Raw genomic sequence first — 144,179 nt, 5'->3', positions numbered from 1 at the left:
GGGAATATTTTTCACTATATCATGAACATGTGAATAAGTATAGATGTGTAAGTCATGTGTAACTGTGTATATAGGTATTCCTCTGTGCCTCGATACTGACGTAGATGGTGTGGATATTCTCATTTTTCTGTCTGCAGCTGACGCTTCGTCTGCAGAATTGGTCTGATGGAGCAAAGGCGCTCAGCGCAGCTTGGTACAAAAAGGCAAAAATGCGACCATTGTGCATACAGCACGGATCAAACTGGACATTTGACACAGCACCAAAGAACTCACACAGGAGAGAAACCCTTCAAGTGCACTTTGTGTGACAAGGCATTTGCATGGTCATCAGGTCTTCATCACCACCAGAGAACACACACAGGAGAGAAACTCTTTAGGTGTACTCTGTGCGGGAAGGCGTTTGCACAATCACCACATCTTCAAATACACCAGAGAACACACACGGGAGAGAAACCCTTCAAGTGCAGTGTGTGTGGGAAGGCGTTTTCACAGTCATCTAATCTTGTATCACACCAGAGAACACACACGGGAGAGAAACCCTTCAGGTGCACTTTGTGCGGGAAAGCGTTTGCAGGCTTATCAAATCTTAAAACACACCAGAGAACACACACGGGAGAGAAACCCTTCAAGTGCAGTCTGTGCGGGAAGGCGTTTACAGTGTTATCACATCTTAAACAACACCAGAGAACACACACAAAAGAGAAACCTTTCAAGTGCACTGTCTGTGAGAAGGCATTTGCATGGCCATCAGGTCTTAATTGCCACCAGAGAACACACACGGAAGAGAAGCTCTTCACGTGCACTCTCTGCGGGAAGGCGTTTGCTCAGTCATCAATTCTTAAAACACACCAGAGGACACACAATCATCAGAAGATCCCCAAGGAGTGGAGTCTGAAATCGGCTTGTGAAAGTCAAAGTGCTGCAATCAGCCCATCCCTCATGAAACCAGAACTAAAGCCCAGCTTGGACACTTTTAAAGGTATCAAGGTGAATTGTGAAGAGGCGAAGGTGAAATGTGAAGTAGTGATCAAGAGCGAAGAAATGACGATGAAATGTGAAGTGATGGTGAAGAGCGAAGTGATGGTAAACTGTGAAGATGAAGATTCAACTCCAAAATCGGACCTTCACATCGATGGAGGCAAAGTGAAGCAGGAGGAGATTTCTGACTGTGAGGCAGAGCGAGGCAACTCCCAGCAGTTTGTGGAAGTGGAGGTGTGGGTGGACTTCTTAGAAAATACAAAGACAAATGGAGACCCGGTGGATGTTTAAGTTTGAGACAATGAAGCTCCAATAGATTCACCTTTGTCACAGGCCTTTAATGAAAAGAACGTGAAGTCGAACACTCAATTCCTGGGTTCAACCTGCATAGTAAGAGCGACCAGTATTTGTGGACCTGTGGGTTGGGTAGATGATTAACCACGAGCAAGAGCCAATAAGCTCCCAAGTGTTGTATATATTAGGTCTTGAAAAATAATGAAAATTAAATGATAACTGAAAATGCGCAATGTGTTGAAATGATGCTAATTATGTATTTATGCTATATCTCGGGGTATTACCAATCGTGATAATATGAAGGTGTAATTGTATGAAGTTATGCAAGTGTATGTAATTATGCGGATTAGGCTCTGCTTTGTTGTCTCGGGGTGTATTTCCAATCGTGCTAATACATTGATTGACTTAAAGCTGGATTCATATTCTTTGGACCTTTCGGTAAAGTCACGTAGGTAGGTTTTTGTTATTTTCTTTGAACCTATCAACGTGACTTTTCCGAAAGATCTAAAGAATATAATACAGTCTTTCTCGCTTGAACGTTTACCGATTATGTTTTAGTGTGTTTATGTCAGGTCTCAAAATTCAGATCTCACTGCAGGATACAGTTCTTATTATTATGATTATTACGCATGAACTTAGCAAGGGACACTCAGACTTTTTTGCGTTAAGCAACTTTAATATCTAAAACAAAACACTCTAATATGCGAACTCTTATGATAGGAATTGTCATTCCAGTACTCTTGGAAATGTTCTACTCATTGATCCGTACAATTAACCCTCAATGGTTACGTTTATTAACTGGATAACAGAACAATCGGCTAATTCCTCAGAGTAAAGCGACCATACACGCCGATAGGAAAAAGTCCTTAAGAATCTGTTACAATATTCATACGAACAGTAGTAAAGAAATAGTTTTCAATGAATTAATTGGTAAGATTATGCAATTGATCGAAATGCCCTGGAACAATAATGTGTGTCAGTGTGCCTGTTTGCCTAATAAATGCTTATCAATTGGCTAATGGGCTTGAATCCGCGGGCAAGATTCCGTGATCAAAAGAAATAAATCTCAACACAATAGTATTCCTGTGAGTGCGTAGATTCATAACATCGATGCTTATAAATGTTTAACGTCAATTAATGTATTGCTAAAGCTATGCAATTAATGAACCGAATGACTAAAATACTTGTATACGACCTTATTCAAGCAGCTCAATGGACCAGACAATGTTTTCCACAATCAGCTATTAGTTAACGCACCACCTTAGGATGGCCTTTTTCGAAACAAAGATCACTTTTGGAGCAATCTTATTAGTCCCGATATGTGTGTTGTGTGTGTGGGTGTATTGTCTTCGTGCTCAACTCTTTGAGTGAAGCCCGCGCCGAGGTGGGGCTTTCCTTGTACCGAGAATACCTCGGTTCGCTTGCCTCCTGGGCGATGAGTCGTGTGTGTGTGGGCGTGTCATACACAAGGCGCTCTCTCTTGATAGCAGCTCCAAGCTTCTCCACTGCTGGATGATTGTTGAGTCTGCACGATGATTGCCTTTGGCGGTGCCCGATATCGCTTGCAGCTCGTCCGCTGGTCGCCAGCGCTGACACTTAGGGGTTAATTTACGAAGGTCGTAAACGAAAAGTTAATGCATTTGGGTGTGCATAAAACATTGGCGACGTTGAAAAAGGACTTTTACAGGCCCGGGATGTAGAGTGATGTCCTCGTGATTAGAGGTTGTGTCAATTGTGCGCGTCGGAAATCTCCTGCCACGCGACCGCAGATTCCGTCACAGTCCATTGTGTCACGGCTGAATGAATTGTGCCATCTCTGGGAGACCGGGAAGGGACCCAAATTGTCCAGGGCCACAAAGTACCTCCTCGTGGGGGTCGAATATTTGACTCGTTGGCCTATGGCCTGGCCCTTGGTTGACCAGTCAACTGCGTCTATAGCCGACGCCTATAGACGCGGATAAGGGGGCCCCGGAGCAACTGCTCACAGATCTGGGTATGAATTTCTCCTCCAAATTCCTCCAGGATGTGTGTGAGTCTTTGGGCAGGCGGAAAATACGCACCTCACTGTATCATCCGCAGAGTGACGGGATGGTTGAGTGGTTGCATAGAACCCTCACCGCTATGCCAGCAAGTGACTGGCAGACAGTCGGATTGGGATCTGCACTTCCCGGGGGTCCTTGCTGCATACAGACTTGCTCCGCATGCCTCGACAGGTTTCTCACCGTTTTATTCGATGTATGGGAGGGAACCCGAACCCCTTGTGCAAGTTGAGTTGGGACTGAACCCCCTGCGGAAAGGTTCATCAGTGCTTGACCCCATATTGAAAACACTGGAGCAGCTGCAGTTGAGCCGTGAAGCCGCTCGGGTCAACTCGGCCCGCAGACAGGCCTGTAACGAGCGGCTGAAGGGTCATGAAGGGCCCGGAATACCGTGGAAAGTGGGGGACAAGGCTTGGCGACATTGCCTCCAGGTGCCTGTGGGCACGTCCCCGAAACTGTACCGTCCCTGTCATGGGCCGGTCAAGGTCATTGAGGTTTGGCGGTCACAGTGTGTGTGTATCCGTTTGGGCCGGCGGCGCTGGTTTGTGCATCCTTTACGGTTAAAAACTTACGTTCTATCCGGTCCGGTCGATTCATCCCCACATCCCTGCCGGCCGGTGTTTGATGTGTCTGGTACGCCAACCGGCAAGCCTAAAGTAACAGGCCGTGAGGAGGAATGTTCTGTACCGCCTGCAGGGCTGGAGGATCTAAAGACCACGGACGGAGCCTTGCGGACTCCCTCATCGGACACTCATCACACTCAAGCAGACCCGTCTCTACCTGCGGGGATGGGCCTGCTGCACATACCCATTCGCGACGCGTTGTTTTTCGTTAATTCCCCATTCCCTTGTTCTTGTTTATTTTCATGGTCACTGCTTATGATTATCTTGTAGTTAGGGGTCGGTCACTGGTCACTACAGAGTTGTGTTTATGGGTTGTCACGTTGCGTGCGCACAAGGGATGTATATTACAGCCAGGATGGCTGCGGTTTTGTTCGTGGGGGGGGGGGGGGGGGTGTAGTGTGGTAAAATACGTGGTGCGCACTGCTGCCCGAGGGCAACCGAGGACAAGCAGGTGCCCGTGTGCAAAGTAAGGTTGCATTTGCAAACCGCCACCTCTTTATCGGAGAGCAGACGGGTCGGTCCGGGGTTATACGCTGACACCAGCGGTGTCGCCTTGGGGACGTGCTATAAGGAGTGATTGATGGCCTGACAGGTGCCAGCCTGTCGGGCCCTAAAGAGACACAAGGGAGCAGCTGGATAATTGGGAGGAGGGATATAAGGGGGTGTGTGAGGGCGGAGCGGGATTCGGGTTATGGGACCAAGGTGAAGACATCTCGCCGCTGCCGCTCAAGCTAGGGACAGCCTCAACCCTCACGAATCGACGGGCGGGTGATGGTTGATCCCCCCCGCCCGGATCAGACGAGTGAGTGGGTCTGAGGAAACGTAGGCGAGGCCAGCGGCGCGTGCAAGCTCTGAGCGAAGCTTCTGTTTGAGCGATGCCTCTGTGTGAGCTCTGCTGTGTTCAAGCTCTGTGAGCACGACTGTGTGCAAGCTGTGTGACCTGCTGTCTGTGTGTGGAGCTGTGTGTATAGAGCTGCTGAGAGGAAGAGCTGCTGCAGGCAGGTCAGCGAGGTGTAAAGTAGATAGGGGAAGTTGGTAAACAAAGTGACCGTATAGACAGTGATAGGAGTGCCTATAACTGGTACGAGAGAGAGTAATATAGTGTAAGCAGGTGACTTGGAACAACGTGTCCGACTGAGTGATTCTACACGACACTACATTAATTTGGGAAGTGGCATATATACGCATTCATTCTACTGTTATATTAATATTTGCATTTATGTGGTTCTTGCTTAATTGCCTCAGCAACTCAGTTTTGTTTCATATATCATCACAAACACTCGAAGAGCACCCCCAAGCAGCTGCGTATGTGTGGCATAAGGTGACCCTGCTCTAGCCTGCATGTGGGCATGAGTCTGTCATTAGCGGGCGATAATTGATGTGTTATCTCCATTGTGTAATTTCCGGATAATGTTTGGAATTATCCAAATATTGACCATGACCCCAACATGCAATGACCTATGCGTTTTGAATGACAATAGTATGTTTTACATCCACTGTTAAGCAGACGGTGCATATTTGGTTTAATGTTGCTGGAGTAGCCAGGGGTGCCTGTCGGATTTGAACCTTGAACCTTTGTAATAAATAGAGAATGTGCTACCACTTGGCTTCCCTTAATCTGAGTGTAGGAATGACAGCCTGAATGTTTCGAACTGGAGCAGATGTTCAATTTTGAGGGGTCCACGTTTCACATGCCTACAGAAGGGAGGCCATTACTGTGGCCAAGAAGAACCGAAGCTTCATGCGGAGTGACAGACCAGGTAGCTTCCACACAGCATCGTGCAGCCGATGAAATGATAATGCCGCCCGACTGATTCGGACCACCCACACAGTGTTCACACGCAGTCTAACCCACAAGGTGTACACACATACTCTTAGGTTTTTTCGGAAAAGTCACGTAGGTAAAAAATGTAAATTAATAAAAGTAAAATAAAACAAATTAAAAAATTTACGACGTTTCGGAAGCAACACAAGCCTCCGTCTTCAGGTGGAACCGTCACAGCCACGACAGCTGTATTAAGTAAATGAGAGATCACAAGAAATACTACCCCGTATATATAATGGTTGAGGGGGGAAGGGCCAGGAACGGCACACTTTTTTATTAATATGGTAAGGTGAGGCTTAAGACCAAGAGTAGACTGCATAACAAAGGACTGAGCCTTTGCTATGGAGAGGTGCGGTTTGTAACTAACACATGGCATACATAACAAAAGTGTGAAAAAAGAAAAGCAAGTAAAAACTAAAACTGGTAAAACAACAAACTGGCTGTCTATCAATAACCTGTAATAGTTGTCTGTCAAATAAGATGGTCCAAATAAGTGTAATTACATCTTTTTTGCATGGTTAATCACATCTTTCCAATGATTACTCAGTTTGTAACCCTCCTCACGGTTGAAATTATGTCTGTGTTTGTATATTTGTATGGCTTCGTGTACAAACCTTTGATGGTAGCCAGGAGGTTTGCAGAGCACCTTGGTCTCGGAAAAGACAATTTCATGAGAGCCCACAGAGTTGTAGCAATGATCGGCAACAGCCGAATAATCAGTTCTGCCGTGTTTCAGATCTGACTTGTGCTCGCGGACACGATCAGAAACATGACGTTTCGTTTCTCCAATGTAGCAATCACCACAACTGCAACTCAATTTGTAGACTCCAGGATACTGTAAGTCAGGAACGACATCCTTCACAGATGGAATCAGATTGCGGATTTTATGCACTGTACTGAATCGGACTTGGATCTTATGTTTGTTTAGAATTTTGGAGATCTTTTTGGTCAAGCCTGCTATGTATGGTAACGTGATAGTTTTGGTCGGAGTTTCATGTGGCTGTTTCTGTATGGTGGGAGAAACAGCTTGGCGTATGGTGCGGTCAGAGTATCCGTTCATCCTGAGGGCCCGATGTACATGTCTTAATTCACCGGCCAGGTGGTGTTGGTCAGAAATGCCATGGGCTCTGTGGTATAGCGTTTTGATGAGAGAATTCTTTTGAGATGGGTGGTGGTGGGAATCCGGTTTCAAGTAGGAATCTGTGTGGGTGGCTTTCCTGTACTATTAATCCTTGCAGTCACGAAAGCTTCAAATCTAGAATGTACACACACAGTGTACCCGCACAGTATACAAACAGCCTGTACACACAGTAACAAAAACAACAACCGCCATTCGTCACTAAGTGTTAATGAGCCCGGCACATTATCATAATTTATTCATATTCTTGGTTCTTTCGGTAAAGTCACTTAGAAGGGAAATAATAAAATAATACAAGTAACATTCTCGACGTTTCGGCCACAACACAAGCAGCCGTCCTCAGGTGAAGAAGAGAGCTGTCGGAAATAACAGCGTCTCAATGAACGCTGCTTAGCTTGGCAGCCTCTTTCCAGCTGGGTGAGAGGAGCAGAGCGCCTTGACAAAGCAGTTTTGGTAGTCATATAGTGTAGTGGATACCCAGTTACTTAATGTTAATAGCTCAGCTTATTGGATAGTATATTGAGTACATTGATTATATTGATGTAGTTTATATTTAGTTTTTTTCACGTCGGCTTATTGTATGGTAGTCGGGTAGTTGCAGTTGTTTAGCGTTACTATGCTAAATTCCTCTTGATATGTAAACTCCTTTGTCAAGGCACTCTGCTCCTCCCACCCAGGTGAAAAGACGGTGCCAAGCTTAGCAGCGTTCATTGAGACACTGTTTTTCCGACAGCTCTCTTCTTCAACTGAGGACGGCTGCTTGTGTTGTGGCCGAAACGTCGAGAATTTAGTATTTATTATTTTATTTTTCCCCTTTTACGTGATTTTACCGAAAGAACCAAGAATATGAATCCCTGCAGTCACGAAAGCTTTAAATCGAAATATAATTTATTCAGTTACACTGCTGCTCGCTCGGGGAGGGGATTGTGTGAACCCCGCAAGTGACGTTATGTCACCTCCTGCTGCCGCATGACGTCACGACATACCAGGAAGCTTCTGCTCTGCGCAAGCTCGCGCACGGAGATCCGTGGTGAGAAGTTTACATCGTGGTGGTTGTGGTGGTTATTGTGAACCCAGGTAGAGCCTCGCTCCTTCTCCCTCTCGTAGGGATATCAATTGAGTAGCAGCGAGTATGGAATCGATGTCCAGGTTGAAACATTACAACGCGGGGCCTAGCCCTGCGGGACTTGCCTCCTGCCCTCGCGTGATTGCATTTGCTTTAATTCTCTGCTTAATTTGAATTTGTCTTCACCTGGCTCACTACTTTGAAACATTTTTTTACTTTAAATATTTCTACGTTTTTTTTATTTTACCAGGCATAGCCCACTTGAGCTACACCGCTCTTTTTCAGAAGCGACCTGCCCACAACGCAGTGGGCTTATCAACGTGTGGAAATGTTTATCGGTCAAATACTCTAAACGCGTGGTGATGTTGACTCTAAATGTGCAGGGAAAACCGCAGGATCCGGAGAAAAATCCACGCGACCACGGAGAGAGGGACACGCAAACTCCAAATATACAGCCATAATACAGGTTTGTTTGGGTTACATCGCATAAATGAATAAATATGCCGTTAACCCCGCCACCACCCGACACAGCCAATTAGTCAGGGTTTGTCACGTAAACAGAACGTGGCCAATGCGTCACTAGTACAGCACTAGTGTATAGTGTAGTGTATAATAGTGTAGTGTATAGTGTAGTGTATAGTAGTGTGGTGTACTAGTACAGCATATCGGTGTGTTGGAGAGCCAAGCCACAACATTTACAATCTGAGTACAACGTTTTGACAGTAATTACAACCAGCTTCATCAGACAGCCAAATGTTGTGGCTTGGCTCTGTGGGAATATAAATCGGCTCACTGGGTTCATAGTGCAGCACGCCAACTGTTGCACTACCGCTCCCCACTCACGCACACACTTTATCGGAAGTATAGTATCTAGTAATAACTAAGTTTCCCGGCTTAGCTCAGGTCTCAGTAATCAAACATTAAGAGTAATGTCTTGCCATGCTGGCTTTATTACAATTATTGAATTCTGCCAATGAAGTCTGTAAATGTGCGTATATTGTCACGGTTTTGTGGTTGTGTTATACAATAGCAGGGCTTGTTTGTTTCATAATGAGGACAGCTTTTAAATACGTTGCCCTTGGAGAGCTTCAGGATAGACAATGTTGGATGTTTTGCCATTTGGTAGTGTTGGCACAATTTGGTTCCCAAAAAAGTTAACATGCGCAAAGTTTGCTTCATATAGATTTTCCCATGTTTTGTCTTGCAAGTGTTTTTGTGTATGGTTTCTCAATGTTTATTTCAATTGTTTAGTATTTTTTATTTTCCTTTTACCTCATGCCATTATTTAGGTAAAGCTTAAGTATTGAATATCGCACTTTTGGCTTTGCGAGACACTTTCCCACATCGTAACCTCTGATATTCAAGGGGCTGAGGAGTGCCGATTTTCAGCAAAAACTAGATCTCTGCTTTATTGATGTAATTAAGGCATATAGTACCATATAGAGGCTTGGGGCTTTGGGTTCTTTGTTTTTTACGTCTCTGCCTCTGTTAACATTCTTTGATGATTTTTATGATTTTGGGAAAGCCCGTCTCGTGCTGCGTGACCAGAAGTCGGAGTCATTTCCTGTTCAACTTGGCTTGTGACAGAAATTCACTCTGGCCCCATGCATTACATTACAGAGCATCTTCATATAATTGTCGTTTGAGAAGCTCCCAATGGCTCTAGAAATAAATTGCATTTGTTACGGTTAAAATTATAAGCGCATCGATGCTTGGTTATAGTTAAGGGATCGTTCCCTGGTCAACCATGTTATATCTGCTGATGATCTGGTAATGGCTGCTCAATGAGATGGGGTTGGAGAATCTTGTTCTGTGGCTGGATAATTCCATCATGAAATGGGGCCTTTCGTATGTTCCACAAAATAAATCACCTGCCTGGGAATTTGATTTCATACAACACTTTTTCCTGCTCAACTCTCCATGAGTAATCAGACAGTTCTACAAGTGGTGGAGGAGCTCCCATACCTGGTTAATGTGTTTTCACGACCAGCTTTGGTTTAGCAGCCAAAGTCTCACTTAAAATTAGTCGAGCAGCATTCTTTCATTAGACTGTACTGTGTAACACTGTGTGGAAGCTGCCTGGACTTTTGCACCATACAAAGCTGTGAGTGTCCCCATCACCAAGGTCTAGTCTGTCTGAGACCATCCCTCTCCCTGCCATACTGGCATCGCACCTGCCTCTCACTCTTCGTACTGTGGATGGTGGGCGCACAGGACGGTGCCATGTAGCCATGCGAGGCTGGGTCCAAATGGGTCACCAAGCCACCAGGCCTCATTCCACGAGTGATATCAATATACAATATATGTAACGAGGCCCCCCAATAGACTGCCCCTGGAACTCTATCGGGCACCTCTCACTGAGGAAAGTTCCCGGGGCCGGGCCAGGACATTCTGGTGGGATTGTCTCTTGGCTGGCTTTGGAACGCCTGGGAATTCCCCAGGAAGATCCAGAGTCTGTCACCAGGGAAACGAAGGTCTGAAGTGCCCTACTGAATGTGCTGCCGCCACAACCCTCACCAAGACAAGAGGATTTAGAAATAAACGAACGAACAAAGCTGTGAGTCTTCTTGGCCACAGATATTACTCCTTTCTCTGTGGATGCAAAATATTAACTTATTTAAAGGACTGTCTGTTCTGGCTTATAATTAAGACTGGCCAGCCTATGATCCCCTCTTTTAAACCAAAGAAGATTGTATTAGAACCTTACAGATCCCTAAAATATCAGTACAGAACATAATCAGCGAGTTTCTTTGGCAGGCCAAGCTGCATTGGTTGGGTCATGAATCCCGCATAAACAGACAGCATGCTCAAGCATATTCTGTTAGTCCAGGTGTTACGAGCTAAACAGACATGGCATTAGCTTGAAAAGAGATTGGAGGATGTGGAGGTGATCAGACCTGCTGATGACTGGTACCAGGAGTGTCATGATCGGCCTCTGTGGAGGAGGCCCGTGATATATTCTGCGGGGCAGTTGGAGATATTTGCTCTGCAACAACAGTGAGGTTGGAGGAGCAACGCTCACTTGAATGGGTGGAACGCTGGGTGCCTAAAATGCAGCAAGACAGGGGGAAGCACAGCTGGTGCATCTGTCAATCATCTCAGTCATTCATCTCTTGACACCTGGATCATTCCCATGACCTGCTGACAAGTGATCCACACTTACATGGCATTCATGTGAAATGTATGTGTCGTGAGTTCAACTGAGTCGCAGACGTACACTTGGAGGCAACACATTTATTTAACACCAACACACGGTGTTACTGCCCCTTAGCAGCATAACAACCTGTGGTGGTAACCACAAGGCTAACTGCACTAATTACAACGTAACGAGCTACTACGGACCGGGACCACGGCTCGTGTCCAGTTCCACGTGTTGTAGACTTGGTGGAACTTAGACAAACGTTTCTTCAGGTTGAACAACAACGCCGGTTCCTCTGGGGGACCCGGCTTATATTTTTTGCGGTGTGGCTGGCTCTGCCCTTGGCCACGACCACCTTCCAGAATCCTCGAGCAGGATCTGGACCCCGACCACGTGACCACCCCGAGCCCCCATTTTGGGCCCCTTTGTGCCCTCTCGGGTCAACCAGAGTGCCATCGCCTGTCGTAACCTCATTCCTACGACCGGCACTCCCACACCCTATCCTGTAGGGCCGGCACTGCATGCCAAGCGTGGTGCCATCCTGTGCTATCAGTCAGCGATCACCGATCCCCTCTAGGGCCGGTACTACACCCACCATCGTGGTATCCGCGATGTCGTTACACCGCACGCCATATTTCTCTAGGGCCGGCACTACACAGTGACATCCCGCGATGTCACTACATCTGTAAGAGTTTATTTACGTGGGGAGCGGTGGCGCAGTTATTACACTGTGTAACAAAAAACATTTTTGTTCCTGTATTATGAAATCAATAATTAGAGTTTGATTATCTCCGACAACAAACGTAATTGATGAGTTAAAACGTAACTTCTTGTGAGTCTCGGCTATGTTGATTTATCCTCCATTGGTGAAGTGAGTGAAGCATTAATACTGAGCAGATGAAGGTGGCCAGGCATGGTTCTGGACACACCACCATCTTTTTACCATGCCAGTGTGTGACAGTGTAAAGTATATTAACTCTTTTGAACACGGAGGTTAAATCAAAATAATAGTTTATTTTTGTTTTCCCCTGGAACTTTTTATAAGAATGGAAACAGGAAATTAACACGGCACATATGCAGCTGAAATCTGAGCCTGGCTTCACACCTCTAAGTTGCGATTGAACATTAATTTATGCATTTCTGCATAATACAAACAGTATTATTTTCAACACCCTTTGCTTTGTTAGCCGAATTTAGCTTTTATAAATATTCATTTTCTAGCCAGACAACCGAAATTGTGTGCTTGGAGTTTTGGGTTAACATTCATTTTGAAGATACTCGGGCTTCCAGGCATATTTATGATCATTTGTCCTCTCAGTGTTTGTCATAACAGACCGTGTGATGAATTTGGGAATATTTTTCACTATATCATGAACATATGAATAAGTATAGACGTGTCAGTCATGTATAACTGTGTATATATGTATTCCTCTGTGCCTCGATACTTACGTAGATGGTGTGGATATTCTCTTTTTTCTGTCTGCAGCTGACGCTTCCTCTGCAGAATTGGTCTGATGGAGCAAAGGCGCTCAGCGCAGCGTGGTACAAAAAGGCAACAATGCAACCAGTGTGCATACAGCACGGATCGTCCTGGCTATTTGACACAGCACCAGAGAACTCACACAGGAGAGAAAATCGTTAGGTGCACTCTGTGTGACAAGGCATTTGCATGGTCAGCAAGTCTTAAAAAACATCAGAGAATACACACAGGAGAGAAACCCTTCAAGTGCAGTGTGTGTGGGAAGGCGTTTTCACAGTCATATAATCTTGTATCACACCAGAGAACACACACGGAAGAGAAACCCTTCAGGTGCACTTTGTGCGGGAAGGCATTTGCAGACTTATCAAATGTTAAACAACACCAGAGAACACACACGGAAGAGAAACCTTTCAAGTGCACTGTCTGTGAGAAGGCATTTTCATGTCCATCAGGTCTTAATTGCCACCAGAGAACACACACGGGAGAGAAACCCTTCAGGTGCACTCTGTGCGGGAAGGCGTTTGCACAGTCATCAAATCTTAAAAGACACCTGAGGACATACAATCATCAGAAGATCCCCAAGGAGTGGAGTCTGAAATCGGCTTGTGAAAGTCAAAGTGCTGCAATCAGCCCATCCCTCATGAAACCAGAACTAAATCCCAGCTTGGACACTTTTAAAGGTATCAAGGTGAAATGTGAAGAGGTGAAGGTGAAATGTGAAGAAGTGATGAAGAGCGAAGAAATTATGAAATGTGAAGTGATGGTGAAGAGCGAAAAAGTGATGGTAAACTGTGAAGATGAAGATTCAACTCCGAAATTGGACCTTCACATCGAGGGTGGCAACGTGAAGCAGGAGGAGATTTCTGACTGTGAGGCAGAGGGAGGCAACTCCCAGCAGTTTGTGGAAGTGGAGGTGTGGGTGGACTTCTTAGACAATACAATGTCAAATGGAGACCCGGTAGATGTGTAAGCTTGGGACAATGAAGCTCCAATAGATTCACCTTTGTCACAGGCCTTTAATGAAAAGAACGTGAAGTCGAACACTCAATTCCTGGGTTTAACCTGCAGAGTAAGAGCGACCAGTATTTGTGGACCTGTGGGTTGGGTAGATGATTAACCATGAGCAAGAGCCAATAAGCTCCCAAGTGTTGTATATATTAGGTCTTCAAAAAGAATGAAAATTAAACGAAAACTGAAAATGCATAATGTTTCGAAATTATGCTAATTATGTATTTATGCTCTATCTCGGGGTATTACCAATCGTGATAATAATATGAAGGTGTAATTGTGTAATAAACGTCGTGGAAGCGACTTCTGGAATCCGGTCTTTATTTGTCTTTCATTCACAACACTCCTATTTTACTCCTTCACGCTGCTGACAGTCAGCGTGAGAGAGAGACACGCGCGGCCACGTGGCAGCCTGGACCCCGCTCCAGCGTGGCCTCACCCTCCGTTCCAGATCTGACCACGTGTTGTCCGTCTCCACCCCTTTTAATACCCGGGTCACGTGGTACCTTTTCACCAATCCTGGTTAACCTCTATGGAATCTTCTAGACTCCATCGTACGTTCCCAGCACCGCGCCCCTGACTCGTCCCCCCATTGGCTGTGGCTAAAGCCAGCAGATCCAATCCTCTTCTTACAGATGTCACCTTCCCATTACGTCAGGGCCACGCCCCTAGACTTCCCCCCATCGGCTATGGGCCAGGACCGGTAGAGCCAATCATCGTAACGAGGTGTGATCCATCAGCAACCCGGATATATCCTCACATTACAATTGTATGAAGTTATGCAAGTGTATATAATTATGCGAAATAGGCTCTGCTGCGTTGTCTCAGGGTGTATTACCAATCGTGATAATACATTGATTGACTTAAAGCTTTTGTGACTGCAGGAATTCATATTCTTTGGATCTTTCGGTGAAGTCACGTAGATAGGTTTTTGTTATTTTCTTTGAACCTATCAACGTGACTTTACCGAAAGACCTAAAGAATATAATACAGTGATTCTCGCTTGAACTTTTACTGATTATGTTTTAGTGTGTTTATATCAGGTCTCAAAATTCAGATCTCACCGCAGGATACAGTTCTTATAATTATGATTATTACGCAGGAACTTAGGAAGGGACACTCAGACTCTTCTGCGTTAAGTAACTTTAATATCTTAAAACAAAACACTCTACACTGCAAAAAATGTGACACATTGTTACTTAAAAAAATTATGGCAACAAAGTGACACGTGATATAATTGAGTAGATTTTAAGAAACTACAACTTTGAATAAAAAGTGATGAATAAATTAACTAAAAATAATAATAAAAAATAAGTACATGGTAATAAAAGCAACAGTTAAAATGTGTTGGATTTAGTAATAGGATTCCAAATGATGAGTTATATAGCCTAAAAAAAATTGTGTAAATCCAAATAGATTTTACAAGGAAAAGTGATTTATATTTACTTAATATCTGAGCAATGGTAATTTAGATTTACTAAATATCTGGTGGAATCTGATTAATATTTATTAATGATCTGGGTGAAATTGATTTACATTTACTAATTTTTTGGGTGAAATTGATATAAGCTTACTAAATATCTGGATCAAAATGATTTGGATTTACTAAATTAAATACTTATATTAAATGTCTGTTGCCATAACTTTTCTATTTCTAATCCACCTAATATCATGCCTTCGTGGTGTCACAATTCACTTACGTTAAGTCAACCGATCACCATGAAAAAGATAAGAACCATGAAAAGGAACAGCAGGTTAACATTTATTCGTGCAATTTTGTCTCAACATGTTTATCCAACATATTACAAGTACAAAACAAAGACAGAAATCATGTATGTGTACAATAGGGATACAATACTGGAGGTATTTATAATTTGTGGGCATTACAGGCACAGATTACTTTTTTGGATGTGATTCAAGGTTTAGTCTTGTTAGCACATTTAAATTACGACAATATTTTAAAAAAAATCTGTAAACATACAATCATATTATTTCTTTTTTATATGTGCAAATTGAAATCCTAAGGGCCAATATGTTTTCAAACAGCTAAAAGAGATTAAAACATCACGTGAATTGACTTGCATTCCCTGTACTTATACTAGTAGCCATAATCCACAATCCGGGTGGACCTATCTTTTTTAACATGCATAATTACAAGCATGGCTTCCTAACAAGTAAACTAGCACAGCCTACAGATGTTCTATGCATCTTACATCTATTCCTTTCGAACAAACACTTGCAATGACCTAGGTCAGCGTCACATCAGAAGAAAGCACAATGTTAGAACACCCAAGAAACATTAAACAAAAATAAAGATAGCTTTCAATAACAAATCAGTGCATTCTCTGATAGCCTATCAGATGTATAGGCCTATAACGCAGAACTTTGACAGTCAGACTCAGTTATTAACTCGTTAAGCTCAGTCAAACTGAAGTACTTCTTCTTGGTGAAAATCTGAAAACACAATGCTAGTTCCCTTGGGACTATGCCTTCCAAAAGGTCATGTAGTACATCTGGTGGGTACCCAGACTCAAAATGAAAGTGATTTAATTTATCAGTCAATGGACACGACCGCTTTACGCCAAAGCAATGAGTAACATTTGGATTTTCTCTCAGTTTGCACATGCAAACTATGTTCCTTCTTCGTCCGAGGTGGAAACACTCCGGTCCGCACTTCGTGTGTCTGGTACTCTGAAGAATGTCCAAGACAAAATCTACAGATGTACGGCCCCGTGAAACTTTCAACTAGTCCACTGATAGAATGTGCACCGAGATTGTCAGCTACAACACAATGTACTGTCCCTTTAATGTGTTTTCCAACACTGGAAATGAAAATCCCTTCCTGTTCTAGAATGACAAGATCCTTCAAGAGTGGTTCCAAAACTGCTCTGTATTCAAACTGTTTGACATCAACAGCTTTGCAAAGTAAAGCTAGGTGTATTGACGTTACGGCAGATTGCAACTTTGTTGGAACATTTGCCAAAACCCAATAAACAGCTGTTATTTTGTGTTTTTTTCTCTCGAAGTTCCTAGTGGGTTACACACCTCAAAGTCGTCAACGTAAAGGATTATAGACAGTCTTGTTTCTTCCCCAGCATAAAATACATTTTTCTTGAAGGATTTTCCATCAAAAATGTACTTCATATATCCAGTACTATTTGATTTTCTGGATAAAATTATTTCTGCAATGTCTTTATTCTTCAGGACTTCCTGCAAAGTCTGGAGAATAGGCACTATTGAAAGGTCTTGTTCTTTTCAGTATCAATAATATATTCAATGCTATCAACACACTGGAAATGCACCTTAAAATACTTTCTTCTCTTAAAAGCCGAACCAAGTGGACCACCTGCTCCAAGTGCTGTACTAATGGGATGGAAGTTGCACAACTGCTCTGACAATTCAGTTACGTTGGTTTGGTCAACAATGCATTTATTCACCTTCAATGTTGAATCTAGTATGTTACTAACAACTGCAACTGATACTGAAGATGAAATGAACTGAAGGTCTTCAACCAAGGCATCAATGCACTTCACTGAGGCATTATAGATGGTTTCTAGCTTCAGCAGAAGTAAGCCAATTCTTTGAAGAACTAAGTATGATGCACTTTCCTGATCACAATCTAAACTAGTGCCCTCACCATCACTGGCCTCTGGTAAATCAGAATGGTCAACAGTCTGATTATGGCGACTCTCATACACGTCTTTCTTAAAATCACTCAAAGAATAGGATGTGTCTTCTGCTTTTGTGTTTTAGAAATGTATTGTATATATGTCTGAAAGCTGCATCCTTCAAATACGATTTCCAATATGCTGAAAGTAGTCCTTCTCTATAGAACAACAAGCATTGCAAACTAAACACTTAAAAGCAGAGATGTTTCCTGACCGTAGACTTTCTTCATCTGAATGGTATCTGGATAAATGTGTGCGAAGGGCACTCTGCGTTTTAAATGTGCAAGGGCAACTGTCATATAGGCATGGCTGGGATTGCCCACGACCAAATGTTGCGTGTTGTCTGTAATGCTTTAGTAGATTTCCCTTTGTGGCAGACAAAGACTTGCAAATCTTACACTTCCATTCCATAAGCAAAAACCTGAGGCAGAAAAAGGTCCATGTATCAGATGCAAGGCCACCAGGTCTCTAATCACATGAGGACAATAGAATCACATTTACAAGATAATTCTTTATTATTTTTAACATTAAAATTTTCATGCTCAAATTTAGCACATCAACTTCTTGTCACTCACATCATCTAGCTAGCTAGCAACTACACAACAAGCTAGCCACAACGTAAATGTGACGCTAACTGACTGGTGGCAAGCTAGCTAACGTTAGCATACTGTACGTACATCAACACCAAGATATAATGTACTGGAAGTGTAACGGCAGGTACAGGACTTTTGGTTCGGTACGCGCTGTGATCCGAATGAATATAGTTGAGTTTTAATCACGCACGTTACTTTTTCGTGTGCGGAACAAAAATTATAGTCTCGTGCTTTTAGTCGAATCAGACTGACTTCCAAAGGCCTAACGTTGTGCTAGTTAATTCTGATATACGTTACAGCCAGTTAAATTGGCATGCTGGTAACATGCAGTAACATAAAACAATGTTCAACTGCTACCACACCTTTGTTAAAAAAATGTTCGCTAAAATAATAAAACATGTCTTACCTTTGGGAGAACGGCGGTCCCTGAAACGTGTCTGTGGAAGAAGATGGTTGACATGCACGTGGCGCGACAAAATGCCTCGAGTTGTGGCGGGAGTGTAACGTTATTAAATTCAAAAACCTCCCGATTAGTAAAATTAATCAATTTTTTGCATTTTTGACTTTCCTGATAAAATACAATTAAATTCTACTTAGTTATTGATGGCTGATTTTATTCGAACAAAACTGAGTAAAATACAATTAATAACTAATAGAAATGTGTTGAATTCAGCTCAATGTGATTCCAAACTACACATAGTCATTATTTTTATGTATAGGCTACTCTTATATATTTACTAAACATTAATTAACCCCAGTCTCGGTTTTTACAGTGTAATATGCGAACTCTTATGCTAAGAATTGTCATTCCAGTACTCCTGGAAATGTCCTACTCATTGATCCGTACAATCAGAGGCGTAGCTAGGGGGGGTACATGTGTCCCCGGGCGCCAAGGTAAAGGGGCGCCAAAATGAGGCTTACAACATTACATTATACCTTATTGCGGCGGGCGCGGCAGCCTGAAACTACAGCACAAATCAACATCTCAACCTAAAAGTTTATATATCCCGCCACACACAGCCTACATGTCATGTAATTACATTTTGGTACGCGCGCCTATTAAGAACTTACATAGAAGAACGTCCCAAACAACAGACAGGCGCAGTCTTTCAGCCTTAGTCACTGGCCTGTTTTTTGGTGGCGGAAACTACGACGGCCTGAAACACGCTGGAGTGCACGATCACAAGCTGTTAAAGCTATCTATGAAGGACTGGATGAACTAGTAGGGCTGCTAGACAAATTATCGGAGGACGTAACTATGACGCCTGAAACCAGAAGTGATGCAGAACAGTTGCAGGCATGCGTATTAAATTTTTACTTCATAGTTTTATTACATTTCTGGAATGTCATTCTTGGAAAAAAAATTCGTGTTCAGAAGCGCTTACAGGATCCTACTATGAATTTCAAGGAAGCAGCAACTGATCTTGAATCTTTGGAGCATGAATTTGTCAAGCTTCGTGATGATTTGAGCCAAGTTGCTGTAGAAAACGCCAAAACAAGATGCACAGCCTGGGGGATCGATGTGGACAGACGAATTAGGCGACGTCGGAAGATGCCAGGAGAACTGGCAAGAGATGCAGGACTTTCAGCAGAAGAAGAAATTGTGCGCGTTATGAAGAGCGTATTTTATCGACTTCAACAGGAGATGTCAACACGGTTTTTACGACTAAAAGACCTGCACACAAAATTTGGATTTCTGCTGGACGTCAAAACTCTTCTATCCGACACAGATGTCGATGCAATTCGTCGAAATTGCACAGATTTTGGAAATTTCTATGACACCGACATCAATAGCTACGAACTTTTCACAAAATTGGAGATTGCAAAATGCTGCTCAGTAACCGGAATGAAGTTCTACCAGTAACTCCTTTGGATCTTCTTGGTTTTATTGTGTTTTATGGAGACGACATATTTCCGAATTTCACTGCAAATATTAAACAACTACGCTGGTTTGGTCTTCTGCGTGCGTGTCTGGACGTTTATTTATTTATTTACGGGCCCACCCAGACAGCTCACTCTGATTCGATAAAAATAAAACAGCCGGAAGAGAGCGAAAGCTCACTTTGATTCGATAAAAATAAATAAATAAAACAGCCGCCTGAGAGCGAAAGCATAGGTCTGGCAAGGTCTGCGCTGCAGTGGTGCAGTGCACTGTGGGTGCACACCCTGCGCTGTGTGAGTGTGGTGTGTATGCAAGTGTGCGAATGGTAGTTACGCTAATATTACGTTTATTTATGTAAAAAATGGGTGCTGCGTGCTGCGATTAGTGGAGTCCCCAAACAACTTTACCTTACGAGTAGGCAGGGGTCGCTATACAGTGAGTCTTAGCGGACTGAGCTGGCAGCTTCACCTGCCGGGACCACGGCCAGTTGCGTAGCGCCCCCAAAAGTTTCGCCCATGGGTCAATACCCCCATGGGGCAACCCAGCTGACTGTTTGATGGGTACAATGGGTACTTTTTGGTTTATCCGGCTTATTACCATTATTATGTATTGACGTTGATCACGTCTCCATGGACGGCATGCTGCTGCTGGTAAGGGCATGTGTTGCATAATATGCGGCATGTGTCCGCGTATCATGTTTGCCACGGATGCAGTTGGCGTTACTGTACATTTATGTTTTGGAGTGCCAATCCCATGCACTTTGAAATGTAATAAACTGTCTACAAAGGTTGCAGCCCGGCCCCCGCCGCTGTCACTCTCTGGCCGTTGCACAAGCCATATCGGAATTTGCGACATGCTAAAACAATGAGTACAGTGTGACACCACCCGGGTAACTCCCGGGATCAAAATGGGCATTGGAAAGTGATCGCTTTATTGACATGATTATGGTACTACCACAGGGTATTGTGAACGGTTCAGGAGGAGGAGAGGTCTGGATTTGTAAGTCTCACAGTACCGGTAAGAAGCGCCGGGTGGGGGATGCCCTCCACTGGGGTACAAATTCTGTCATTATTAGTGTAGAGGTGTAATTGTGTAGATGTGTAGAGGTGTAATTGTGTAGATGTATGGGCACGGATGGGAAACAAACACAAGGGGCGGGGTTAGGGCTGTACACGGAGGAGGTGCTCGCACCGACGTCCGCACCTACATCCCCCACGGGCCCCTCCCGGGGGCCGAGTGCTATAAAAGGTGGTGAGCCGGAGAGCTCGAGGTCGAGTGTTAGCTTTAACCAGCGAAGAGTGAAGACCAGCTAGAATAGGCCCCGGAGCTCCCCTGGCTCGCTGTCCTTGTCAGGACCGACCAGGGCAAGCCGGTGGCGTGGCCCCGAGAGCCCAGACTGACGTTCTTATAAGAGCCGGTCTGGAGACTCAGGATGCCGGGATCCCAGCTTGACCAGGGCTGGGATAGGTAGCCTCCCCTAGCTCCGTAGTGGAGGACTCGGGCGTAGGTTAGCGGGGTTAGACGTTGTGTCTCCCTGATAGACGAGTGAAGGGGACGATACCCCTTCAAGAGTTGTGTGTACCCGTTACTGTACACGAGTTGGTATTAATAAATAAGTGTGCCTCCGACCCCGTCGTCAAAGCCTCCTGAATACTTACTACATTAGTATACGATCATGCAATGTTTCTATCTGCAAGCTGTCATAACTGAAACGATCCCCGTTATTGTTCGATTGAGAAATGGAGTGACCCACACCTCTGATACCATATGTGAGGAACCCAAAAATCTGATGCATGCGTAAAACACCCACAATGGGAATACGTAAACGTAAAAACACCAGCAAAATATATTTTAATATAAGAAAAAAATAGGTGGCCCCATAGCGGATCTGTCTGTATGTGTACATACAGATGGAGGATGCAGGGGCCAACCTGTGTGCGATCGGAACGGTGCAATTGCTGACCAATGTCACAGTGGATGGCGCACACGCTGACGCACACCTGAGCTGTGTCTTTGCGTTGCAAGGGCATGGTACATGGTGGTGCGTTACGAATACAATAAAACAAACCGCTGGAAGCAGCCATGCGAGCAGGCTACCTTGAGAGCGATTGCGAATGGGTAGCGTGTCTGGAAGAAGCCTCGCTCTTTCAGATGCCGTACCAGCTTCGTCAACTCTTCGCTACGATTCTGCTGTATTCCATGCCAGCAGATACAAAACCTCTCTGGGATAAATTCTACGACGAATTGGCTCGCCATTACGAGTACCAGTACCGCCAGCTGACCAACAAAGAAGAAATGGTCAATCTTCTTGGTTCTTTCGGTAAAGTCACGTAGAAGGGAAGTAAGAAAATAATAAAAATAAAACATAATAAAATAATTCTCACGACGTTTTGGCCACAACGCAAGCAGCCGTCCTCAGGTGAAAACCAGGTCTGTCGAGGTGACAGCGTCTGAATGAAACAGCACACGTGCTTGGAGCATATATATAAGCTGGGTTGGAAGGGGGGGAAAGGGCGCCTTGACAAAAGAATTTGCATATCAAGATGAATTTAGCATCTTTATGGGAAATGCAGGTATGTGATTAGTACTACTTATGCCCGTGCATTATGCAGGATTAGCAGCATCAAAGGGAGGGGATATGGGAAATGCAGGTATGTGATTAGTACTACTTATACCCGTGCATTATGCAGGATTAGCAGCATCAAAGAAAATAAAAGAAATGGTAAAGTTCAAGACCCTTCACAGCCTCCACGAGTTCCTCACGGCAGGTGGGATGGCTATGTCGGACTTTGACGACCTCCCGCAGCTTTGCGAGTACCCACACTTGGTCTTGGACTCGCTGCTTGAGAACAACCATATCCGCCGCGAATTGGACACGAAGGACTTCCCATTTCGACTTCGGCGCAAACAGTTCCCCATTGTCCCAGCCTTCACGATGACCATCAACAAGGCGCAAGGGCAAACTGTTCACAACCTGGGATTATATCTACCAACGCCATGCTTCTCGCACGATCAACTGTACGTGGCACTATCGCGAGTCACGGCAAGATTCAACATCAAGGCGCTTATTGAGGGACCTGACGACGAGGAGGAAGACGGAGTGTACACGAAGAATATCGTGTATCGCCAGATATTTGAATAAGTTGCATTCTATATTTGAATAAGTTGCATTATTGAATATTGTCGATTGAGCGTCTCATTAAAATACATATAACCTCACAAAATAAACATAAAACCATCACCAAAACATGTATATTGTGCCCAGCCACTTTCAACTCCCCACCAACCAGGCATATACACACCGCCCGCGAAGCGGGCGGCGACTGCTAGTTTTATTAACAATAGCAGTTTCAATTGCAAGCTGTGAGCGGTCGTTCAGCAAATTGAAACTTATTTGGTCGTATTTGCGTGCTTCAATGGGACAAGATCGTCTCAGCGATCTTGCTCTTCTTAGCGTTGAAAGAGAAACATTGGAAAAAACAGATGTTGATTACGTGATTAACCAGTTTGCGACAGTGAAATCAAGAAAAAATAATCTTTTGTAGACTGTCAACCAGTCTACGACAGTGACTGAGTGAGCCATGTAATATAATTTCTATAAATTTGCTTCTTTAAATACAATGTTTCATTAAAATTTAAATTGTTATTCCTTATTCGATGTAATAGGAAAATGTGATTAAATGGGGGGGCGCCAATTTTATAGTTCGTCCCCGGGCGCAAAATATCCTAGCTACGCCTCTGCGTACAATTAGCCCTCAATGGTTACGTTTATTAACTGGATAACAGAACAATTGGCTAATTCCTCAGAGTAAAGCGACCATACACCCTGATAGGAAAAAGTCCTTAAGAATCTGTTACAGTATTCATACGAACAGTAGTAAAGAAACATGTGCCCAAGGCCAAAGTAGTTTTCAATGAATTCATTGGTAAGATTATGCATTTGGTCGAAATGCCCTGGAACAATAGCGTGTGCCTGTTTGCCTAATAGATGCTTATCAATTGGCTAATGGGCTTGAATTGATCCGTGGGCAAGATTCCGTGATCAAAAGAAATAAATCTCAACACAATAGTATTCCTGTGAGTGTGTAGATTCATAACATCGATGCTAATAAATGTTTAGCGTCAATTAATGTATTGCTAAAGCTATGCAATTAACGAACCGATTGACTAAAATACTTCTATATATACGACCATATTCAAGCAGCTCAATGGACCGAACAATGTTTTCCATGATCAGCTAATAGTTAACGCACCACCTTAGAATGGCCCTTTTCGAAACAAAGATCACTTTTGGAGCAATCTTATTAGTCCCGATTTGTGTGTTGTGTGTGTGGGTGTATTCTCTTCGTGCTCAACTCTTTGAGTGAAGCCGGCGCCGAGGTGGGGCTTTCCTTGTACCGAGAATACCTCGGTTCGCTTGCCTCCTGGGCGATAAGTCGTGTGTGTGTGTGTGGGCGTGTCATACACACGGCGCTCTCTCTTGATAGCAGCTCCAAGCTTCTCCACTGCTGGATGATTGTTGAGTCTGCACGATGATTGCCTTTGGCGGTGCCCGATATCGCTCGCAGCTCGTCCGCTGGTCGCCAGCGCTGACACTTAGGGGTTAATTTTCGAAGGCCGTAAACGAAAAGTTAATGCATTTGGGTGTGCATAAAACATTGGCGACGTTGAAAAGGACTTTTACAGGCCCGGGATGTAGAGTGATGTCCTCCTGATTAGAGGTTGTGTCGATTGTGCGCGTCGGAAATCTCCTGACACGCGACCGCAGATTCCGTCACAGTACATTGTTGTGTCACGGCTGAATGAATTTGTGGCCCTGGACAATTTGGGTCCCTTCCCGGTCTCCCAGAGATGGCACAAGTACCTCCTCGTGGGGGTCGAATATTTGACTTGTTGGCCTATGGCCTGGCCCTTGGTTGACCAGTCAACTGCGTCTATAGCCGACGCCTTTGTGAATGGCTATGTCCTGGATAAGGGGGCCCCGGAGCAACTGCTCACGGATCAGGGTATGAATTTCTCCTTCAAATTGCTCCAGGATGTGTGTGAGTCTTTGGGCAGGCGGAAAATACGCACCGCACCGTATCATCCGCAGAGTGACGGGATGGTTGAGCGGTTGCATAGAACCCTCACCGCTATGCCAGGAAGTGACTGGCGGACAGTCGGATTGGGATCTGCACTTCCCGGGGGTCCTTGCTGCATACAGACTTGCTCCCCATGCCTCGACAGGTTTCTCACCGTTTTATTTGATGTATGGGAGGGAACCCGAACCCCTTGTGCAAGTTGAGTTGGGACTGAGCCCCCTGAGGAAAGGTTCAGCAGTGCTTGACCCCATATTGAAAACACTGGAGCAGCTGCGGTTGGGCCGTGAAGCCGCTCGGGTCAACTTGGCCCGCAGACAGGCCTGTAACGAGCGGCTGAAGGGTCATGAAGGGCCCGGAATACCGTGGCAAGTGGGGGACAAGGCTTGGCGACATTGCCTCCAGGTGCCTGTGGGCATATCCCCGAAACTGTACCGTCCCTGTCATGGGTCGGTGGAGGTCATTGAGGTTTGGCGGTCACAGTGTGTGTGTATCCGTTTGGGCCGGCGGTACTGGTTTGTGCATCCTTTACGGTTAAAAACATACGTTCTGTCCGGTCCGGTCGATTCATCCCCACATCCCTGCCGGCCGGTGTCTGATGTGTCTGGTACGCCAACCGGCAAGCCTAAAGTAACAGACCGTGAGGAGGAATGTTCTGTACTGCCTGCAGGGCTGGATGATCTAAAGACCACGGACGGAGCCTTGCGGACTCCCTCATCGGACACTCATCACACTCAAGCAGACCCGTCTCTACCTGCGGGGATGGGCCTGCTGCACATACCCATTCGCGACGCGTTTTTCGTTAATTCCCCATTCCCTTGTTCTTGCTATTTTTCATGGTCACTGCTTATGATTGTCTTGTAGTTAGGGGTCGGTCATTGGTCACTATAGAGTTGTGTTTATGGGTTGTCACGTTGCGTGCGCACAAGGGATGTATATTACAGCCAGGATGGCTGCGTTTTTGTTCGTGGGGGGGGGGGATGTAGTGTGGTAAAATACGTGGTGCGCACTGCTGCCCGAGGGCAACCGAGGACAGGCCGGTGCGCGTGTGCAAAGTAAGGTTGCATTTGCAAACCGCCACCTCTTTATCGGGAGAGCAGACGGGTCGGTCCGGGGTTATACCGGAGGTGTCGCCTTGGAGACGTGCGATAAGGAGTGATTGATGGCCTGACAGGTGCCAGCCGGTCGGGCCCTAAAGAGACACAAGGGAGCAGCTGGATAATTGGGAGGAGGATATAAGGGGTGTGTGAGGGTGGAGCGGGATTCGGGTTCTGGGACCAAGGTGAAGACAACTCGCCGCTGCCGCTCAAGCTAGGGACAGCCTCAACCCTCACGAATCGACGGGCGGGTGATGGTTGATTTCCCCCGCCCGGATCGGACGAGTGAGTGGGTCTGAGGAAACGTAGGCGAGGCCAGCGGCGCAGAGGGAGAGTAGCTGTGTGCAAGCTCTGAGCGAAGCTTCTGTGTGAGCGATGCCTCTGTGTGAGCTCTGCTGTGTTCAAGCTCTGTGTGAGCACGACTGTGTGCAAGCTGTGTGAGCTGCTGTCTGTGTGCGGAGCTGTGTGTGTGGAGCTGCTGAGAGGAAGAGATGCTGCAGGCAGGTCAGCGAGGTGTAAAGTAGATAGGGGAAGTTGGTAAACAAAGTGACCGTATAGACCAGGGGTCTGCAACCTTTAAGACATAAAGAGCCACTTGGACCTGTTTCCGAAGGAAAACATAAACTGGGAGCCGCAAAACCATTGCAACTATTAAAACAAATATAACACTGCATATATTGTTTCTTACCTTATTGCTATATACAGGATCGTGCAGTCAGCTGTCAATCTGAATAAAAAAAGGACTTTTTCACTTAACAATGTAAAATATATTTTTGCAAATTAATAGCTAAATTACCTGGTTAATGGGATTTTTGCTCCTGAACCTCAGTGCACAGTGTCTGCACATCAGGGCTGTAAGACGTCACCTTCATTTTCACACAGGCTTGCAAGCTGTCATCTGTGAGGCGTGATCGATGTTTGTTTTTAATATAGTTCATGTTGGAGAAGACCTGCTCACATACATATGTGGAGCCGAAGATCGACAGGACTCCAAATGCATACTTTTTCATGTTTATATAAGTGTTGGGGATGGCATTCCATGTTTCGAATACAAGTTTGTCCTGTTTGGGAAGGTTTTCAATATCACTCCATTTATGATTCTGAGCCAGAATGGCCTTCTGACGGGCAACATCCTCAAGAGTAGCGGTCAAGCATTTGAACTTGGACACCCATATATCTTTGTCGGCTATATCGGCCAGTTCCATCTCAAGATCAGGTTGACTTACACCTGCAAATGCAGTCATATTCAATAGGGATGGATCGATCGCCAGGGGAGTGACAGGGAAGGATAATGTCGTTTTTTCCTCTCTGAACTCACAGAATCGTTTCCCAAACGAACTTTGCATTGTGGTGATTGCAGACTTGAAATATTCCAAATTTATCGTATCATGACTTTGTTTGAACTCTCTCAAAGAGGGAAAGTGAGACAGTGTACCTCTCTGTAAATCTTTGACAAACACTGTCAACTTGCGCTCGAATGCCAAAACCTCCTCCAGCATGTGCAGGGCTGTGCCTCCTTTCCCCTGAAGGGTTGTATTTAGCGTGTTTAGATGTGCTGTCATGTCTACCATAAAATGTAATTTTTCCAGCCACTCTGGCTGTTCCAGCTCAGCAAAGGTGAGCTCTTTGCTGCCCAGGAAGGTTTTTACTTCTTCCAAACATGTGACAAAGCAACGGCAACGTTATTGCCTGTCACCGGGCGGGCAGTGTGGAGCTGAGCGGCGACCTGTCAGCAGCGGCAACGCCAGAGCAGGTGTCACAGTGCGCCTCCTCCCCTCGCTAGCATCCGCCCCGGAGCCGCGGTCAAGGTTCAAAAGAGCCGCATGCGGCTCCGGAGCCGCAGGTTGCCGACCCCTGGTATAGACAGAGATAGGAGTGCCTATAACTGGTACGAGAGAGAGTAATATAGTGTAAGCAGGTGACTTGGAACAACGTGTCCGACTGAGTGATTCTACACGACACTACATTAATTTGGGAAGAGGCATATAAGCATTCATTCCACTGTTATATTAATATTTGCATTTATGTGGTTCTTGCTTAAATGCCTCAGCAACTCAGTTTTGTTTCATATATCATCACAAACACTCGAAGAGCACCCCCAAGTGGCAGCTGCCTATGTGTGGCATAAGGTGACCCTGCTCGAGCCTGCATGTGGGCATGAGTCTGTCATTAGCGGGCGATAATTGATGTGTTATCTCCATTGTGTAATTTCCGGATAATGTTTGGAATTATCCAAATATTGACCATGACCCCAACATGCAATGACCTATGCGTTTTGAATGACACAATAGTATGTTTTACATCCACTGTTAAGCAGACGGTGCATATTTTGTATAATGTTACTGGAGTAGCCAGGGGTGCCTGTCGGATTTGAACCTTGAACCTCTGTAATAAATAGAGAATGTGCTACCACTTGGCTTCCCTTAATCTGAGTGTAGACATACTAGCCTGAATGTTTCTAACCGTAGCAGATGTTCAATTTAGAGGGGTCCACGTTTCACATGCCTACGGAAGGGAGGCCATTACTGTGGCCGAGAAGAACCGAAGCTTCATGCGGAGTGACAGACCAGGTAGCTTCCACACAGCATAGCGCAGCCGATGAAATGATAATGCCGCCCGACTGATTCGGACCACCCACACAGTGTACACACGCAGTGTCACCCACAAGGTGTACACACACAGTGTACCCGCACAGTATACAAACATCCTGTACACACACTGTAACAAAAACAACAACCGCCATTCGTCACTAAGTGTTAATGAGCCCGGCACATTATCATAATTTATTCATATTATTGGTTCTTTCGGTGAAGTCACGTAGGAGGGAAATAATAAAATAATACAAGTAACATTCTCGACGTTTCGGCCACAACACAAGCAGCCGTCCTCAGGTGAAGAAGAGACCTGTCGGAAATAATAGCGTCTCAATGAACGCTGCGAAGCTTGGCAGCCTCTTTCCAGCTGGGTGAGAGGAGCAGAGCGCCTTGACAAAGCAGTTTTGGTAGTCATTATATAGTGTAGTGGATACCAAGTTACTTAATGTTCATAGCTCAGCTTATTGGAGAGTATATTGAGTACATTGATTATATTGATGTAGTTTATATTTAGTTGTTTTCACGTCGGTTTATTGTATGGTAGTCGGGTAGTTGCAGTTCTTTAGCGTCAATATGCTAAATTACTCTGTTGATATGTAAACTCCTTTGTCAATGCACTCTGCTCCTCCAACCCAGCTGAAAAGACGCTGCCAAGCTTAGCAGCGTTCATTGAGACGCTGTTTTTCCGACAGCTCTCTTCTTCACCTGAGGACGGCTGCTTGTGTTGTGGCCGAAACGTAGAGAATTAAATATTTATCATTTTATTATTTCCCTTTTACTTGATTTTACCGAAAGAACCAATAATATGAATCCCTGCAGTCACGAAAGCTTTAAATCGAAATATAATTTATTCAGTTACACTGCTGCTCGCTCGGGGAGGGGATTGTGTGAACCCCGCAAGTGACGTCATGTCACCTCCTGCTGCCGCATGACGTCACGACATACCAGGAAGCTTATGCTCTGCGCACGCTCCGCGCTCGGAGATCCGTTGTGAGAAGTTTACATCGTGGAGGTTGTTGTGGTGGTTGTTGTGGTTGTTTTTGTTGTGAACCCAGGTAGAGCCTGGCTCCTTCTCGTAGTGATATCAATTGAGTAGCAGCGAGTATGGAATCGATGTCCAGGTTGGAACATTACAACGCGGGGCCTAGCCATGCGGGGCTTTGCTTCCTGCCCTCGCCTGATTGCATTTGCTTTTATTCTCTGCTTAAGTTTAATTTGTCTTCACCTGGCTCACTACTTTGAAACTTTGTTTTTACTTTAAATATTTCTACGTTTTATTTTACCAGGCATAGTCCACTTGAGCTACACCGCTCGTTTTCAGAAGCGACCTGCCCACAACACATGGGGGGCTTTTCAACGTGTGGAAATGTTTATCGGTCAAATACTCTTAACGCGTGGTAATGTTGACTCTAAATGTGCAGGGAAAACCGCAGGATCCGGAGGAAAGTCCACGTGACCACGGAGAGAGAGAGAGAGATACGCAAACTCCAAATATACAGCCATAATACAGGTTTGTTTGGGCTACATCGCCTAAATGAATAAATGTGCCGTTAACCCCGCCACCATCCGACAGCCAATTAGTAAGGGTTTGTCACGTAAACAGAACGTGGCCAATGCGTCACTAGTACAGCACTAGTGTGTAGTGTAGTGTATAGTGTATTGTATAGTAGTGTATAATAGTGCAGCATATCGGTGTGTTGAAGAGCCAAGCCACAACATTTACCATCTGAGTACAACGTTTTGACAGTAATTACAACCAGCTTCATCAGACAGCCAAATGTTGTGGCTTGGCTCTGGGAATATAAATCGGCTCACTGGGTTAATAGCGCAGCACGCTGCACTACCGCTCCCCACTCACACACAAACTTTATCGGAAGTATAGTATCCAGTAATAACTAAGTTTCCCGGCTTAGCTCAGGTCTCAGTAATCAAACATTAAGAGTAATGTCTTGCCATGCTGGCTTTATTATAATTATTTAATTCTGCCAATGAAGTCTGTAAATCTGCGTATATTGTCACGGTTTTGTGGTTGTGTTATACAATAGCAGGGCTTGTTTGTTGCATAATGAGGACAGCTTTTAAATATGTTGCCCTTGGAGAGCTTCAGGATAGACAATGTTGGATGTTTTGCCATCTGGTGGTGTTTGTACAATTTGGTTCCCAAAAAAACGTTCACATGCACAAAGTTTGCTTCATATAGATTTTCCCATATTTTGTTTTGCAAGTTTTTTTGTGTATGGTTTCTCAATGTTCATTTCAATTGTTTAATTTTTTTATTTTTATTTTACCTCATGCCAGTATATAGGTAAGGCTTAAGTATTGAATATCGCACTTTTGGCTTTGCGAGGCACTTTCCCAGATCGTAACCTCTATATTCAAGGGGCTGAGGAGTGCCGATTTTCAGCAGAAACTAGATATCTGCTTTATTGATGTAATTAAGGCATATAGTACCATATAGAGGCTTGGGGCTTTGGGTTCTTTGTTTTTTATGTCTCTGCCTCTGCTCACATTCTTTGATGATTTTTATGATTTTGGGAAAGCCCGTCTCAAGCTGCGTGACCAGGAGTCGGAGTCATTTCCTGTTCAACTTGACTTGTGACAGAAATTCACTTTGGCCCCATGCATTACATTACAGAGCATCTTCAATAATTGTCGTTTGAGAAGCTCTCAATGGCCATATAAATAAATTGCATTTGTTACGGTTAAAATTATACGCGCATCGATGCCTGGTTATAGTTAAGGGATCGTTCCCTGGTCAACCATGTTATATCTGCTGATGGTCTGGTAATGGCTACTCAATGACATGGGGTTAGAGAATTCTAGATTTGAAGCTTTCGTGACTGCAATGATTCATATTCTTAGGTTTTTTCGGTAAAGTCACGTAGGTAAAAACATTAAAAAGTAAAATAAAAATAAAAATCACGACGTTTCGGAGGCAACACAAGCTTCCGTCTTCAGGTGGTACCGTCACAGCCACGACAGCTGTATCAAGTAAATGAGAGATTGCGGGAGTTACCACTGCGTTTATATAATGGTTGGAGAAGGTGGTGGGGCAAGGGCCGCATACTTATTATTAATATGGTAATGTGAGGCTTGAGACTAAGAATAGACTGCATAACAAAGGCTGAGCCTTTGTTATGGAGAGGTGCGGTTTGTGACTCAACCTGTAACAAGAAGACCACCACTAAACATGGTAAAACAGTAATGGTTGTCTGTCAAATAAGATTGGCAAATAAGTGTAGTTAAATCTTTTTTGCATGGTTAATCACATCTTTCCAATGATTACTCAGTTTGTAACCGTCATCACGGTTGAAATTATGTCTGTGTTTGTATATTTGTATGGCTTCGTGTACAAACCTGATGACATCCTCGTCAGCTTTGATGTAGTATCTTTGTTCACCAAAGTCCCAGTACCGGACACCCTAACAATAATTGAGGACTTAGTCCAACATGGATTGAATTCTGATGTACCTGCGCTGGTTAGGCATTGCCTCACCAACACTTATTTTACCCCCTTGTCACCAGTTATAGCCAACTTGTTCATGGAAAAGTTTGAATCAGACGCCATCCAGACATCCACCCTGCGTCCTTCCTTGTGGAAGAGGTATGTGGACGACACTTTCGTCATCTGGCCACATGGCCTCCCAGCATTGAACCACTTCTTGGACCACATCAATTCTAGACACCCATCCATCAGATTCACCATGGAAGTGGAGAAAGACGGTAAACTACCATTCTTGGATATTCTGTTTGAGAGGAGGCCTGACGGATCCTTGGGACATTCTGTCTACAGGAAAGCCACCCGCACAGATTCCTACTTGAAACCGGATTCCCACCACCACCCATCTCAAAAGAATTCTCTCATCAAAACGCTATACCACAGAGCCCATGGCATTGCTGACCAACACCAACATCGGGCCCTCAGGATGAACGGATACTCTGACCGCACTATCCGCCAAGCTGTCTCTCCCACCATACAGAAACAGCCACATGAAACTCCGACCAAAACTATCACGTTGCCATACATAGCAGGCGTGACCAAAAAGATCTCCAAAATTCTAAACAAACATAATATCCAATCCGATTCAGTACAGTGCATAAAATCCGTGATTTGATTCCATCTGTGAAGGATGTCATTCCTGACTTACAGTATCCTGGAGTCTACAAATTGAGTTGCATTTGTGGTGATTGCTACATTGGAGAAACTAAACGTCATGTTTCTGATCGTGTCCGCGAGCACAAGTCAGATCTGAAACACGGCAGAACTGATTCTTCGGCCGTTGCCGATCATTGCTACAACTCGGTGGGCTCTCATGAAATTGTATTTTCCAAGACCAAGGTTCTCTGCAAACCTCCTGGCTACCATCAAAGGTTTGTACACGAAGCCATACAAATATACAAACACAGACATAATTTCAACCGTGATGACGGTTACAAACCGAGTAATCATTGGAAAGATGTGATTAACCATGCAAAAAAGATTTAACTACACTTATTTGCCAATCTTATTTGACAGACAACCATTACTGTTTTAGTGGTGGTCTTCTTGTTACAGGTTGAGTCACAAACCGCACCTCTCCATAACAAAGGCTCAGCCTTTGTTATGCAGTCTATTCTTAGTCTCAAGCCTCACCTTACCATATTAATAATAAGTATGCGGCCCTTGCCCCACCACCTTCTCCAACCATTATATAAACGCAGTGGTAACTCCCGCAATCTCTCATTTACTTGATACAGCTGTCGTGGCTGTGACGGTACCACCTGAAGACGGAAGCTTGTGTTGCCTCCGAAACGTCGTGATTTTTATTTTTATTTTATTTTACTTTTGAATGTTTTTACCTACGTGGGTTAGAGAATCTTGTTCTGTGGCTGGATAATTCCATCATGAAATGGGGCCTTTCGTATGTTCCACAAAAATAAATCACCTGCCTGGGAATTTGATTTCATACAACACTGTACCTGCTCAACTCTCCATGAGTAATCAGGCAGTTCTAAAAGTGGTGGAGGAGTTCCCATACCTGGTTAATGTGTTCACGACCAGCTCTGGTTTGGCAGCCAAAGTCTCACTTAAAATTTGTCGAGCAGCATTCTTTCATTAGACTGTGTAACACTGCGTGGAAGCTGCCTGGACTTTTGCTCCATACAAAGCTGTGAGTGTCCATCGCCAAGGTCTAGTCTGTCTGAGACCATCCCCTCTCCCTGTCATATTGGCATCGCACCCGCCTCTCACCCTTCGTCCTGTGGTGGGCGCACAGGACGGTGCCACGCAGCCATTCCGGGTTGAGCCCAAATGGGTTTTGTGGGTCACCTAGCCACCAGGCATCGTTCCATGAGTGATATCAATAAATAATATCTGTAACGAGGCCCCCCAATAGACTGCCCTTGGAACTCTATCGGGCACGTCCCACTGAGGGAAGTCCCCGGGGCCCGGGCCAGGACATGCTGGTGAGAATATGTTTCTTGGCTGGCTTGGGAATGCCTGGGAATTCCCCAGGAAGATCCAGAGTCTGTCGCCAGGGAAAGGGAGGTCTGGACTGCCCTACTCAATGTGCTGCCGCCACAACCCTCACCAAGACAAAGAGGATTTAGAAATAAACAAACGAACAAAGCTGTGAGTCTTCTTGGCCACAGATATTACTCCTTTATCTGTGGATGAAAAATATTAACTTATTTAAAGGACTGTCTGTTCTGGCTTATAATTAAGACTGGCCAGCCTATGATCCCCTCTATTGAACCAAACAAGATTGTATTAGAACCTTACAGATCCCTAAAATATCAGTACAGAATATAATCAGCGAGTCTCTTTGGCAGGCCAAGCTGCATTGGTTGGGTCATTAATCCCGCATAAACAGACAGCATGCTCAAGCATCTTCTGTTAGTCCAGGTGTTACGAGATAAACAAGCATGGTATTGGCTTGAGAAGAGATTGGAGGATGTGGAGGTGATCAGACCTGCTGATGACTGGTACCAGGAGTGTCATGATCGGCCTCTGTGGAGGAGGCCCGTGATATATGCTGCGGGGCAGTTGGAGATATTTGCTCTGCAACAACAGTGAGTTCGGAGGAGCAATGCTCACTTGAATGGGTGGAATGCTGGGTGTCTAAAATGCAGCAAGACAGTGGGAAGCACAGCTGCTGCATCTGTCAATCATCTCAGTCATTCATCCCTTGACACCTGGATCATTCCCATGACCTGCTGACAAGTGATCCACACTTACATGGCATTCATGTGAAATGTATGTGTCGTGAGTTCAACTGAGTCGCAGATGTACACTTGGAGGCAACACATTTACTTAACACCAACACACGGGGTAACTGCCCCTTAACAGAATAACAACCTGTGGTGGTGACCACCAGGCTAACTGCACTAATTACAATGTAACGAGCTACTACGGACCGGGACCACGGCTCGGGTCCAGTTCCACGTGTTGTAGACTTGGTGAAACTTAGACGAAGGTTTCTTCAGATTGAACAACAACGCCGGTTCCTCTGGGGGACCCGGCTTATATTCTCTGCGGTGTGGCTGGCTCCGCCTTTGGCCACGACCACCTTCCAGTATCGAGCAGGATCTGGACCCCGACCACGTGACCACCCCAAACCGCCACTTTGGGCCCCTTTGTGCCCTTTCGGGTCAACCAGAGTGCCATGGCCTTTTGTAACCTCATTCCTACGGCCGGCACTCCCACACCCTATCCTGTAGGGCCGGCACTGCATGCCAAGCGTGGTGCCATCCTGCGCTATCAGTCAGCGCTCACCGAGCCAGTCTAGGGCCAGTACTACACCCACCATCGTGGTATCCGCGATGTCGTTACACCGCACGCCGTGTTTCTCTAGGGCCGGCACTACACAGTGACATCCCGCGATGTCACTACATCTATAAGAGTTCATTTATGTGGGGAGCGGTGGCGTAGTTATTACACTGTGTAACAAAAAAAAATGTTGTTCCTGGGTAGTGTTATTTCCTAATTGCCTATGCCTCAAAAGTACAGAAAATGCTATTCCCCACAAACTTTGCTTTTGTGACTAGGACAGTGATATTTTGAAATGTACCTATTTTCAATGATAAAACGGGCGAATTTGTGTCTTTTCGTTCATGTAAAGTCCTGGTCACAAAAGCAAAGTTTGTGGGGGATAATAGCGATTTTCTATACTTTTTAGGCATAAGCAATAAAAAAATAACACTTTGTACGCAGGAACAAAAATTGTGTTACATAGTATTATGATTGTATTATGAAATCAATAATTAGAGTTTGATTATCTCAGACAACAAACGTGATTGATAAGTTAAAACGCAACTTCTTGTGGGTCTCGGCTATGTTGATTTATCCTCAATTAATTGGTGAAGTGAGAGAAGCATTAATAATGAGCAGATGAAGGTGGCCAGGCATGGTTCTGGACACACCACCATCTTTTTACCATGCCAGTGTGTGACAGTGTAAAGTTTGTATTTGCAGTAAAGTATATTAACTCTTCTTCTTGGTTCTTTCGGTAAAGTCACGTAGAATGGAAATAATAAAATTATAAAAATAAAACATAATAAAATAATTCTCACGACGTTTCGGCCACAACGCAAGCAGCCGTCCTCAGGTGAAGAACAGGTCTGTCGATAAGACAGTCTGAATGACACGTCCTAGGTTTGGAGCGTCTATTTAAGCTGGGAGGGAGGAAGAAGACCGCCTTGACAAAATAATTCGCATATCAAGAGGAATTTTTTGCATATTTATGGGAAATGCAGATATGCGACTAGTACTACTTGTGAAATGCGTAGGAGGTTTGGCAGGGGGTTAAAGTCATGTTTTGCCCGTGCATTATGCAGGACCAGCAGCATCAAAGGGAGGGGATAGGGGGGAGCATTAATAAAGGGAAGGAATGTTAACAGTATGTAGCTGCAGCAACCAAACCACCAATTAAACAACCAAAGTATAAACTACATAGTATTAGTATACTAAAAATACTCTCCAATAAGCTGAGCTACCAACGGTAAGTAATACACCACCATTCTATGTCGCAAAAAATATAACACGCCTCAAGCCAAACTTTATTCTCCCACATCACACGGGTCTACCCCGTACTACATACTGCCACAGACAAACCCAACATTAAATTACTATACACCACCCTTATACATTGTAATATTACACTGTATTATTCTACCCACCCTACTGCACACCACACTGCTGCATATTCACCAGCTTATTGGAGAGTATTTTTAGTATACTGATGATACTATGTAGTTTATATTTTGGTTGTTTACGTGGTGGTTTGGTTGCTGCAGCTACATAGTGTTAACATTCCTTCCCTTTATTAATGCTTCCCCCTATCCCCTCCCTTTGATGCTGCTGGTCCTGCATAATGCACGGGCAAAACATGACTTTAAATCCCCCGCCAAACCTACGCATTTCACAAGTAGTACTAGTCACATATCTGCATTTCCCATAAATATGCTAAAAGTTCCTCTTGATATGCAAATTATTATGTCAAGGCGCTCTTCCTCCTCCCTCCCAGCTTAAATAGACGCTCCAAGCCTAGGACGTGTCATTCAGACTGTCTTATCGACAGACCTGTTCTTCACCTGATGACGGCTGCTTGCGTTGTGGCCAAAACATTTGTGATAATTATTTTATTCTGTTTTATTTTTATTATTTTATTATTTCCATTCTACGTGACTTTACCGAAAGAACCAAGAAGATGAATCCCTGCAGTCACGAAAGCTTTAAATCGAAATATATTAACTCTTTTGAACACGGAGGTTAAATCAAAATAATAGTTTATTTTAGTTTTCCTCTGCAACTTTTTATAAGAATGCAAACAGGAAATTAACACGGCACATATGCAGCTGAAATTTGAGGCTGGCTTCACACCTCTAAGTTGCTATTGAACATTAATTTATGCATTTCTGCATAATACAAACCGTATTATTTTCAACACCCTTTGCTTTGTTAGCCAAATTTAGCTTTTATAAATATTTATTTTCTAGCCAGACAACCGAAATTGTGTGCTTGGAGTTTTGGGTTAACATTCATTTTGAAGATACTAGGTCTTCCAGGCATATTTATGACCATTTGCCCACTCAGTGTTTGTCATAACAGCCCGTGTAATGAATTTGGGAATATTTTTCACTATATCATGAACATATGAATAAGTATAGACGTGTAAGTCATGTGTAACTGTGTATATATGTATTCCTCTGTGCCTCGATACTTACGTAGATGGTGTGGATATTCTCTTTTTTCTGTCTGCAGCTGACGCTTCCTCTGCAGATTTGGTCTGATGGAGCAAAGGCGCTCAGCACAGCTTGGTACAAAAAGGCACCAATGCGACCAGTGTGCATACAGCACGGATCGTCCTGGCCATTTGACACAGCACCAGAGAACTCACACAGGAGAGAAACTCTTCAGGTGCACTCTTTGTGACAAGGCATTTGCATGGTCATCATGTCTTCAAAAACATCAGAGAATACACACAGGAGAGAAACCCTTCAAGTGCAGTGTGTGTGGGAAGGCGTTTTCACAGTCATCTAATCTTGTATCACACCAGAGAACACACACGGGAGAGAAACCCTTCAGGTGCACTTTGTGCGGGAAGGCTTTTGCAGACTTATCAAATTTTAAACAACACCAGAGAACACACACGGAAGAGAAACCTTTCCAATGCACTTTGTGTGAGAAGGCATTTGCATGTCCATCAGGTCTTAATTGCCACCAGAGAACACACACAGGAGAGAAACCCTTCAGGTGCACTCTGTGCGGGAAGGCGTTTGCACGTTCATCAAATCTTAAAAGACACCGGAGGACATACAATCATCAGAAGATCCCCAAGGAGTGGAGTCTGAAATCGGCTTGTGAAAGTCAAAGTGCTGCAATGAGCCCATCCCTCATGAAACCAGAAGTAAATCCCAGCTTGGACACTTTTAAAGGTATCAAGGTGAAATGTGAAGAAGTGATGAAGAGCGAAGAAGTGATGGTCAACTGTGAAGATTCAACTCCAAAATCGGACCTTCACATCGATGGAGGCAACGTGAAGCAGGAGGAGATTTCTGACTGTGAGGCAGAGGGAGGCAACTCCCAGCAGTTTGTGGAAGTGGAGGTGTGGGTGGACTTCTTAGACAATACAAAGTCAAATAGAGACCCGGTAGATCTGTAAGCTTGAGACAATGAAGCTCCAATAGATGCACCTTTGTTACAGGCCTTTAATGAAAAGAACGTGAAGTCGAACACTCAATTCCTGGGTTCAACCTGCAGAGTAAGAGAGGCGAGTATTTGTGGACCTGTGGGTTGGGTAGATGAATAATCAGGAGCAAGAGCCAATAAGCTCCCAAGTATTCCACTGTTATATTCATATTTGCATTGATATGGTGCTTGCTTAATTGCTTCAGCAACTCGGTTGTTTCATATCTCATCACAGACACTCGAAGAGCACCCCCAAGTGGCAGCTGCCTCTGTGTCATAAGGTGACCCTGCTCTATCCTGCATGTGGGCATGAGTCTGTCAGTAGGGGGTGATGCTCAATGTGGAATCTCCATTATGTAATTTCTGGATAATGTTTGGAATTGCCCAAATATTGACCATGACACCAACATGCAATGACCTCTGTGTTTTGAATGACAATAGTATGTTTTACATCCACTGTTAAGCAGATGGTGCATATTTTGTTTAATGTTACTGGAGTAGCCAGACGTGCATGTCGGATTTGAACCTTGAACCTCTGCAATAAATAGAGAATGTGCTACCACTTGGCTTCCCTCAATCTGAGTGTAGGCATGACAGCCTGAATGTTTCTAACTGGCGCAGATCTTCCATTTAGAGCGGTCCACGTTTCACATGCCTACAGAAGGGAGGGCATGACTGGCCGAGAAGAACCGAAGCTTCATGATGAGCGACAGACCAGGTAGCTTCCACACAGCATAGCGCAGCCGATGAAATTATAATGCCGCCTGACTGATTCGGACCACTCACACAGTGTACACACGCAGTGTACCCACAAGATCTACACACACCATGTACACAGCGTACACACAGTTTACCCACAGTATACAAACAGTCTGTACACGCACAGTGTATACACACAGTAACAACAACCGCCATTCGCCACTAAGTGGCGGTGACGTCACCACGGCGCTTGTGCCAGGCTATGTGCACGGGGCAGATCCAGGTGTCATGCGTCGACTGACTGAGATGACTGGTCAATGCACCACCTGTGCCCCCGACTGCGCCAACAGTGTACACACACAATGTTCACGCACAATAATGTTCACGTTGTTTTTGTTGAGCTCACGCACCCAATGGGTCTCTGTTCAAGAGACGAAGCCATAGAAATGGAATGTAAATAAACTTGAACTCTAACCCTGATCTCGCTCTCTGACGTCACCACTCATTAACTCTGCGTGAGACGCGAGGGGGAGGTGTCCCCCACTAGTGACGTCATGTCACCGAGGTATATACCCCCCCAATCCACCTACACCCGGAGTTTGAGCGTGACGTCACGTCTGCCGATTTCCGTTCCAGGAAAGTGCTTATTTGGGACGGGGTCAGCAGCCAAGCACCATCACCTGACATGGGCCCCTCTCATTAACATAAGTTACCCTGCTGCTCGTTGGGGGAGGGGATTGTGTGAACCCCGTCAGTGACGTCATGTTACCTGCTGCCGCATGACGTCACGACCTACAAGGTTGCTGCTGCTGCGCTCACGCTCGCTCACTGAGATCCAAGGTGAGAAGTTTACATCGTGGTGGTTGTTGTTGTGAACCCAGGTAGAGCCTCGCTCCTACTCCTTCGTAGGGATATCAATTGAGTAGCAGCGAGTACGGAATCGATGTCCAGATTGAAACATTACAACGCGGGGCCTAGCCATACGGGGACTTGCCTCCTGCCCTCGCCTGATTATATTTGCATTAATTCTCTGCTTAAGTTTAATTTGTCTTCACCTGGCTCACTACTTTTAAACTTTGTTTTACTTGAAATATTTCTACGATTTTATTTTACCAGGCATAGCCCACTTGAGCTGCACCGCTCGTTTTCAGAAGCCACCTGCCCACAACACAGTGTGCTTATCAACTTGTGGAAATGTTTATCGGTCAAATACTCTAAACGCGTGGTGATGTTGACTCTAAATGTGCAGGGAAAATCCGCAGGATCCGGAGGAGAATCCACGCGACCACGGAGAGAGAGGGATACGCAAACTCCAAATATACAGCCATAATACAGGTTTGTTTGGGATTGATCGCGTAAATAAATAAATGTGCCGTTAACCCCGCCACCACCCGACAGCCAATTAGTAAGGGGTTTGTCACGTAAACAGAACGTGGCCAATGCGTCACAAGTGCAGCACTAGTGTGTAGTAATGTATAGTGTAGTGTATGGTAGTGTTTCGTGTAGTGTATTGTATAGTGTAGTGTATAGTGTAGTGTACTAGTACAGCACATCGGTGTGTTGAAGAGCCAAGCCACAACATTTAAAATCTGAGTACAACGTTTTGACACTAATTCCAACCAGCTTCATCAGACGACAGCCACATGTTGTGGCTTGGCTCTGTGGGAATAGAAATCGGCTCGCTGGTTCATAGCGCAGCACGCTAACCGTTGCACTACCGCTCCGCACTCACTCACAAACTTCATCGGAAGTATAGTATTTATCCAGCAATAACTAAGTTACCCGGCTTAGCTCAGGTCTCAGTAATCAAACACTAAGAGTAATGTCTCTGCTTTTTTTATGTTATTAAGGTGTATCGTACCATATCGAGGCTTGGGGCTTTGGGTTCTTTGTTTTTTATGTCTCTGCCTCTGCTCACATTCATTGACGATTTTTATGATTTTGGGCAAGCCCGTCTAAAGCTGCGTGACCAGGAGTTGGAGCCATTTGCTGTTCAACTTGGCTTGTGACAGAAATTCACTCTGGCCCCATGCATTACATTACATAGCATCTTCATTAATTATGTAGTTTGAGAAGCTCACAATAGCCATATAAATGAATTGCATTCGTTACAGTTAAAATGATACGCGCATCGATGCCTGGTTATAGTTAAGGGATCCTTCCCTGGTCAACCATGTTATATCTGCTGATGATCTGGAAATGGCTACTCAAGGAGATGGGGTTAGATAATCTTGTTCTGTGCCTGGATAATTCCATCATAAAAGGTTGCCTTGCGTATGTTCCACCAAAATAAATCACCTGCCTGGGAATTTCATGTCATACAACACTGTACCTGCTCAACTCTCCATGAGTAATCAGGCAGTTCTACAAGTGGTGGAGGAGCTTCCATGCCTGGTTAATGTGTTCACGACCAGCTCTGGTTTGGCAGCCAAAGTCTCACTTTAAATTTGTCTAGCAGCATTCTTTCATTATACTGTGTAACACTGTGTGAAAGCTGCCTGGACTTTTGCTCCATACAAAGCTGTGAGTGTCCATCGCCAAGGTCTAGTCTGTCTGAGACCATCCCCTCTCCCTGTCATATTGGCATCGCACCCGCCTCTCACCCTTCGTCCTGTGGATGGTGGGCGCACAGGACGGTGCCACGCAGCCATTCCAGGTTGAGCCCAAATGGGTTTCGTGGGTCACCTAGCTACCAGGCATCGTTCCATGAGTGATATCAATATATAATATCTGTAAGGAGTCCCCCCAATAGACGGTCCCTGGAACTCTACCAGGCATGTCTCACTGGGGGACATCCCAGGGGCCTGGCCCAGGACATTCTGGTGGGAATATGTCGCTTGGCTGGCTTTGGGAACGCCTGGGAATTCTCCAGGAAGAGCTAGAGTCTGTCGCCAGGGAAAGGGAGGTCTGGACTGCCCTACTGCATGTGCTGCCACCACAAACCTCACCAAGACAAGAGGATTTTGAAATAAATGAACGAATAGAGCTGTAATTCTTCTTGGCCACAGATATTACTCCTTTCTCTGTGGATGCAAAATATGAACTTATTTTAAGGCCTGTCTGTTCTGGCTTTTAATTAAGGCTGGCCTGGCGATGATCCCCTTTATTGAACCAAACACGATTGTATTAAATCCTAACAGAGCCCTAAAATATCAGTACTGAATATAATCTGAGACTTTGGCAGGCGAGGCTGCATTGGTTGGGTCATGAATTCCGCATAAACAGACAATGCTCAAGCATCTTCTGTTAGCCCAGATGTTACGAGCTAAACGGGCATGGCATTGGTTAGAGAAGAGATTGGAGGATGTGGAGTTGATCAGACCTGCTGTCAAGATCGGTCTCTAGAAAAGGCCCGTGACATATGCTGCAGGGCAGTTGGAGGTATTTGCTCTGCAACAACAATGAGGTTGGAGTAGCAACGCTCACATGAATGGGTGGAACGCTGGGTGCCTGAAATGTAGCAAGACAGCAGGAAGCACAGCTGGTGCATCTGTTAATCATCTCAGTCAGTCATCCCTTGACACCTGGATCATTCCCATGACCTGCTGACAAGTGATCCACACTTACATGGCATTCATGTGAAATATATGTGTATATAAGATTTTATCTATGTGGGGAGCGGTGGCGCAGTTATTCCACTGTGTAACAAAAAAAAATTTGTTCCTGGGTAGTTTGTGTTATTTCCTAATTGCTTTTGCCTCTAAAGTACAAAAAATGGCTATTATTCCCCACAAACTTTGCTTTTGTGATCAGGACAGTGATATTTAGAAATTTACCTCTTTTCAATGAGAAAACAGGTTAATTAGTTTTTTTAGTTCTTGTATAATTCTGGTCACAAAAGCAATGTTTGTGGGGAATAAGCCATTTTCTAGACTTTTAGGCATAAGCAATAAAAAAATAACACTTAGTACCCAGGAACAAAAATTGTGTTACATAGTGTTATCACAACTAAAGTTTGATTATCGCCGACAATAAACGTGATTGATTCGTGAAAACTTAACTTATTTTGGGGAAGCATTATTACAGAGCATATGAAGGTGGCCAGGCATGGTTCTGAACACACCACCAATTTTTTACCATGCCAGTGTGTGTTACAGTGTCAAGTTTGTATTTGCAGTAAAGTATATTAACTCGATTGAACACGGAGGTTAAATCAAAACAATAGTTTATTTTGTTTTCCTTTGGAACTTTTTACGAGAATGGAAACAGGAAATTAACACTGAACATATGCAGCTGAAGTTAGATCTGTTCATCCCAGCATTCAAGGAAATCTGAGCCTGGCTTCACACCTTTAAGTTGTGATTGAACATTAATTCATGCATTTATGCATAATACAAATAGTATTATTTTCAACACCCTTTGCTGTGTTAGCTGAATTTTGCTTTTATAAAGATTCCTTTTGTAGCCAGACAACCGAAATTGTGTGCTTGGAGTTTTAGGTTAACATTCATTTTGAAGATACTAGGGCTTCCAGGCTGACCATTTGCCCTCTCATTGTGTGCCCGTGTGATGAATTTGGGAATCCTTTTCACTCTATCATGAATATATGAATGAGTATAGACGTGCAAGTCATGTGTGACTGTGTATATATGCATTCCTTTGTGCCTTGATACTGACGTAGATGGTCTGGATATTCTTTTTTTCTGTCTGCAGCTGACACTTCCTCTGACACTTCCTCTGCAAAATTGATTTGATGGAGCAAAGGCACTCAGCGCAGCTCGGTAGAAAGAGGCAACAATGCAACCAGTGTGCATACAGCACGGATCATGTTGGACATCTGACACAGCACCAGAGAACTCACACAGGAGAGAAACCCTTCAAGTGCAGTGTGTGTGGGAGGGCATTTTCAATTTCATCTACTCTTAAAAAACACTGGAGAACACACACAGGAGAGAAACCCTTCAAGTGCCCTGTGTGTGACAAGGCATTTACACGGTCATCAGGTCTTTATAGACACCAGAGAACACACACAGGAGAGAAACTCTTCACGTGCACTGTGTGCTGGAAGGCGTTTTCACAGTCATCCGGTCTTGTATCACACCAGAGAACACACACGGGAGAGAAACCCTTTAGTTGCACTCTGTGTGGGAAGGCGTTTGCACAATCACAACATCTACAAAATCACCAGAGAACACACACGGGAGAGAAACCCTTCAGTTGCACTCTGTGTGGGAAGGTGTTTGCACAATCACAACATCTACAAAATCACCAGAGAACACACACGGGAGAGAAACCCTTCAGTTGCACTCTATGTAGGAAGGCGTTTTCACAATTACCACATCTACAAATACACAAGAGAACACACACGGGAGAGAAACCCTTCAGGTGCACTGTGTGTGACAAGGCATTTTCATATTCATCAGTTCTAAGGAAGCACCAGAGAACACACACGAGAGAGAAACCCTTCAGTTGCACTCTGTGTGAGAAGGCGTTTGCACAGGCATCTGCTCTTGTATTACATCAGAGAACTCACACGGGAGAGAAATCCTTCAGGTGCACTGTGTGTGACAAAGAATTTTTATATCCATCAGTTCTAAGGAACCACCAGAGAACACACATGGGAGAGAAACCCTTCAGTTGCACTCTGTGTGAGAAGGCGTTTGCACAGTCATCAAGACTTAAACATCACCAGAGGACACACAAGCATCAGAAGATCCCCAAGAAATGGAGTCTGAAATCGGCTTGTGAAAGTCAAAGTGCTGCAATGAGCCCATCCCTCATGAAACCAGAAGTGAATCCCAGCTTGGACACTTTTAAAGGTATCAAGGTGAAATGTGAAGAAGTGATGGTGAAGAGCGAAGAAGTGAAGGTAAAATGTGAAGATGAAGATTCAACTCCAAAATCGTACCTTCACATCGATGGAGGCAATGTGAAGCAGGAGGAGAATTCTGACTGTGAGGCAGAGCGAGGCAACTCCCAGCAGTTTGTGGAAGTGGAGGTGTGGGTGGACTTCTTAGACAATACAAAGTCAAATGGAGACCCGGTAGATGTTTTAAGCTTGAGACAATGAAGCTCCAATAGATTCACCTTTGTCACAGGCCTTTAATGAAAAGAACGTGAAGTTGAACACTCAATTCCTGGGTTCAACCTGCAGAGTAAGAGCGGCGAGTATTTGTTGACCTGTGGTTTTGGTAGATGAATTATCAGGAGCAAGAGCCAATAAGCTCCCAAGTATTCCAATGTTATATTCATATTTGCATTGATATGGTGCTTGCTTAATTGCTTCAGCAACTCGGTTGTTTCATATCTCATCACAGACACTCGAAGAGCACCCCCAAGTGGCATGACTCTGTGTGATAAGGTGACCCTGCTCTAGCCTGCATGTGGGCATGAGTCTGTCAGTAGGGGGTGATGCTCAATGTGGAATCTCCATTATGTAATTTCTGGATAATGTTTGGAATTGCCCAAATATTGACCATGACACCAACATGCAATGACCTCTGTGTTTTGAATGACAATAGTATGTTTTACATCCACTGTTAAGCAGATGGTGCATATTTTGTTTAATGTTACTGGAGTAGCCAGACGTGCATGTCGGATTTGAACCTTGAACCTCTGCAATAAATAGAGAATGTGCTGCCACTTGGCTTCCCTCAATCTGAGTGTAGGCATGACAGCCTGAATATTTCTAACTGGCGCAGATGTTCCATTTAGAGCGGTCCACGTTTCACATGCCTACAGAAGGGAGGGCATGACTGGCAGAGAAGAACCGAAGCTTCATGCGGAGCGACAGACCAGGTAGCTTCCACACAGCATAGCGCAGCCGATGGAATGATAATGCCGCCCGATTGATTCGGACCACCCACACACAGTGTACACACGCAGTGTACCCACAAGATCTACACACACAATGTACACAGCGTACACACAGTTTACCCACAGTATACAAAAGTCTGTACACGCACAGTGTAAACACACAGTAACAACAACCGCCATTCGCCACTAAGTGGCGGTGTCGTCACCATGGCACTTGTGCTAGGCTATGTGCACGGGGCATATCCAGGTATCATGCATCGACTGACTGAGATGACTGGCCAATGCACCACCTGTGCCCCCGACTGCGCCAACAAACAGTGTACACACACAATGTTCATGCACACAATAATGTTCACGTTGTTTTTGTTGAGCTCACGCACCCAATGGGTCTCTGTTCAAGAGAGGGAGCCATAGAAATGGAATCTAAATAAACTTAAACTCTAACCCTGATCTCGCTCTCTGACGTCACCACTCATTAACTCTGCGTGAGACGCGAGGGGGAGGTGTCCCCCACTAGTGACGTTATGTCACCAAGGTATACACCCCCCAAATCTCCCTCCACCGGAATTTTGAGCGTGACGTCACGTCTGCCGATTTCGGTTCCAGTAAAGTGCTTATTTGGGACGGGGTCAGCAGCCAAGCACCATCACCTGACATGGGCCCCTCTCATTAACATAATATATTCAGTTACCCTGCTGCTCGTTGGGGGAGGGGATTGTGTGAACCCAGCAAATGACGTCATGTCACCTCATGCTGCCGCATGACGTCATGAGCTACCAGTTTGCTGCTGCTGCGCGCACGCTCGCTCACTGAGATCCGAGGTGAAAAGTTTACATCGTGGTGGTTGTTGTGGTGGTTGTTGTTGTGAACCCAGGTAGAGCCTCGCTCCTACTCCCTCGTAGGGATATCAATTGAGTAGCAGCGAGTACGGAATCGATGTCCAGATTGAAACATTACAACGCGGGGCCTAGCCATACGGGGACTTGCCTCCTGCCCTCGCCTGATTATATTTGCATTAATTATCTGCTTAAGTTTAATTTGTCTTCACCTGGCTCACTACTTTGAAACTTTGTTTTACTTGAAATATTTCTACGTTTTTATTTTATTTTACCAGGCATAGCCCACTTGAGCTACACCGCTCGTTTTCAGAAGCCACCTGCCCACAACACAGTGGGCTTATCAACGTGTGGAATTTTTATCGGTCAAATACTCTTAAACGCGTGGTGATGTTGACTCTAAATGTGCAGGGAAAACCGCAGGATCCGGAGGAGAATCCACGCGACCACGGAGAGAGAGGGACACGCAAACTCCAAATATACAGCCATAACACAGGTTTGTTTGGGATTGTTCGCGTAAATAAATCAATGTGCCGTTAACCCCGCCACCACCCGACAGCCAATTAGTAAGGGTTTGTCACGTTAACAGAACGTGGCCAATGCGTCACAAGTACAGCACTAGTGTGTAGTGTAGTGTGTAGTATAGTGTAGTGTATGGTAGTGTATAGTGTAGTGTACTAGTACAGCATATCGGTGTGTTGAAGAGCCAAGCCACAACATTTACAATCTGAGTACAACGTTTTGACACTAATTCCAACCAGCTTAATCAGACGACAGCCACATGTTGTGGCTTGGCTTTGTGGGAATAGAAATCGGCTCGCTGGGTTCATAGCGCAGCACGCTAACCGTTGCTCTACCGCTCCCCACTCACTCACAAACTTCATCGGAAGTATAGTATGTATCCAGCAGTAACTAAGTTACCCGGCTGAGCTCAGGTCTCAGTAATCAAACACTAAGAGTAATGTCTCTGCTTTTTTATGTAATTAAGGTGTATCGTACCATATTGAGGCTTGGGGCTTTGGGTTGTTCTTTGTTTTTTAAATCCTTTATATTAAGTTTGCTTGCTTGCTTAGGACCGTGCAAATCTTTCGGTCGTTTTTAAACCCACTTCCCGTGATCCATTCGAGCTGACATTTTCCACACAGACTCGTGCCTGACAATTAATGTTCGTGAAAATTTTTTTCAAAAATTTTACACTTTTTAGGACAAAAATATGTTTAATTACCAATTGCTTAATGGTGCAATGCAATCATCTGACCCATAGGTGGCAGCCACCTCAAGCCAGAGGACGAGAGGACTCTAGCCGCCACGCATATAAAAGATTTATAGTGAAAAACTTTGTTTTTACGGGCTATACTTATTATGTCTCTGCCTCTGCTCACATTCATTGACGATTTTTATGATTTTGGGCAAGCCCGTCTAAAACTGCGTGACCAGGAGTTGGAGCCATTTGCTGTTCAACTTGGCTTGTGACAGAAATTCACTCTGGCCCCATGCATTACATTACATAGCATCTTCATTAATTATGTAGTTTGAGAAGCTCACAATAGCCATATAAATAAATTGCATTCGTTACAGTTAAAATGATACGCGCATCGATGCCTGGTTATAGTTAAGGGATCGTTCCCTGGTCAACCATGTTATATATGCTGATGATCTGGAAATGGCTACTCAAGGAGATGGGGTTAGATAATCTTGTTCTGTGCCTGGATAATTCCATCATGAAAGGTGGCCTTGCGTATGTTCCACCAAAATAAATCACCTGCCTGGGAATTTCATGTCATACAACACTGTACCAGCTCAACTCTCCATGAGTAATCAGGCAGTTTTACAAGTGGTGGAGGAGCTTCCATGCCTGGTTAATGTGTTCACGACCAGCTCTGGTTTGGCAGCCAAAGTCTCACTTTAAATTTGTCTAGCAGCATTCTTTCATTATACTGTGTAACACTGTGTGAAAGCTGCCTGGACTTTTGCTCCATACAAAGCTGTGAGTGTCCATCGCCAAGGTCTAGTCTGTCTGAGACCATCCCTCTCCCTGCCATACTGGCATCGCACCCGCCTCTCACCCTTCGTCCTGTGGATGGTGGGCGCACAGGACGGTGCCACGCAGCCATTCCAGGTTGAGCCCAAATGGGATTCGTGGGTCACCTAGCCACCAGGCATCGTTCCATGAGTGATATCAATATATAATATCTGTAAGGAGTCCCCCCAATAGACTGTCCCAGGAACTCTACCAGGCACGTCTCACTGGGGGACATCCCAGGGGCCTGGCCCAGGACATTCTGGTGGGAATATGTCGCTTGGCTGGCTTTGGGAACGCCTGGGAATTCCCCAGGAAGAGCTAGAGTCTGTTGCCAGGGAAAGGGAGGTCTGGACTGCCCTACTGCATGTGCTGCCACCACAAACCTCACCAAGACAAGAGGATTTTGAAATAAATGAACGAACAGAGCTGTAATTCTTCTTGGCCACAGATATTACCCCTTTCTCTGTGGATGCAAAATATGAACTTATTTTAAGGCCTGTCTGTTCTGGCTTTTAATTAAGGCTGGCCTGGCGATGATCCCCTCTATTGAACCAAACAAGATTGTATTAAAACCTTACAGAGCCCTAGAATATCAGTACTGAATATAATCTGAGACTTTGGCAGGCGAGGCTGCATTGGTTGAGTCATGAATTCCGCATTAACAGACAATGCTCAAGCATCTTCTGTTAGCCCAGATGTTACGAGCTAAACGGGCATGGCATTGGCTAGAGAAGAGATTGGAGGATGTGGAGTTGATCAGACCTGCTGTCAAGATCGATCTCTAGAAAAGGCCCGTGACGTATGCTGCAGGGCAGTTGCAGGTATTTTCTCTGCAACAACAATGAGGTTGGAGTAGCAACGCTCACATGAATGGGTGGAACGCTGGGTGCCTGAAATGTAGCAAGACAGCAGGAAGCACAGCTGGTGCATCTGTTAATCATCTCAGTCAGTCATCCCTTGACACCTGGATCATTCCCATGACCTGCTGACAAGTGATCCACACTTACATGGCATTCATGTGAATTATATGTGTATGTAAGAGTTTATCTATGTGGGGAGCGGTGGCGCAGTTATTCCACTGTGTAACAAAAAAAAAATTTGTTCCTGGGTAGTTTGTGTTATTTCCTTATTACTTTTGCCTCTAAAGTAAAAAAATTGGCTATTATTCCCCACAAACTTTGCTTTTGTGACCAAGACAGTGATATTTAGAAATGTACCTCTTTTCAATGAGAAAACAGGTTAATTTGTTTTTTTAGTTCTTGTATAATTCTGGTCACAAAAGCAATGTTTGTGGGGAATGAGCCATTTTCTAGACTTTTAGGCATAAGCAATAAAAAAATAACACTTAGTACCCAGGAACAAAAATTGTGTTACGTAGTGTTATCACAATTAAAGTTTGATTATCGCCGACAACAAACGTGATTGATTCGTGGAAACTTAACTTATTGTGCAGAAGCATTATTTCGGAGCATATGAAGGTGGCCAGGCATGGTTCTGAACACACCGCCACTTTTTTTTCCATGCCAGTGTGTGTTACAGTGTCAAGTTTGTATTTGCAGTAAAGTATATTAACTCGATTGAACACGGAGGTTAAATCAAAACAATAGTTTATTTTTGTTTTCCTTTGGAACTTTTTACGAGAATGGAAACAGGAAATTAACACTGAACATATGCATCTGAAGTTAGATCTGTTCATCCCAGCATTCAATGAAATCTGAGCCTGGCTTCACACCTTTAAGTTGTGATTGAACATTAATTCATACATTTATGTATAATACAAATAGTATTATTTTCAACACCCTTTGCTGTGTTAGCTGAATTTTGCTTTTTTAAATATTCCTTTTGTAGCCAGACAACCGAAATTGTGTGCTTGGAGTTTTAGGTTAACATTCATTTTGAAGATACTAGGGCTTCCAGGCTGACCATTTGCCCTCTCATTGTGTGCCCGTGTGATGAATTTGGGAATCCTTTTCACTCTATCATGAATATATGAATAAGTATAGACGTGCAAGTCATGTGTGACTGTGTATATATGCATTCCTTTGTGCCTCGATACTGACGTAGATGGTCTGGATATTCTTTTTTTCTGTCTGCAGCTGACGCTTCCTCTGACACTTCCTCTGCAAAATTGATTTGATGGAGCAAAGGCACTCAGCGCAGCTCAGTAGAAAAAGGCAACAATGCAACCAGTGTGCATACAGCACGGATCATGTTGGACATCTGACACAGCACCAGAGAACTCACACAGGAGAGAAACCCTTCAAGTGCCCTGTGTGTGACAAGGCATTTACACGGTCATCAGGTCTTCATAGACACCAGAGAACACACACAGGAGAGAAACTCTTCACGTGCACTGTGTGCTGGAAGGCGTTTTCACAGTCATCCGGTCTTGTATCACACCAGAGAACACACACGGGAGAGAAACACTTTACTTGCACTCTGTGCGGGAAGGCGTATGCACGATTACAACATCTACAAAAACACCAGAGAACACACACTGGAGAGAAACCCTTCAGTTGCACTCTGTGTGGGAAGGCGTTTGCACAATCACAACATCTACAAAAACACCAGAGAACACACACGGGAGAGAAACCCTTCAGTTGCACTCTGTGTGGGAAGGTGTTTGCACAATCACAACATCTACAAAATCACCAGAGAACACACACGGGAGAGAAACCCTTCAGTTGCACTCTGTGTGGGAAGGCGTTTTCACAATTACCACATCTACAAATACACCAGAGAACACACACGGGAGAGAAACCCTTCAGGTGCACTGTGTGTGACAAGGCATTTTCATATTCATCAGTTCTAAGGAAGCACCAGAGAACACACACGAGAGAGAAACCCTTCAGTTGCACTCTGTGTGAGAAGGCGTTTGCACAGGCATCTGCTTTTGTATTACATCAGAGAACTCACACGGGAGAGAAATCCTTCAGTTGCACTGTGTGTGACAAGGAATTTTTATATCCATCAGTTCTAAGGATCCACCAGAAAACACACACGGGAGAGAAACCCTTCAGTTGCACTCTGTGTGAGAAGGCGTTTGCACAGTCATCAAGACTTAAACATCACCAGAGGACACACAAGCATCAGAAGATCCCCAAGAAATGGAGTCTGAAATCGGCTTGTGAAAGTCAAAGTGCTGCAATGAGCCCATCCCTCATGAAACCAGAAGTGAATCCCAGCTTGGACGCTTTTAAAGGTATCAAGGTGAAATGTGAAGAAGTGATGGTGAAGAGCGAAGAAGTGAAGGTAAAATGTGAAGATGAAGATTCAACTCCAAAATCGTACCTTCACATCAATGGAGGCAACGTGAAGCAGGAGGAGAATTCTGACTGTGAGGCAGAGCGAGGCATCTCCCAGCAGTTTGTGGAAGTGGAGGTGTGGGTGGACTTCTTAGACAATACAAAGTCAAATGGAGACCCGGTAGATGTTTTAAGCTTGAGACAATGAAGCTCCAATAGATTCACCTTTGTCACAGGCCTTTAATGAAAAGAACGTGAAGTTGAACACTCAATTCCTGGGTTCAACCTGCAGAGTAAGAGCGGCGAGTATTTGTTGACCTGTGGGTTGGGTATGTAATGCGGGCGTAAACGGCCTTGTGGATATGACGTCACGGCGGGAGGGGTTAGGTCACGTGAGAGAGAGGTGTGAGCTCTTAAGGGCGGTAACCGGAAGAGACGGGGGAGTATGGGAGTAAAGACAGGGTGAGGCCACGCAGGGCGGAGAGTGGAGGGTGGCGAGATCGCCACACGGTGAGACTCGGCACCGTCGGCCAGCGGTGACCGGGCACGGGTGGAACGGAGGGCAGTGGTGGAGCTGCAGCGAGAGCAGCTGAAAGACTGCACAAGGAAGCCTGCAGCGGAGCTGCATCGGAGTGGGGAAAGGCTACGGGAGCGACGGCAGCTGTCGAGCTGCCAAGCGGGGAGGCTCTGAGCGAGGGCCGTGTGGGACAAGTTGTAAGAACCCAAATAAAGGACAACGGAGACAGACACAGTGAAAGAGTCCTTTATTACAGGTACATGAATAATCAGGAGCAAGAGCCAATAAGCTCCCAAGTATTCCACTGTTATATTCATATTTGCATTGATATGGTGCTTGCTTAATTGCTTCAGCAACTCGGTTGTTTCATATCTCATCACAGACACTCGAAGAGCACCCCCAAGTGGCATGACTCTGTGTGATGAGGTGACCCTGCTCTAGCCTGCATGTGGGCATGAGTCTGTCGGTAGGGGGTGATGATCGATGTGGAATCTCCATTATGTAATTTCTGGATAATGTTTGGAATTGCCCAAATATTGACCATGACACCAACATGCAATGACCTCTGTGTTTTGAATGACAATAGTATGTTTTACATCCACTGTTAAGCAGATGGTTCATATTTTGTTTAATGTTACTGGAGTAGCCAGACGTGTATGTCGGATTTGAACCTTGAACCTCTGCAATAAATAGAGAATGTGCTGCCACTTGGCTTTCCTCAATCTGAGTGTAGGCATGACAGCCTGAATGTTTCTAACTGGCGCAGATGTTCCATTTAGAGCGGTCCATGTATCACATGCCTACAGAAGGGAGGGCATGACTGGCCGAGCAGAACCGAAGCTTCATGCGGAGCGACAGACCAGGTAGCTTCCACACAGCATAGCGCAGCCGATGAAATGATAATGCCGCCCGACTGATTCGGACCACCCACACAGTGTACACACGCAGTGTACCCACAAGATCTACACACACCATGTACACAGCGTACACACAGTTTACCCACAGTATACAAACAGTCTGTACACGCACAGTGTAAACACAGTAACAACAACCGCCATTCGCCACTAAGTGGCGGTGACGTCACCACGGCGCTTGTGCCAGGCTATGTGCACGGGGCAGATCCAGGTATCATGCGTCGACTGACTGAGATGACTGGCCAATGCACCACCTGTGCCCCCGACTGCGCCAACAAACAGTGTACACACACAATGTTCATGCACACAATAATGTTCACGTTGTTTTTGTTGAGCTCACGCACCCAATGGGTCTCTGTTCAAGAGAGGGAGCCATAGAAATGGAATCTAAATAAACTTAAACTCTAACCCTGATCTCGCTCTCTGACGTTACCACTCATTAACTCTGCGTGAGACGCGAGGGGGAGGTGTCCCCCACTAGTGACATCATGTCACCGAGGTATATACCCCCCAAATCCCCCTCCACCTGGATTTTGAGCGTGACGTCACGTCTGCCGATTTCCGTTCCAGTAAAGTAGTTATTTGGGACGGGGTCAGCAGCCAAGCACCATCACCTGACATGGGCCCCCTCATTAACATAATATATTCAGTTACCCTGCTGCTCGTTGGGGAGGGGATTGTGTGAACCCAGCAAATGACGTCATGTCACCTCATGCTGCCGCATGACGTTATGAGCTACCAGGTTGCTGCTGCTGCGCGCACGCTCGCTCACTGAGATCCGAGGTGAAAAGTTTACATCGTGGTGGTTGTTGTGGTGGTTGTTGTTGTGAACCCAGGTAGAGCCTCGCTCCTACTCCCTCGTAGGGATATCAATTGAGTAGCAGCGAGTACGGAATCGATGTCCAGATTGAAACATTACAACGCGGGGCCTAGCCATACGGGGACTTGCCTCCTGCCCTCGCCTGATTATATTTGCATTAATTATCTGCTTAAGTTTAATTTGTCTTCACCTGGCTCACTACTTTGAAACTTTGTTTTACTTGAAATATTTCTACGTTTTTATTTTATTTTACCAGGCATAGCCCACTTGAGCTACACCGCTCGTTTTCAGAAGCCACCTGCCCACAACACAGTGGGCTTATCAACGTGTGGAATTTTTATCGGTCAAATACTCTTAAACGCGTGGTGATGTTGACTCTAAATGTGCAGGGAAAACCGCAGGATCCGGAGGAGAATCCACGCGACCACGGAGAGAGAGGGACACGCAAACTCCAAATATACAGCCATAACACAGGTTTGTTTGGGATTGTTCGCGTAAATAAATCAATGTGCCGTTAACCCCGCCACCACCCGACAGCCAATTAGTAAGGGTTTGTCACGTTAACAGAACGTGGCCAATGCGTCACAAGTACAGCACTAGTGTGTAGTGTAGTGTGTAGTAATGTATAGTGTAGTGTATGGTAGTGTATAGTGTAGTGTACTAGTACAGCATATCGGTGTGTTGAAGAGCCAAGCCACAACATTTACAATCTGAGTACAACGTTTTGACACTAATTCCAACCAGCTTAATCAGACGACAGCCACATGTTGTGGCTTGGCTTTGTGGGAATAGAAATCGGCTCGCTGGGTTCATAGCGCAGCACGCTAACCGTTGCTCTACCGCTCCCCACTCACTCACAAACTTCATCGAAAGTATAGTATGTATCCAGCAGTAACTAAGTTACCCGGCTGAGCTCAGGTCTCAGTAATCAAACACTAAGAGTAATGTCTCTGCTTTTTTATGTAATTAAGGTGTATCGTACCATATTGAGGCTTGGGGCTTTGGGTTGTTTTTTGTTTTTTAAATCCTTTATATTAAGTTTGCTTGCTTGCTTAGGACCGTGCAAATCTTTCGGTCGTTTTTAAACCCACTTCCCGTGATCCATTCGAGCTGACATTTTCCACACAGACTCGTGCCTGACAATTAATGTTCGTGAAAATTTTTTTCAAAAATTTTACACTTTTTAGGACAAAAATATGTTTAATTACCAATTGCTTAATGGTGCAATGCAATCATCTGACCCATAGGTGGCAACCACCTCAAGCCAGAGGACGAGAGGACTCTAGCCGCCACGCATATAAAAGATTTATAGTGAAAAACTTTGTTTTTACGGGCTATACTTATTATGTCTCTGCCTCTGCTCACATTCATTGACGATTTTTATGATTTTGGGCAAGCCCGTCTAAAACTGCGTGACCAGGAGTTGGAGCCATTTGCTGTTCAACTTGGCTTGTGACAGAAATTCACTCTGGCCCCATGCATTACATTACATAGCATCTTCATTAATTATGTAGTTTGAGAAGCTCACAATAGCCATATAAATAAATTGCATTCGTTACAGTTAAAATGATACGCGCATCGATGCCTGGTTATAGTTAAGGGATCGTTCCCTGGTCAACCATGTTATATATGCTGATGATCTGGAAATGGCTACTCAAGGAGATGGGGTTAGATAATCTTGTTCTGTGCCTGGATAATTCCATCATGAAAGGTGGCCTTGCGTATGTTCCACCAAAATAAATCACCTGCCTGGGAATTTCATGTCATACAACACTGTACCAGCTCAACTCTCCATGAGTAATCAGGCAGTTTTACAAGTGGTGGAGGAGCTTCCATGCCTGGTTAATGTGTTCACGACCAGCTCTGGTTTGGCAGCCAAAGTCTCACTTTAAATTTGTCTAGCAGCATTCTTTCATTATACTGTGTAACACTGTGTGAAAGCTGCCTGGACTTTTGCTCCATACAAAGCTGTGAGTGTCCATCGCCAAGGTCTAGTCTGTCTGAGACCATCCCTCTCCCTGCCATACTGGCATCGCACCCGCCTCTCACCCTTCGTCCTGTGGATGGTGGGCGCACAGGACGGTGCCACGCAGCCATTCCAGGTTGAGCCCAAATGGGATTCGTGGGTCACCTAGCCACCAGGCATCGTTCCATGAGTGATATCAATATATAATATCTGTAAGGAGTCCCCCCAATAGACTGTCCCAGGAACTCTACCAGGCACGTCTCACTGGGGGACATCCCAGGGGCCTGGCCCAGGACATTCTGGTGGGAATATGTCGCTTGGCTGGCTTTGGGAACGCCTGGGAATTCCCCAGGAAGAGCTAGAGTCTGTTGCCAGGGAAAGGGAGGTCTGGACTGCCCTACTGCATGTGCTGCCACCACAAACCTCACCAAGACAAGAGGATTTTGAAATAAATGAACGAATAGAGCTGTAATTCTTCTTGGCCACAGATATTACTCCTTTCTCTGTGGATGCAAAATATGAACTTATTTTAAGGCCTGTCTGTTCTGGCTTTTAATTAAGGCTGGCCTGGCGATGATCCCCTCTATTGAACCAAACAAGATTGTATTAAAACCTTACAGAGCCCTAGAATATCAGTACTGAATATAATCTGAGACTTTGGCAGGCGAGGCTGCATTGGTTGAGTCATGAATTCCGCATTAACAGACAATGCTCAAGCATCTTCTGTTAGCCCAGATGTTACGAGCTAAACGGGCATGGCATTGGCTAGAGAAGAGATTGGAGGATGTGGAGTTGATCAGACCTGCTGTCAAGATCGATCTCTAGAAAAGGCCCGTGACGTATGCTGCAGGGCAGTTGCAGGTATTTTCTCTGCAACAACAATGAGGTTGGAGTAGCAACGCTCACATGAATGGGTGGAACGCTGGGTGCCTGAAATGTAGCAAGACAGCAGGAAGCACAGCTGGTGCATCTGTTAATCATCTCAGTCAGTCATCCCTTGACACCTGGATCATTCCCATGACCTGCTGACAAGTGATCCACACTTACATGGCATTCATGTGAATTATATGTGTATGTAAGAGTTTATCTATGTGGGGAGCGGTGGCGCAGTTATTCCACTGTGTAACAAAAAAAAAAATTGTTCCTGGGTAGTTTGTGTTATTTCCTTATTACTTTTGCCTCTAAAGTAAAAAAATTGGCTATTATTCCCCACAAACTTTGCTTTTGTGACCAAGACAGTGATATTTAGAAATGTACCTCTTTTCAATGAGAAAACAGGTTAATTTGTTTTTTTAGTTCTTGTATAATTCTGGTCACAAAAGCAATGTTTGTGGGGAATGAGCCATTTTCTAGACTTTTAGGCATAAGCAATAAAAAAATAACACTTAGTACCCAGGAACAAAAATTGTGTTACGTAGTGTTATCACAATTAAAGTTTGATTATCGCCGACAACAAACGTGATTGATTCGTGGAAACTTAACTTATTGTGCAGAAGCATTATTTCGGAGCATATGAAGGTGGCCAGGCATGGTTCTGAACACACCGCCACTTTTTTTTCCATGCCAGTGTGTGTTACAGTGTCAAGTTTGTATTTGCAGTAAAGTATATTAACTCGATTGAACACGGAGGTTAAATCAAAACAATAGTTTATTTTTGTTTTCCTTTGGAACTTTTTACGAGAATGGAAACAGGAAATTAACACTGAACATATGCATCTGAAGTTAGATCTGTTCATCCCAGCATTCAATGAAATCTGAGCCTGGCTTCACACCTTTAAGTTGTGATTGAACATTAATTCATACATTTATGTATAATACAAATAGTATTATTTTCAACACCCTTTGCTGTGTTAGCTGAATTTTGCTTTTTTAAATATTCCTTTTGTAGCCAGACAACCGAAATTGTGTGCTTGGAGTTTTAGGTTAACATTCATTTTGAAGATACTAGGGCTTCCAGGCTGACCATTTGCCCTCTCATTGTGTGCCCGTGTGATGAATTTGGGAATCCTTTTCACTCTATCATGAATATATGAATGAGTATAGACGTGCAAGTCATGTGTGACTGTGTATATATGCATTCCTTTGTGCCTCGATACTGACGTAGATGGTCTGGATATTCTTTTTTTCTGTCTGCAGCTGACGCTTCCTCTGACACTTCCTCTGCAAAATTGATTTGATGGAGCAAAGGCACTCAGCGCAGCTCAGTAGAAAAAGGCAACAATGCAACCAGTGTGCATACAGCACGGATCATGTTGGACATCTGACACAGCACCAGAGAACTCACACAGGAGAGAAACCCTTCAAGTGCCCTGTGTGTGACAAGGCATTTACACGGTCATCAGGTCTTCATAGACACCAGAGAACACACACAGGAGAGAAACTCTTCACGTGCACTGTGTGCTGGAAGGCGTTTTCACAGTCATCCGGTCTTGTATCACACCAGAGAACACACACGGGAGAGAAACACTTTACTTGCACTCTGTGCGGGAAGGCGTATGCACGATTACAACATCTACAAAAACACCAGAGAACACACACTGGAGAGAAACCCTTCAGTTGCACTCTGTGTGGGAAGGCGTTTGCACAATCACAACATCTACAAAAACACCAGAGAACACACACGGGAGAGAAACCCTTCAGTTGCACTCTGTGTGGGAAGGTGTTTGCACAATCACAACATCTACAAAATCACCAGAGAACACACACGGGAGAGAAACCCTTCAGTTGCACTCTGTGTGGGAAGGCGTTTTCACAATTACCACATCTACAAATACACCAGAGAACACACACGGGAGAGAAACCCTTCAGGTGCACTGTGTGTGACAAGGCATTTTCATATTCATCAGTTCTAAGGAAGCACCAGAGAACACACACGAGAGAGAAACCCTTCAGTTGCACTCTGTGTGAGAAGGCGTTTGCACAGGCATCTGCTTTTGTATTACATCAGAGAACTCACACGGGAGAGAAATCCTTCAGTTGCACTGTGTGTGACAAGGAATTTTTATATCCATCAGTTCTAAGGATCCACCAGAAAACACACACGGGAGAGAAACCCTTCAGTTGCACTCTGTGTGAGAAGGCGTTTGCACAGTCATCAAGACTTAAACATCACCAGAGGACACACAAGCATCAGAAGATCCCCAAGAAATGGAGTCTGAAATCGGCTTGTGAAAGTCAAAGTGCTGCAATGAGCCCATCCCTCATGAAACCAGAAGTGAATCCCAGCTTGGACGCTTTTAAAGGTATCAAGGTGAAATGTGAAGAAGTGATGGTGAAGAGCGAAGAAGTGAAGGTAAAATGTGAAGATGAAGATTCAACTCCAAAATCGTACCTTCACATCAATGGAGGCAACGTGAAGCAGGAGGAGAATTCTGACTGTGAGGCAGAGCGAGGCATCTCCCAGCAGTTTGTGGAAGTGGAGGTGTGGGTGGACTTCTTAGACAATACAAAGTCAAATGGAGACCCGGTAGATGTTTTAAGCTTGAGACAATGAAGCTCCAATAGATTCACCTTTGTCACAGGCCTTTAATGAAAAGAACGTGAAGTTGAACACTCAATTCCTGGGTTCAACCTGCAGAGTAAGAGCGGCGAGTATTTGTTGACCTGTGGGTTGGGTATGTAATGCGGGCGTAAACGGCCTTGTGGATATGACGTCACGGCGGGAGGGGTTAGGTCACGTGAGAGAGAGGTGTGAGCTCTTAAGGGCGGTAACCGGAAGAGACGGGGGAGTATGGGAGTAAAGACAGGGTGAGGCCACGCAGGGCGGAGAGTGGAGGGTGGCGAGATCGCCACACGGTGAGACTCGGCACCGTCGGCCAGCGGTGACCGGGCACGGGTGGAACGGAGGGCAGCGGTGGAGCTGCAGCGAGAGCAGCTGAAAGACTGCACAAGGAAGCCTGCAGCGGAGCTGCATCGGAGTGGGGAAAGGCTACGGGAGCGACGGCAGCTGTCGAGCTGCCAAGCGGGGAGGCTCTGAGCGAGGGCCGTGTGGGACAAGTTGTAAGAACCCAAATAAAGGACAACGGAGACAGACACAGTGAAAGAGTCCTTTATTACAGGTACATGAATAATCAGGAGCAAGAGCCAATAAGCTCCCAAGTATTCCACTGTTATATTCATATTTGCATTGATATGGTGCTTGCTTAATTGCTTCAGCAACTCGGTTGTTTCATATCTCATCACAGACACTCGAAGAGCACCCCCAAGTGGCATGACTGTGTGATGAGGTGACCCTGCTCTAGCCTGCATGTGGGCATGAGTCTGTCGGTAGGGGGTGATGATCGATGTGGAATCTCCATTATGTAATTTCTGGATAATGTTTGGAATTGCCCAAATATTGACCATGACACCAACATGCAATGACCTCTGTGTTTTGAATGACAATAGTATGTTTTACATCCACTGTTAAGCAGATGGTTCATATTTTGTTTAATGTTACTGGAGTAGCCAGACGTGTATGTCGGATTTGAACCTTGAACCTCTGCAATAAATAGAGAATGTGCTGCCACTTGGCTTTCCTCAATCTGAGTGTAGGCATGACAGCCTGAATGTTTCTAACTGGCGCAGATGTTCCATTTAGAGCGGTCCATGTATCACATGCCTACAGAAGGGAGGGCATGACTGGCCGAGCAGAACCGAAGCTTCATGCGGAGCGACAGACCAGGTAGCTTCCACACAGCATAGCGCAGCCGATGAAATGATAATGCCGCCCGACTGATTCGGACCACCCACACAGTGTACACACGCAGTGTACCCACAAGATCTACACACACCATGTACACAGCGTACACACAGTTTACCCACAGTATACAAACAGTCTGTACACGCACAGTGTAAACACAGTAACAACAACCGCCATTCGCCACTAAGTGGCGGTGACGTCACCACGGCGCTTGTGCCAGGCTATGTGCACGGGGCAGATCCAGGTATCATGCGTCGACTGACTGAGATGACTGGCCAATGCACCACCTGTGCCCCCGACTGCGCCAACAAACAGTGTACACACACAATGTTCATGCACACAATAATGTTCACGTTGTTTTTGTTGAGCTCACGCACCCAATGGGTCTCTGTTCAAGAGAGGGAGCCATAGAAATGGAATCTAAATAAACTTAAACTCTAACCCTGATCTCGCTCTCTGACGTTACCACTCATTAACTCTGCGTGAGACGCGAGGGGGAGGTGTCCCCCACTAGTGACATCATGTCACCGAGGTATATACCCCCCAAATCCCCCTCCACCTGGATTTTGAGCGTGACGTCACGTCTGCCGATTTCCGTTCCAGTAAAGTAGTTATTTGGGACGGGGTCAGCAGCCAAGCACCATCACCTGACATGGGCCCCCTCATTAACATAATATATTCAGTTACCCTGCTGCTCGTTGGGGAGGGGATTGTGTGAACCCAGCAAATGACGTCATGTCACCTCATGCTGCCGCATGACGTCATGAGCTACCAGGTTGCTGCTGCTGCGCGCACGCTCGCTCACTGAGATCCGAGGTGAAAAGTTTACATCGTGGTGGTTGTTGTGGTGGTTGTTGTTGTGAACCCAGGTAGAGCCTCGCTCCTACTCCCTCGTAGGGATATCAATTGAGTAGCAGCGAGTACGGAATCGATGTCCAGATTGAAACATTACAACGCGGGGCCTAGCCATACGGGGACTTGCCTCCTGCCCTCGCCTGATTATATTTGCATTAATTATCTGCTTAAGTTTAATTTGTCTTCACCTGGCTCACTACTTTGAAACTTTGTTTTACTTGAAATATTTCTACGTTTTTATTTTATTTTACCAGGCATAGCCCACTTGAGCTACACCGCTCGTTTTCAGAAGCCACCTGCCCACAACACAGTGGGCTTATCAACGTGTGGAATTTTTATCGGTCAAATACTCTTAAACGCGTGGTGATGTTGACTCTAAATGTGCAGGGAAAACCGCAGGATCCGGAGGAGAATCCACGCGACCACGGAGAGAGAGGGACACGCAAACTCCAAATATACAGCCATAACACAGGTTTGTTTGGGATTGTTCGCGTAAATAAATCAATGTGCCGTTAACCCCGCCACCACCCGACAGCCAATTAGTAAGGGTTTGTCACGTTAACAGAACGTGGCCAATGCGTCACAAGTACAGCACTAGTGTGTAGTGTAGTGTGTAGTAATGTATAGTGTAGTGTATGGTAGTGTATAGTGTAGTGTACTAGTACAGCATATCGGTGTGTTGAAGAGCCAAGCCACAACATTTACAATCTGAGTACAACGTTTTGACACTAATTCCAACCAGCTTAATCAGACGACAGCCACATGTTGTGGCTTGGCTTTGTGGGAATAGAATTCGGCTCGCTGGGTTCATAGCGCAGCACGCTAACCGTTGCTCTACCGCTCCCCACTCACTCACAAACTTCATCGGAAGTATAGTATGTATCCAGCAGTAACTAAGTTACCCGGCTGAGCTCAGGTCTCAGTAATCAAACACTAAGAGTAATGTCTCTGCTTTTTTATGTAATTAAGGTGTATCGTACCATATTGAGGCTTGGGGCTTTGGGTTGTTCTTTGTTTTTTAAATCCTTTATATTAAGTTTGCTTGCTTGCTTAGGACCGTGCAAATCTTTCGGTCGTTTTTAAACCCACTTCCCGTGATCCATTCGAGCTGACATTTTCCACACAGACTCGTGCCTGACAATTAATGTTCGTGAAAATTTTTTTCAAAAATTTTACACTTTTTAGGACAAAAATATGTTTAATTACCAATTGCTTAATGGTGCAATGCAATCATCTGACCCATAGGTGGCAACCACCTCAAGCCAGAGGACGAGAGGACTCTAGCCGCCACGCATATAAAAGATTTATAGTGAAAAACTTTGTTTTTACGGGCTATACTTATTATGTCTCTGCCTCTGCTCACATTCATTGACGATTTTTATGATTTTGGGCAAGCCCGTCTAAAACTGCGTGACCAGGAGTTGGAGCCATTTGCTGTTCAACTTGGCTTGTGACAGAAATTCACTCTGGCCCCATGCATTACATTACATAGCATCTTCATTAATTATGTAGTTTGAGAAGCTCACAATAGCCATATAAATAAATTGCATTCGTTACAGTTAAAATGATACGCGCATCGATGCCTGGTTATAGTTAAGGGATCGTTCCCTGGTCAACCATGTTATATATGCTGATGATCTGGAAATGGCTACTCAAGGAGATGGGGTTAGATAATCTTGTTCTGTGCCTGGATAATTCCATCATGAAAGGTGGCCTTGCGTATGTTCCACCAAAATAAATCACCTGCCTGGGAATTTCATGTCATACAACACTGTACCAGCTCAACTCTCCATGAGTAATCAGGCAGTTTTACAAGTGGTGGAGGAGCTTCCATGCCTGGTTAATGTGTTCACGACCAGCTCTGGTTTGGCAGCCAAAGTCTCACTTTAAATTTGTCTAGCAGCATTCTTTCATTATACTGTGTAACACTGTGTGAAAGCTGCCTGGACTTTTGCTCCATACAAAGCTGTGAGTGTCCATCGCCAAGGTCTAGTCTGTCTGAGACCATCCCTCTCCCTGCCATACTGGCATCGCACCCGCCTCTCACCCTTCGTCCTGTGGATGGTGGGCGCACAGGACGGTGCCACGCAGCCATTCCAGGTTGAGCCCAAATGGGATTCGTGGGTCACCTAGCCACCAGGCATCGTTCCATGAGTGATATCAATATATAATATCTGTAAGGAGTCCCCCCAATAGACTGTCCCAGGAACTCTACCAGGCACGTCTCACTGGGGGACATCCCAGGGGCCTGGCCCAGGACATTCTGGTGGGAATATGTCGCTTGGCTGGCTTTGGGAACGCCTGGGAATTCCCCAGGAAGAGCTAGAGTCTGTTGCCAGGGAAAGGGAGGTCTGGACTGCCCTACTGCATGTGCTGCCACCACAAACCTCACCAAGACAAGAGGATTTTGAAATAAATGAACGAATAGAGCTGTAATTCTTCTTGGCCACAGATATTACTCCTTTCTCTGTGGATGCAAAATATGAACTTATTTTAAGGCCTGTCTGTTCTGGCTTTTAATTAAGGCTGGCCTGGCGATGATCCCCTCTATTGAACCAAACAAGATTGTATTAAAACCTTACAGAGCCCTAGAATATCAGTACTGAATATAATCTGAGACTTTGGCAGGCGAGGCTGCATTGGTTGAGTCATGAATTCCGCATTAACAGACAATGCTCAAGCATCTTCTGTTAGCCCAGATGTTACGAGCTAAACGGGCATGGCATTGGCTAGAGAAGAGATTGGAGGATGTGGAGTTGATCAGACCTGCTGTCAAGATCGATCTCTAGAAAAGGCCCGTGACGTATGCTGCAGGGCAGTTGCAGGTATTTTCTCTGCAACAACAATGAGGTTGGAGTAGCAACGCTCACATGAATGGGTGGAACGCTGGGTGCCTGAAATGTAGCAAGACAGCAGGAAGCACAGCTGGTGCATCTGTTAATCATCTCAGTCAGTCATCCCTTGACACCTGGATCATTCCCATGACCTGCTGACAAGTGATCCACACTTACATGGCATTCATGTGAATTATATGTGTATGTAAGAGTTTATCTATGTGGGGAGCGGTGGCGCAGTTATTCCACTGTGTAACAAAAAAAAAATTTGTTCCTGGGTAGTTTGTGTTATTTCCTTATTACTTTTGCCTCTAAAGTAAAAAAATTGGCTATTATTCCCCACAAACTTTGCTTTTGTGACCAAGACAGTGATATTTAGAAATTTACCTCTTTTCAATGAGAAAACAGGTTAATTTGTTTTTTTAGTTCTTGTATAATTCTGGTCACAAAAGCAATGTTTGTGGGGAATGAGCCATTTTCTAGACTTTTAGGCATAAGCAATAAAAAAATAACACTTAGTACCCAGGAACAAAAATTGTGTTACGTAGTGTTATCACAATTAAAGTTTGATTATCGCCGACAACAAACGTGATTGATTCGTGGAAACTTAACTTATTGTGCAGAAGCATTATTTCGGAGCATATGAAGGTGGCCAGGCATGGTTCTGAACACACCGCCACTTTTTTTTCCATGCCAGTGTGTGTTACAGTGTCAAGTTTGTATTTGCAGTAAAGTATATTAACTCGATTGAACACGGAGGTTAAATCAAAACAATAGTTTATTTTTGTTTTCCTTTGGAACTTTTTACGAGAATGGAAACAGGAAATTAACACTGAACATATGCATCTGAAGTTAGATCTGTTCATCCCAGCATTCAATGAAATCTGAGCCTGGCTTCACACCTTTAAGTTGTGATTGAACATTAATTCATACATTTATGTATAATACAAATAGTATTATTTTCAACACCCTTTGCTGTGTTAGCTGAATTTTGCTTTTTTAAATATTCCTTTTGTAGCCAGACAACCGAAATTGTGTGCTTGGAGTTTTAGGTTAACATTCATTTTGAAGATACTAGGGCTTCCAGGCTGACCATTTGCCCTCTCATTGTGTGCCCGTGTGATGAATTTGGGAATCCTTTTCACTCTATCATGAATATATGAATGAGTATAGACGTGCAAGTCATGTGTGACTGTGTATATATGCATTCCTTTGTGCCTCGATACTGACGTAGATGGTCTGGATATTCTTTTTTTCTGTCTGCAGCTGACGCTTCCTCTGACACTTCCTCTGCAAAATTGATTTGATGGAGCAAAGGCACTCAGCGCAGCTCAGTAGAAAAAGGCAACAATGCAACCAGTGTGCATACAGCACGGATCATGTTGGACATCTGACACAGCACCAGAGAACTCACACAGGAGAGAAACCCTTCAAGTGCCCTGTGTGTGACAAGGCATTTACACGGTCATCAGGTCTTCATAGACACCAGAGAACACACACAGGAGAGAAACTCTTCACGTGCACTGTGTGCTGGAAGGCGTTTTCACAGTCATCCGGTCTTGTATCACACCAGAGAACACACACGGGAGAGAAACACTTTACTTGCACTCTGTGCGGGAAGGCGTATGCACGATTACAACATCTACAAAAACACCAGAGAACACACACTGGAGAGAAACCCTTCAGTTGCACTCTGTGTGGGAAGGCGTTTGCACAATCACAACATCTACAAAAACACCAGAGAACACACACGGGAGAGAAACCCTTCAGTTGCACTCTGTGTGGGAAGGTGTTTGCACAATCACAACATCTACAAAATCACCAGAGAACACACACGGGAGAGAAACCCTTCAGTTGCACTCTGTGTGGGAAGGCGTTTTCACAATTACCACATCTACAAATACACCAGAGAACACACACGGGAGAGAAACCCTTCAGGTGCACTGTGTGTGACAAGGCATTTTCATATTCATCAGTTCTAAGGAAGCACCAGAGAACACACACGAGAGAGAAACCCTTCAGTTGCACTCTGTGTGAGAAGGCGTTTGCACAGGCATCTGCTTTTGTATTACATCAGAGAACTCACACGGGAGAGAAATCCTTCAGTTGCACTGTGTGTGACAAGGAATTTTTATATCCATCAGTTCTAAGGATCCACCAGAAAACACACACGGGAGAGAAACCCTTCAGTTGCACTCTGTGTGAGAAGGCGTTTGCACAGTCATCAAGACTTAAACATCACCAGAGGACACACAAGCATCAGAAGATCCCCAAGAAATGGAGTCTGAAATCGGCTTGTGAAAGTCAAAGTGCTGCAATGAGCCCATCCCTCATGAAACCAGAAGTGAATCCCAGCTTGGACGCTTTTAAAGGTATCAAGGTGAAATGTGAAGAAGTGATGGTGAAGAGCGAAGAAGTGAAGGTAAAATGTGAAGATGAAGATTCAACTCCAAAATCGTACCTTCACATCAATGGAGGCAACGTGAAGCAGGAGGAGAATTCTGACTGTGAGGCAGAGCGAGGCATCTCCCAGCAGTTTGTGGAAGTGGAGGTGTGGGTGGACTTCTTAGACAATACAAAGTCAAATGGAGACCCGGTAGATGTTTTAAGCTTGAGACAATGAAGCTCCAATAGATTCACCTTTGTCACAGGCCTTTAATGAAAAGAACGTGAAGTTGAACACTCAATTCCTGGGTTCAACCTGCAGAGTAAGAGCGGCGAGTATTTGTTGACCTGTGGGTTGGGTATGTAATGCGGGCGTAAACGGCCTTGTGGATATGACGTCACGGCGGGAGGGGTTAGGTCACGTGAGAGAGAGGTGTGAGCTCTTAAGGGCGGTAACCGGAAGAGACGGGGGAGTATGGGAGTAAAGACAGGGTGAGGCCACGCAGGGCGGAGAGTGGAGGGTGGCGAGATCGCCACACGGTGAGACTCGGCACCGTCGGCCAGCGGTGACCGGGCACGGGTGGAACGGAGGGCAGCGGTGGAGCTGCAGCGAGAGCAGCTGAAAGACTGCACAAGGAAGCCTGCAGCGGAGCTGCATCGGAGTGGGGAAAGGCTACGGGAGCGACGGCAGCTGTCGAGCTGCCAAGCGGGGAGGCTCTGAGCGAGGGCCGTGTGGGACAAGTTGTAAGAACCCAAATAAAGGACAACGGAGACAGACACAGTGAAAGAGTCCTTTATTACAGGTACATGAATAATCAGGAGCAAGAGCCAATAAGCTCCCAAGTATTCCACTGTTATATTCATATTTGCATTGATATGGTGCTTGCTTAATTGCTTCAGCAACTCGGTTGTTTCATATCTCATCACAGACACTCGAAGAGCACCCCCAAGTGGCATGACTCTGTGTGATGAGGTGACCCTGCTCTAGCCTGCATGTGGGCATGAGTCTGTCGGTAGGGGGTGATGATCGATGTGGAATCTCCATTATGTAATTTCTGGATAATGTTTGGAATTGCCCAAATATTGACCATGACACCAACATGCAATGACCTCTGTGTTTTGAATGACAATAGTATGTTTTACATCCACTGTTAAGCAGATGGTTCATATTTTGTTTAATGTTACTGGAGTAGCCAGACGTGTATGTCGGATTTGAACCTTGAACCTCTGCAATAAATAGAGAATGTGCTGCCACTTGGCTTTCCTCAATCTGAGTGTAGGCATGACAGCCTGAATGTTTCTAACTGGCGCAGATGTTCCATTTAGAGCGGTCCATGTATCACATGCCTACAGAAGGGAGGGCATGACTGGCCGAGCAGAACCGAAGCTTCATGCGGAGCGACAGACCAGGTAGCTTCCACACAGCATAGCGCAGCCGATGAAATGATAATGCCGCCCGACTGATTCGGACCACCCACACAGTGTACACACGCAGTGTACCCACAAGATCTACACACACCATGTACACAGCGTACACACAGTTTACCCACAGTATACAAACAGTCTGTACACGCACAGTGTAAACACAGTAACAACAACCGCCATTCGCCACTAAGTGGCGGTGACGTCACCACGGCGCTTGTGCCAGGCTATGTGCACGGGGCAGATCCAGGTATCATGCGTCGACTGACTGAGATGACTGGCCAATGCACCACCTGTGCCCCCGACTGCGCCAACAAACAGTGTACACACACAATGTTCATGCACACAATAATGTTCACGTTGTTTTTGTTGAGCTCACGCACCCAATGGGTCTCTGTTCAAGAGAGGGAGCCATAGAAATGGAATCTAAATAAACTTAAACTCTAACCCTGATCTCGCTCTCTGACGTTACCACTCATTAACTCTGCGTGAGACGCGAGGGGGAGGTGTCCCCCACTAGTGACATCATGTCACCGAGGTATATACCCCCCAAATCCCCCTCCACCTGGATTTTGAGCGTGACGTCACGTCTGCCGATTTCCGTTCCAGTAAAGTAGTTATTTGGGACGGGGTCAGCAGCCAAGCACCATCACCTGACATGGGCCCCCTCATTAACATAATATATTCAGTTACCCTGCTGCTCGTTGGGGAGGGGATTGTGTGAACCCAGCAAATGACGTCATGTCACCTCATGCTGCCGCATGACGTCATGAGCTACCAGGTTGCTGCTGCTGCGCGCACGCTCGCTCACTGAGATCCGAGGTGAGAAGTTTACATCGTGGTGGTTGTTGTTGTGAACCCAGGTAGAGCCTCGCTCCTGCTCCCTCGTAGGGATATCAATTGAGTAGCAGCGAGTACGGAATCGATGTCCAGATTGAAACATTACAACGCGGGGCCTAGCCATACGGGGACTTGTCTCCTGCCCTCGCCTGATTATATTTGCATTAATTCTCTGCTTAAGTTGTATTTGTCTTCACCTGGCTCACTACTTTGAAACTTTGTTTTACTTGAAATATTTCTACTATTTTATTTTACCAGGCATAGCCCACTTGAGCTACACCGCTCGTTTTCAGAAGCCAACTGCCCACAACACAGTGGGCTTATCAACTTGTGGAAATGTTTATCGGTCAAATACTCTAAACGCGTGGTGATGTTGACTCTAAATGTGCAGGGAAAACCGCAGGATCCGGAGGAGAATCCACGCGACCACGGAGAGAGAGGGACACGCAAACTCCAAATATACAGCCATAACACAGGTTTGTTTGGGATTGATCGCGTAAATAAATCAATGTGCCGTTAACCCCGCCACCACCCGACAGCCAATTAGTAAAGGGTTTGTCACGTAAACAGAACGTGGCCAATGCGTCACAAGTACAGCACTAGTGTGTAGTGTAGTGTGTAGTAATGTATAGTGTAGTGTATGATAGTGTAGTGTATAGTGTAGTGTACTATTTCGATTTAAAGCTTTCGTGACTGCAGGGATTCATCTTCTTGGTTCTTTCGGTAAAGTCACGTAGAAGTAAAGTAATGAAATAATAAAAATAAAACATAATAAAATACAATTCTCACGACGTTTCGGCCAGAACGCAAGCAGCCGTCCTCAGGTGAAAACCAGGTCTGTCGAGGCGACAGAGTCTGAATGAAACAGCACACGAGCTTGGAGCATATATATAAGCTGGGCGCCTTGACAAAGGAATTTGTATATCAAGAGGAATTTAGCATATTTATGGGAAATGCAGGAATGTGATTAGTACTACATATGCATGTGCATTATGCAGGATTAACAGCATCAAAGGGAGAGGATATGGGAAATGCAGGTATGTGAATAGTACTAATTCAGCATCAAAGGGAGGGGATAGGGGTAGCATTAATAAAGGGAAGGAGTGTTAATAGTATGTAGCTGCAGTAACTAAAACCAACACGTAAACAACTAAAGTATAAACTACATAGTATCATCAGTATACTTACTATACTCGACAATAAGCTGAGTTACTAACAGTAAGTAATACATTACAATTCTACGTCGTAAAAATTATATAATATGCTTCCATCTAAACTTTATTCTCTTACATCACACGAGTCTACACCGTACTATATACTGCCATAGACAACCCCAACATTAAATTATATACTGTATTGCTATAACCACCCTATACCGTCGTATCTTTCACACGACGGTCAATAGTACAGTGCACAATAACAAACAGCACAACACCCATATGCCCAATACAATGTACAAACCAATATACAGCACCGCAATTGTACAGTGAATATGCCGTTGCTGCTGCTGCAGTTGCTGCAGTTGCTGCTGCTGCTACAGTTGCTGCTGCTGCTACAGTTGCTGCTGCTGCTGCAGTTGCTGCTGCTGCAGTTGCTGCTGCTGCTGCAGTTGCTGCCTTATACATTTTAATATAACACTGTATTATTCTACCCACCCTAATGTGTATCACACTGCTATATATTTACTATACAATTACGACACCATACATTACTCTGCACACTGCACCAAGCATACAAATGCCACACTATCTGCCACTATACACTGTACCATTGACCGTCGTGTCAATGGGTGAGTGGTGGAAGGAAATATACTCTTAGGTTTTTTCGGTAAAGTCACGTAGGTAAAAATTTTAAATTAATAAAAGTAAAATAAAACAAATTTAAAAATTCACGACGTTTCGGAAGCAACACAAGCCTCCGTCTTCAGGTGGAACCGTCACAGCCACGACAGCTGTATCAAGTAAATGAGAGATCACAAGAAATACTACCCCGTATATATAATGGTTGAGGGGGGAAGGGCCAGGAACGGCACACTTTTTTATTAATATGGTAAGGTGAGGATTAAGACCAAGAGTAGACTGCATAACAAAGGACTGAGCCTTTGTTATGGAGAGGTGCGGTTTGTAACTAACACATGGCATACATAACAAAAGTGTCAAAAAAGAAAAGCAAGTAAAAACTAAAACTGGTAAAACAACAAACTGGCTGTCTATCAATAACCTGTAATAGTTGTCTGTCAAATAAAATGGTCCAAATAAGTGTAGTTACATCTTTTTTGCATGGTTAATCACATCTTTCCAATGATTACTCAGTTTGTAACCCTCATCACGTTTGAAATTATGTCTGTGTTTGTATATTTGTTTGGCTTCATGGTGGGAGGAAACTTGCAGCAGAGCAAAGAATCCATTCCCTGCGGAGAATACAATGCCAGTGAGTGGAACGCGGTCTGAAAGTCACCGTAAACGTGAACACAATCAGTTAAGATCCGAAATGGTTTATTACGTCCTTCCAATGATTGCTAAGCCACAATCCATCTTCTCGGTTGAAATTGTCTCTGTGTTTGTATATGTGGATCGCCTCATGAACGAATCTCTCCTGATAGCCAGATGGCTTGCAGAGAACCTCTGTCTTGGAGAAGTCAATGTCATGTGAGCCCACTGAATTGTAACAGTGATCTGCCATGGCTGAGGTGTTTGTCCTACCGTGTTTCAGGTCTGCTTTATGTTCACGGATGCGGTCCGAGACATGTCGTTTGGTTTCTCCAATGTAACTGCTACCACAGAGGCAACTTAGTTTGTAGACGCCAGGGTACTGTATGTCTGGAACCACATCTTTTACAGACGGGACCAGATCACGGATTTTATGTACTGTGTTGAATCGGACCTGGATCTTGTGTTTAATCAGGATTTTGTATCTTTGGCAAGCCGTATAATCTTGGTGGCCTGGCTGCAGAAGGTTTCAACGAGAACTGATACATAAAGAAGATACACCTCTTCGTCCCATTGTCTCTACTATCAACTCCCCCACCTATAAACTGGCTCGTTTTTTGTCTGAAATCTTACGGCCTTTCACTGGAAAAACCACCTCTGCGGTACTAAACTCTACTGACCTGGTATCAACAATCAAGGGGATTGCCCTGTCCCCAGACGACCTGCTTGTCAGTTTTGATGTGGTTTCCTTATTCACCAAAGTTCCTGTACCTAACACCATCACAATCATTGAAGACTTGGTTCATCAAGGACTGAATGCTGGGGTATCCCCCCCTGGTGAGACACTGCTTAACCAATACATACTTTACCTGGAATGGAACTTTCTACAAGCAAACTGAGGGCACCCCAATGGGCTCCCCCCTATCTCCGGTTGTAGCCAACATCTTCATGGAGAAATTTGAGACTGACGCCATCAAGACTGCCACTCTACGCCCGACCTTATGGAAGAGGTACGTAGATGACACTTTTGTCATCTGGCCACATGGCCGGCCTGCTCTAGACCAATTTCTCGACCACATCAATTCCATACACCCAGTCATCAGATTCACCATGGAAGTCGAAAAAGATGGCAAGCTACCCTTTTTGGATGTCCTAATTAAAAGGAGACCTGATGGTTCAATGAGCCACTCTGTCTACAGGAAAGCCACCCATACGGATGCTTACCTAAAACCGGATTCCCACCACCATCCATCCCAGAAGAATTCCCTCATTAAGACTCTATACCATAGAGCCCAATGCATTTCCGACCAGGAACACATTGGCAGTGAACTCAAACACGTACGCCAAGATCTGAAGGCTAATGGTTACTCCGACTACACAATCCGCAAATCCATCACTCCAACCATCAAGAAGGATCCTGTTGAGGAGCCTTTCAAGACCATCAACTTACCCTACATTGCTGGGGTCACAAAAAAGATTTCCAAAATCCTGATTAAACACAAGATCCAGGTCCGATTCAACACAGTACATAAAATCCGTGATCTGGTCCCGTTGGTAAAAGATGTGGTTCCAGACATACAGTACCCTGGCGTCTACAAACTAAGTTGCCTCTGTGGTAGCAGTTACATTGGAGAAACCAAACGACATGTCTCGGACCGCATCCGTGAACATAAAGCAGACCTGAAACACGGTAGGACAAACACCTCAGCCGTGGCAGATCACTGTTACAATTCAGTGGGCTCACATGACATTGACTTCTCCAAGACAGAGGTTCTCTGCAAGCCATCTGGCTATCAGGAGAGATTCGTTCATGAGGCGATCCACATATACAAACACAGAGACAATTTCAACTGAGAAGATGGATTCTGGCTTAGCAATCATTGGAAGGACGTAATAAACCATTTCGGATCTTAACTGATTGTGTTTACGTTTACGGTGACTTTCAGACCGCGTTCCACTCACTGGCATTGTATTCTCCACAGGGAATGGATTCTTTGCTCCGCTGCAAGTTTCCTCCCACCACTCACCCATTGACACGACGGTCAATGGTACAGTGTATAGTGGCAGATAGTGTGGCATTTGTATGCTTGGTGCAGTGTGCAGAGTAATGTATGGTGTCGTAATTGTATAGTAAATATATAGCAGTGTGATACACATTAGGGTGGGTAGAATAATCCATAGTGTTATATTAAAATGTATAAGGCAGCAACTGCAGCAGCAGCAACTGCAGCAGCAGCAGCAACTGTAGCAGCAGCACCAACTGTAGCAGCAGCAGCAACTGCAGCAGCGGCAGCAACTGCAGCAGCGGCAGCAACTGCAGCAGCGGCAGCAACTGCAGCAGCGGCAGCAACTGCTGCAGTTGCTGCTGCATATTCACTGTACAATTGCAGTGCTGTATATTGGTTTGTACATTGTATTGGGCATATGGGTGTTGTGCTGTTTGTTATTGTGCACTGTAATATTGACCGTCGTGTGAAAGATACGAAGGTATAGGGTGGTTTATAGCAATACAGTATATAATTTAATGTTGGGTTTGTCTATGGCAGTATATAGTACGGTGTAGACTCGTGTGTTGTAAGAGAATAAAGTTTAGATGGAAGCATATAATATAATTTTTACGACGTAGAATTGTAATGTATTACTTACTGTTAGTAGCTCAGCTTATTGTAGAGTATAGTAAGTATACTGATGATACTATGTAGTTTATACTTTAGTTGTTTACGTGTTGGTTTTAGTTACTGAAGCTACATACTATTAACACTCCTTCCCTTTATTAATGCTACCCCTATCCCCTCCCTTTGATGCTGAATTAGTACTATTCACATACCTGCATTTCTCATATCCTCTCCCTTTGATGATGTTTAATCCTGCATAATGCACATGCATATGTAGTACTAATCACATTCCTGCATTTCCCATAAATATGATAAATTCCTCTTGATATACAAATTCCTTTGTCAAGGCGCCCAGCTTATATATGCTCCAAGCTCATGTGCTGTTTCATTCAGACTCTGTCGCCTCGACAGACCTGGTTTTCACCTGAGGACGGCTGCTTGCGTTGTGGCCGAAACGTCGTGAGAATTATTTTATTGTGTTTTATTTTTATTATTTTATTACTTCCCTTCTACGTGACTTTACCGAAAGAACCAAGAAGATGTAGTGTACTAGTACAGCACATCGGTGTGTTGAAGAGCCAAGCCACAACATTTACAATCTGAGTACAACGTTTTGACACTAATTCCAACCAGCATCATCAGACGACAGCCAAATGTTGTGGCTTGGCTCTGTGGGAATAGAAATCGGCTCGCTGGGTTCATAGCGCAGCACGCTAAGCTTTGCACTACCTCTCCCCACTCACTCACAAACTTCATCGGAAGTATAGTTTTTATCCAGCAGTAACTAAGTTACCCGGCTTAGCTCAGGTCTCAGTAATCAAATACTAAGAGTAATGTCTCTGCTTTTTTTATGTAATTAAGGTGTATCGTACCATATCGAGGCTTGGGGCTTTGGGTTGTTCTTTGTTTTTATGTCTCTGCCTCTGCTCACATTCATTGACGATTTCTATGATTTTGGGCAAGCCCGTCTAAAGCTGCGTGACCAGGAGTTGGAGCCATTTGCTGTTCAACTTGGCTTGTGACAGAAATTCACTCTGGCCCCATGCATTACATTACATAGCATCTTCATTAATTATGTAGTTTGAGAAGCTCACAATATCCATATAAATAAATTGCATTCGTTACAGTTAAAATGATACGTGCATCGATGCCTGGTTATAGTTAAGGGATACTTCCCTGGTCAACCATGTTATATCTGCTGATGATCTGGAAATGGCTACTCAAGGAGATGGGGTTAGATAATCTTGTTCTGTGCCTGGATAATTCCATCATAAAAGGTGGCCTTGCGTATGTTCCACCAAAATAAATCACCTGCCTGGGAATTTCATGTCATACAACACTGTACCTGCTCAACTCTCCATGAGTAATCTGGCAGTTCTACAAGTGGTGGAGGAGCTTCCATGCCTGGTTAATGTGTTCACGACCAGCTCTGGTTTGGCAGCCAAAGTCTCACTTTAAATTTGTCTAGCAGCATTCTTTCATTATACTGTGTAACACTGTGTGAAAGCTGCCTGGACTTTTGCTCCATACAAAGCTGTGAGTGTCCATCGCCAAGGTCTAGTCTGTCTGAGACCATCCCCTCTCCCTGTCATATTGGCATCGCACCCGCCTCTCACCCTTCGTCCTGTGGATGGTGGGCGCACAGGACGGTGCCACGCAGCCATTCCAGGTTGAGCCCAAATGGGTTTCGTGGGTCATCTAGCCACCAGGCATCGTTCCATGAGTGATATCAATATATAATATCTGTAAGGAGTCCCCCCAATAGACTGTCCCTGGAACTCTACCAGGCACGTCTCACTGGGGGACATCCCAGGGGCCTGGCCCAGGACATTCTGGTGGGAATATGTCGCTTGGCTGGCTTTGGGAACGCCTGGGAATTCCCCAGAAAGAGCTTGAGTCAGTTGCCAGGGAACGGGAGGTCTGGACTGCCCTACTGCATGTGCTGCCACCACAAACCTCACCAAGACAAGAGGATTTTTAAATAAATGAACGAATAGAGCTGTAATTCTTCTTGGCCACAGATATTACTCCTTTCTCTGTGGATGCAAAATATGAACTTATTTTAAGGCCTGTCTGTTCTGGCTTTTAATTAAGGCTGGCCTGGCGATGATCCCCTCTATTGAACCAAACAAGATTGTATTAAAACCTTACAGAGCCCTAAAATATCAGTACTGAATATAATCTGAGACTTTGGCAGGCGAGGCTGCATTGGTTGGGTCATGAGTTCCGCATAAACAGACAATGCTCAAGCATCTTCTGTTAGCCCAGATGTTACGAGCTAAACGGGCATGGCATTGGCTAGAATGCCATGAAGAGATTGGAGGATGTGGAGTTGATCAGACCTGCTGTCAAGATCGGTCTCTAGAAAAGGCCCGTGACGTATGCTGCAGGGCAGTTGGAGGTATTTGCTCTGCAAAAACAATGAGGTTGGAGTAGCAACGCTCACATGAATGGGTGGAACGCTGGGTGCCTGAAATGTAGCAAGACAGCAGGAAGCACAGCTAGTGCATCTGTTAATCATCTCAGTCATTCATCCCTTGACACCTGGATCATTCCCATGACCTGCTGACAAGTGATCCACACTTACATGGCATTCATGTGAAATGTATGTGTATGTAAGAGTTTATCTATGTGGGGAGTGGTGGCGCAGTTATTCCACTGTGTAACAAAAAAAAAATTTGTTCCTAGGTAGTTTGTGTTATTTCCTAATTACTTTTGCCTCTAAAGTACAAAACATGGCTATTATTCCCCACCAACTTTGCTTTTGTGACCAGGACAGTGATATTTAGAAATTTACCTCTTTTCAATGAGAAAACAGGTTAATTAGTTTTTTTAGTTCTTGTATAATTCTGGTCACAAAAGCAATGCTTGTGGGGAATGAGCCATTTTCTAGACTTTTAGGCATACGCAATAAAAAAATAACACTTAGTACCCAGGAACAAAAATTGTGTTACATAGTGTTATCACAATTAAAGTTTGATTATCGCCAACAACAAACGTGATTGATTCGTGAAAACTTAACTTATTGTGGGGAAGCATTATTACAGAGCATATGAAGGTGGCCAGGCATGGTTCTGAACACACCACCACTTTTTTACCATGCCAGTGTGTGTTACAGTGTCAAGTTTGTATTTGCATTAAAGTATATTAACTCGATTGAACACGGAGGTTAAATCAAAACAATAGTTTATTTTTGTTTTCCTTTGGAACTTTTTACGAGAATGGAAACAGGAAATTAACACTGAACATATGCAGCTGAAGTTAGATCTGTTCATCCCAGCATTCAAGGAAATCTGAGATTGGCTTCACACCTTTAAGTTGTGATTGAACATTAATTCATGCATTTATGCATAATACAAATAGTATTATTTTCAACACCCTTTGCTGTGTTAGCTGAATTTTGCTTTTGTAATATTCCTTTTGTAGCCAGACAACCGAAATTGTGTGCTTGGAGTTTTAGGTTAACATTCATTTTGAAGATACTAGGGCTTCCAGGCTGACCATTTGCCCTCTCATTGTGTGCCCGTGTGATGAATTTGGGAATCCTTTTCACTCTATCATGAATATATGAATGAGTATAGACGTGCAAGTCATGTGTGACTGTGTATATATGCATTCCTTTGTGCCTCGATACTGAAGTAGATGGTCTGGATATTCTTTTTTTCTGTCTGCAGCTGACGCTTCCTCTGACACTTCCTCTGCAAAATTGGTTTGATGGAGCAAAGGCACTCAGCGCAGCTCGGTAGAAAAAGGCAACAATGCAACCAGTGTGCATACAGCACGGATCATGTTGGACATCTGACACAGCACCAGAGAACTCACACAGGAGAGAAACCCTTCAAGTGCAGTGTGTGTGGGAGGGCATTTTCAATTTCATCTACTCTTAAAAAACACTGGAGAACACACACAGGAGAGAAACCCTTCAAGTGCCCTGTGTGTGACAAGGCATTTACACGGTCATCAGGTCTTTATAGACACCAGAGAACACACACAGGAGAGAAACTCTTCACGTGCACTGTGTGCTGGAAGGCGTTTTCACAGTCATCCGGTCTTGTATCACACCAGAGAACACACACGGGAGAGAAACCCTTTAGTTGCACGCTGTGTGGGAAGGCGTATGCACAATTACAACATCTACAAAAACACCAGAGAACACACACGGGAGAGAAACCCTTCAGTTGCACTCTGTGTGGGAAGGTGTTTGCACAATCACAACATCTACAAAATCACCAGAGAACACACACGGGAGAGAAACCCTTCAGTTGCACTCTGTGTGGGAAGGCGTTTTCACAATTACCACATCTACAAATACACCAGAGAACACACACGGGAGAGAAACCCTTCAGGTGCACTGTGTGTGAAAAGGCATTTTCAAATCAATCAGTTCTAAGAAAGCACCAGAGAACACACACGAGAGAGAAACCCTTCAGTTGCACTCTGTGTGAGAAGGCGTTTGCACAGTCATCTGCTCTTGTATTACATCAGAGAACTCACACGGGAGAGAAATCCTTCAGGTGCACTGTGTGTGACAAGGAATTTTTATATCCATCAGTTCTAAGGAACCACCAGAGAACACACACGGGAGAGAAACCCTTCAGTTGCACTCTTTGTGAGAAGGCGTTTGCACAGTCATCAAGACTTAAACATCACCAGAGGACACACAAGCATCAGAAGATCCCCAAGAAATGGACTCTGAAATCGGCTTGTGAAAGTCAAAGTGCTGCAATGAGCCCATCCCTCATGAAACCAGAAGTAAATCCCAGCTTGGACACTTTTAAAGGTATCAAGGTGAAATGTGAAGAAGTGATGGTGAAGAGCGAAGAAGTGAAGGTAAAATGTGAAGATGAAGATTCAACTCCAAAATCGTACCTTCACATCGATGGAGGCAACGTGAAGCAGGAGGAGAATTGTGACTGTGAGGCAGAGCGAGGCAACTCCCAGCAGTTTGTGGAAGTGGAGGTGTGGGTGGACTTCTTAGACAATACAAAGTCAAATGGAGACCCGGTAGATGTTTTAAGCTTGAGACAGTGAAGCTCCAATAGATTCACCTTTGTCACAGGCCTTTAATGAAAAGAACGTGAAGTCGAACACTCAATTCCTGGGTTCAACCTGCAGAGTAAGAGCGGCGAGTATTTGTTGACCTGTGGGATTGTAAATAAATTATCAGGCGCAAGAGCCAATAAGCTCCCAAGTATTCCACTGTTATATTCATATTTGCATTGATATGGTGCTTGCTTAATTGCTTCAGCAACTCGGTTGTTTCATATCTCATCACAGACACTCGAAGAGCACCCCCAAGTGGCATGACTCTGTGTGATAAGGTGACCCTGCTCTAGCCTGCATGTGGGCATGAGTCTGTCAGTAGGGGGTGATGATCGATGTGGAATCTCCATTATGTAATTTCTGGATAATGTTTGGAATTGCCCAAATATTGACCATGACACCAACATGCAATGGCCTCTGTGTTTTGAATGACAATATTATGTTTTACATCCACTGTTAAGCAGATGGTGCATATTTTGTTTAATGTTACTGGAGTAGCCAGACATGCATGTCGAATTTGAACCTTGAACCTCTGCAATAAATAGAGACTGTGCTACCACTTGGCTTCCCTCAATCTGAGTGTAGGCATGACAGCCTGAATGTTTCTAACTGGCGCAGATGTTCCATTTAGAGCGGTCCACGTTTCACATGCCTACAGAAGTGAGGGCATGACTGACCGATAAGAACCGAAGCTTCATGCGGAGTGACAGACCAGGTAGCTTCCACACAGCATAGCGCAGCCGATGAAATGACAATGCCGCCCGACTGATTCGGACCACCCACACACTGTACACAAGCAGTGTACCCACAAGGTCTACACACCATGTACACAGCGTACACACAGTTTACCCACACAGTATACAAACAGTCTGTACACGCACAGTGTATACACACAGTAACAACAACCGCCATTCACTAATTATTCTTTGGTTCTTTCGGTAAAGTCACATATAAAGATCAAATAATAAATTAAATAATAGCATACTACGACGTTTCGAAATAGCAACACAAATCTAACCAGAAAACTAAAGACAGACATATAAGCAGACAGACATCATAAAGATACACAGAGAGAGAACACGTATCGGCACAAAGAGAGGTCGTCTCTGTGACGGGGCCTTAAATATAGAGAGGGGGCGGGGGCGGAGAGAGATGATGATGATTGCTTGTGTTGCAATCGAAACGTCGTAGTATGCTATTATTTAATTTATTATTTTATCTTTATACGTGACTTTACCGAAAGAACCAAAGAATAATTCCTGCAGTCACGAAAGCTCCAAAATTAAGATTGAACCACTTCTACGGGGAAGTTTTAAGCTTATCTTTCTCTCTCTCTGGTTTTTGTTTTCTCTCTCTGCCTGTGTCCTCTCTTTGGAATTCTCACACTTAAATTCTAACTTAGCAATCTTTGAAATACGTAATCAACCGGGCTATGTGTTAATTGTGTGTTGACCGACTCTCTGTGTTGTATTACATTTCGATATTTTACTAGGTTATTTAATTTTAGTATGTCTTCTAATTTTCAAGCTTGCGTACCGTACCACGTCGTTTTCCACTCATTGACATGCTAATTTTTCCTCTGCCCCCTCCCTCTCTCCGCCCCCGCCCCCTCTCTATATTTAAGGCCCCGTCACAGAGACGACCTCTCTTTGTGCTGATACGTGTTCTCTTTATGTGTATCTTTATGATGTCTGTCTGCTTATATGTCTGTCTTTAGTTTTCTGGTGAGATTTTTGTTGCTATTTCTTTTATACCTGATGATGATTGCTTGTGTTGAAATCGAAACGTCGTAGTATGCAATTATTTAATTTATTATTTTATCTTTAAACGTGACTTTACCGAAAGAACCAAAGAATAATTCCTGCAATCACGAAAGCTCCAAAATTAAGATTCACCACTCAGTGGCGGTGACATCACCATGGCGCTTGTGCCAGGCTATGTGCACGGGGCAGATCCAGGTGTCATGCGTCGACTGACTGAGATGACTGGCCAATGCACCACCTGTGCCCCCGACTGCGCCAACAAACAGTGTACACACACAATGTTCACGCACACAATAATGTTCACGTTGTTTTTGTTGAGCTCACACACCCAATGGGTCTCTGTTCAAAAGAGGGAGCCATAGAAATGGAATCTAAATAAACTTGAACTCTAACCCTGATCTCGCTCTCTGACGTCACCACTCATTAACTCTGCGTGAGACGCGAGGGGGAGGTGTCCCCCACTAGTGACGTCATGTCACCGAGGTATATACCCCCCCAAATCCCTCCACCGGGATTTTGAGCGTGACGTCACGTCTGCCGATTTCCGTTCCAGGAAAGTGCTTATTTGGGACGGGGTCAGCAGCCAAGCACCATCACCTGACATGGGCCCCTCTCATTAACATAATATATTCAGTTACCCTGCTGCTCGTTGGGGGAGGGGATTGTGTGAACCCCTCAAGTGACGTCATGTCACCTCCTGCTGCCGCAAGACGTCACGATCTACCAGGTTGCTGCTGCTGCGCGCACGCTCACTGAGATCCGAGGTGAGAAGTTTACATCGTGGTGGTTGTTGTGGTGGTTGTTGTTGTTGTAAACCCAGGTAGAGCCTCGCTCCTACTCCCTCGTAGGGATATCAATTGAGTAGCAGTGAGTATGGAATCGATGTCCAGATTGAAACATTACAACGCGGGGCCTAGCCATACGGGGACTTGTCTCCTGCCCTCGCCTGATTATATTTGCATTAATTTTCTGCTTAAGTTTAATTTGTCTTCACCTGCTCACTACTTTGGAACTTTGTTTTACTTGAAATATTTATACTATTTTATTTTACCAGGCATAGCCCACTTGAGCTACACCGCTCGTTTTCAGAAGCCACCTGCCCACAACACAGTGGGCTTATCAACGTGTGGAAATGTTTATAGGTCAAATACTCCAAACGCGTGGTGATGTTGACTCTAAATGTGCAGGGAAAACCGCAGGATCCGGAGGAGAATCCACGCGACCACGGAGAGAGAGGGACACGCAAACTCCAAATATACAGCCATAATACAGGTTTGTTTGGGATTGATCGCGTAAATAAATAAATGTGCCGTTAACCCCGCCACCACCCGACAGGTAATTAGTAAGGGGTTTGTCACGTAAACAGAACGTGGCCAATGCGTCACAAGTACAGCACTAGTGTGTAGTGTAGTGTGTAGTAATGTATAGTGTAGTGTATGGTAGTGTATAGTGTAGTGTACTAGTACAGCACATCGGTGTGTTGAAGAGCCAAGCCACAACATTTACAATCTGAGTACAACGTTTTGACACTAATTCCAACCAGCTTCATCAGACGACAGCCAAATGTTGTGGCTTGGCTCTGTGGGAATAGAAATGGGCTCGCTGGGTTCATAGCGCAGCACGCTAACCGTTCCACTACCGCTCCTCACTCACTCACAAACTTCATCGGAAGTATAGTATTTATCCAGCAGTAACTAAGTTACCCGGCTTAGCTCAGGTCTCAGTAATCAAACACTAAGTAATGTCTCGGCTTTTTTATGTAATTAAGGTGTATCGTACCATATCGAGGCTTGGGGCTTTGGGTTGTTATTTGTTTTTTATGTCTCTGCCTCTGCTCACATTCATTGACGATTTTTATGATTTTGGGCAAGCCCGTCTAAAGCTGCGTGACCAGGAGTTGGAGCCATTTGCTGTTCAACTTGGCTTGTGACAGAAATTCACTCTGGCCCCATGCATTACATTACATAGCATCTTAATTAATTATGTAGTTTGAGAAGCTCACAATAGCCATATAAAAAAATTGCATTCGTTACAGTTAAAATGATACGCGCATCGATGCCTGGTTATAGTTAAGGGATCCTTCCCTGGTCAACCATGTTATATATGCTGATGATCTGGAAATGGCTACTCAGGGAGATGGGGTTAGATAATCTTGTTCTGTGCCTGGATAATTCCATCATGAAAGGTGGCCTTGCGTATGTTCCACCAAAATAAATCACCTGCCTGGGAATCAGGCAGTTCTACAAGTGGTGGAGGAGCTTCCATGCCTGGTTAATGTGTTCACGACCAGCTCTTGTTTGGCAGCCAAAGTCTCACTTTAAATTTGTCTAGCAGCATTCTTTCATTATACTATGTAACACTGTGTGAAAGCTGCCTGGACTTTTGCTCCATACAAAGCTGTGAGTGTCCATCGCCAAGGTCTAGTCTGTCTGAGACCATCCCTCTCCCTGCCATACTGGCATCGCACCCGCCTCTCACCCTTCGTCCTGTGGATGGTGGACGCACAGGACGGTGCCACGCAGCCATTCCAGGTTGAGCCCAAATGGGTTTCGTGGGTCACCTAGCCACCAGGCATCGTTCCATGAGTGATATCAATATATAATATCTGTAAGGAGTCCCCCCAATAGACTGTCCCTGGAACTCTACCAGGCACGTCTCACTGGGGGACATCGCAGGGGCCTGGCCCAGGACATTCCGGTAGGAATATGTCGCTTGGCTGGCTTTGGGAACGCCTGGGAATTCCCCAGGAAGAGCTAGAGTCTGTCGCCAGGGAAAGGGAGGTCTGGACTGCCCTACTGCATGTGCTGCCACCACAAACCTCACCAAGACAAGAGGATTTTGAAATAAATGAACGAATAGAGCTGTAATTCTTCTTGGCCACAGATATTACTCCTTTCTCTGTGGATGCAAAATATGAACTTATTTTAAGGCCTGTCTGTTCTGGCTTTTAATTAAGGCTGGCCTGGCGATGATCCCCTCTATTGAACCAAACAAGATTGTATTAAAACCTTACAGAGCCCTAAAATATCAGTACTGAATATAATCTGAGACTTTGGCAGGCGAGGCTGCATTGGTTGGGTCATGAGTTCCGCATAAACAGACAATGCTCAAGCATCTTCTGTTAGCCCAGATGTTACGAGCTAAACAGGCATGGCATTGTCTAGAGAAGAGATTGGAGGATGTGGAGTTGATCAGACCTGCTGTCAAGATCGGTCTTTGGAAAAGCCCGTGACGTATGCTGCAGGGCAGTTGGAGGTATTTGCTCTGCAACAACAATAAGGTTGGAGTAGCAACGCTCACATGAATGGGTGGAACGCTGGGTGCCTGAAATGTAGCAAGACAGCAGGAAGCACAGCTGGTGCATCTGTTAATCATCTCAGTCATTCATCCCTTGACACCTGGATCATTCCCATGACCTGCTGACAAGTGATCCACACTTACATGGCATTCATGTGAAATATATGTGTATGTAAGAGTTTATCTATGTGGGGAGCGGTGCCGCAGTTATTCCACTGTGTAACAAAAAAAAATTGTTCCTGGGTAGTTTGTGTTATTTCCTAATTACTTTTGCTTCTAAAGTACAAAAAATGGCTATTATTCTCCACAAACTTTGCTTTTGTGACCAGGACAGTGATATTTAGAAATTTACCTCTTTTCAATGAGAAAACAGGTTAATTAGTTATTTTAGTTCTTGTATAATTCTGGTCACAAAAGCAATGTTTGTGGGGAATGAGCCATTTTCTAGACTTTTAGGCATAAGCAATAAAAAAATAACACTTAGTACCCAGGAACAAAAATTGTGTTACATAGTGTTATCACAATTAAAGTTTGATTATCGCCAACAACAAACGTGATTGATTCGTGAAAACGTAACTTATTGTGGGGAAGCATTATTACGGAGCATATGAAGGTGGCCAGGCATGGTTCTGAACACACCACCACTTTTTTACCATGCCAGTGTGTGTTACAGTGTCAAGTTTGTATTTGCAGTAAAGTATATTAACTCGATTGAACACGGAGGTTAAATCAAAACAATAGTTTATTTTTGTTTTCCTTTGGAACTTTTAACGAGAATGGAAACAGGAAATTAACACTGAACATATGCAGCTGAAGTTAGATCTGTTCATCCCAGCATTCAAGGAAATCTGAGCCTGGCTTCACACCTTTAAGTTGTGATTGAACATTAATTCATGCATTTATACATAATACAAATAGTATTATTTTCAACACCCTTTGCTGTGTTAGCTGAATTTTGCTTTTGTAATATTCCTTTTGTAGCCAGACAACCGAAATTGTGTGCTTGGAGTTTTAGGTTAACATTCATTTTGAAGATACTAGGGCTTCCAGGCTGACCATTTGCCCTCTCATTGTGTGCCCGTGTGATGAATTTGAGAATCCTTTTCACTCTATCATGAATATAGGAATGAGTATAGACGTGCACGTCATGTGTGACTGTGTATATATGCATTCCTTTGTGCCTCGATACTGACGTAGATGGTCTGGATATTCTTTTTTTCTGTCTGCAGCTGACGTTTCCTCTGACAGTTCCTCTGCAAAATTGGTTTGGAGCAAAGGCACTCAGCGCAGCTCGGTAGAAAAATGCAACAATGCAACCAGTGTGCATACAGCACGGATCATGTTGGACATCTGACACAGCACCAGAGAACTCAGACAGGAGAGAAACCCTTCAAGTGCCCTGTGTGTGACAAGGCATTTACACGGTCATCTGGTCTTCATAGACACCAGAGAACACACACAGGAGAGAAACGCTTCACGTGCACTGTGTGCTGGAAGGCGTTTTCACAGTCATCCGGTCTTGTATCACACCAGAAAACACACACGGGAGAGAAACCCTTTGGTTGCACTCTGTGTGGGAAGGTGTTTGCACAATCACAACATCTACAAAATCACCAGAGAACACACACGGGAGAGAAACCCTTCAGTTGCACTCTGTGTGGGAAGGCGTTTGCACAATCACAACATCTACAAAATCACCAGAGAACACACACGGGAGAGAAACCCTTCAGTTGCACTCTGTGTGGGAAGGTGTTTGCACAATCACAACATCTACAAAATCACCAGAGAACACACACGGGAGAGAAACCCTTCAGTTGCACTCTATGTGGGAAGGCGTTTTCACAATTACCACATCTAGAAATACACAAGAGAACACACACGGGAGAGAAACCTTTCAGGTGCACTGTGTGTGACAAGGCATTTTCATATTCATCAGTTCTAAGGAAGCACCAGAGAACACACACGGGAGAGAAACCCTTCAGTTGCACTCTGTGTGAGAAGGCATTTGCACAGTCATCAAGACTTAAACATCACCAGAGGACACACAAGCATCAGAAGATCCCCAAGAAATGGAGTCTGAAATCGGCTTGTGAAAGTCAAGGTGCTGCAATGAGCCCATCCCTCATGAAACCAGAAGTGAATCCCAGCTTGGACACTTTTAAAGGTATCAAGGTGAAATGTGAAGAAGTGATGGTGAAGAGCGAAGAAGTGAAGGTAAAATGTGAAGATGAAGATTCAACTCCAAAATCGTACCTTCACATCGATGGAGGCGACGTGAAGCAGGAGGAGAATTCTGACTGTGAGGCAGAGCGAGGCAACTCCCAGCAGTTTGTGGAAGTGGAGGTGTGGGTGGACTTCTTAGACAATACAAAGTCAAATGGAGACCCGGTAGATGTTTTAAGCTTGAGACAATGAAGCTCCAATAGATTCACCTTTGTCACAGGCCTTTAATGAAAAGAACGTGAAGTCGAACACTCAATTCCTGGGTTCAACCTGCAGAGTAAGAGCGGCGAGTATTTGTTGACCTGTGGGTTGGGTAGATGAATAATTAGGAGCAAGAGCCAATAAGCTCCCACGTATTCCACTGTTATATTCATATTTGCATTGATATGGTGCTTGCTTAATTGTTTCAGCAACTCGGTTGTTTCATATCTCATCACAGACACTCGAAGAGCACCCCCAAGTGGCATGACTCTGTGTGATAAGGTGACCCTGCTCTAGCCTGCATGTGGGCATGAGTCTGTCAGTAGGGGGTGATTATCGATGTGGAATCTCCATTATGTAATTTCTGGATAATGTTTGGAATTGCCCAAATATTTACCATGACACCAACATGCAATGACCTCTGTGTTTTGAATGACAATAGTATGTTTTACATCTGTAGTAAGTTCCAGGAGACTTGGACGACGTAGTTGGAGGCACACTTATTTATTAAGCACAAAGTACATAACAGGCCGAGATGTACAACACTTGAAGGGGTATCGGCCCCTTCACCTGTCTAACTGGGAGATCAACACTCTATGTCACAGCTAGCCTACTCCTAGGTCCTGCACTACCGGGCTAGGGGAGGCTAGCTAACCCAGCCCTGGTTAAGCTGGGATTACGGCACCCTGAGTCCCCAGACCGGCTCTTACAAGAACATCGGCTCTGGGCTCTTGGGCCCACGCCACTGGCTTGCCCTGGTCGGTCCTGAGAAGGACAGCGATCCAGGGGAGTCCCAAGGCCTATCTAGCAGGTCTTCTTGCTTCACTGGTTAAGGCTGAACACTGAACCCCGAGCCCTCCAGCTCACCGCCTTATATAGCAACTCCCCCACTGAGGGGTGGGGCCGTGGGGGATCCCAGCTCCGTGTCAGCCCCCCAGGCTGAACGGTGCGGACGTGGATGTAAGCACCTCTCGGCGTACGGGCATAACCACGCCCAGTGTGTTTGTTTGCCCTCCGTAACACCTCTACACATCCACTGTTAAGCAGATGGTGCATATTTTGTTTAATGTTACTGGAGTAGCCAGACGTGCATGTCGGATTTGAACCTTGAACCTCTGCAATAAATAGAGAATGTGCTACCACTTGGCTTCCCTCAATCTGAGTGTAGGCATGACAGCCTGAATGTTTCTAACTGGCGCAGATGTTCCATTTAGAGCGGTCCACGTTTCACATGCCTACAGAAGGGAGGGCATGACTGGCCGAGAAGAACCGAAGCTTCATGCGGAGCGACAGACCAGGTAGCTTCCACACAGCATAGCGCAGCCGATGAAATGATAATGCCGCCCGACTGATTCGGACCACCCACACACAGTGTACACACGCAGTGTACCCACAAGATCTACACACACCATGTACACAGCGTACACACAGTTTACCCACACAGTATACAAACAGTCTGTAAACACAGTAACAACAACCGCCATTCGCCATTAAGTGGCGGTGACGTCACCACGGCGCTTGTGCCAGGCTATGTGCACGGGGCAGATCCAGGTGTCATGCGTCGACTGACTGAGATGACTGGCCAATGCACCACCTGTGCCCCCGACTGCGCCAACAAACAGTGTACACACACAATGTTCACGCACACAATAATGTTCACCCAATGGGTCTCTGTTCAAGAGAGGGAGCCATAGAAATGGAATCTAAATAAACTTAAACTCTAACCCTGATCTCGCTCTCTGACGTTACCACTCATTAACTCTGCGTGAGACGTGAGGGTGAGATGTCCCCCACTAGTGACGTCATGTCACCGAGGTATATATCCCCCAAATCCCACTCCACCGGGATTTTGAGCGTGACGTCACGTCTGCCGATTTCCGTTCCGGGAAAGTAGTTATTTGGGACGGGGTCAGCAGCCAAGCACCATCACCTGACATGGGACCCTCTCATTAACATAATATATTCAGTTACCCTGCTGCTCGTTGGGGGAGGGGATTGTGTGAACCCCGCAAATGACGTCATGTCACCTGCTGCTGCATGACGTCATGAGCTACCAGGTTGCTGCGGCTGCGCGCACGCTCGCTCACTGAGATCCGAGGTGAGAAGTTTACATCGTGGTGGTTGTTGTTGTTGTGAACCCAGGTAGAGCCTCGCTCCTACTCCCTCGTAGGGATATCAATTGAGTAGCAGCGAGTACGGAATCGATGTCCAGATTGAAACATTACAACGCGGGGCCTAGCCATACGGGGACTTGTCTCCTGCCCTCGCCTGATTATATTTGCATGAATTCTCTGCTTAAGTTTAATTTGTCTTCACCTGGTTCACTACTTTTAAACTTTGTTTTTACTTTAAATATTTCTACGTTTTTTTTTTATTTCACCAGGCATAGCCCACTTGAGCTACACCGCTCGTTTGCAGAAGCGACCTGACCACAACACATGGGGGGCTTATCAACGTGTGGAATGTTTATCGGTCAAATACTCTAAACGCGTGGTGATGTTGACTCTAAATGTGCAGGGAAAACCGCAGGATCCGGTGGAGAATCCACGCGACCACGGAGAGAGAGGGACACGCAAACTCCAAATATACAGCCATAATACAGGTTTGTTTGGGATTGATCGCGTAAATAAATCAATGTGCCGTTAACCCCGCCACCACCCGACAGCCAATTAGTAAGAGGTTTGTCACGTAAACAGAACGTGGCCAATTAGTCACAAGTACAGCACTAGTGTGTAGTGTAGTGTGTAGTAATGTATAGTGTAGTGTATGGTAGTGTATAGTGTAGTGTACTAGTACAGCACATCGGTGTGTTGAGCCAAGCCACAACATTTACAATCTGAAAACAACGTTTTGACACTAATTCCAACCAGCTTCATCAGACGACAGCCAAATATTGCGGCTTGGCTCTGTGGGAATAGAATCGGCTCGCTGGGTTCATCGCGCAGCACGCTAACCGTTGCACTACCGCTCCCCACTCACTCACAAACTTCATCGGAAGTATTTTATTTATCCAGCAGTAACTAAGTTACCCGGCTTAGCTCAGGTCTCAGTAATCAAACACTAAGAGTAATGTCTCTGCTTTTTTATGTAATTAAGGTGTATCGTACCATATTGAGGCTTGGGGCTTTGGGTTCTTTGTTTTTTAAATCCTTTATATTAAGTTTGCTTGCTTGCTGAGGACCGTGCAAATCTTTCGGTCGTTTTTAAACCCACTTCCCGTGATCCAATCGAGCTGACATTTTCCACACAGACTCGTGCGTGACAATTAATGTTCGTGAATTTTTTTTTCCAAAATTTTACACTTTTTAGGACAAAATATATTTAATTACCAACTGCTTAATGGTGCAATGCAATCATCTGACCCATAGGTGGCAGCCACCTCAAGCCAGAGGACGAGAGGACTCTAGCCGCCACGCATATAAAGGATTTATAGTGAAAAACTTTGTTTTTACGGGTTATACTTATAATGTCTCTGCCTCTGCTCACATTCATTGACGATTTTTATGATTTTGGGCAAGCCCGTCTAAATCTGCGTGACCAGGAGTTGGAGCCATTTGCTGTTCAACTTGGCTTGTGACAGAAATTCACTCTGGCCCCATGCATTACATTACATAGCATCTTAATTAATTACGTAGTTTGAGAAGCTCACAATAGCCATATAAATAAATTGCATTCGTTACAGTTAAAATGATACGCGCATCGATGCCTGGTTATAGTTAAGGGATCGTTCCCTGGTCAACCATGTTATATATGCTGATGATCTGGAAATGGCTACTCAAGGAGATGGGGTTAGATAATCTTGTTCTGTGCCTGGATAATTCCATCATGAAAGGTGGCCTTGCGTATGTTCCACCAAAATAAATCACCTGCCTGGGAATTTCATGTCATACAACACTGTACCTGCTCAACTCTCCATGAGTAATCAGGCAGTTCTACAAGTGGTGGAGGAGCTTCCATGCCTGATTAATGTGTTCACGACCAGCTCTGGTTTGGCAGCCAAAGTCTCACTTTAAATTTGTCTAGCAGCATTCTTTCATTATACTGTGTAACACTGTGTGAAAGCTGCCTGGACTTTTGCTCCATACAAAGCTGTGAGTGTCCATCGCCAAGGTCTAGTCTGTCTGAGACCATCCCTCTCCCTGCCATACTGGCATCGCACCCGTCTCTCACCCTTCGTCCTGTGGATAGTGGGCGCACAGGACGGTGCCACGCAGCCATTCCAGGTTGAGCCCAAATGGGTTTCGTGGGTCACCTAGCCACCAGGCATCGTTCCATGAGTGATATCAATATATAATATCTGTAAGGAGTCCCCCCAATAGACTGTCCCTGGAACTCTACCAGGCACGTCTAACTGGGGGACATCCCAGGGGCCTGGCCCAGGACATTCTGGTGGGAATATGTCGCTTGGCTGGCTTTGGGAACGCCTGGGAATTCCCCAGGAAGAGCTAGAGTCTGTCGCCAGGGAAAGGGAGGTCTGGACTGCCCTACTGCATGTGCTGCCACCACAAACCTCACCAAGACAAGAGGATTTTGAAATAAATGAACGAATATAGCTGTAATTCTTCTTGGCCACAGATATTACTCCTTTCTCTGTGGATGCAAAATATGAACTTATTTTAAGGCCTGTCTGTTCTGGCTTTTAATTAAGGCTGGCCTGGCGATGATCCCCTCTATTGAACCAAACAAGATTGTATTAAAACCTTACAGAGCCCTAAAATATCAGTACTGAATATAATCTGAGACTTTGGCAGGCGAGGCTGCATTGGTTGGGTCATGAATTCCGCATAAACAGACAATGCTCAAGCATCTTCTGTTAGCCCAGATGTTACGAGCTAAACGGGCATGGTATTGGCTAGAGAAGAGATTGGAGGATGTGGAGTTGATCAAACCTGCTGTCAAGATCGGTCTCTAGAAAAGGCCCGTGACGTATGCTGCAGGGCAGTTGGAGGTATTTGCTCTGCAACAACAATGAGGTTGGAGTAGCAACGCTCACATGAATGGGTGGAACGCTGGGTGCCTGAAATGTAGCAAGACAGCAGGAAGCACAGCTGGTGCATCTGTTAATCATCTCAGTCAGTCATCGCTTGACACCTGGATCATTCCCATGACCTGCTGACAAGTGATCCACACTTACATGGCATTCATGTGAAATATATGTGTATGTAAGAGTTTATCTATGTGGGGAGCGGTGGCGCAGTTATTCCACTGTGTAACAAAAACATTTTTTGTTCCTGGGTAGTTTGTGTTATTTCCTAATTACTTTTGCCTCTAAATTTTAAAAAATGGCTATTATTCCCCACAAACTTTGCTTTTGTGACCAGGACAGTGATATTTAGAAATTTACCTCTTTTTAATGAGAAAACAGGTTAATTAGTTTTTTTAGTTCTTGTATAATTCTGGTCACAAAAGCAATGTTTGTGGGGAATGAGCCATTTTCTAGACTTTTAGGCATCAGCAAAAAAAAAAATAACACTTAGTACCCAGGAACAAAAATTGTGTTACATAGTGTTATCACAATTAAAGTTTGATTATCGCCAACAACAAACATGATTGATTCGTGAAAACTTAACTTATTGTGGGGAAGCATTATTACGGAGCATATGAAGGTGGCCAGGCATGGTTCTGAACACACCACCACTTTTTTACCATGCCAGTGTGTGTTACAGTGTCAAGTTTGTATTTGCAGTAAAGTATATTAACTCGATTGAACACGGAGGTTAAATCAAAACAATAGTTTATTTTTGTTTTTCTTTGGAACTTTTTACGAGAATGGAAACAGGAAATTAACACTGAACATATGCAGCTGAAGTTAGATCTGTTCATCCCAGCATTCAAGGAAATCTGAGCCTGGCTTCACACCTTTAAGTTGTGATTGAACATTAATTCATGCATTTATGCATAATACAAATAATATTATTTTCAACACCCTTTGCTGTGTTAGCTGAATTTTGCTTTTATAAATATTCCTTTTGTAGCCAGACAACCGAAATTGTGTGCTTGGAGTTTTAGGTTAACATTCATTTTGAAGATACTAGGGCTTCCAGGCTGACCATTTGCCCTCTCATTGTGTGCCCGTGTGATGAATTTGGGAATCCTTTTCACTCTATCATGAATATATGAATGAGTATAGACGTGCAAGTCATGTGTGACTGTGTATATATGCATTCCTTTGTGCCTCGATACTGACGTAGATGGTCTGGATATTCTTTTTTTCTGTCTGCAGCTGACGCTTCCTCTGACAGTTCCTCTGCAAAATTGGTTCGGAGCAAAGGCACTCAGCGCAGCTCGGTAGAAAAATGCAACAATGCAACCAGTGTGCATACAGCACGGATCATGTTGGACATCTGACACAGCACCAGAGAACTCACACAGGAGAGAAACCCTTCAAGTGCAGTGTGTGTGGGAGGGTATTTTCAATTTCATCTACTCTTGAAAAACACTGGAGAACACACACAGGAGAGAAACCCTTCAAGTGCCCTGTGTGTGACAAGGCATTTACACGGTCATCTGGTCTTCATAGACACCAGAGAACACACACAGGAGAGAAACGCTTCACGTGCACTGTGTGCTGGAAGGCGTTTTCACAGTCATCCGGTCTTGTATCACACCAGAAAACACACACGGGAGAGAAACCCTTTAGTTGCACTCTGTGTGGGAAGGTGTTTGCACAATCACAACATCTACAAAATCACCAGAGAACACACACGGGAGAAAAACCCTTCAGTTGCACTCTGTGTGGGAAGGTGTTTGCACAATCACAACATCTACAAAATCACCAGAGAACACACACGGGAGAGAAACCCTTCAGTTGCACTCTGTGTGGGAAGGCGTTTGCACAATCACAACATCTACAAAATCACCAGAGAACACACACGGGAGAGAAACCCTTCAGTTGCACTCTGTGTGGGAAGGTGTTTGCACAATCACAACATCTACAAAATCACCAGAGAACACACACGGGAGAGAAACCCTTCAGTTGCACTCTATGTGGGAAGGCATTTTCACAATTACCACATCTACAAATACACAAGAGAACACACACGGGAGAGAAACCCTTCAGGTGCACTGTGTGTGACAAGGCATTTTCATATTCATCAGTTCTAAGGAAGCACCAGAGAACACACACGAGAGAGAAACCCTTCAGTTGCACTCTGTGTGAGAAGGCGTTTGCACAGTCATCAAGACTTAAACATCACCAGAGGACACACAAGCATCAGAAGATCCCCAAGAAATGGAGTCTGAAATCGGCTTGTGAAAGTCAAAGTGCTGCAATGAGCCCATCCCTCATGAAACCAGAAGTGAATCCCAGCTTGGACACTTTTAAAGGTATCAAGGTGAAATGTGAAGAAGTGATGGTGAAGAGCGAAGAAGTGAAGGTAAAATGTGAAGATGAAGATTCAACTCCAAAATCGTACCTTCACATCGATGGAGGCAACGTGAAGCAGGAGGAGAATTCTGACTGTGAGGCAGAGCGAGGCAACTCCCAGCAGTTTGTGGAAGTGGAGGTGTGGGTGGACTTCTTAGACAATACAAAGTCAAATGGAGACCTGGTAGATGTTTTAAGCTTGAGACAATGAAGCTCCAATAGATTCACCTTTGTCACAGGCCTTTAATGAAAAGAACATGAAGTTGAACACTCAATTCCTGGGTTCAACCTGCAGAGTAAGAGCGGCGAGTATTTGTTGACCTGTGGGTTGGGTAGATGAATAATCAGGAGCAAGAGCCAATGAGCTCCCAAGTATTCCACTGTTATATTCATATTTGCATTGATATGGTGCTTGCTTAATTGCTTCAGCAACTCGGTTGTTTCATATCTCATCACAGACACTCGAAGAGCACCCCCAAGTGGCATGACTGTGTGATAAGGTGACCCTGCTCTAGCCTGCATGTGGGCATGAGTCTGTCAGTAGGGGGTGATGATCGATGTGGAATCTCCATTATGTAATTTCTGGATAATGTTTGGAATTGCCCAAATATTGACCATGACACCAATATGCAATGACCTCTGTGTTTTGAATGACAATAGTATGTTTTACATCCACTGTTAAGCAGATGGTGCATATTTTGTTTAATGTTACTGGAGTAGCCAGACGTGCATGTCGGATTTGAACCTTGAACCTCTGCAATAAATAGAGAATGTGCTGCCACTTGGCTACCCTCAATCTGAGTGTAGGCATGACAGCCTGAATATTTCTAACTGGCGCAGATGTTCCATTTAGAGGGGTCCACGTTTCACATGCCTACAGAAGGGAGGGCATGACTGGCCGAGAAGAACCGAAGCTTCATGCGGAGCGATAGACCAGGTAGATTCCACACAGCATAGCGCAGCCGATGAAATGATAATGCCGCCCGACTGAATCGGACCACCCACAGTGTACACACGCCGTGTACCCACAAGATCTACACACCATGTACACAGCGTACACACAGTTTACCCACACAGTATACAAAGTCTGTACACGCACAGTGTATACACACAGTAACAACAACCGCCATTCGCCACTAAGTGGTGGTGACGTCACCACGGCGCTTGTGCACGGGGTAGATCCAGGTGTCATGCGTCGACTGACTGAGATGACTGGCCAATGCACCACCTGTGCCCCCGACTGCGCCAACAAACAGTGTACACACACAATGTTCATGCACACAATAATGTTCACTATCTTGAATTTGGAGCTTTCGTGACTGCAGGAATTACCCGTTGGTTCTTTCGGTAAAGTCACGTATAAAGATAAAATAATAAATTAAATAATAACATACGACGTTTCGATTGCAACACAAGCAATCATCACCAGGTATACCTGATGCTTGTGTTGCAATCGAAACGTCGTATGTTATTATTTAATTCAATCACCAGGTATACCTGATGCTTGTGTTGCAATCGAAATGTCGTATGTTATTATTTAATTTATTATTTTATCTTTATACGTGACTTTACCGAAAGAACCAACGAGTAATTCCTGCAGTCACGAAAGCTCCAAATTCAAGATTGAACCACTTCTACGGGGAAGTTCCAAGTTTATCTTTTTCTCTTATCCTGGGTTTTTTGTTTTCTCTCTCTGCCTGTGTATTTAGTGTATTTTTTCTGTCTCCACTCGTTTTTTGTCGTTCTTATGTTCTGCTCTGTCTGTGTGTCTCCGTTCCTCTTGTCTTATGTTTCGTCTTTCTTTGGAATTTTCACACTTAAATTCTAACTTAGCAATCTTTGAAATACGTAATCGACCAGGCTATGCGTTAATTGTGTGTTGACCGACTCTCTGTGTTGTATTACATAACATTGCGATATTTTGCTAAGTTATTTAATTTAGTGTGTTCTTCAGTGGCGGCTGGTGATATTTATTTTTGGGGGGGCGCATTTTTTTTATTTTATTGAGGGGGGCAAATAAATATATAGCAGTACCAAAAACCATTTTGACTACTTGAATATAAATTTTGATGATCTTTATTTACATTTCAGACCAAAAGAAGTACCAAAAAGCATGTTTCCTACTTGAACATAAATGTTTTTCTTTTATATACATTTCAGACCAAAGTTCCAAAAAGCATGTTTCCTACTTGAACATAAATTTTGCTCTTCTTTCTTTCTGGCCAGCAAATTTCTCAACTACTCTCTGATTAAAGTCAGTCATCTCCGTAACAAGTCTCTTTTCCATGGACAGCAATGCCAGTGCATTCAGCCTCTCCTGGGTCATGGTGTTTCTGAGAAAAGTTTTTATTCGTTTCAAGGTTGAGAAGCACCTCTCAGCTTCAGCCGTGGTCATGGGTGTGGTAATGATAACTTTTAGGAGAGTCACAGTTTCGGAAAAGACTTCTTCGAGATTATTCTCCATAAACAGCTGGAATAGGTCCACAGCACCACGGCAGGCTCTGAACTCTTCCTTGCTGTAGATGAGACTGAGCTCCGTCTTCAGCTTGCTTCCACTGAGCATCGGGTACGCTTTCATGGTGCTGCTCAATGCATCTTCAGGAAAGGTATCCTTGTACTCATCAAACCTGTCCCCCTGCAACAAGGTGGCACAGACAAGGTGGTCTGTGAAGGAGAAACGCTCCCTAGTGTGTCCCAGGATTGTGTCACAGACCTATAGAGATAATTAATTAGACCACTAATTGTCACAGTTGCAATTACTTTCAAAAGAAAAATAGAGCCATTTGAGTTTTTGTCCCATACAAGACTAGTTTTTGGTGGCTTCAAATTTCATTTGATCATTTATTTTTATGTTGCCAATTTATTATTTTTGGGATGCTATTGTATATTAAAATTAAGATTTTTGTTAGGATTTATACCAAACTAAAAATGTGTTCTTGAGTCTGTAGAATATGATATGTAGGCAGGACATCTCTGCAGCACAACAATAATGTAAAATGGTATTTTGACTGATTTCTATAACAAACTCACCTCTGCTGCAATCCTTTCACGGTCTTCCGAACTGAGCGCCCGGCGCCTCTTTGTTGGACGAGAACCACTGCTTTGCTCACCAATGGAGTGGAGAGAGTTTCTGCAAAGGACAAAGATAATTTATTATAATTTTGGCAAAGGATAAAGAGAGTTAAAAATGAAAGAGAAAGCAAATAATGATCATATTACAGGAATAAAGTTACCTGATCTTTTGTATTTCTTGTTGGAACTGTTGGATGCTCACTTTGATATGGACTGAATCAATGTTCTTTTTCTGGAGCTTGGCATAGAGGAAGTCTACATGTGGCATGATGTGGTGATAAAGTTCCATAAAGAACTTAAAATCCTCATCCTCCAGTAGCATGGCCAGGGCTCCTGCTTCTCTGACAGTATTTGGGTCGAAGTCACCTGAGTCTTGTATGCTCTCAAAACAGTGAATGAGATCCTCTCTGTGCTCAAAAACAGTATTAATGGCACGGCTATGAAACTTCCATCTGATGTTGCTGGATCTTGGCAGTCTATGGGCAACCACTTTATCCAGAAAACATGTCCGCTTGGGTGACTTAGAAAAAAAGCTGGCAAATCCACCAATGTTAGAAAAAAATATTCTCGTCTTGGATATGTGAGACGTGGCCTGTTGCATTATCAGGTTGAGCTGATGTGCGTAGCAGTGGATGTAGTGGGCATTTGGGTACACATCTTGTATTTTTCTCTGAACACCTGCAGTGGCACCCCTCATCACGCTGGCCCCATCATATGCCTGGCAGATGAGCTTACTTTTCTGATCCTTAGGAAGGATAGAAGCAAGACGCTCTTTTAGTGCAGTAGCAATGGACTCAGCTGTAGCTGACTGCAGAGGGATGAACTCAAAAAATATTTCCTGCACGTTATTTTTGTCGTCGATGTAGCGCAGCACAAGCACAAGTTGGAACTGTGTGGCAATATCTGTTGTTTCATCTGCCTGGATTGATAAAAAACTACTTGTCTGGACTTCTTTGATTATTTCTTCTCTTGTAACAGACAACATACAGTCCAGTAGCTCCTTCTGTATAGTTTTCGACGTTCCCTTAAATACAGTAGCACTGTCAAGGTGCTCTTTCAATGCTCCATCAAGAGAGGCAACAAAATCCACCAACCCGCGAAATATACCGGGGTTATCTGAGCTCTCACTCTCATCATGGCCACGTAACGCCAACTCAAATGCTCCACAAAATTTCACACAGTCTATTATCCTGGACAGTATGTGTCGATTTTTTGTCACCTCTTCGTTGTGCCTTCTAATGCCAATCCTGTAGCCTTCATCTAGTTGTTCAGCAATGCTAACTCTGCCCAAAAACGTTAGTTTCATGCTATTATCAATATGGCTGCGGCTACTTTCATGACGTTTGCATTTGTCAGAGAGATGTTTGAGGTCTCTTACCCCCGTCGTTGTCCACAAAACTTCAGTGCTGACACTTTGAAATAAAAGACAGGGAAAACAAAAAAAAGAATTGCTAACATCACATCCAGCCAGCCACCTCCGTTTCTCATAACAAGCGCGGGTGAAGCTTCGTGTGTAGCTTCGTCCTCTGTCACTGGCCTGCTGCTGGATTTGTAAATCGGGTTGGTCCGGTCCGAGATCCTTTATCTTTTTTATTTCTTCCAGCGAAAGCCTTGTGAAAGGGTTTTTTTGTAAATAAATTACAGAATTTGGATGAACTGCTGCCATTGTTTACACAAAAAATTTGATCAGCCTAGCAAGTGTCGAAGTGGTGTCGCCTGCGCACTCGCAGTAGTGGCCCAGAGCGTAAAGTTGAATGACAGGTGACGAGAACCAATCAGATTGGATAAAATAACATGTATCCAATTCTGATTGGCCAGGGACGCAACGACTTGCGCCCTGAGGAGAATCTTTAAGAAACCAATTAGAGACCAGCTTCAGGTCACATGCTGTCCGAAAATTTAAAGTCTCACATAGACATCCATTTGTCCGGCGTCCCGCATGAAACACATTGAAAAACATAGAAAATAGTTGACCGATTAAAGCCAGTTTTTATTAAATGCTGATGCTTTTCTTACTACCAGCCGGCACATCGTATGAAAAAAATATTTTATTTATGTATTTTTATATAATTTTTGTATATGTATATTTCTTGAATCTTGATGGGGGCGGCGCCCCAGCGCCCTCTATTGACAAGCCGCCACTGGTGTTCTTTCTCCCTCTCTCCTAATGTTCAAGCTTGCGTACTTTACCAGGCGTGCTTCGTATTCATTGACATGTTAATTTTTTCTCTAACTCCTCCAACTCTCTCTGCCTCCGCCCCGCTCTGTCTATTTAAGGCCTCGCTACCGAGACAATCTCCCTCTCTGTGCCTGTGTTACTCTCTCTCTATGTATCTTGGTGATATCTGTCTGCTTATATGTCTGTCTATAGTTTTCTGGTTAAATTTTTTGTTGCTATTTCATTTATACCTAATGATGATTGCTTGTGTTGCAATCGAAACGTCGTATGTTATTATTTAATTTATTATGTTATCTTTATACGTGACTTTACCGAAAGAACCAACGAGAATGTTCACTATGTTTTTGTTGAGCTCACGCACCCAATGGGTCTCTGTTCAAGAGAGGGAGCCATAGAAATGGAATCTAAATAAACTTGAACTCTAACCCTGATCTCGCTCTCTGACGTCACCACTCATTAACTGCGTGAGACGCGAGGGGGAGGTGTCCCCCACTAGTGACGTCATGTCACCGAGGTATATACCCCCCCAAATCCCCCTCCACCGGGATTTTGAGCGTGACGTCACGTCTGCCGATTTCCGTTCCAGTAAAGTGCTTATTTGGGACGGGGTCAGCAGCCAAGCACCATCACCTGACATGGGCCCCTCTCATTAACATAATATATTCAGTTACCCTGCTGCTCGTTGGGGGAGGGGATTGTGTGAACCCCGCAAATGACGTCATGTCACCTCATGCTGCCGCATGACGTCATGAGCTACCAGTTTGCTGCTGCTGCGCGCACGCTCGCTCACTGAGATCCGAGGTGAAAAGTTTACATCGTGGTGGTGGTTGTTGTGGTGGTTGTTGTTGTTGTTGTGAACCCAGGTAGAGCCTCGCTCCTACTCCCTCGTAGGGATATCAATTGAGTAGCAGCGAGTACGGAATCGATGTCCAGATTGAAACATTACAACGCGGGGCCTAGCCATACGGGGACTTGCCTCCTGTCCTCGCCTGATTATATTTGCATTAATTCTCTGCTTAAGTTTAATTTGTCTTCACCTGGCTCACTACTTTGAAACTTTGTTTTACTTGAAATATTTCTACGTTTTTTTTTTATTTTACCAGGCATAACCCACTTGAGCTACACCGCTCGTTTTCAGAAGCCACCTGCCCACAACAAGGTGGGCTTATCAACTTGTGGAAATGTTTATCGGTCAAATACTCTAAACGCGTGGTGATGTTGACTCTTAATGTGCAGGGAAAACCGCAGGATCCGGAGGAGAATCCACGCGACCACGGAGAGAGAGGGACACGCAAACTCCAAATATACAGCCATAATACAGGTTTGTTTGGGATTGATCGCGTAAATAAATCAATGTGCCGTTAACCCCGCCACCACCCGACAGCCAATTAGTAAGGGGTTTGTCACGTAAACAGAACGTGGCCAATGCGTCACAAGTACAGCACTAGTGTGTAGCAGAGGTGTGGACTCGAGTCATGTGACTTGGACTCGAGTCATGAATTTGATGACTTCAGACTCGACTCGACAAAATGTACAAAGACTTGCAACTCGACTTGGACTTTAACATCAATGACTCGTGACTTCACTTGGACTTGCGCCTTTTGACTCGAGAAGACTTGCTACTTCCCATGAAAACTGGGGGAAAAAATGTTCACACGGCCGCGCTGCTCTCAGTTTATCTGCATCTGTGAAAAAAATGTGCACCACCTGTATGCATGCAGAGAGCTCGCGCACTGCCTGCACGACATCCAATCACTGTAGTCCCACGTTGTTTTGATTGGACAGCATCTAAGCAGGCACATTGCAAGACAACCAATGAAGCGCAACAAGCAACAACGCGCCAGTTGGCAAAATGATACCGAAGATAGTTTCGTTTGGCTATAAAAATTACGATGTAGTCGACAAAAAACGAGTTGCAATTTGCAAAACATGCGGGTCGAAGATTACAGACGGTGCTGCCACAACGTCTAACTTTGTTCGACACCTGAAGTTGCACAAAGAAAGGTAAGTTTTGAACGAATGCTAAGCACCTTATCGGATGTACCGTAACTTACTAGCTGCTGCATATTTACTGTATCAACGAGACAGTAAACGCACGTCTCCCTTGCTGGTTAATGCTTACAAAAATAGGGATTTTTGAACCCCGATTATATGAGGTACATGAGTGTAGCACACTCAGATGGAAAACCTCTTCAACATCATGTCAATGTCCGTTTTAAAGTATAATTTCTACCTTGCTGCTAGACGGATAAACACAAATGTATATCTCAGTCTCTCCAATACACATGAGACAAAAACAGGCCTTCCAGTTTTACTCTTTCAATCGTTCAGTTTCAGAGTGGCTGGTGTGCTGCCTCATTGAGGTCGTTTATGTAATTTTGGTTAATCACAACTAAGCTGAACTGTCGCTGAAGACATAAACTATCACAATTAAACAATGAATGAGACAGCAGTAGACCTGCAATTGCTGTGTGATGCAGCAAGGCACCATGGAATCTGGTGTGCAGGAGAGAGTGAACTATAAAGCAGGGGTTCCCAAACTTTACCATGACAAGGCCCCCCATATACCAGTAGATTCCAGCCAAGGCCCCCCTGACATGGGCCGTGCCACACTCTTTTTTCTGTGCACCTCCTTTCACAACTCGATGGAGTTGGTGCATCCCTAAACCCATCCAAGTACAACAGGAAACATAGTAAGACATATACACTGTAAAGAGGAAAATGACACAGTCACAGAAGATCCACCATTAGCCTTCCCTTTTCATATCATGCCCAAACAGCAGGCAGCGCATGGACATAGCGTGCTACCGTAGTCTAGGTCTGTGAGGCAGCGCACCACTGGGATATATACAGTATATAATAAAATAATAACGATTATAGTAGTAATGTTCAGAGATGCAATAGATTATTATAGTGCAGTTCTTAACTAATGGAGATATTGTTTAGCTTATTTTTGGTTTAATTTGGTTTATTTTACTTATTTAATTTATTCAATTATTTTGTTTTGCTATACTTTTCATGCCAACGTGCCATGGCCCCCCTAGCACCCCCTCGCGGCACCCAGGGGTCCCCGTCCCCACTTTGAAAACCACTGCTATAAAGCATATGACTTCAGTTTCTTGAGGAAAGGGCTTTCTTATGACTTTTGAAGCAGTGAAAATATTCTTAATATTGCATACACTGAAACTGAAATGTATTATCGTATACCGTAGTGTACAATAGACAATGAATATTAACACAACAACATTGATATGAGTAAAGAGTAGTTTCAAATACAACATGTGTGGCTATAAGGGATTTTCTGACATCTGTTTCATATTCTTTTCTGTTACAGGTATGAAGAATACCAGATGAACAAAAGCATCGTAGATGAACCACAACAGCCTTCAATCTCACAATTCCTGGACACTCGTGTAGGGCGTTACAGCATGAGCCACCCACAGCAGAAGGCCATCTCCAATGCGATACTGTCTGACTTGATTATTGATTGCAATTTTCCTCTATCTATTGTGGAAAATAAGAGCTTTCGTCACTTTCTGGCTGTGCTGGACAGCAAGTATACCCCAGTCTGTCGCCGAACGCTGACCACAAAAACAGAGAGCCTTGCTGAGGAGAGACGTTCAAAGTTAAAAACTCAATTGAGCAACACTGACCATGTTTCAGTCACTGTGGACATTTGGTCTGATCGAAAGATGAGGGGATTCCTTGGTGTCACTGTGCACTGGATGGAGAGAGATGCAGAGAGGGTACAGCTAAAGACAAATCTCTTGGCCTGCAACCGCTTCAAAGGCTCTCACACAGCGGAGCGCATCTGTGACCAATTTGAGGCAATATGTGATGAATACAACATCAAAGCTAAATTGGACTATATCATTAGTGACAATGCTGCTAACATGCGCAAGGCATTTACGGTCTGCTTCCCCAGCGAACAGGAGGAAGATGATGATGCTGGAGATAATCTTGATGATCCTGAGCTATGGCATGACTTAACCCTAGAAGACCAGCAAACCGTCGATGCTGCTATGGCAAAGAAACAGCGCCTGCAGTGTTTTGCACACACATTGCAGCTGGTGGTGGGAGACGGTTTGAAAGAAACAAAAGCGGCATGTCCTTCTCTCTCCAAGTTATCAAAACTTAGCTCCCTGCTCCACACAAGCACAACGTTTAAAGACATATTCGATGGTGAATTTGGGGAGCACAGAGGCATCCCTGCTGCAGTGAGCACGAAGTGGAATTCTACACTGCGGCAGGTGAAAGCAGTCCTTCATTGTGATCAGCAAAAGCTCTGCGCAGTTCTTGAGAAGGCCGGGCATAAAGAACTGTCATTCACACTACGAGAGTGGAATCTGCTGAAGGAGTTGGTGGACATCTTGAAACCGTTCGGAGAAGCAACTGATTTGACACAGGGGGAGAAAGTCATTACAATCAGTGCAGTTGTTCCATCCGTCTTGTCCCTCAATCACCATCTTGAGAAGCTGAAGCCTCAAGTTCGTTTCCTGAGCGGCCTGGTCGGAGGTCTGCAGGCATCCCTGGAAAAAAGATTTCTTGGGATCTTCATTAATGTGAAAATGGCCCAGTCTCAATAAGGGATCACTGCCCCCTTTTCAGACACAGTCTACCTGAAAGCAGCTGCCTTGGATCCAGCCTTTTGTCTGCTGTGGATTGAGCCCCATGTGCTGGTCAACCGTGACATCAAGGCAGAGGTGGCACAACGAGTTAAAGGTAAATCTTATTGACTTGCAATGCAACTTAAATGCAACGTAAAATAATTTGATCTTAATCTGATCTAGGATCTAATGTGATATTAATCTGACTTTAACAATAATAACAATTTTCAGTCTTGCACAGTATCATCAACATCAGTAATGGTAATAAGAGCTCTTTTGTTTCTGCTGTTGTGACACGTTTTTTTAGAATTGATCCTGAAAGATGCTGCAGAGACGGAGCAACCTGTGCCTGTGCCGGTGCCTGCTGAAGAAGAACTAGAGGACATGGAAGGAGAAGGGCTGTTTGCTGCATACCATAAGAGGCAGAAAAGGGATGTTGGGACCCCACCAGCAGTACAGCTAAGTCACTACATTGACATGGCAGAAGGACAGAATGCCCTTTTGTTCTGGGCACTGAACAGTAAGACTCTTCCTTCACTCTTTCAAGTAGCCATCCGAGTCTTGGCAGTGCCTGCTTCTAGTGCTCCAGTGGAGCGAGTTTTCAGCCATGGTGGCATCATTCTGCGTCCCCATCGTGCACAAATGACTGACAGACTTTTGGCCAATTTGATCTTTTGCAAATGCAATGCAGTGTAGGGGCCTCCCTCCACCTGTCCACAGCACGCATGCGCACACACACTCACTCTCTGCTCATCACCTGTCCACACAGCTCTCTCTCTCTCATACACACCAGTCTCTATGGAGGCATTCCAATTATATTATCAGGTTGGTCCAGTTTTTCAGAAGTGATAATTTTGAGGAGTGAGGATTTTATTGATGACATGTTTAAAAAAGTTTAGGCTAAAAGAACCCATGTCTATTTGAAAGTTAAACTGTTTTGCAATATGAGGTCAATGCAATACAGGACTGAAGCTGCTGTGCATTGTTATAGTGCAATATGCTGTTGAAATAAGAGCATTTTTTGTGAAAATTAAATTTTCTGTTTTTTACTGTGTTTGATTAATGTCATTGTATAAAAAGAGGTTTAAATAAATACAAATCTTACAGACATACATGATTTGTATAAATTTTATTTCTGTGGTAAGAGGACTTGAAATGACTCGAAACAAAAATGGTAGGACTTTGGACTCGACTTGAGACTTGCAGGCTTCGACTTCTGACTCGACTTGGGACTTGCCTCATCTTTGACTCGACTTGACTCGGGACTCGAGAGCAAAGACTTGAGACTTACTTGTGACTTGCATAACAATGACTTTGTCCCACCTCTGGTGTGTAGTGTAGTGTATAGTAGTGTACAGTGTATAGTATAGTGTAGTGTACTAGTACAGCATATCGGTGTGTTGAAGAGCCAAGCCACAACATTTACAATCTGAGTACAACGTTTTGACACTAATTCCAACCAGCTTCATCAGACGACAGCCACATGTTGTGGCTTGGCTCTGTGGAAATAGAAATCGGCTCGCTGGGTTCATAGCGCAGCACGCTAACCGTTGCACTACCGCTCCCCACTCACTCACAAACTTCATCGGAAGTATAGTATTTATCTAGCAGTAACTAAGTTACCCGGCTTAGCTCAGGTCTCATTAATCAAACACTAAGAGTATTGTCTCTGCTTTTTTTATGTAATTAAGGTGTATCGTACCATATCGAGACTTGGGGATTGGGTTGTTCTTTGTTTTTTATGTCTCTGCCTCTGCTCACATTCATTGACGATTTTTATGATTTTGGGCAAGCCCGTCTAAAGCTGCGTGACCAGGAGTTGGAGCCATTTGCTGTTCAACTTGGCTTGTGACAGAAATTAACTCTGGCCCCATGCATTACATGACATAGCATCTTCATGAATTATGTAGTTTGAGAAGCTCACAATAGCCATATAAATAAATTGCATTCGTTATAGTTAAAATTATACGCACATCGATGCCTGGTTATAGTTAAGGGATCGTTCTCTGGTCAACCATGTTATATCTGCTGATGATCTGGAAATGGCTACTCAAGGAGATGGGGTTAGATAATCTTGTTCTGTGCCTGGATAATTCCATCATGAAAGGTGGCCTTGCGTATGTTCCACCAAAATAAATCACCTGCCTGGGAATTTCATGTCATACAACACTGTACCTGCTCAACTCTCCATGAGTAATCAGGCAGTTCTACAAGTGGTGGAGGAGCTTCCATGCCTGGTTAATGTGTTCACGACCAGCTCTGGTTTGGCAGCCAAAGTCTCACTTTAAATTTGTCTAACAGCATTCTTTCATTATACTGTGTAACACTGTGTGAAAGCTGCCTGGACTTTTGCTCCATACAAAGCTGTGGGTGTCCATCGCCAAGGACTAGTCTGTCTGAGACCATCCCCTCTCCCTGTCATATTGGCATCGCACCCGCCTCTCACCCTTCGTCCTGTGAATGGTGGGCGCACAGGACGGTGCCACGCAGCCATTCCAGGTTAAGCCCAAATGGGTTTCGTGGGTCACCTAGCCACCAGGCATTGTTCCATGAGTGATATCAATATATAATATCTGTAAGGAGTTTCCCCAATAGACTGTCCCAGGAACTCTACCAGGCACGTCTCACTGGGGGACATCCCAGGGGCCTGGCCCAGGACATTCTGGTGGGAATGTCGCTTGGCTGGCTTTGGGAACGCCTGGGAATTCCCCAGGAAGAGCTAGAGTCTGTCACCAGGGAAAGGGAGGTCTGGACTGCCCTACTGCATGTGCTGCCACCACAAACCTCACCAAGACAAGAGGATTTTTTAATAAATGAACGAATAGAGCTGTAATTCTTCTTGGCCACAGATATTACTCCTTTTTCTGTGGATGCAAAATATGAACTTATTTTAAGGCCTGTCTGTTCTGGCTTTTAATTAAGGCTGGCCTGGCGATGATCCCCTCTATTGAACCAAACAAGATTGTATTAAAACCTTACAGAGCCCTAAAATATCAGTACTGAATATAATCTGAGACTTTGGCAGGCGAGGCTGCATTGGTTGGGTCATGAATTCCGCATAAACAGACAATGCTCAAGCATCTTCTGTTAGCTCAGATGTTACGAGCTAAACGGGCATGGCATTGGCTAGAGAAGAGATTGGAGGATGTGGAGTTGATTAGACCTGCTGTCAAGATCGGTATCTAGAAAAGGCCCGTGACGTATGCTGCAGCACAGTTGGAGGTATTTGCTCTGCAACAACAATGAGGTTGGAGTAGCAATACTCGCATGAATGGGTGGAACGCTGGGTGCCTGAAATGTAGCAAGACAGCAGGAAGCACAGCTGGTGCATCTGTTAATCATCTCAGTCAGTCATCCCTTGACACCTGGATCATTCCCATGACCTGCTGACAAGTGATCCACACTTACATGGCATTCATGTGAAATATATGTGTATGTAAGAGTGTATCTATGTGGGGAGCGGTGGTGCAGTTATTCCACTGTGTAACAAAAAAAAAATTGTTCCTGGGTAGTTTGTGTTATTTCCTAATTGCTTTTGCCTCTAAATTACAAAAAATGGCTATTATTCCCCACAAACTTTGCTTTTGTGACCAGGACAGTGATATTTAGAAATTTACCTCTTTTCAATGAGAAAACAAGTTAATTAGTTTTTTTAGTTCTTGTATAATTCTGGTCACAAAAGCAATGTTTGTGGGGAATGAGCCATTTTCTAGACTTTTAGGCATAAGCAATAAAAAAATAACACTTAGTACCCAGGAACAAAAATTGTGTTACATAGTGTTATCACAATTAAAGTTTGATTATCGCCAACAACAAACGTGATTTATTCGTGAAAACTTAACTTATTGTGGGGAAGCATTATTACGGAGCATATGAAGGTGGCCTGGCATGGTTCTGAACACACCACCACTTTTTTACCATGCCAGTGTGTGTTACAGTGTCAAGTTTGTATTTGCAGTAAAGTATATTAACTCGATTGAACACGGAGGTTAAATCAAAACAATAGTTTATTTTTGTTTTCCTTTGGAACTTTTTACGAGAATGGAAACAGGAAATTAACACTGAACATATGCAGCTGAAGTTAGATCTGTTCATCCCAGCATTCAAGGAAATCTGAGCCTGGCTTCACACCTTTAAGTTGTGATTGAACATTAATTCATGCATTTATGCATAATACAAATAGTATTATTTTCAACACTCTTTGCTGTGTTATCTGAATTTTGCTTTTATAAATATTCCTTTTGTAGCCAGACAACCGAAATTGTGTGCTTGGAGTTTTTGGTTAACATTCATTTTGAAGATGCTAGGGCTTCCAGGCTGACCATTTGCCCTCTCATTGTGTGCCCGTGTGATGAATTTGGGAATCCTTTTCACTCTATCATGAATATATGAATGAGTATAGACGTGCAAGTCATGTGTGACTGTGTATATATGCATTCCTTTGTGCCTCGATACTGACGTAGATGGTCTGGATATTCTTTTTTTCTGTCTGCAGCTGACACTTCCTCTGACACTTCCTCTGCAAAATTGATTTGATGGAGCAAAGGCACTCAGCGCAGCTCGGTAGAAAAAGGCAACAATGCAACCAGTGTGCATACAGCACGGATCATGTTGGACATCTGACACAGCACCAGAGAACTCACACAGGAGAGAAACCCTTCAAGTGCAGTGTGTGTGGGAGGGCATTTTCAATTTCATCTACTCTTAAAAAACACTGTAGAACACACACAGGAGAGAACCCCTTCAAGTGCCCTGTGTGTGACAAGGCATTTACACGGTCATCAGGTCTTTATAGACACCAGAGAACACACACAGGAGAGAAACTCTTCACGTGCACTGTGTGCTGGAAGGCGTTTTCACAGTCATCCGGTCTTGTATCACACCAGAGAACACACACGGGAGAGAAACCCTTTAGTTGCACTCTGTGCGGGAAGGCGTATGCACAATTACAACATCTACAAAAACACCAGAGAACACACACGGGAGAGAAACCCTTCAGTTGCACTCTGTGTGGGAAGGTGTTTGTACAATCACAACATCTACAAAATCACCAGAGAACACACACGGGAGAGAAACCCTTCAGTTGCACTCTATGTGGGAAGGCGTTTTCACAATTACCACATCTACAAATAAACCAGAGAACACACACAGGAGAGAAACCCTTCAGGTGCACTGTGTGTGACAAGGCATTTTCAAATCAATCAGTTCCAAGGAAGCACCAGAGAACACACACGAGAGAGAAACCCTTCAGTTGCACTCTGTGTGAGAAGGCGTTTGCACAGTCATCTGCTCTTGTATTACATCAGAGAACTCACACGGGAGAGAAATCCTTCAGGTGCACTGTGTGTGACAAGGAATTTTTATATCCATCAGTTCTAAGGAACCACCAGAGAACACACACGGGAGAGAAACCCTTCAGTTGCACTCTGTGTGAGAAGGCGTTTGCACAGTCATCAAGACTTAAACATCACCAGAGGACACACAAGCATCAGAAGATCCCCAAGAAATGGAGTCTGAAATCGGCTTGTGAAAGTCAAAGTGCTGCAATGAGCCCATCCCTCATGAAACCAGAAGTGAATCCCAGCTTGGACACTTTTAAAGGTATCAAGGTGAAATGTGAAGAAGTGATGGTGAAGAGCGAAGAAGTGAAGGTAAAATGTGAAGATGAAGATTCAACTCCAAAATCGTACCTTCACATCGATGGAGGCGACGTGAAGCAGGAGGAGAATTCTGACTGTGAGGCAGAGCGAGGCAACTCCCAGCAGTTTGTGGAAGTGGAGGTGTGGGTGGACTTCTTAGACAATACAAAGTCAAATGGAGACCCGTTAGATGTTTTAAGCTTGAGACAATGAAGCTCCAATAGATTCACCTTTGTCACAGGCCTTTAATGAAAAGAACGTGAAGTCGAACACTCAATTCCTGGGTTCAACCTGCAGAGTAAGAGCGGCGAGTATTTGTTGACCTGTGGGTTGGGTAGATGAATAATCGGGAGCAAGAGCCAATAAGCTCCCAAGTATTCCACTGTTATATTCATATTTGCATTGATATGGTGCTTGCTTGCTTCAGCAACTCGGTTGTTTCATATCTCATCACAGGCACTCGAAGAGCACCCCCAAGTGGAATGACTCTGTGTGATAAGGTGACCCTGCTCTCGCCTGCATGTGGGCATGAGTCTGTCAGTAGGGGGTGATGATCGATGTGGAATCTCCATTATGTAATTTCTGGATAATGTTTGAAATTGGCCAAATATTGACCATGACACCAACATGCAATGACCTCTGTGTTTTGAATGACAATAGTATGTTTTACATCCCCTGTTAAGCAGATGGTGCATGTTTTGCTTAATGTTACTGGAGTAGCCAGACATTCATGTCGGATTTGAACCTTGAACCTCTACAATAAATAGAGAATGTGCTACCACTTGGCTTCCCTCAATCTGAGTGTAGGCATGACAGCCTGAATGTTTCTAACTGGTGCAGATGTTCCATTTAGAGTGGTCCACGTTTCACATGCCTACAGAAGGGAGGGCATGACTGGCCGAGAAGAACCGAAGCTTCATGCGGAGCGACAGACCAGGTAGCTTCCACACAGCATAGCGCAGCCGATGAAATGATAATGCCGCCCGACTGATTCGGACCACTCTCACACAGTGTACACACGCAGTGTACCCACAAGATCTACACACACCATGTACACAGCGTACACACAGTTTACCCACACAGTATACAAACAGTCTGTGCATGCACAGTGTATACACACAGTAACAAAAACCGCCATTCGCCACTAAGTGGTGGTGACGTCACCACGGCGCTTGTCCCAGGCTATGTGCACGGGGTAGATCCAGGTGTCATGCGTCGACTGACTGAGATGACTGGCCAATGCACCACCTGTTCCCCGACTGCGCCAACAAACAGTGTACACACACAATGTTCACTATCTTGAATTTGGAGCTTTTGTGACTGCAGGAATTACCCGTTGGTTCTCTCGGTAAAGTCACGTATAAAGATAAAATAATAAATTAAATAATAACATACGTTTCGATTGCAACACAAGCAATCATCACCAAGTATACCTGATGCTTGTGTTGCAATCGAAACGTCGTATGTTATTATTTAATTTATTACTTTATCTTTATACGTGACTTTACCGAAATAACCAACGAGTAATTCCAGCAGTCACGAAAGCTCCAAATTCAAGATTGAACCACTTCTACGGGGAAGTTCCAAGTTTATCTTTTTCTCTTATCCTGGGTTTTTTGTTTTCTCTCTCTGCCTGTGTATTTAGTGTATTTTTTCTGTCTCCACTCGTTTTTGTCGTTCTTATGTTCTGCTCTGTCTGTGTGTCTCCGTTCCTCTTGTCTTATGTTTCATCTTTCTTTGGAATTTTCACACTTAAATTCTAACTTAGCAATCTTTGAAATACGTAATCGACCAGGCTATGCGTTAATTGTGTGTTGACCGACTCTCTGTGTTGTATTACATAACATTGCGATATTTTGCTAAGTTATTTAATTTAGTGTGTTCTTTCTCCCTCCTAATGTTCAAGCTTGCGTACTTTACCAGGCGTGCTTCGTATTCATTGACATGTTAATTTTTTCTCTAACCCCTCCAACTCTCTCTGCCTCCGCCCCGCTCTGTCTATTTAAGGCCTCGCTACCGAGACAATCTCCCTCTCTGTGTCTGTGTTACTCTCTCTCTATGTATCTTGGTGATATCTGTCTGCTTATATGTCTGTCTATAGTTTTCTGGTTAAATTTTTTGTTGCTATTTCATTTATACCTAATGATGATTGCTTGTGTTGCAATCGAAACGTCGTATGTTATTATTTAATTTATTATGTTATCTTTATACGTGACTTTACCGAAAGAACCAACGAGAATGTTCACTATGTTTTTGTTGAGCTCACGCACCCAATGGGTCTCTGTTCAAGAGAGGGAGCCATAGAAATGGAATCTAAATAAACTTGAACTCTAACCCTGATCTCGCTCTCTGACGTCACCACTCATTAACTTTGCGTGAGACGCGAGGGGGAGGTGTCCCCCACTAGTGACGTCATGTCACCGAGGTATATACCCCCCCAAATCCACCTCCACCGGGAGTTTGAGCGTGACGTCAGGTCTGCCGATTTCCGTTCCAGGAAAGTGCTTATTTGGGACGGGGTCAGCAGCCAAGCACCATCACCTGACATGGGCCCCTCTCATTAACATAAGTTACCCTGCTGCTCGTTGGGGGAGGGGATTGTGTGAACCCCGCAAATGACGTCATGTCACCTGCTGCCGCATGACGTCATGAGCCACCAGGTTGCTGCTGCTGCTGCGCGCACGCTCGCTCACTGAGATCCGAGGTGAGAAGTTTACATCGTGGTGGTTGTTGTTGTGAACCCAGGTAGAGCCTCGCTCCTACTCCCTCGTAGGGATAGCAATTGAGTAGCAGCGAGTATGGAATCGATGTCCAGATTGAAACATTACAACGCGGGGCCTAGCCATACGGGGACTTGCCTCCTGCCCTCGCCTGATTGCAATTGCTTTAATTCTCTGCTTAAGTTTAATTTGTCTTCACCTGGCTCACTACTTTGAAACTTTGTTTTACTTGAAATATTTCTACGTTTTTATTTTATTTTACCAGGCATAGCCCACTTGAGCTACACGGCTCGTTTTCAGAAGCCACCTGCCCACAACACAGTGGGCTTATCAACTTGTGGAAATCTTAATTTTGGAGCTTTCGTGACTGCAGGAATTATTCTTTGGTTCTTTCGGTAAAGTCACGTATAAAGATAAAATAATAAATTAAATAATAGCATACGACGTTTCGATCGCAACACAAGCAATCATCATCAGGTATAATGAAATAGCGACATAAAATCTAACCAGAAAACTATAGACAGACATATAAGCAGACAGATATCACCAAGATACATAGAGCGAGCAACACAGGTACAGAGAGGGGTGATCGTCTCTGTGGGGTGGCCTTAAATAGACAGAGGGGGGCGGAGGCAGCGAGAGGGAGTGGTTAGAGACAAAATTTACATGTCAATGAGTACGAGGAGACGCGTAGAGAAGTACGCAGGCTCTCTCTGGGTTTTTTGTTCTCTCTCTCTGCCTGTATATTTAGTGTAATTTTTTCTGTCTACACTCGTTTTTTGTCGGTCTTAGGTTCTGCTCTGTCTGTGTGTCTCCGTTCCTCTTGTTTTTATCTTTTGTCTTTCTTTGGAATTTTCACACTTAAATTCTAACTTAGCAATCTTTGAAATACGTAATCGACCAGGCTATGCGTTAATTGTGTGTTGACCGACTCTCTGTGTCGTTTTACATAACATTTCGATACTTTGCTAGGTTATTTAATTTTAGTGTGTTTCTTTCTCCCTCTAAGCCTGCGTACTTCTCTACGCGTCTCCTCGTACTCATTGACATGTAAATTTTGTCTCTAACCCCTCCCTCTCGCTGCCTCCGCCCCCCTCTGTCTATTTAAGGCCACCCCACAGAGACGATCACCCCTCTCTGTACCTGTGTTGCTCGCTCTATGTATCTTGGTGATATCTGTCTGCTTATATGTCTGTCTATAGTTTTCTGGTTAGATTTTATGTCGCTATTTCATTATACCTGATGATGATTGCTTGTGTTGCGATCGAAACATCGTATGCTATTATTTAATTTATTATTTTATCTTTATACGTGACTTTACCGAAAGAACCAAAGAATAACTTGTGGAAATGTTTATCGGTCAAATACTCTAAACGCGTGGTGATGTTGACTCTAAATGTGCAGGGAAACCCGCAGGATCCGGAGGAGAATCCACGCGACCACGGAGAGAGAGGGACACGCAAACTCCAAATATACAGCCATAATACAGGTTTGTTTGGGATTGATCGCGTAAATAAGTCAATGTGCCGTTAACCCCGCCACCACCCGACTGCCAATTAGTAAGGGGTTTGTCACGTAAACAGAACGTGGCCAATGCGTCACAAGTACAGCACTAGTGTGTAGTGTAGTGTATAGTAGTGTACAGTGTATAGTGTAGTGTATGGTAGTGTATAGTGTAGTGTACTAGTACAGCATATCGGTGTGTTGAAGAGCCAAGCCACAACATTTACAATCTGAGTACAACGTTTTGACACTAATTCCAACTAGCTTCATCAGACGACAGCCACATGTTGTGGCTTGGCTCTGTGGGAATAGAAATCGGCTCGCTGGGTTCATAGCGCAGCACGCTAACCGTTGCACTACCGCTCCCCACTCACTCACAAACTTCATCGGAAGTATAGTATTTATCCAGCAGTAACTAAGTTACCCGGCTTAGCTCAGGTCTCAGTAATCAAACACTAAGAGTAATGTCTCTGCTTTTTTATGTAATTAAGGTGTATCGTACCATATCGAGACTTGGGGATTGGGTTGTTCTTTGTTTTTTATGTCTCTGCCTCTGCTCACATTCATTGACGATTTTTATGATTTTGGGCAAGCCCGTCTAAAGCTGCGTGACCAGGAGTTGGAGCCATTTGCTGTTCAACTTGGCTTGTGACAGAAATTCACTCTGGCCCCATGCATTACATGACATAGCATCTTCATTAATTATGTAGTTTGAGAAGCTCACAATAGCCATATAAATAAATTGCATTCGTTATAGTTAAAATTATACGCACATCGATGCCTGGTTATAGTTAAGGGATCGTTCTCTGGTCAACCATGTTATAACTGCTGATGATCTGGAAATGGCTACTCAAGGAGATGGGGTTAGATAATCTTGTTCTGTGCCTGGATAATTCCATCATGAAAGGTGGCCTTGCGTATGTTCCACCAAAATAAATCACCTGCCTGGGAATTTCATGTCATACAACACTGTACCTGCTCAACTCCCCATGAGTAATCAGGCAGTTCTACAAGTGGTGGAGGAGCTTCCATGCCTGGTTAATGTGTTCACGACCAGCTCTGGTTTGGCAGCCAAAGTCTCACTTTAAATTTGTCTAACAGCATTCTTTCATTATACTGTGTAACACTGTGTGAAAGCTGCCTGGACTTTTGCTCCATACAAAGCTGTGGGTGTCCATCGCCAAGGTCTAGTCTGTCTGAGACCATCCCCTCTCCCTGTCATATTGGCATCGCACCCGCCTCTCACCCTTCGTCCTGTGAATGGTGGGCGCACAGGACGGTGCCACGCAGCCATTCCAGGTTAAGCCCAAATGGGTTTCGTGGGTCACCTAGCCACCAGGCATCGTTCCATGAGTGATATCAATATATAATATCTGTAAGGAGTCCCCCCAATAGACTGTCCCAGGAACTCTACCAGGCACGTCTCACTGGGGGACATCCCAGGGGCCTGGCCCAGGACATTCTGGTGGGAATATGTCGCTTGGCTGGCTTTGGGAACGCCTGGGAATTCCCCAGGAAGAGCTAGAGTCTGTCACCAGGGAAAGGGAGGTCTGGACTGCCCTACTGTATGTGCTGCCACCACAAACCTCACCAAGACAAGAGGATTTTTTAATAAATGAACGAATAGAGCTGTAATTCTTCTTGGCCACAGATATTACTCCTTTTTCTGTGCATGCAAAATATGAACTTATTTTAAGGCCTGTCTGTTCTGGCTTTTAATTAAGGCTGGCCTGGCGATGATCCCCTCTATTGAACCAAACAAGATTGTATTAAAACCTTACAGAGCCTTAAAATATCAGTACTGAATATAATCTGAGACTTTGGCAGGCGAGGCTGCATTGGTTGGGTCATGAATTCCGCATAAACAGACAATGCTCAAGCATCTTCTGTTAGCTCAGATGTTACGAGCTAAACGGGCATGGCATTGGCTAGAGAAGAGATTGGAGGATGTGGAGTTGATCAGACCTGCTGTCAAGATCGGTCTCTAGAAAAGGCCCGTGACGTATGCTGCAGGGCAGTAGGAGGTATTTGCTCTGCAACAACAATGAGGTTGGAGTAGCAATGCTCACATGAATGGGTGGAACGCTGGGTGCCTGAAATGTAGCAAGACAGCAGGAAGCACAGCTGGTGCATCTGTTAATCATCTCAGTCAGTCATCCCTTGACACCTGGATCATTCCCATGACCTGCTGACAAGTGATCCACACTTACATGGCATTCATGTGAAATATATGTGTATATAAGAGTGTATCTATGTGGGGAGCGGTGGTGCAGTTATTCCACCGTGTAACAAAAAAAAAATCTGTTCCTGGGTATTTTGTGTTATTTCCTAATTGCTTTTACCTCTAAAGTAAAAAAATGGCTATTATTCCCCAAAAACTTTGCTTTTGTGACCAGGACAGTGATATTTAGAAATGTACCTCTTTTCAATGAGAAAACAGGTTAATTAGTTTTTTTAGTTCTTGTATAATTCTGGTCACAAAAGCAATGTTTGTGGGGAATGAGCCATTTTCTAGACTTTTAGGCATAAGCAATAAAAAAAACAACACTTAGTACCCAGGAACAAAAATTGTGTTACATAGTGTTATCACAATTAAAGTTTGATTATCGCCGACAACAAACGTGATTGATTCGTGAAAACTTCACTTATTGTGGGGAAGCATTATTACGGAGCATATGAAGGTGGCCAGGTATGGTTCTGAACACACCACCACTTTTTTACCATGCCAGTGTGTGTTACAGTGTCAAGTTTGTATTTGCAGTAAAGTATATTAACTCGATTGAACACGGAGGTTAAATCAAAACAATAGTTTATTTTTGTTTTCCTTTGGAACTTTTTACGAGAATGGAAACAGGAAATGAACACTGAACATATGCAGCTGAAGTCAGATCTGTTCATCCCAGCATTCCAGGAAATCTGAGCCTGGCTTCACACCTTTAAGTTGTGATTGAACATTAATTCATGCATTTATGCATAATACAAATAGTATTATTGTCAACACCCTTTGCTGTGTTAGCTGAATTTTGCTTTTATAAATATTCCTTTTGTAGCCAGACATCCGAAATTGTGTGCTTGGAGTTTTAGGTTAACATTCATTTTGAAGATACTAGGGCTTCCAGGCTGACCATTTGCCGTCTCATTGTGTGCCCGTGTGATGAATTTGAGAATCCTTTTCACTCTATCATGAATATATGAATGAGTATAGACGTGCAAGTCATGTGTGACTGTGTATATATGCATTCCTTTGTGCCTCGATACTGACGTAGATGGTCTGGATATTCTTTTTTTCTGTCTGCAGCTGACACTTCCTCTGACACTTCCTCTGCAAAATTGGTTTGATGGAGCAAAGGCACTCAGCGCAGCTCGGTAGAAAAAGGCAACAATGCAACCAGTGTGCATACAGCACGGATCATGTTGGACATCTGACACAGCACCAGAGAACTCACACAGGAGAAAAACCCTTCACGTGCAGTGTGTGTGGGAGGGCATTTTCAATGTCATCTACTCTTAAAAAACACTGGAGAACACACACAGGAGAGAAACCCTTCAAGTGCCCTGTGTGTGACAAGGCATTTACACGGTCATCAGGTCTTTATAGACACCAGAGAATACACACAGGAGAGAAACTCTTCACGTGCACTGTGTGCTGGAAGGCGTTTTCACGGTCATCCGGTCTTGTATCACACCAGAGAACACACACGGGAGAGAGGCCCTTTAGTTGCACTCTGTGCGGGAAGGCGTATGCACAATTACAACATCTACAAAAACACCAGAGAACACACACGGGAGAGAAACCCTTTAGTTGCACTCTGTGCGGGAAGGCGTTTGCACAATTACAACATCTACAAAAACACCAGAGGACACACACGGGAGAGAAACCCTTCAGTTGCACTCTGTGCGGGAAGGCGTTTGCACAATTACAACATCTACAAAAACACCAGAGAACACACACGGGGGAGAAACCCTTCAGTTGCACTGTGTGTGACAAGGCATTTTCAAATCAATCAGTTCTAAAGAAGCACCAGAGAACACACACGAGAGAGAAACCCTTCAGTTGCACTCTGTGTGAGAAGGCGTTTGCACAGTCATCAAGTCTTAAACATCACCAGAGGACACACAAGCATCAGAAGATCCCCAAGAAATGGAGTCTGAAATCGGCTTGTGAAAGTCAAAGTGCTGCAATGAGCCCATTCCTCATGAAACCAGAAGTGAATCCCAGCTTGGACACTTTTAAAGGTATCAAGGTGAAATGTGAAGAAGTGATGAAGAGCGAAGAAGTGAAGGTGAAATGTGAAAAAGTGATGGTGAAGAGCGAAAAAGTGACGGTAAACTGTGAAGATGAAGATTCAACTCCAAAATCGGACCTTTACATCGATGGAGGCAACGTGAAGCAGGAGGAGAATTCTGGCTGTGAGGCAGAGCGAGGCAACTCCCAGCAGTTTGTGGAAGTGGAGGTGTGGGTGGACTTCTTAGACAATACAAAGTCAAATAGAGACCCGGTAGATGTGTAAGCTTGAGACAATGAAGCTCCAATAGATTCATCTTTGTCACAGGCCTTTAATGAAAAGAACGTGTAGTCGAACACTCAATTCCTGGGTTCAACCTGCAGAGTAAGAGCGACCAGTATTTGTGGAGCTGTGGGTTGGGTAGATGAATAATCAGGAGCAAGAGCCAATAAGCTCCTAAGTATTCCACTATTATATTCATATTTGCATTTATATGGTGCTTGCTTAATTGCCTCAGCAACTCAGTTTTGTTTCACATCTCATCACAGACACTTGAAGAGCACCTTCAAGTGGCAGCTGCCTCTATCAATGACCCTGCTGTCGCCTGCATGTGGGCATGAGTCTGTCAGTAGGGGGTGATGATTGATGTGTAATCTCCATTATGTAATTTATGGATAATGTTTGGAATTGCCCAAATATTGACCATGACACCAACATGCAATGACCTATGTGTTTTGAATGACACAATAGTATGTTTTACATCCACTTAAGCAGACGGTGCATATTTGGTTTAATGTTACTGGAGTAGTCAGGGGTGCCTGTGGGATTTGAACCTTGAACCTCTGCAATAAATAGAGAATGTGCTTCTATTTGGCTTCCCTCAATCTGAGTAGGCATTACAGCCTGAATGTTTCTAACCAGCGCAGATGTTCCATTTAGGGGGGGTCTACGTTTCACATGCCTGTTGAAAGGAGGGCATTACTGTGGCCGAGAAGAACCGGAGCGACAGACCAGGTCGCTTCCACACAGCATAGCGCAGCTGATGAAAAGATAATGCTGCCCGACTATTGGGACCACCCATACAGTGTACACTCACAGTGTACCCACACCATGTACACAGTGTACGCAGAGTTTACCCACACAGTATACAGTCTGTCCACGCACAGTGTACACATACAGTAACAACAACCGCCATTCGTCACTAAGTGGCGGTGACGTCACCACGGCGCTTGTGCCAGGCTGTGTGCACGGGGCAGACCCAGGTGGCATGGGTTGACTGAGATGAGGCTCCTTGGAGGAGGGGATTGTGTGTTGAACCCCGTAATTGACGTCACCGCCTGCTGCCGCATGACGTCACAAGATAACAAAGCTGCTGCTCCACATTTACATCGTATTCTTTCGGTCTCTCGGTAAAGTCACGTAGAACAAAAACATTTACAAAAAACTACGTCGTTTTGATCGCAACACAAGCAATCATCATCAGGAGAAAAAAGAGGGGGAAAGCTGCTGAGGCAGGCTGTTTTAAAGGTTTGAAATGGGTGTAGCCCAAGGGTCATAAACGGAGTGGGCAGAGCTAGTGATGTTAAAGTGATACATTTGCATGTAAATGTAAGATCGGAGAGCTACCTCCACAACGAGGGTGCAGAAAGTGAGAAATTGTATTGTGAGATTCGCTAATCTCAATACAATTTCTCACTTTAACATCATTAGCCCAGCCCACTTCGTTTATGACCCTTGGGCTACACCCATTTAAAACCTTTAAAACAGCCAGCATCAGCAGCTTTCCCCTTCTTTTTTTCTCGTGATGATTGCTTGTGTTGTGATCGAAACGTCGTAGTTTTTTGTAAAAAAAAAAAGTTCTACGTGACTACCGAAAGACCCAAAGAATATTAATTCCTGCAGTCACGAATGCTTTAAGTCAAGATTTAAGTTTACAGCTTGGTTGTTGTCGTGGTGGTGGTTGTTGCATTTGTGAACCCAGGTACAGCCTCACTCCTTTTTTCTATTGTAGGGATACCAATTGAGTAGCAGCGAGTATGGAATCGATGTCCTGGTTGAACATTACAATGCGGGGCCTAGCCGTGCGGGGACTTGCCTCCTGCCCTCGCCTGATTGCATTTGCTTTAATTTTCTGCTTAAGTTAAATGTCTTCACCTGGCTCACTACTTTTAAACTTTTTTCTATCTTAAATATTTCTACGTTTTTTATTTTTATTTTACCAGGCATAGCCTATTTGAGCTATACCGCTCTTTTTCAGAAGCAACCTGCCCAAAACAAAGTGGGCTTATCAACGTGTGGAAATATTTATCGGTCAAATATTATAAACGCGTGGTGATTTTGACTCTAAATGTGCAGGGGAAAACCGCGGTATCCGGAGCAAAATCCACGCGACCATGGGTGAACGCAGGTTCAGCGCGGTGGCACAGCGTGCGGTGCGGGCTCCTGTTGAGAGCGTGAGAGTGTCAGCCAGCTCGGGTTACGTTGGGGGCATGATACTATGGCTGACCTGGGGACATGTGACCGGATGATACTGGAGGGGGGGCACCGGTGGAGGGGGCCAATTGGTGGTCACATGGTCCAAGAAGAACTCTCGAGAGCCTTCGGGCAAGGGGGCGAGAGAGACCGAGAAGGTGGGCGGGGCGAGAGGCGGAGCCAGCCCCAGCCCAGCCCGATACAGTAGAACCTCTGGTCACGAACGCTTCTGACCACGACCAAATCGGGTTCCGACTAAAAAATGCACAACATTTTTTAATCTGGTCACGAACACATACTTGGGTGGTGATCAAACACGGCCGCGGCCGATTTCCCCTTCCGTGCCATTTTTTTGTAAGCGCCAAATTTTCTGTTTGTTTACAAACAGCAGCGACCCACGTGTGGCGGCATGCTCAGTCAGTTTCGCTTAGTAATCGGTCTCGGTCAGACATGCGCTCATTCGCTGTGAACTCTGTGCAGTATTTTGTGTATTTTTGCATTAATTTTGCAATTACACAAAGCGTAAGTTATATAACTTTTGTTATATAAAATTCCTAGTAAGATATTAATTTTGTGAGTGTAGTCATACCCCTCCCCCCTCATTCAAGCCATAATTTAGAGAGCGAAAGCGCTGAGTTCGTAAATCGCTAACATAAGATCCCGTTAATATCTTCTCGCATCATTCATATGATGATGCGGTGAAGTAAACGTTCATACGATATTATGGTGAATGCTTCCAAAAACAATACTGTACCCAAATATTACTGTTAACTTACTTTCAATAGAAACATGAATTGCTCATACGAATATTCTCTCTCTCAGAATCGACCGACTGATGTAGCAGACGAAACAATCATCTTGTTGAACGATTCTAAACCTTGACGCGGCAATGTTAGTTTCTCTGTTTAAGGTTTTCTCAGTGTTATTCAATGTTTTTACATTTAGTTTACTATTACACTGTGAATTCTATGGCATAATTAACAATTTTTGTGCTTAAAAATCTTTCAAAAACAATATTTATATACAGTTCGTAGGAGTCTGGAACGGATTAATCGTATTTACATACAATCCAATGGGGAAATAAGGTTCGAGTCATGACCAAATCGGGTTGCGACCAAAGTTATGGAACGAATTATGGTCGTGACCAGTGGTTCTGCTGTATCAGGGGGGCCCTGAGAGGGGCTTGGGGTTCTTACTGTTGGAGAGGCCGAAGATCCACGTCAAGCTTGAAGCCTCCAGCCACGCGGTCCGGGACCCCGCTTGTGGTCCGGACCGGGATAGTGGAACCGCGTCTAGTTCCGTTGTAGCATGGTTAGTTTGGTGGTCACCACTCGAGAGTGTGTTGTGTTAATAGCTTGGAGTATGTTGTGCTAAGAGTTGAATAAACGTGTTGCTCCCAAGACAACGTCTGCAACTCAGTTTGACTCACCACAAAGGTAACCGGATGGGTCTGCGCAAGCCTATTGTACATCCCATTTGCTGGTTATGCATGCATACACCACGCGTGGTGTAGTTGTGGTTTATGGTGGTGTAAAGTATAGTGTGCGGTGAATTGTAGTGTGTGGTCAATTTTCTGATGTGTGGTGAAATATGTATGGTGTTGTGTATAGTGTGTACAGTGCATAGTGTAAGAAGCCTGTATGGGTTTATCATGTTGTAATGTGAGGTTATATCTGGGTCATTGACGGATTACAACTCGTCACGATGATTGGCTCTGCCGGTCCTGGTCCATAGCCAATGGGGGGAAGCCTAGGGGCGTGGCCCTGACGTAATGGAAAGGTGACAGCTGTAAGTAGAGGATTGGTTCTGCTGGCTTTGGCCACAGCCAATGGGGAGATGAGTCAGGGGTGTGGTCCCGGGAGCCTACGAGGGAGCCTGGAAGACTCCATAGAGGCTAACCAGGATTGGTGGAAACGTACCACGTGACCCGGGTATTAAATAGGGGTGAAGACGAACGACACGTGGTCAGAACGGGAACGAACGGAGGAGGGGGCCGCACGTGAGCGGGGCTCCGGGTTGCCACGTGGCGGCGCGTCTCTCTATCCCTCTCACGCTGTCAGCAGCGTGAAGGAAAGCTGTAATGAAAAGTGAATAAAAGACCGGATTCCAGAAGTCGCCTCAACGACCTTTATTACACTGTGACAAATGACACGTACTCCTCAGGTGATGAACAGGTCTGTCGCTGTCTTTCCGACAGACCTGTTCTTCACCTGAGGACGGCTGCTTGCGTTGTGGCCGAAACGTCGTGAGAATTGTATTTTATTATGTTTTATTTTTATTATTTTATTATTTCCCTTCTACGTGACTTTACCGAAAGAACCAAGAAGATGAATCCCTGCAGTCAGGAAAGCTTTAAATCGAAATTTTACAGTGGACGTTGTTGGAGGATACTCATATTTTTTATGATTTTTTACCCAAGTTAAAATCCAGTGAAGCCAATGCTATCATGAAATATTTTATACATTCAGTATTAAATCTTTTATACATTCAGTATAAAAGATTTCATGATAGTATTGTTATTAACCAAGCAAAGTCGTAACTTGCTTTGGTGCTTCCATCTTTCCTGCCGTTTGGCTGTTATCTCCGACTCTCTGAGTTGCATTGCCCTGTTAGGTGCCTCTGCATTAACGGGCTGGGGTCTCACTAACATGGCCACCTTTGCTCCCTTAGTCTCGATGGCTCTGGCTGTGTGATGGGCTGTGTGTCTCACTGGCGTGACCACCATTACGATGGTTCACTTGCGTGGATGCGCTGGACTCACAGCGCAGTTGGCAGCGCCGCAGCTTGTGTTACACATAGACATGACATTAACTTACTAATCCCCCTAATCTCCCTGCATAATCTTTCCCATCAACATAGTGCTAATCTCCCATTAACACTGCTGTTGTATGAATATGCGGGGATGATACTCTTATGCGGCGATGGAAGCTCATTTCATGCGAATCTCTCTCTCCCTAATCACCCCCATTAACACAACTGACGTACTTGCGTCCGGGGATGGAATTCCTTTCCAGCTCAGACCCCGCTTGCTTGCCAATTGCCACATAAATAACCTCTTGTTGTAACAGCTCTCTCGCTGGTTCAGCAGTTCCACTGCTGGATTATTTTTTCCGCCTGAGGATGACCGCTTGTGTTGCGATCGAAACGTCGTGATTTCTTATTTTTTGTTTTATTTTATTTTTCTACCTACGTGACTTTACCGAAAGAACCAAAGAGTATGGATTCCTGCAGTAACAAACGCTTCAAATCAAGATAGGACAGCACCAATTCCAGTGTCGCTGGCATCCGTGTCCAACACAAAGGGCAAATAGAAATCTGGGAAGCCGAGGGAAGGCGGGCGTGTTGACGAGGCCATTGCGTAACGCAACAAACGCGGCCTCTTCCCCGCACCGAATTCTCTGGCCCTTAGCAGTGAGCGCATCGAGCGGTTTTGCAATTGTCACGAAGTTGGGGACAAACCAGTGAAATGATGCAAACCTGAACAAAACTGCGAACTTCACCCACCAACTTAGGGGTTGGCCATGTGTGCACGCACAGTTTTGTCAGGATCCGTGGCTATCCTGGACTCACTAACAATTTAGCCCAATACTGCAATGATGTTTACAAGAGATGACAGTTTAGTGGTTTAAATTTGAGATTGACCACCCGCACGCACTTTGACAAACATGGACCGCAGTCACTGCAAATGCTCCTGAAACGTGCGCCCGAATACAATTATGTCGTCCAGGTAAATGAGGCATTGGAGACCTGCCTAGACCAGTTCCATAAGCTGGTGGAACATGGCAGGAATGGAATGCAGCCCCATGGGGAAGAAACTAAATTGGAAGAAGCCTTGGAGTGTTGGGAACGCGATTTTAGGCCTAGATTCTTCATCCAAGGGCAGCTTACAAAATCCTGACAACAAATCGAGGGTCAAAAATAACCACGCCATAGAAATTTTGTTCAGCTTGCGGAAATCTATGCAAAAGCGCAGACTCCCATCCCGTTGTTTTTAAATCAAAACAATGGGAGCCCCCCACGGGCTGGTAGAGGGGGAAATGTCCGCAGCCAGCATCTCGTCAACTGCCTGGCAAACGTGGTCCTTCTCCCTGGGACTGAGCCTATACGAATTCTGCCTTGATTTGAAGCTTTCGTGAATGCAGGAATCCATACTCTTTGGTTCTTTCAGTAAAGTCACGTAGTTAGAAATAAAATAAATATATAAACATAGGCATAACTTCAACCGAGAAGATGGATACAAATTGAGAAATCATTGGAAGGATTGAGACCTCCTTTACCAGTGGCAAAATATAGTAATAGGTTTTTACCCTTTCAACTGGTACAAAAACTGACACTTTTATACAAGGCATCATGTTTGCAACAACCACAATACAAGCAGTAAAATGCAAACAAAAAGAAGCAACTCTGATGATGATAATGATATGCACGGTCGTTGAAGTTGATTGATCCACACCCGAGACAGCATTTCTTAGAGCCGAGTCTCCATTGGTGTTGGACCAGATGACGCCAAAAGGCGTACAACTCAAAGACAGCACACTATCAGAGTATTGATAGCTCGGGGTAAGCATTTACACTGAGACCTCCTTACCAATGGCAAAATATAGTAATAGGTTTTTACCCTTTCAACTGGTACAAAAACTGACACCTTTGTTATGTGAGGATATATCCGGGTTGCTGATGGATCACACCTCGTTACGATTGGCTCTGCCGGTCCTGGCCCATAGCCAATGGGGGGGAAGTCTAGGGGCGTGGCCCTAACGTAATGGGAAGGTGACATCTGTAAGTAGAGGATTGGTTCTGCTGGCTTTAGCCACAGCCAATGGGGGGACGAGCCAGGGGCGTAGCCCTGTGGCTGTATAGCAACATCTGGAAGGTTCCAGGGGTGAGGCTGAGGATTGGCTGCATGGTATCACGTGGGCCAGGGGTTATAAGGGGTGGAGAGACAGCTCGAGGTCAGTGTAGAGGGGCTGAAGAGAGACCACGTCTGTGCCTCCGGCACGCCAGCGGCCACGTGGCAGGCCGGAGGCTGTCTCCCACACGCCGTCAGGCAGAAGTGTGACGGAGCGAGAAAGCGAGCGAACGCCACGCTCAAGGAATGGAAGTAACGGGGAAAAAGGAACCCAGCATGTGAGGGAGCTGTGTAATGAAGAACGAATAAAGAAAAGACAATCGTCCAGAGCGGATTTATTACACATGTGCATTTTTCTGAGATGGCATCAAGAGGCTGCAAGCATCCGGCAGATGCATTTTGCTATGTTTGCGGCCAATTTATCAAGACAAGAGCAAAAAAGTACTCTGTGGAAGCATCTGCTAAGATGTGCGAGGCCTACAAGGCATATTTCAGCATGCCTGTCGGGGATCAAGACAAACTCTGGGCACCTCATTTCACCTGCGAGCAATGCAAAACAACTCTGGAAAGTAACATGGACAATTGTTGCTTGGAGTTTTATTTTATAACATTTGTTAAAAAATTTAAATTGTAAAAGTTTTAAATTTCCAAATGATTTACAATTTTGAATGTTATTGAAAAAATATATCATATATGAGAAATGTTGCGAGAATCTCTTACACATTAGTAATGGGTGAAATAAATGTATTTTTGTAGGATGGTACAGAGGGGAAAAGAGCCATGAAGTTCGCGATCCCAAGCATTTGGCGGGAACCCACTGACCACTCAAGCAACTGCTACTTCTGCATGGTGGACCCTTCCAAACGTCGGACTGGCAAGAATGCACATGCTATCACGCCCCGGTGCCACACTGCCATGAGCTCCCCGTACCCACTCCACCGGAGTGAGAGCAGCAAGTCAGAGAGCAAGGAAGATGTTGTAGATCCAGATGACAATTTCAAAGGTGGAGCTAAGGAGTGAAACCCATACTACCCCAACCAAAAAGACCTCAACGACTTGATCAGAGATCTTGGTCTCACCAAGTCCAACGCCGAGCTTTTGACGTCTAGTCTCAAGCAGTGGAACTTGTTGGATGAAAGTGTGCAAGTTGCAGATCAGAGGAAGCGTCATCAACCTTTTTGCAGCTTCTTCACCCGTCAAGCTGGGCTCTGCTTCTGCCACAATGTGACCAGTCTGTTGGAGGCAATTGGAATCGCCTGTAACTAGAATGAGTGGCGCTTCTCAATTGACAGCTCATCCAGGAGCCTCAAAGCCGTGCTGCTCCATAATGGTAACAAGTACCCGTCTCTTCCCCTGGCTCACTCAGAGCACCTCAAAGAGGATTACAACAGCATTAAGACCTTGCTGGATCTTTGCCTTTGGGACAGCAGGGACACCAAGGCGAACTACCACAGGTGGGACTGGCCACAGCGGACCGAGTTCTCTGTGGGGAGGAACATCAAGTGGGAGCCACTGGTGGACCCCGGAAGGTGCTGATGCCACCACTGCACATCAAATTGGACCTTATGAAACAATTTGTCAGAGCTGTAGATAAGGCGTCAGCAGACTTCAAGTTCCTTCAAGACTTCTTCCCTAAGCTGTCTCAGGCAAAGGTTAAAGCTGGTGTCTTCGTCGAACCACAGATAAAGAAGATCCTGGAGTGCAATGAATTCCCCAAAAAGATTACTAGTAAGGAGAAAGCGGCTTGGAACAGCTTTGTCGCAGTGGTTCGGGGTTTCCTGGGCAATCACAAGGTCGAAAACTATGTGGAGCTGGTTGAGAATCTGGTGAAGAACTACGGCACAATGGGCTGGATGTCCCTCAAAGTCCATATCCTTGATGCTCATCTTGATAAATTCAAGAACATGGGAGCGTACTCGGAGCAAGGCGAGTGCTTCCACCAGGATATATTGGACTTTGAACGCCGCTACTAAGGACAGTATAACGCGAACATGATGGGAGACTACATTTGGGGGCTGATTCGTGAAAGTGATTTACAGTATAATCGTAAATCTAAAACTACTCACTTCTAAATCTTTTGTAGTAATTTTTGTATGACTTTAGTATAAATACATGTCAATTTTGATTCTGATGATTTTCTATACTTTTTAGGCATAAGCAATTACGAAATAACACTTACTACTCAAGAATAAAAATTGTGTTACATAGTGTAATTATCACCAGCACGAATCATCACCACCACCACCACCACCCGCCCATCATACCCACCACCCATCACCATCACAAACCATCACCACCACCCAGCCATCATAACCATCACCACCCATCATGAGCATCAACACCCATCCTCTTCACCACCCATAATCAGCATCAACACCAATCATCAACCACCTATCAACACCACCATTATAATCACCACCCATCAACCATCATCACCAACCATTATTGCATTATCATCTTCACCACCCTTCATGCTTACCACCCATCATCAACAATGTTGCCGAGTGGACGACCGGCGACCGTCCGAGCGCGACTCGATGTCCGTGCCGAGTTCGAGCGACGTCTCAGTGCGGGGGGTAGGAGGGGGGGGCCCAGGTCATGGCGAACGTGGACCCCGGGGGGCCTCCTGGCAACCCACGTCCATGGGGCCCCGGTGCCCTCTCTCTAGAGAGCTCCAGGTCGATCATCAAGGTGGTGGTGTGGTTTGTGTGGTATGCCGATGGTAGCCACGATCTGTCTTGGTGATGGTGGTGTAGTGAGTCTGCTGGTGGTAGCGGTGATCTTTGTCTTGGTGAGGTTGGTGGTGGTGGTTAGTGGCGAGTATGCTGGTGGTAACAGTGATATCTTGGCGAGGTTGGTGGTGTAATTGTGGTATGCTGGTGGTAGCGGTGATCTGTCCTGGTGAGGTTGGCGGTGTGGGGAGCGGTAGTGGTCAGCGCTACGAACCCGGTAGAGGCCCGAGTTTGATTTCCGCTCACGGCCAACACCAATGACAATAATCTGAACTGGTCCTGGGCCTCCCCTAGGTCGACTCGGCCTCAAATGAGCACCTGGTGCGGTGTGTCGTAAACATCGCCACTGGGGGGAGACAAAGGCGGTCATGTGCCGTGCTAGACCTCATAGGCGCTACTCGCTAACAGCACCTGTCCCTTCAGTCTGTTAAGGCTATACGGGGGATCTTTGTCTAAGTGAGGTTGGTGGTGGCAATGGTTGACAGTGGTAGTGGTTTATGGTGGTAGCGGTGATGGTGACAGTGGTAGTGGTGAGGATGGCTGCTGGGAGCGGTGACGGTAAAGTTGGTAGTGGCACAACAAAGATCTCCCGTGTAGCCTGTAACAGGCTGTAGGGGCAAGTGCTATAGTTAGTACTGAGTAGCAGCGTCTATGAAGGCCGGCACTGGGGGCACACAGAGGACATGGGTGTCCAACACCAGGCGATGTTTACTACACTATCACCACCGCTGCCCCAGGTAACTCACTTAAGGCTGAGTCGACCTAGGGGAGGCTCGGCCGGTTCAGATAATCGTCGCTACCGGCGGTGGTGGCCGTGAGCGGGAGTCGAATTCAAGTCTGCGGGGTTTGTTGCGCAGCGTAGCGCCAAGCATGTTACCAGGTGTAAAGCCCCAACTGAGCTGCTACGTAGTTCTTTCAGAAGCGACCTGGCCATCACAACATGATAGCAGCTCAACCAAGTGGCTGATAGAATAATCGCGTGGGAATTTATAACGCGTGGTGACGTCGATTCTCAATGTGGAGGGGAAAAACCGGAGGACCCGGAGAAAAATCCACGTGACCAAAGCGAGAGAGACGCAACTCCAAATATACAGCAGCAAGCAGGCATTGTCAGGGTCGAGATCAAACCCACGACCTCCTGCATACCAGGCGAGGTAGTTAACATCCCGGCACCGCGGCACCTACCACAACTACCACACACACTCACCACACAGTTACCATGCACTCACCACACTCACCAATCACTCAACAGTCGCACACAAGGAGAGAGAGGCTGACGGGTTCCAACTGAAGATACGTTTATTGAAGAGGCCTCCCACTTTAGATGATGCCGATCTGTGATACGGGAGAGAGCAAGGGAGCGAGAGGAAAGAGAGGGGGAGAGAGAGAGTTATCCGTGCCCACGTCGCCGCCACCACCACCACTAGTCAGCCCTTGCCCCTGAACAGCCCCCGGAGGTTACACACGGGGGGAGCTTTGTCTCTAGCGTGCGTCGTCTGTCATCAGCGGTTCCTTTGATTTGCCACACAGACGATTCAGAGCTCTCAGGTTTGCATCACGCAACAGAGAACGCACTGCCACCGATCCAGAGGTTCAACTCATTCCCCTCCACCTCTCAGGGCAGTGGTGAGCCACGCCTATACACATGTACATACAAAGATCCCCCATCTATAGCCTCCAACGGTGGAGGGGCAAGTGCTGTAGTTAGTAGCGAGTAGCAGCAGTGCCTGCGAAAGCCGGCACTGTGGCACACAGAGGGGGTAGGTGACCAGCACCATGCCCGGCCACCTTTGTCTCTCCAGTGGCGATGTTTACCACACACCAACACACATACACAAACGGAGACCAACACGGAGACACCCACACACCCAGACAACCACACACACGGACACATACAGACTGATACGCACACATGGACACACAGATACACCCACCCAGACAGACCCACACGGACACCCAGACGAGGGTGACCACCCCCCGCCCACCCAGTGTTGGGCTTACTTTGTTGGCAACATCCAACGCGTCGAAGTCGGGCGTAAGCCTCACGTAGGCCTTTTTCTCCCCGTCAGGACTGTGGGGAGACAGACACACGGACAGAGACACACGATATGTTATGATTCTGCTTGTGAACCCAGGCGATTGTGGCTAAGGATGTGGCTAAGGATGTGGCTAAGGATGTGGCTAAGGATGTGGCTAAGGATGTGGCTAAGGATGTGGCTAAGGATGTGGCTAAGGATGTGGCTAAGGATGTGGCTAAGGATGTGGCTAAGGATGTGGCTAAGGATGTGGCTAAGGATGTGGCTAAGGATGTGGCTAAGGATGTGGCTAATGATGTGGCTAATGATGTGGCTAATGATGTGGCTAAGGCCCTGGCAGAGGCCCTGGCAGAGGTCCTGGCAGAGGCCCTGGCAGAGGCCCTGGCTGAGGCCCTGGCTAAGACACTGGCTAAGACACTGGCTAAGACCCTGGCTAAGACCCTGGCTAAGACCCTGGCTAAGACCCTGGCTAAGACCCTGGCTAAGACCCTGGCTAAGACACTGGCTAGCTAAGACACTGGCTAAGACACTGGCTAAGGTTCGAGGTGTGACCGTGCGCGTGTGACTGCGCGTGTGACGGTTTACCGGATCAGCGTGTTGACCTTCATAACCCCGATGTTGTAGAGCTTCTTCACCGCCAGCTTGATCTGGTGCTTGTTGGCACGCACGTCTGTGATAAACACCAGCGTGTTGTTGTCCTCAATCTTCTTCATCGCTGCCTCCGTCGTCAGCGGGAATTTGATGATAGCGTAGTGGTCCATCCTGCACGAGCACAAACACACATGAGTACACGCACAAACACAAGTGGTGTGTGTACTTGTGAGGCAGCCACTCACTTTTGCGTGTGTGCACGGTTTATGCATGGCACACACAGTGTGTTTGTATGACACGTGCACGACACTCGCGCGCGTGTACGAGGCTAGCGTGTGCATGATGCTGGCGCGTGTGCGGTGCCTGTCACTTGTAGCGTGTGTATGCACGGAGTACGACGCTAGCATGTGTGTACGACGCTAGGGTGTGCCGCGAGTGCGTGATGCTGACGTGTCTGTGCGAGTACAACTAGTCTGTCTGTGTATGATGCTGTTGAGTGTCTGCAAGTATGATGCTAGTATATGTGCGTATGATGTATACACGATGTCAGCGTGTGCATATGATGCTGGCGGTTGTGTGCAAGTACAACTCCTGTGTGTTCGTATGATGCTGGCGTGCGTGTGTATACACGACGCCAGCGTGTGCATATGATGCTGGCGGTTGTACGCCAGTGTATGTGATACTGGCGTGCGTGTACACCAGTGTGCTGTGCCCCTCACTTGTTGCGCGTGGGCGCGCTCTTGCGCGGGTACTTGGGCTGCCGCCGCAGCCGCAGAGTGTGAGGCCTGCGGAACGTGGGGGAGGTGTGCACCTTGCGGCGACGCACCGCGTGCACCCCGCGCAGCACGGCCTTCTTGGCCTTCAGCGCCTTGGCCCTCGCCTCACCCTTGGGCCGCGCCTCGGCCCCGCGGGCCTTGGCGCCCTCAGCCCCGCGGGCCTTGGCACCCTCGGCACGGGCCTTGCCACCCTCGCGGGTCTTGCCGCCCTCGGGACGCCCCTTGCCGCCCTCGGGACGGCCCTTGCCGCCCTTGCCTTTGGCCCCCTCGGGCTTGGCCCCCTCGGGCTTGGCCGGAGCTGCGGCCGCTGCTGTCGTGGCAAGGGGGGTGAGGAGTGTGGGAAGGAGGGGGGATAGGGCGTAAACAGTCGTCAGGAGAAACTCCGCGTCGTGCTCACAGCAGAGGTCGCAATCGGGTACCCGATACCCGGCTACCCGTACCCTACCAGATACCAGGCTACCCGGCCGGGTACCCGTTTGCGACCCTGGGGCGGTGTACGGGTACACCGTGAGTTACTGGTGAGTAACCATTTGTGACTCATTTCCTAACGTCTTGTCTCTTCTCACAATTCAAGTTCCTAGAAACAACCCACCCACGCCTGCAACATGGCTTCATCCCTGAGGTCGCAATCATGTACCAGTACCCTACCCGATACCCGGCCGGGTACGGGTAAGGAATCAAAACCTGTTTGCGACCTCTTGCTCACAGCAGTGGTGGTGGGGCTTGGCGAACTGTCGAAGAAACATGGTCACCCAAATTGCACGCCGCTTTTAGATGCGATATACACTACACTACTATACACTACATACCGCACACTACTATACACCACACACTAGTATACACTACTACACACTACCTCCGATTAGCACGGTTGGCTACGTAGTTGCCAGAGGTTGAACATACATATTACACTCTACACTACAGGTACACAATACACTCTAAACTACTACACACTACAGTACACACACTACTGAACAATACGATCCACTACACATAGGCTATACACTACACTCTACCTACTACACTACACTTGTGTGCCGAAGCCCCCTCGCGGTGGCCAGTAGACATGAGCGTGGTGAAGTATGGTGAAGCTAAACTAAAATTATTTTATTTTACCAGGAGAAAGGCCCCACTGAGCTGCTCTGTAGCTCTCATTTAGAAGGGACCTGGCCATCACAAATGACAGCAGCTTAACCAATTTGCCGATATCACATTATAGCAGCCAAAAACCGCACTAGTCTATAGACTCAGAGACCTATAAAGACTCACATAAACCCATAGAGATTCATAGAGATCCGTTGAGACTGAGACCCATAGAGACCGAAAGAAACCCATGCAGTTCATAGAGACCAATAGACTCAAGAGATCAACAGAAACCCACAAACCCATAAAGACTCGTGGAGACCCATACTAAAACTAAACTACTATTAATTTACCGGTTGTAAAGCGACACTGGCTATCACAAATGATAGCTCAACAAAGTGGCTGATATCATCGTGTAGAAATGTATAGACTCAGACCCATAAAGATCCATAGAAACCCATACAGAGACCCATAGAAACCGGAGCAATTCAGACTTAAACAGACTCAGAGACCAACAGAGTCCCATACAAACTCACGAGATCCACAGAAACCCATAATACCCACAGACCCATACAGACACAGATACCCATAAGACCCATACTAAAACTAAACTATTTTTATTGTTCCAGGTGTAAGGCCCCTCTGAGCTATGTAGCTCTGTTTCAGCGGCGAACCTGGCTACCACAAATGATAGCTCACCTAAGTGGCTGCTATCATCGCGGGCAAATTTATAGCGGCCAAATACTCTTAAAAAGCTTCACAGCTCTTCGGATTGCTCCAGTATGAATAAACATTTTAATTCTGAAATGTGGAACGAAAAACCGGAGGACCCGGAGAAAAATCCACGTGGTGACAATAACGGGGAGAGACGCACTCCAAATATACAGCCACGGAAATCGTCAAGATCGAACCCACGACCTCCTGCGTACCAGGCGAGGGAGAACATCTCAGCCACCGCGATAGCATCCGCTGAGTGCAGCAGAGAGCTTTCATCCAGCAGTGGAGTACGCGTGTATACAGCATATACTGCGTACTGTTCTCTAACCCACGTGTTGTTGTCTCGCCATCATCACCATGGTCTATTCACTGCTGGATGAAGACCAATGTGGTGTCTATACCCTGCGTGTGCTCTAATCCACGTGGTCCTTTCTGTCTATAGGTGTAATCACCATCACCATGGACGAGCCACTGCTGGATCAAGGCCTCCATCCTCCCCCTCACCGCCAGCACCGCTGGTGCTGCCGCTAGATATGCCCACACGACGACATCGGGCACTTTGTTTAACTATCGTTTGTGATGGGCCAGGCCAAGAGCCACCTAGACTCCCTTACTCCCTGGTAAAATAAATAAGTTTTAAAATACGTTTAAAGTCGATTGGTGAAGCCTCTCTCTAAAGGCCTTAACACCAGTGCCGTCACAGGCACGCTGCACAATAGTAAACGTTACTCGAGACGCACACACGCACGTTACATTACAAGCGACTTGGACCTTGGTCGACGCTAACGCTTTATTGTAACTTTACAAAGTTTAATTTCCCCTCGCTGGGAGTTTAGAGGCAAAGTTGACGAAGGGCCGAGGGCCTACTCGCACATTGCCGAGCCTGCCGCTCGCCTAGGCGCTTCAAACGACCCCACGCGCCGAGACTTCTTTGCCCTCGCGGGACTGAGCGGCTTCATCGCGAACTCCGGCGCGCAGACATCGGCGGGGAAACTCCGAGAGGGTGCAGACAGCTATGGAGACGCGGGAGAGAGGGGGGGAAACGGGAGCACGAACCTTCTTTGCGCGGCTTGGGCGCCATGATGCTGGAGAGAGAGAGCGAGGGGCGGGGTTTCCCGGGCTCAGAAGCAGGGAGCTACGGGGGCGGAGCTTAAAAAAGGGGGCGGGGATAAAGGGGCTGATGGGCGGGGTTTCCCGGGCTCAGAAGCAGGGAGCTACGGGGGCGGAGCTTCAAAAGCGGGGACGGTGCTGAGGGGGCGGGGATAGAGTGGGAGGGGCGGGGTTTCCCGGACTCAGAAGCAGGGATTCGAAAAGGGAGGAGCTTAAACAGTGGGGGCGGGGCTAATGGGGACGGGGAAAGAGATCGAGGGACGGGTTTATCAGATTCAAAAGCACGGAAGCAGGGAGGAGGCGGAGCTTAAATAGGGGCTGCGGGGGCGGGGATAGACAGCGAGTGGGTGGAGTTTGCTGGACTAGGGAGCAGGAGGCGGGGGAGGAGCTTGAGCATCAGGGGCGGGGCTAGAGGTGGTGGAAGGGCAATGAAATTGCCCATGACGAATGTGATGAGAAAGCTAAAATAATGGCTCAGTGGGCTTTACCTGGTAAGATGTGTGAGAATAGCTTTAACCCTTTCTGGAAAGAATAGCTGGAAATAATAGGAAATAATAGTTCTAGATTTGAAGCTTTCGTGACTGCAAGGATTCATACTCTTAGTTCTTTCGGTAAAGTCACGTAGGTAAAACATTTAATTTAAATTAATACAAATAAAACAAAAATCACCCGGTCGGTCGCTCTCCAGCCGACCGGGTGATTTTTATTTTATTTTTATTAATTTTAATTTCATGTTTTACCTACGTGACTTTACCGAAAGAACTAAGAGTAGGAAATAATAGCTTTTATCCTTTCTGGAAATAAAACAGGAGTTGTGTTCAGGGGCCGTCCATAAATGACGTCACGCACCTAAGGGGGGGGGGGGTCATTGATTTGTGACGATGTGTGATGAGGGGGGAGGGTTTGAGAAATGTGACATCACATAAAAATGCGCAACTTTAAATAAATATAAACAACACGTTCTACTTAATTAAATAGAATTGTTATAACAACACAAATTTTGATTAATTTTCATTATTAACTATTTGATTATTTAAATTTACTAAGGTCACCTTTTATGTATTCCATGAAGGAGCATTTTGCTTCTGTATGGGATAATGGAGAAGCATACATTTTGTAAATTATTTGAATGATTGTTATTAAACATTTGGATTATAATAATTCTCCCAGGGCTTTTCATTTTGTGGAATGAATGTGATTGTTATAATTGTACTCGCCATTTTGCTTCGTTCGACTACAAAGTATCAAGTATTTCTTAGTTATAATTACTTTTCATATTTTATATTTATAAAATAATTTCAATATAATATTATGAACATCTGCAGTTTTAGTTAGACGTTGAATATTTTCAAGTGCATTTTATGCTAAATTTCAGCTTTCCAACGCCTCCTTTTTAATACATGTTTTCTCCTACAAGATCAGAGTGCAGCGCCACATTAAATACGCACTACAATGACAATAGTTTAAAGTGCTTTGAAGCATGTTTGATTTTCAAAATGGAAATATGGTTTGAGGGGGGGTCTGACTTTTTGTGACGCCGTGTGACGAGAAAGGGAGGGGGGTAAAAATCGGCCAAAAACGCGTGACGTCATTGATGGACGTCCCCTAAGATGTTAAAACACCACAAGAGATACCCATAGCAAGGCATCGTCAAGTCTCTGCAAGATGCAAACAAAAACACGCTCTGTTAATATTTGATGGCATTGTCTTTGTAATTGATTGGTCCACTCCACAGAGAGCAGCTTTCACCACCACCACGTGACGTTTCTTTCGTGTTGTGTGCGCTGCATTTAGCGCCACAGCGCGTGGATTTACAGCGATTCTTTGTTTGCTGGTGACTGTGTATTTAATATCGGAATCGCCTCCAGTGATGTTGCTGCTGGCGGCAATAAAATTTGTTTAAAAGTCAAAAGTCTTTAGAGCCTAGTCTCAAACAGCGTTAGACCAGAGGACAATGGCAAAAGGCGAACAGGACAAGGACAATGCACGATCGGGACAATTATAGCTTGGGGTGAGCAGCTACATCGTGGTCACCACAAGCACCTTGCGTGGTTAACGCAGCAAGTTGTTGATTCCTTGCAAAAGGTTTCTGTTTGGCGTTTTAACATTTTAACACAACTCCTGTTTTATTGCCAAAAGGGCAAAACATTTTATTGTATTTTGATACTGGCAAGAAAGGTCCCATGTTGGACGAGGAATACTATAAGGGCTGTTGCCGTTTATTAAACCATTCTCACACTCGACATCCTACACTCTTACCAGTTTAGGTGCACTCTATCTTGGTCCTTCCCCGGACACTTATACTATTTGGACCCTACCCTCGGCTATCACTTGGCTCTCTCACTCGTCTGCCCGGAGCGGGGGTTCAGCCAACACCGCTCCGCGATGAGGAGAGAGACACTCACTCTGGCCGGTCCTTACCCTGGCTCCCCACGACGACCTCGCCTCCATCACGGAGTCCCCCTTAAGAACCCATTTGGCGGCTCCTCCCCCCAGCTTGGCCCCGCCCCTGTTCCCGAAGGTGCTCTCCGAAGCCCCTTACGTCAGGGGTCCCCAACCCCCAGGCCTGTTAGGAACCGGGCTGTATAGCAGGAGGTGAGCGGTGGGCGAGCGAGCGAAGCTTCATCATCTGTATTTACAGCCGCTCCCCATCGCTCGCATTACCGTCTGAGCTCCGCCTCCTGCCAGACCAGCAGCTGCATTGGATTCTCATAGGAGTGCGAACCCTACTGTAAACTGCGCATGCGAGGGATATAGGTTGCGCGCTCCTTATGAGAAGTCAGAATCCAACACTTATTTTAGTCCGCGCGTGGCCCGCCCATTGTTTTATTTACCACTTCCGTCCGCGCCTCTTTCCCACACTGTGCACTTGTCTCAGTCACAATTTTGGTAAGCCCACAAGCTAACCCTAGCCAAAATGAGTAAAAAACAAACGTCGCTGGAGAGCTTCTTTGAAAAGCGGGAAGACCCAATGGTCCGTGAAAAATTGTCTTCCACGAAACCGGTGCCAATAAGAAATATTGAAAAATTCGTATTTTTTAAACACGCTTTAATGAAATGTACCGTACTAGTAATGGAAGAACTCCACGACTCCAGGGAGTGGACCTAAAGTTTGCTATAATGTAAGGGACCGTGGTGATTTACAGCCAACGTTAGTTGAGCGTGGACAATTAGACCTAAGCCGAAACATAATATATAAAAAATATGGTTTAAAAATATATTTTTTCGTTTTAATGATAGAATATAGTATTGTCATCAGTATGACATAAGTATACCAAGTTTGCAGTCAATACCACATTGGGAAGTGGGTTAAAATAAGGTTACAAGATTTGAGGATACGACACCAACAACAGAGAGAGTGAGTTCATAGAAAGCGTGTAAAAAAAAGATTGTTAAAAAATATGTTTTAAAATTTTTATGATAGAATATAGTATTGTCATCAATATTACATAACTATATGAAGTGTGCAGTCGATACCACATTGGGAAGTGGGTTAAAATTGAGTTACAAGATTTGAGGATACGACAACAACAACAGACAGAGTGAGTTAAATACAAGTGTGTAATAATAACAACAAGGTTGGGGACCACTGCCTTACGTAACCCGTGATGGATGTTACGTCATTCCTGACTGTCTTTATACTGCAGCAGGAGGAATCCGATGAGCTGTAAAGCTCTTTTGCTCACAGATGTCCAGTCAGGGGCCACGGGGTAAGAACGTTACAGCAACAGAGTACAACACGAACAAGATAGTGGTGCAAAGTACAAGACAGGTAAAAAACAGAAAACAGACTCATACAAATACAACACGAAACCATCCCCATCTTACCAGGCAAAGCCCACTGAGGTTATTAGCTTATTGTTCAGAAGCGACCTGCCCACCACAAATGACAGCCGCTCAACGAAAGTTTCCCCCATCATTTTGGACACTTAAACCTTATGGCGGGACCCAGGAGTCCCATAAGCCCCCGGCTCTCGCATAAACTGCCTTGCGACGTCATTTTATGTCTGTTGAAGGCAATCTATTCCTCTCAGTGAGCTCTACACGATGCGCTAATCAAAGTTTCCAGGTTTTGTTGTAAACTTTGATTAACGCTTGGACGACATGACAACAGAATGATCGGCACCAGGTGGGTCGCGGCGTTTATTTGCGCGGTGGGACGGAGTCGCCAAAAATAAATGAACTAATGACGATTTTGACTTCCGTTTTTTCGGAACCCCGGGGTCCCGCCATAAGGTTCATTTATAGCAGTAGCCAAAAATAAGTGGAATAAATCTGGACGTGTGACGTTGATTCGAAACGTGGAGGGAAAAACCCGGAGGACCCAGGGAAAAAATCCACACGACCGTGGGGAGAAACGCAGAATATACAGCAGCAGGCATCGTCAGGGTCACGGGATCGGACCCACGACCTCCTGTATACCTGGCAAGGTAGTTAACATCTCACCACGGGGAGAGGGAGAGAGACACCGCAAACACCAAATACACAGCAGGTATCGTCAGGGTCACGGGATCGAACCCACGACTTACTGCGTGCCAGCTCAGTGGGTGTATTATGATATTATGATCTGTCTCTTCTTACTGTTGCATCCTTAAGGCTCGTATCATCACCACCATCATCACCATCACCACCATCATCACCACCATAATCACCACCATCACCACCATCACCATCATCATCACCATCATCACCACCACCATCACGACCATCATCATCACCACCACCATCATCATCACCACCATCACCATCATCACCACCACCATGACCACCATCATCATCACCGATGGTTCGACTAAAGGCAATTACTTTTTCCCGAGACGTTATTTCGTGTTGCCGTTAATCAACGTGAATTTGCTGAATGGTCACATTTTCGGGTCGTCCGTATGAGACGCCACAGTCCACGACCTGTGCCTCAGGCAGTCGTCTCGGGGGAGGTCTGCGAAGGCATCCCGAGCGCGAGAGCGTCGCGGGATAATCTCCTCTCTCCCTTCTTCAAGTCATTGCCATTTAAGCTTCGAGCATTTTGGCCAACGCCGTATCTTTGAGAGCCGTTCAGAGAGGCGCCCGTGGCTGCAGATGAACCTTATGGTGGTGTGTGATGCCGCCACCACGAAGCCGTTCAGCAGGCGCCCCATCCCCGACCTCGCCACCACCAAGCAACGGAGCCAACCCCTCGTCCCCCTCACCTCACATGAACACACCTGCACGCATTTCCCCCCCCCCCCCCCCATAGAGCTGGAAGAGAAGGTCACCTGATCGACCGGTTTTTATCCGAGAAACCCTTATCGGGATTAACTCTCACGGTTTCCGGCGATCAGGGAATTGGACGGCCTCCCCTGACGCTACGTTGCACCGCGGCGCTGCGACCTGCCTTAAGATGGCATGGCCGCGGCGAGGGGCATTCGGCCACCGCGGTTGAAGCGCATCCCCCACACACACCACCCACGTGTCGACGGGGCAAGCAGGGGAGGGACGGGACAGCATGAGTAGCGGGACCGCAGGGGCTCTTGCGCATAGTCACGGATGGTTGGGATAATTACGCTTGAGCGCGCAGGCACCATTGTTAGGGAGGGAAAGGGATTAATTATAATTTACGCCGCGCAACGCCGCACATTGATTAGCATATCACAGGCGCCCGGAACCGCGGTGCGCGTGCCAGAGGGGCGCGAGCCCATTGTTCAGAGCCACATCCCTTTGAGGTAGGGAGGATAAATAGTGGGCGCAAAGGGGAAATCGGGCTCTCTTCTCTCCAGCGCCAGGCGACAGGACGCTCTCCAGTCCAGCGACCCGAACGTCCGTGAGACGCATCGAGGCACGCTGCGAGTACGGGATCAACGAACCGCCGTGGGCATCTAACAGGGAGTAAGAAGGTGAAGTAGCATAATAGTCGATAGATAGGGAATAGGTACAGGTTTAGTGGAATAGGCCAGCCTCGTCGACTCACTGATTCAACATTAGTTACCAGGTAGCAGATAATAAATCATTAATAGCGAAGCGTGGCCTCGCGTGATCTTGTCGAGCAGTGTGAGCGTGTGGGTGCGCGGGTGTACACAGTGGTTCGCCACGTGAGTGAGCGCTGCGCGGAGCTGAGCGCGTGGGTGAGCGTGTGCACACAGTGGTTCTGTAGCGCTGCGGCTCGCCTCGGGGAAGCGCTGCACAGTGCGGTGCGAGAGTGGGTGTCGCGTGTGTTCACTCCGTGTGTGATACAGGTGCGCGATCATAACGCGAGTATTCAGTGGTGAGTGAGTGCCGCGGAGAGCTGTGTGCGTGAGTGCGCATACGTTCGTTACGTGTCGGATACGGATGCGCATTGGTAACGTGGTTATTCGACGTGGAGGCAAGTGCCGCACAGGGCTATAGACGGGCACACGCTCGCAGTGTGCGAGAGCTGTACGTAGCGGTGTAAAGAGGGGGAGTGTGGCGTTTGATTGATGATGCTGTGCGCACGTATGCTCGCAGCGTGGGAGCGCGGCGCGAGGCTGTAACAGTAGGGGCGTCGCGTTCGAATGCCGGCGAAACCGTAGCGGGTAATAGGGAGGTGGGGTAACGTAAACGGAATAGGGGATGCAGGCGGGGGGGAACCCGGGGGCCAACGGCCCCCACATATTGGTGTCAGAAACGGGACGTTCCCCCGCACCCCCAAGGGAAAGAGGCCCCCCAACCCAGATTAAAATCAAATGCACATTTACGGGCAAAGGAATTCCATCATGGAAATCGTTTGCCCGCAGCATCAGAGGGGCTAAAAAAGTTAATGGGTGGTCAGATGAGGAGGCGTTGCAGCAGTTAGAGTTACATTTAGATGGGCGGGCAGCTGACTTTGTGGAAGCTTTGCCCGCAAGCGCACAAACTCAGTGGGAAAAATTAATGTGCGAACTCGAACGGCGCTTCGGCGCCAATGACGAGGAGGATGCGCAGGCGGCCTTAGAGGCACGCCGTCGCCAACCCGGCGAGGATCTGCGAGATTACACCGAGGATGTACGCATGTTGACCCAGCTCGCGTACCCAGAGTACGAGGCCAAAATAATTGAGGGCCTCGCCGCCGGTAAAATCCAACGATATTTGGCACGCACCCCGTGGTGGCAGCCAAATGTCGACGGTGCACGCCTCTCCTTTAACACCCTCGTCGAGCGCGCGCGCAAATGCGAGAAACTCTCGGGTGAGCGCGCGCAGCCTCGAGGGAGGGGACGAGAGTGCGCCGTAGCGAGCCTACTCTCCGACGAGGAGGAAGAGATCGCCATCGCAGGAAGGGGATGGGCAAGGGAGCCCCAGAGACCCAGCGAGAAAATCCCGGGGTGGGTAGCTGGGTTACAGGCTGGCATAGGAGATATACGCGAGGAAGCGAATAAAAATATGACCAAGCTGCAGTCCTCCGTTGAGACCATCCGATCCGAGATGGGGGAACTAGACTCCACGGTAGGAGGGCTAACTGGAAGAATAGCCCGACTAGAAGCAGAGTATGAGCAGCAGCGCACTGGGGGAGGAGGGAGTGGGCAGAGAGCCCACTACGGAGCCGCCACCCCTCCCCGGGCGTGTTATGTGTGCGATCGGCGAGGGCATCTCAGGAGGGACTGTCCTCAGGTCGCCCGAGCTAGACAAGAGCTAAGGTCAAACACTAAGGCCCCCCTAGAGAGGGGACCACCGGGGGGTGAAATCGACGTAGCCCCGACACCAACAAGCTGTAGTGATAATGGCGAGCGAGTGATCTCCACACAGGTTCCAGCAACAACGCCCACGGAAACGGTGACTCCTGGCGACTGGCTGCGGGAGCTGGTGGCCGGGATCACGGGGGCCACGTCGCTGGTGGAAGGGGAAGTAAACGGAATGCGTACTCAAATCCTGCTGGACACGGGGGCGGTGGCCTCGCTCGTGAGCGCAGCGCACTGCAGCGCGATCGGGGTCGACGTGCGTCACCTGCAGGCCACGGACCGCGCGCTGCACACGGCGAGCGGAGCCGGAATGGGGTTGCTGGGGAGAGCCACCCTAGAGGTCCGCATAGGCAGCCAGGTGTGCACCCAGGAGTTCTACGTGTCGAGTGCGTTGTGTCACGAGTGTATCGCAGGTACCGACCTCTTAGAAAAGCTGGGATTCAACGTGCAACCCCGCCAGCGATGCGCCACCATGGAGAGTAACGGCGAGCGGATACTGTTCCTGGGACGAGAACCAACGCGCCCCCGCTTCGCACCTGTGGCCGCTATCCTGGCGACGGCAGTCACCATCGGGCCGCTCACCGAGATGCTGGTGCCGGTGGCAACATCCCCCACCGACCCCGCGCTCCGACCATCAGGAGAGGTAATGCTAACTCCTCACCCGGAGTTGGCAAAACGGTATGGGGTCGTGGGATCCGCCACGTTGGTAAACGCAGATGGGGACCGATTGTTTATGCGGATGTTTAACCCCCACAGTACCCCAGCGATACTGCGATGGCGCACCCCGATAGCCACCGTACACCCCCTGCACGCACGCCACTCTAACGACTCGGTGTTCGCACTCTGGGCTGAGGACCCCGGTCGTCCTGAGGGTGACCAGGACCTGGCCTGGCGAGTCGGCCCGACTCCCCGAGCCGAGGTCATTCCCCTGCTCGACGCGTTACATGTACCATGGGCGGATTTACCTAAGGGAGAGGCCGATCGGCTGCGCGAGTTACTGCGGGAGTATGCCGACGTATTCAGTGAACACGACTCGGACGTGGGTCGGACCGATCTTGTTAAGCACCAAATTGACACCGGTGCAGCCCGACCCATCAAACTCCCTGCGTACCGAGTGGGCGCACCCGAACGCGCCCAAATAAAAGAGGCAGTTGGGGACATGCTTCGCGATAACATAATTCAGCCCTCGGCGAGCCCCTGGTCAGCCCCAGTGGTACTAGTAACGAAAAAGGATGGGTCAACCCGGTTCTGCGTCGATTACCGTAAACTAAATGCAGTCACGCTCGGCGATGCCTTCCCCATACCCCGCATCGACGACACCTTCGACAGCCTCGCCGGAGCGCGATATTTTTCCACCCTCTATCTCGCGTCCGGGTACTGGCAGGTGGAGATGGCGGAGGAGGATCGGCCGAAAACCGCATTCACCACCCCGATGGGGCTATTCGAGTTTCGAGTACTCCCGTTCGGACTCACCAATGCGCCCGCGACGTTCCAGCGGCTGATGGAGTTGGTGATGCGGGGCTTGCAATGGGAACAGTGCCTGATTTACTTTGACGATGTGATAGTGTTCAGTAGATCTTTGTCTGAGCATTGGTCCAGGCTTCGAGAGGTGTTCCAGCGACTGCGAGCGGCTCATCTCAAGCTCAAGCCACGTAAGTGTTACATCGCACAACGCGAGGTGGGGTACCTCGGGCATCGCGTCAGCGAGGCAGGCGTGCACACCGATCCGGAGAAGGTACGCGCCGTAGTGGAGTGGCCACGGCCAAGGAATCTGATGGAGATCAGATCATTTTTGGGGCTCGCTACCTATTATCGTCGATT

At 45.5% G+C, this 144,179-nt stretch overlaps 5 protein-coding genes and 3 long non-coding RNA genes across 12 annotated transcripts in view; 7 read left to right on the top strand and 1 right to left on the bottom strand.

Moving 5' to 3' along the window:
- LOC144737547 (uncharacterized) overlaps window positions 1-2,352 on the top strand; it is a 7,279-nt gene extending 4,927 nt beyond the window's left edge. Inside the window, exon 3 of the long non-coding RNA XR_013589025.1 lies at window positions 138-2,352. This is a non-coding gene — a long non-coding RNA (uncharacterized LOC144737547). The remainder of the gene's footprint in view (window positions 1-137) is intronic.
- A 5,453-nt stretch (window positions 2,353-7,805) lies between these two features.
- LOC144737548 (uncharacterized) lies at window positions 7,806-13,902 on the top strand. The gene is made up of 3 exons (XR_013589026.1): window positions 7,806-7,927; window positions 8,347-8,429; window positions 12,589-13,902. It is a non-coding gene; the product is annotated as an uncharacterized LOC144737548 (long non-coding RNA).
- A 15,518-nt stretch (window positions 13,903-29,420) lies between these two features.
- On the top strand, window positions 29,421-32,873 carry LOC144737546 (uncharacterized). Of its 2 annotated transcripts, none has more exons than XR_013589024.1 (4): window positions 29,421-29,623; window positions 29,924-30,012; window positions 32,028-32,106; window positions 32,750-32,873. It is a non-coding gene; the product is annotated as an uncharacterized LOC144737546 (long non-coding RNA). The 2 variants fall into 2 exon arrangements; XR_013589023.1 differs by having other exon boundaries at window positions 32,296-32,873.
- An 11,189-nt stretch (window positions 32,874-44,062) lies between these two features.
- Window positions 44,063-110,678, top strand: LOC144737537 (uncharacterized). The gene is made up of 12 exons (XM_078620268.1): window positions 44,063-46,946; window positions 47,373-47,457; window positions 51,081-53,609; window positions 54,870-54,954; window positions 58,583-61,109; window positions 62,370-62,454; window positions 66,083-69,445; window positions 69,855-69,939; window positions 81,867-82,077; window positions 82,501-82,585; window positions 102,986-104,373; window positions 104,566-110,678. Exon 1 carries the CDS (start codon window positions 44,063-44,065, stop codon window positions 45,377-45,379), a length of 1,317 nt encoding a protein of 438 aa, XP_078476394.1. The 3' UTR covers window positions 45,380-46,946; window positions 47,373-47,457; window positions 51,081-53,609; window positions 54,870-54,954; window positions 58,583-61,109; window positions 62,370-62,454; window positions 66,083-69,445; window positions 69,855-69,939; window positions 81,867-82,077; window positions 82,501-82,585; window positions 102,986-104,373; window positions 104,566-110,678.
- LOC144737539 (uncharacterized) lies at window positions 66,123-112,237 on the top strand. 3 transcript variants are annotated; one of them, XM_078620272.1, is made up of 8 exons: window positions 82,497-82,585; window positions 85,840-89,132; window positions 89,552-89,636; window positions 93,258-100,452; window positions 100,888-100,972; window positions 101,437-101,655; window positions 102,986-104,373; window positions 104,566-112,237. In XM_078620272.1, the coding sequence occupies exon 2, from the start codon at window positions 85,913-85,915 to the stop codon at window positions 87,023-87,025; it is 1,113 nt and encodes a 370-aa protein (XP_078476398.1). In that variant the 5' UTR covers window positions 82,497-82,585; window positions 85,840-85,912; the 3' UTR covers window positions 87,026-89,132; window positions 89,552-89,636; window positions 93,258-100,452; window positions 100,888-100,972; window positions 101,437-101,655; window positions 102,986-104,373; window positions 104,566-112,237. The 3 variants fall into 3 exon arrangements, with proteins under 3 accessions (XP_078476396.1, XP_078476398.1, XP_078476397.1); XM_078620271.1 differs by lacking the exon at window positions 82,497-82,585 and having other exon boundaries at window positions 88,990-89,132; window positions 104,566-110,678; XM_078620270.1 differs by lacking the exons at window positions 85,840-89,132; window positions 89,552-89,636; window positions 93,258-100,452; window positions 100,888-100,972; window positions 101,437-101,655 and adding exons at window positions 66,123-69,445; window positions 69,855-69,939; window positions 81,867-82,077 and having other exon boundaries at window positions 82,501-82,585; window positions 104,566-110,678.
- Window positions 108,794-110,678, top strand: LOC144737540 (uncharacterized). The gene has a single exon (XM_078620273.1). It carries the CDS (start codon window positions 108,794-108,796, stop codon window positions 110,108-110,110), a length of 1,317 nt encoding a protein of 438 aa, XP_078476399.1. The 3' UTR covers window positions 110,111-110,678.
- On the top strand, window positions 110,797-122,930 carry LOC144737538 (uncharacterized). The gene is made up of 3 exons (XM_078620269.1): window positions 110,797-112,601; window positions 114,022-114,106; window positions 117,419-122,930. Exon 3 carries the CDS (start codon window positions 117,459-117,461, stop codon window positions 118,629-118,631), a length of 1,173 nt encoding a protein of 390 aa, XP_078476395.1. The 5' UTR covers window positions 110,797-112,601; window positions 114,022-114,106; window positions 117,419-117,458; the 3' UTR covers window positions 118,632-122,930.
- Window positions 122,931-129,680: 6,750 nt separating this feature from the next.
- On the bottom strand, window positions 129,681-134,794 carry RPL23A (ribosomal protein L23a). 2 transcript variants are annotated; one of them, XM_078620282.1, is made up of 5 exons: window positions 134,659-134,794; window positions 131,746-132,109; window positions 131,021-131,197; window positions 130,401-130,470; window positions 129,681-129,734 (listed from the first exon to the last, which is right to left on the bottom strand). In XM_078620282.1, exons 1-5 carry the CDS (start codon window positions 134,681-134,683, stop codon window positions 129,720-129,722), a joined length of 651 nt encoding a protein of 216 aa, XP_078476408.1. In that variant the 5' UTR covers window positions 134,684-134,794; the 3' UTR covers window positions 129,681-129,719. The 2 variants fall into 2 exon arrangements, with proteins under 2 accessions (XP_078476408.1, XP_078476407.1); XM_078620281.1 differs by having other exon boundaries at window positions 131,746-132,112; window positions 134,659-134,792.
- Between the last annotated feature and the right edge of the window lie 9,385 nt (window positions 134,795-144,179).

Source organism: Lampetra planeri, chromosome 71, assembly GCF_965212315.1.
Source record: "Lampetra planeri chromosome 71, kcLamPlan1.2.h2, whole genome shotgun sequence".
Taxonomy (NCBI): Eukaryota; Metazoa; Chordata; class Hyperoartia; order Petromyzontiformes; family Petromyzontidae; genus Lampetra; species Lampetra planeri.
The sequence above is the reverse complement of the archived record's forward strand: the minus strand, read 5'-3'. Positions and strand labels throughout refer to the sequence as shown.

Excerpts from the sequence above, each read along its gene's own strand:
- LOC144737537 (XM_078620268.1), top strand. The coding sequence starts at position 44,063 with ATGGAGCAAAGGCACTCAGCGCAGCTCGGTAGAAAGAGGCAACAATGC.
- RPL23A (XM_078620281.1), bottom strand. The coding sequence starts at position 134,683 with ATGGCGCCCAAGCCGCGCAAAGAAG. Across the intron at positions 132,113-134,658 it reads GCCCAAGCCGCGCAAAGAAG|CAGCGGCCGCAGCTCCGGCC; the intron begins GTTCGTGCTCCC and ends TTGCCACGACAG. Across the intron at positions 131,198-131,745 it reads AGCGCGCCCACGCGCAACAA|GATGGACCACTACGCTATCA; the intron begins GTGAGGGGCACA and ends GTGCTCGTGCAG.
- LOC144737538 (XM_078620269.1), top strand. The coding sequence starts at position 117,459 with ATGGAGCAAAGGCACTCAGCGCAGCTCGGTAGAAAAAGGCAACAATGC.
- LOC144737540 (XM_078620273.1), top strand. The coding sequence starts at position 108,794 with ATGGAGCAAAGGCACTCAGCGCAGCTCGGTAGAAAAAGGCAACAATGC.
- LOC144737539 (XM_078620270.1), top strand. The coding sequence starts at position 66,123 with ATGGAGCAAAGGCACTCAGCGCAGCTCAGTAGAAAAAGGCAACAATGC.